We start from the raw sequence: 139,942 nt of genomic DNA, 5'->3' as shown, positions 1-139,942 counted from the left end.
TCACCAGGTTCTACTTCTACTTCCTCTCAGGCCCCTGCTCCCCAACCCTTTTCCCCTTGCAGCTCTTCTCTAAGAGCCAGCAGACTGCTTTCTTCTCTAGCCCGTCTTCGCTGGTAGCTGCCCTTCCAGCCCGGAAGAGTGACTGTACATGTCAGGAGGCGCCTCTGTTCCCCATGGCTTGGGAAAATACCCTACAGCTGACCCTGACCCTCGGGTGAAGAGGAATGTTGAGGCCGGAGCTTGAGCAGGCTCTGCCATCCTGGCCAGCAGCCTTCCCCTGACTGGGGATGAGTGATGGGGAAGGGTCTGGGAGGGGAGGGTCAGGGACTCTGGCAGCAAGCACAGGGGGAATCTTCTGAGAGCCCCAGGGGCAGGCAAGGGACAAGATCCCATTCTTGGAACCCATTCCTCATGCCAGATGCTGGACTGGCTCCTGAGGCTCCTTCTTGAAGCATTGAGACGTGCAGTGTTCTGGGAGCCTGTCCCTAGATCACACCCGGCCAGCCTTCTCTCCAGGGAGGCTGGGATAGGTGCCCAGAATTAAGAGAGAGGATACTGGGGGAGTGGATGACTGTCAAGACTCAACTCTTCTCATCTGAAAATGCCAAGTAGAGCTGGATTAGGGGTTTCCAAGCTGTTTCTGATAAGCTGCATGCTTCCTCTGAGATGCCTTGGAGGCTACAGGGCAAGGGGATGAGTGTGTGTTGGGGGGTAGAGAATTGGGGGAGGGCGCTTTTCAGCTGGAGTGGCTCCCCAGTTTCAATGTCATCACTGAGTTGGCCCATGAGGCCCTGGTGGTCTGGTGCCTACATCCCTTCATCTTCGTCTGAGCTACCCTGCTTACCTGGCTCCCCAAAAATGATCTACAACTTCCTCCAACACAAGTGTTTTCTTGCCTCTGGGATTTTTCTTGTAATGTGTCTTGTCTGGACCATCTTCCCTCTAGCTCTTTGCTTATGTCCTACTTCTTTGGGGATGCCTCCCCCAATATCTCTCAACTTGGTGATAGGCCACCTAGCTGCATACAACTTTTTCATAGCTCTACTTCAGTTGTAACTCATTATTGATCTACTTACCCAATTATTTGCTCAATGTCTGCCTCCCCCACTAGACTGTAAACTCACAAGATTTGTGAGGCTTGGGTCTGTGTTGCTCCTGCTGTGTCCCCGAGCACAGCGCCTAGCACACAGTAGCCACTCAGTAAGTATTTGCTGAATGCTGAAATACTGCACAAAGGTTCTTGCTACTTTTTGAAAAAGTTCGAGAAGCACGGACCTACAGTCTCTAGGCCCTGTCCAGTTTTGATTTACATATTTAAAACTTAGGTGCTGTTACTTTCACCACCAAAACACAATATTTAATGGGCTCTTCCCATTAGAACCTTACCTAGCTTTTTCTGAACTTCCAGGGTACTCAGAAGGGAATGATGCGGACAGTAATGGGAAGGAAAACAAAAGAATCCCAAGAAAGGCAAGGTAAGAGCCACCCCCTCCCCTAAAATCAACACTGGTGAAGCAGGTGGGGGTGGGGAGGGCTGCCAGGTACAGGACCCAGTATTGAGTCCCAGGGCACACCTGTCCTATGTTCATCAAGCTGCCTGGTGGGGTAAGGATGGGTCACCACTTAAGCCATAATGACCACAGCTCTCAGGCCAGCTGTTTGCTTGCCTTTGAATTGGTGTCTGACCCTATGCTGTCCCCAGCCTGTTCCAAGCAGTTGGGGAGACTTCCAAGCATGTCTTTTGCAGGCCAGATGTGTGTCCACTGGCTGTGAATTCCTGCATGGAGAACAGGTGGGTGGTAATGATTCTAGCAGGAGAGCAGAGCGTGACTGGAAGCTAAGGAGACAATTCTATCAGGCTGTCAAGAACAGAAAAATAGTGTTCTTTCCCTGAGCTTGCTTTTACAGGGGAGAGAAAGAGATGGAATCCAGGGCTGGAGAAAGAGCCTTGGCCCCCATGGCAGATTCTGGAATCTCCTGCAATTTCCCATACCCCACCCCACTCATCTCCCTCCTCTGTAAATCGACATGCCATGTGTAGTGAACATCTGTTGTATGAATATGCCCAGCACTCCTCCTTCCTTGGATAACGGAAACTCAATTTTCCTTTAGGGAACTCTGCCTTGCCAATTCCAGGCATTCCTGGTGAGGCTGTCAGCCATGGGGATGCTCCCCACCATCCACCTCAAAGGGTGGGCACAGGATCCCAGACACATCCAACAAACTCTCTCCTAGGGAATTTGAATCTGGGATGGAGTCACTACTGACCACAGAAGGCAACTGGCTTAGAGCCACCCTGGCTTCTATAGCTGCCCTGGTCCTGGCTTCCCAGGCCTGGTTGTTGAACACCTCCTTCAGAACCCTGTCTCTTTTGAATAAACTCTACCCCTCCTCCAAAGTTTACTGGAGTTGGCCCCTAGAACTTACAGTCAAAGCTGATGTGTAGCCCATATGCTTGTATCCCCTGTTTTCTAGCCTTTCCCCTTCCTCTTGACCCACTGGCAGACCCATTTTCACTTTCCACATCCTGAAAACATTAGTATTTCCAAACAATTTCTCCTATCCAGGTCTGCTCTCAGGAAAGAGTCTACACCCATCATTACACTTCAGAGTGAATGAAAACATTGTCTTGTTCTTCTAGGGGAAGATGGATTTCCAGCTCTGTGTCTAAATATTCACTGAGTGCCTTTGTCTCTTGTTTCAGGAGTGAGAGGTACTCACGAAGAGGTGGGAGAGACACTTTGGGGACAGAGTGGGCCTTCCCCCAACACCCTGAAATGGGTCCTGACCACTCCCCACCCCACACTCATCACTTGCATGCAGTGGGAATGACTTTCTCCTGCAGTTGCTTACATCTTGATAATTGTGAAGCTGCTCTGATACGTGTTAAATTTCTTTCCCACTGCAGTTGCCTGCTTCAAGCTGTAAGATCTTAATTCAGTGCAGCTGAGCATTTATAGTGTGCAAGACCCTCAACCATTCATATCCAGGATACAAAGGTGCTTAGTTGATGTTCGAGGTCTTGTTGAGCAGACTCTACCCCACCATGTCTCCTACATGAGCTGAGTGCTGCTGAAGAGCTGAGTCAATTGCCCTGGGACCACAAAGAGAGAAGGCAGCAGGGAGGAGAGGCCCATCATCTAATCCACCCAGTTTTTCTTTCTTGGTTTGTGCATAAATAGGGATTCCTTGGTGGCAAGCAACAACAAGGACTCTGACTAATTTATACATTAAAAAAAAAAAGAATAGACTTACCGGAAAGATTTTAGGAGTAAACAGAGTAGAAGAACTGAACAGGTAAGTATCGGAAAGGTCAGGAATTCAGGCAGCAACATGGTTCTCAGGCCCAGAAACTCCTTTGGCGTATGTCTGTTTGGGGAGCTGAGATTGAGTGTTCCAGTTATAAAGTGTTGGTCTCTGGGTCAAATCATGGGAGAGAATCTGATTGGCCAGTTTGGGTCATGTGCCACATGGCCGGTATTGTGATTGGCTGCCCCATCAGAATGGTCTATAGAAGGTGGAAGGACAGTTACCTAAAGGAAAATGGATGCTGATACCAGAATAAGAGAGAAGGGGTGCTGGGTAGACGAAACTATGAAGCTCTCCTTAGTCACAAACTAGAAGCTGATTGATACCTTCTCTGCTGGATCCACCTTTTGACTTGGATTGTTCCCATGGCAACAACAAGCTGAGCAAAAGGCTATATAACCAATGAAAATCACTTTGCACAGAGCAGATGCAGTCTCTTCATGTTGCAGGTGGATAAACTGAGGTCCAGAGACAGGAGACGCTTTGATTGTAATCTGCAGCCAGTGCTGAACGAGGAGCACACAGAAAGTCAGACTGGACCCCTAGGCTTCTGCCTCTGGTAGAAGTTTTCCACGCCAGCAAAGGAGTAGGGGTGAAGGTCCCTGTGGATGCCACTGGGAAGGGTCCTAGGGTCCTGTATGGGAAAGACTAAGGTGGATGCTCCATGAGTATTTGTCCAACTGCCCTGGCCCCACCCTGGTGTTAGGAGGCAAAGTGGGCTCCCCTACTTCAAAATTGCATGCATACTTAGTCGTTCAGTCACATCTGACTCTTTGCGACCCCATGGACTGTAGCCCACCAGGCTCCTCTATCCATGGGATTTTCCAGGCAAGAATACTGAAGTGGGTTGTCATTTCCTCCTCCAGGGGATCTTCCTGACCTAGGGATTGAACCCGCGTCTCTTGCATTCCCTGCATTGGCAGGAGGATCCTTTACCACTGAGCCACCTGGAAAGCCCGTGTCCAGGGTTCAAACAAACATACCAGCATCGAGTCCCCATATCCTGGATCCCTGCAGGCGGGACCTGTCTGGGGCTATGTCCAGCTTCTGGCTTTGGTGGGGCTTTCTGAGCTGGCTTTGGGGTTCCCAAAGTGACCCTTCATCCAGGGCCTCTAGACAGTCCACTGCAGAGAATGCCAGGCTCAGGCCTCTGTCCTGGCCTTGCCCCTCTCTGCTCGGCCTTGCCAGGTCCCTGCAGACCCAGACAAGGCCCGTCCCCCTTGATGTTTACAGTCTGTGAATACTTGTGGCCATTTCTGCTGCCCCGGCAGGACTGGGAGGACTCATCCATCCTGCCTGCCCTTATTAAGTCAGTCGACCGTCAGATTTGCCTGCGTTCAGCTACAGCTGACGACCGCCCTGGGGCCTCTTCCCTCCCCAGGGTTGGCAGGGTGCCTGTGCAGCCCCTTGGCTCTCTCTCCCCTCATGCCACCGCAGCTCGGCATCTTTCTAATCCCCTTTCCCCCAGGAGGTCTCATTTCAGCCTCCCTGATCTGCCTGCACCTCCCAAGTCCCTTCTTCTGGAATTTCCAGATTCCAGTTTGAGAATTCAGGGTGTGGAGAGGGGCTGGGCCCTGTGCCCACCCCGCTCGGCCCTCTCCCGTCCAGCTGGCATGGGGAGGCCCTTCCCTTTGCTGGCCTTCACATGCTGGGCCATTTCCTCCTGCTTCCAGCTCATTAGCGCAGGTACGCCAGGAGCCAGACCTGTCTCCTGCCCAACCCTCAGCTCAGGAGTCTGCTCCTGCCTGGGCGGCTCCTTCCTGCTCCCCTGCCCCTGCCCCTGGGTTTCCCACCCAGTCTGCAGCACTTGGCACTCGCTGTCCACCCCTCTCCCCTCCCCCACCCCGCAGTTTCCCTCTCTGGTTTTGCCTGGCCTGGCTCTTTCTCCAGGGTCTGGAAATGGGGAAGCCTTTCTGCTTGGGGATCCAATGGATCCAGCCCAGTCTTCCTCAGTCAACATGGAAACAACGTGAAAGTCCGGGGGCAGGTTTTGTTGGGGTGAATATAAGAGGTCATGACTGCCAGGGCTGGATGGGACTGCCGCAAGCCATCTAGCCCTTACATTGTCTTCTGGAAAAAACATTAAAACCATCCCCATCCCTTGGCACTTTGGGGCAGTTCTTCTTGTATGTCAGAATGAATAGACTGCGGGCTCTGGGAGGCAGTGTGGCATGTAGAAGGTGCCCCACAAATATTTTCTGGGCAAATAAATCACCTTTTGAGTGTCTGTTTTGGTGAGAAGGCAGTAACATAGCTTGTCATCTGCTCCAGGGTCTGCTAAGAAGGACTCCTTCCCCTTTGCAATGGAATAGAGTTCACGCTGGAGCAATGCCAGCAGCTACGGTCATGGTCATTGGCAACTGGGGCCATGCAGAAACTCCACACAGCTTTCCAAGTCCTTTGAAAAAAAGGCTCTTCCAACTTCTGGGTGCTGGTTTTTTATATCTACATCATGGTGGCCATTCCTGGTGGGTGACTAAGGGTATCAAACAAAACTCTGATTAAGAAAGCTTCATTCATTTCTTCTTGAACCCACTCATATTATGGGCTTACCTTCTCCTTCCTGTATTTTACCTCTGGGGGGTGTTGGATGAGAGCGAGGCAGAGACACAAAGGCAACTGTGGCATTGGTCTTTTGGCACGTTTTAAAATGAGCACTGGTCCTTTCTGGCAGTTCAGCTTATCTCCCCTGGTGTCCCAGGATTACTCAGTTCTCTGCACTAACTTTGGTGAAACCTGCTGTTGTATGCGGAGAAGGAGATGGCACCCCACTCCAGTACTCTTGCCTGGAAAATCCCATGGACGGAGGAGCCTGGTAGGCTGCCGTCCATGGGGTCGCTAAGAGTCGGACACGACTGAAGCGACTTAGCAGCATCAGCAGCAGCAGCTGTTGTATGACCACTGACCTCTGAGCTCAAGGGAATTCTCAGTGGCTGAAGAACTCCTGGATGACGGCAGTTGGGTGCCTGGGGTTTCAAGAGTCAGAGCCACTATGGAAAGGGGCTCTTCCCAAAGGTCAGTTCTCAGTGTCTGAGATGAGGAGCCCAAGGCCAAGAGTGGAGAGGAGGCCTTGGGCAAAGAGAGGTAATGAAGTCTTCGCAATACCCTGGGTCTTTCAAAGACTGAAATTTCCTTAGAAGTCTTCCTCTCGCGTAGAAATCCTTCCTAAATGCCCGTCCAGCCTCTCTCTGAATATTTCCACTGTCAGAGAGCAATGGGATCACTCAGCAATGGGATATGTCCTGTTGTTAAACATTTCTAAAGGTTGCATTTACTGTTAAGTGGAAATCTGTTTCCCATGTTTCCCATGTTCCTGTCTCTGGATCTGGAACCATACTGTGAACCTTACTATGACAGACAAGAGTATCAACCTTCCATTTTATGTGACTTCTCAGTAGTTTTGACTAGAGTTGAACTGACCATGCTTTCCTTCTTTGAATCTTCTCTTCCCTTGGATTCTGTATCACTTCCTCCTTCCACTTTGAATAATCCTTTATTATTTCCCTTGTAGGATTATTCTCTTTCCCCCAACCTAAAAAATACTAAATTTTTAACTAAAAAAATAACATTATTGAGGCATATTTTGTCATCATGTAATTAACCATGTTTAAGTTTACAATTCAATTGATTTTTGGTAAATTTACCAAGTTGTACAACCATTACCATTAATCAAGTTTAGAACATTTTTATCTCCCCAATGAAACCTCTTGTGCTCATTTACTGTTAATATCCTTTCACCTACTCCTACCCCGTCCCTTGAATCTACTGTCTCTATAGCCTTGCCCTTTTTGGATATTTCATATAAATGCAACCATAAAATATATGGCGTTGTGACTGGCCTCTTTCACTGAGCATAATGTGCTTGAAGTTCATCAATGCAGTAGTCAAAGTTCATCCATATATTGGTAATTCGCTTCTGTTTATAGTGTTTCTTTGTATGGATATACCAAATTTTATCTGTACATTCACCAGTCTGTGGGCATTTAGACGATAGGTAACCTTTGGTTTTTATGAATAATGCTGTCACGTCTGTTTTATTCATGTGGATGAGGTAGGGAATGGCAACCCACTCCAGTATTCTTGCCTGGAAAATTCCATGGACAGAGGAGTCTGGCGGGCTATAGTTCATGGGGTCACAAAGAGTCGGACACGACTGAGCAACTGAACCCATTCATGTGTAAGTCTTTGTGTAAATATGTTACAATCCTTAACTCTTCTCACTCCTAAGGTTGTCTCTTCCAAATCTACAATTCTAAAGCCCGCACCCACAGCCTTTTTCTCCTGGGCACGCAGTTAGAATACATTTTCCAGCCTTCCTTGTTGTGGTAAGGTACCACCTTGTGATTGAGTTCTAGTCATCGAAATGTGAGCAGAATGGTGTTTACTTCTTCGAGACACTACCCTTAGAAAACCTATGCTATCCTCTGTACCTTTCTCTCCTTTCATTTATTGGCTGAATGACAAGGAGGAAGAATCTCCATATTAGTGCTCCATGATGGAAAGATAGCTCTACATGACCATGTGGATCAGAGCCCCACTTCACATGAATAAAAATAAGCTTACTCTTCTGGGATTGTTTGTTATTACAGTTAACCCGTTATGACTAATGCAAACCTAGAACAACTGAATCCCTCTCTTGCCTGACAATCCTGCAACAGTTGAAGGTTGTCAGACTCTTCAACAAGATTTCTCTTCTCCAGTATCTCAACTTTTCCTTCTAGGTTATTTTTATCTTCATTCAGGTCATCTTCTCCTAGATACATTTCGGGGCTGTAATAAGCCATTTAAGACATGGCAGAAGAATTAAGCACAAAATTGCCATTGTTTTATAATAGTTTGGAGTATACTGATACCCTCCCTGTACTGAACCCTGGATTCTACCCAAGAATCTACTAAAGGTCTGCTAGACCTTTTAGAAGTTTACATTGTTGGTTTATTTCAAACCAGCGGTAAACTAGGATCTTCCTTTTCAACGGTCCCTGTCCACCCCCACCCCTACCCCACCCCCGCAAATAAAGTCATTTCACATGAACTGCTACTAAAACATTCTCTCTCGTTTTCTAATTACTGCTTTTTTTGGACTAAGATGCAAGACTTTTACACTTATCTCTATTAAATCTCAACTTATCTGGATCAGTATAAATCTTGCTTCTATCCTCCAATTTTATTGTTTATTCCTCCAGTTCTATGTCATGTGATAATTTGATAAAAATGCTTTTTCTGACTTCATCCAAATTGTGAGAGGTCTTGTACAGGTCCCAGGCATGTCTCATGTGCTACTGTAGAGCTCAAGGAGCTCCCATCCATTCTTCAATGTGGGGAATCATCGTTTCCCACATAACTGCCTTACTGGAGGCTCCATATTTTCCCCAACCTATCCACATTGAATAGCTCTTGAATTTTGTTTGACTATCATTCAGAAATCTGGAAAAATTTCTCTGATCAGGAACCTCATTGAAAAAAGGAAATGGATTAGACCCTGATGTGGTTTAATTTTTGCAAACTTGACTCTGGTAACCATCACTGCACTTCGTTCTCACTATCCTTTCCACCTGAGACTTGTCCTGTCTTACAGACCCTGCTCAGATAGAATCCTCTCTGGGAACTTCCCTGACTAATTGTCCCATAGTTCCAGCCTGGGGGGCTTTGTCCTGTGTTCAATTGCTCTCTGAGATGATCTCAATCACAGCACTTACCACGATGGGTGTTTCTGCCTTTCCTACTACACAGGAAGCTCCTTGAAGATGGGGACTAAGCTTTATTCTTCTTGGCGATGCTGATGCCTGACAAACGGGTGCTCAATGAAGGATGGCTGAAATGCACAAGGCACTCCCCAGCTATCTGCTTGATATCAAACACATGTGGCTTATCTCACTTTGGGGCAAAGCTATGAGAGAGGCTGCAGGGTGGATGGGCTTGGATATATAGATTATGACACAGGCGTGATACAAGTTCAGCAACATGAGCTTGTGGGATTATAGGAGGGACCTGAGGCCAAAGAAGAGCAAGATTGAGGGACAGAAGTCTAACTGGGGGGCTGGGTCTGCAGGGGCCCAGAGAAAGTGGGGAATCAGACAGTAGAGGAACCTGGTGAAAGTGTTGGCAAAAAGGGACCCAGTCGGGTTGGTGCGTCATGGCATCAGAAGTCTGGGGACCAGGGTCCACCAGTTTTATAAGGGAGGAGCCATGTGGAGGGACAGGCTAGTTGGAAGCAGGGTTGGGGACTGATTTTAAGCACGGCAAATTCACTGGCTTCATATTGACTGGTGATCATTTGGGATGACTTTGAATAGGTTGAAGGAGATTAAGAGCATGCCACTTCCTCCCCACACAAATGACTCCTTGCAATTGACCAGAAGGCATCTGTTCAGAATTCCAGATAAACATTCTGTCCCCTTTAGGGCCACATGGTGGTTTAGATGTGGGGAACAGGTCTATCTGTCTGAGAAAAGGGGCTGACTAGAGCTAAGCATGCCATTCATCGACCCCAGCCTACCGCTCCAGCCTCATCTCCTACCTTTACTCCATTCCTATCCAAACTCCAGCCAGCTGAGTTTCTTGTAACTCCCTTCTATAGCTCAGGTTTTGTCTTCTATCCATGACTTTCCCTCTGAAGTGCTTCTTTGGGGCATGTTCCCCACTCCTACATGGTGAACTCATTCTTAGCCTTCAAGATTCAGGTCATGGCATGGGAGGTGGGAGAAAGGTTTAGGAGGGAGGGGACAGATGTATACCTACAGCTGATTCATGTTGATGTATGGCAGACACCAACAGTATTGTAAAGCAATTATCCTTCAATTAAAAATAAATAAATTTTAAAAAATATATTCAAGTCAAAGTCAGGGCTCTGAAAAATACTCCTGAGCCAACCCCAACTTCTCGGTCAGTGGTTTTTCTTCAGTGTGCTCACCAGACTGGTAATTCCCATCTCACAGGCAATGAGGATGCCTACCTACCTCCGGTGCCTAACACAGTGCCTGGCATATACTAGGTGCTCAAAAAATCTCTGTGGAATGGGGGCGGGGTGCGGCGCTCATGATGCCAGCCAAATAAGCTAAGCATTAGAAAGTAGGCAGGAGCTCAGAGGTAGCTCGGGCAGCAAAAAGAATTCCAGGTCCCGCCAAATAGTACACCTGAGAATGTCAGTACACATCGTTTTTTGAAGTATTTATTTGTCTTCACCAGATTTTAGTTACAGTACACAGGATCTTTTAGTTGCAGCATACAAACTCTTAGCTGTGGCATGTGGGCTCTAGTTCCCTGATCAGGGATCGAACCCGGGCCCGCTGCATTGAGAGTGCAGAGTCAGCCACTGGACCACTGGAGAAGTCCCCTCAGTACACATCCTGAGACTGAAGTTGTAGGTGGCAGAATGCAGCAGCTAAATAGGGGTGTGTGCGTGTGTGTGTGTGTGTGTGTGTGTGTGTGTGTGTGTGTGAGCGAGCAAGGAGGGGGCAGAGAGGAAGGCCAGTCCCCTGTGGAGCAATGGCTCAATCAGAAGAGGGGACTGTTTCCCCTCACTCATCACAGACGTGTCAATGTTTCTTCCTGCCATCTGGAAGAAGGGAGATGCTGACAGATTATCTCCCTTACGCCTTTCTGGCCCCCAGTCCCATCCCTCCCCACCAGCGGCTTTGGCACGTGCACCTACCCTGTCAGAGATGTTCCCAGGCCCCGAGGCCCCACTGCTGACATGTACAGCCATTCTTGGCTTCCCTGGCCCAGACGGCCAAAAGGCTCCCAGCTTCTTGGGGGCGTTGAAAGAGAAAGGGTTGAGAGGCCTGGGAGTCAGGAGACCCTGGTTCAAGTGCTGGCGCTGCCAGTAGCCAGTCATGTGACCTTGGACAAACATCTCTCCTGCTTTGGGTCTCAGTTTCCTCAACCATAATTGAAGGAATTGGCTGGCTGATTTCTCGGGGAGGCCCCCTCCAGGGTTCACATTCTGTGGATCCTACTGCCCTTGGATCCACGCCCATCGCTTGTCTGTCTGCTCCTCAAATCAAACTCTTAGCGTTGACAGGGAATTTGAGTTCATCCAATAAAACCCTGTCTATCGTACATGAGGAAACTGAATCTGGGAAGGGCCAAGGGCACGACAGGGAGACACTGGGGCACAGGCGGGAGGAGAATCAGGCTCTGTGCTCCCTGCTGTGACCTGACTTTGTCCTTTCAGGACTGCCTTGTTCCCAGGCTGCCCAGAACAGGTGGATGCCGGGCACGGTGGAGCCTTGATCTTTTTCAGGCAGTCAGCTCAGGGCCACTGCTTTCTGAGCCTGTCCCAGAGGCCCACCACCCTGAACCAAAGCCAAGTCTAGAGACCTGAACATCAGCCCTCTCTGTGTTACTGACCCCAGGCAAGTCACTACACCTCTTTGGCTTTATTTTTCCATGGTTATATGGACCCCTTTGGACTGTGAGCTCTCAGGAATGATGACTTATCTGCTGTTTTAAGCCCAGGGCTTAGTTTTCAAAGTCAAGTTGCTTAGTTCAGATTTTCAAGACAGAATTTTGTATGTCCAGTAACACGCAGTGTATGCATTCAAATCAGACTACAAAACTTTTAGGTCACTGCTCAGCCAATGAAAAGTCTGCCCCTGGGTGGCGTGTTCATCCGTGATCCAATCAGCTGTGCCCTGGAGGGCTGTGTTGGTGAATACAGTTGCTCTAACTAGAAGTGAAGCTGCTCAGTCATGTGCGACCCTTTGCGATTCCATGGACTATAGCTTACCAGGCTCCTCTGTCATCCATGGAATTTTACAAGCAAGAGTACTGCAGTGGGTTGCCATTTCCTTCTCCAGGGGATCTTCCTGACCCGGGGATCGAACCCAGCTCTCCCACATTACAGGCAGACGCTTTACCCTCTGAGCCACCAGGGAAACACAATGCTCAGTCTAGGGGTGGTGCTTTGAAGGACTTCTACTCCGATCTCCTGGTGGTGAGGAAACTGGCTCAGAGACACTACCACTTTAGGCAAGGACACCCAGCTGGTGAACGATGGTGCTGCGGAGTGGTGCTCCGAAGCCCCATGTGTTTCCCACTGCTCTGGACAGAGGACAAAGAGGGCAGACTGAGGTCCAGGGGTTCAGCGGAGGGGGTGAGCTTTTTCTGGACTTGGCAATGGTGTTCTGGGAAGGCTTCTTGAAAGAAGTGGGAGTTTTGAGATGGGTGTTAAAGGACAGGCAGGCAAGGGGTGGGAAGAACATTCCAGGTAAAGAAAGTGGCCTGAGCTGAGGAATTGGGGTAAGGGGACGTGGGTGGGGAAGTGAAGGAGTTCTGAGTGAGACTGTGTTGAGTACTGGCAGGCAAGAGGAGAAGGGGTATGAAACCCACTTGTGTGGGGCGACAGGTAAAAAGTTTGAGCTGGATTTATGAGGTACTGGGGAGCCACTGAAGATTGTTGAGCAGGTTTTTGGCCTCATCAGACCTGTGCAGCCAGAAAAAAAATAAGAGGGATTAGTTGTTTACACGTCTGCTTCTCCCTCACTGCTTGTTTTGGACAGAGATGGGGAGGAGTGCAGTGGAGCCCAGGAGGGGCTGGTGGCACCCGCTATCTTCAGGCCAGGACCTGAGGAGGAGTGAGAAGACAGTGGGTGGTGGCCGGGGCTTCCCGACTGGAGGTGGAGGGTGAGGGGGAGAGGGAGGAGCCGGAGACGCCTCTCCTTCCTCCCTTGGCCATCAGCCTCCTCCGGCCTGAGGTCTGGTCTGGTGAGGCAGAGCACAGAGCATGCCTCTGCTGTCTGTGTGAGTTCCTGAGGAGTGAGATCTTTAATTTTTGTCTGCTGAGTCCCAGTGGGCGAGGGGCCAGCCTGTTACAACCTCCCAGAGGCCTCTGGGCCAAGGCACTCAGACCAGAGTGGACGGAAACAAGGAATGAGTCATGCAGACCGGCTGGGGCCCACTGGGATCTGGCTGCCCCTCCTCCGACCCCCCAGCCTGGTGTCTGTACCCTGTCCTGGGGAGTTTAGGAGTCCGGGCCTGTCCCTAAGGGCTTGAGGTCCTAGAGAGAGTGTGGGGGGCACCAGGGAAAACCTCATTGAGTATCTCCATCCTCAACATATAATCCAGAGGCAAATGGGCACCTGAAGATGGTGGCAGAAGCTGTCATCCTTCTTTCTTTGTCTTGATGATGAACAAGTGAGCTGTTATGGACTTATTCTGGGAAAGACCCCACAGCAGCCCCTGTCCTCTGTCCCCCCAAGCTCCTATCTCTTGGGGTGTGACAGATGTCACTGTGTCCCATCAGGAAACCAAGGTGGGGACAGGCTGGGAGATGCCAACAACCGCTAAGGGCAATTGCTTCTTGTTCAGCTTGCCCTCAAATTCCTGCCCACCAGTCCAGAATCCAGGGCAGGGCTGCATTGTCCTTCAGCCCACAAGGATTTCTCCCTGGGGATTTGGAGAAGATAATACAGTGTGTGATCTATTCCCACTCGAACAGCCCCCTGGTCCCCAGGAGAGTACTGAGGCCCCTGAGGTCTTACTGTTGTTCAGTCACTAAGTGGTGTCTGACTGTTTTCATCCTCATGGACTGCAGCACACCAGGCTTCCCTGTCCCTCACTGTCTCTCAGAGTTTGCTCAAATTCATGTCCATAATTCAGTGATACCATCCAACTGTCTCATCCTCTGTTATCCCCTTTTCCTCCTGCCCTCAATCTTTCCCAGCATCAGGGTCTTTTCCAATGAGTTGGCTCATCCCACCAGGTGGCCAAAGTATTGGAGCTTTAGTTTCAGCATCAGTTCTTCCAGTGAATATTCAGAGTTGATTTCCTTTGGGATTGACTGGTGGTCTTACGGGGGGAATTAAAAGAAGGAGGACTTCCAGGCTGCTCATATCATTTCTTGCTCAGGTCTTCAGACACTCTGCTTGGAGAGAAGTTATGCTTCAGCCTTCCAGGAGTTCTAGAGCAGGGGTCCCCAACCCCTGGACCTGAGACCGGTACAGTCCACGGCCTGTTAGGAACTGGGCCACACAGCAGGAGGTGAACAATAGATGAGTGAGCGAAGCTTCATCTGCTGCTCCCCATAGCTCCCCACTGGTCACATTGCTGCCTGAACCACCCTATTCCAGCCCCTAGTCCATAGGTTGGGGACCACTGTTCTAGAAGATTCCACTCCAGTCAGGGCTGAAGGGATTTATCCAGATAAATAGGAAATGTGGTCTGAACTTCAGCTAAAGGCACAAAGCTTTCAGTTCAGCCCACCCTTGTATCAGGGATTGGAAATGAAGGGAAACGGAGTGAACTCTGTTATTTTGAAGAGCTGCCCATTTCACATCATCGCAGGACATCCTGGAGAGAGTGCAGTGTGCTGTAGTGGAAACAGCACGGACTTTGGAGCCGGTCAGACTTTTTAGTTAAATTCTGGCTCTACTCCTGACGGTATGACCTTGAGCGAGAGACTTCATCCCTCTGGGCTTGTGAAATGGGAATTGCAATGCCTACCTCACAGGGCCACATTGAGGCTCTGTGTCACTTCTCTTTTCCAGAGAGAAAAGCTGAGATGAGCTTTACTTGGCAATGGAAAATGACTTGATGTAGGGTAAGCTTATTTCCTTTCTTCTCCTTGGTGAGCAGAAATTGGATGTACTGAACCTCGCCACGGTGACTTTTGCGTGCCCTTGACCTAAAATAGACCCCTAGTTCTAAACAGGCCTGAGAAGGATGGGATGGGCTTGACGGGGACCAGCTCGTGACAGCAACTTCATGTGACTGTCAGCCCACACCCCCGCCCCCCACCACACCACAAACAGCTGTGAATGCTTCCGGTTCCCAGAGAACTGCAGCCGGAGATGCGATTCCAGAGAACTGCTCCTCTGGAAGCTGGCATCTGTATAATATTCACTAGGAAAACCAGGAGGGACTCCTCGTGTAGCCACGTACTAGCTTTGTGATTCATTTAACCTCTGTGAGCCTGCATTTCCTCGTCTGTTACATGAGGAAGTAACAGTACTTATTACCAGGATTAAGGAGACTGGAAAACACTTAGCACAGTGCCTGGTACTTTTTAAGCGCTCCAGAAATATCAACTGGCAAAGGAAGGAGCAGTAATTGACTGCCTCCCACCCCAGGGTAGATAGGGCTGGTTATCTACTTTACCCTGAAGGTGGGGATGGCAAGAAATGCAGCATTATCTCTATTTTCAGATGGGAAAATAGAAGCCAAGCATAGCTGAGCCCTGAGCTCACCAAAGGCAGAAACGCGCACGTGAGCCCAGAGCAGGGACAGCCCTGGCAGACCACAGCTGGGTGGCTATGAGCACTGGGGGGCCAGGTCATGGTGTCTGAAGTGGCGGGGTCTTGGCAGCCCCTACGGGCCTTGGAGGCCTCGCGCAGGAGAGAGCTGGCGCCTGTGCATGCAGCCTCCACCTTCCAGACTGGAGGCCGAGGCTGCACGGTGCTGGGTTCCAGCTGCCCAGTCTCTGGACAAAGGCATCTGAGCCCGTGAGCTGCTCCCATCTGGAAGGCCGGGGGCCCAGTCAACCTTCCTTCAGCTGTTCCGCCCACTGATTAACCAGGAAATGTGTTATTTGTTCTGAGCAGGGGAACAAGCTCTCCTAAAGAGAGGGATTCAGGACTGGAGGTCCAGTCACTTCCAAGGAAGAAAAATCCCTGGATTTCTGTTGGGAGTCTGGGTCTCAGCCAAGGGAATAGAAATTTGGTCCTCGTTTTTGGTCTTTATTTACCGAATTAGTCCAGGTTCTGGTAGCTCTCTGGCTGCCAGCATTATTCCAACATGAAGACATGGGGAAGCAATTCAGTTGCCCCAGTGACTAGCAGACTGCCATCTCCCTTTGTGGCGCACGTGTCCCAGCAAAACTCTCCCCACTGGAATCTTTGTATCAATCCCTTGGGACTCTCTCTGCAGGGCTTTCCAGAGATGATTCCTCTCCCCAGACCCAAGAGATGGGTTAGTAGGCTTGGCATCATTTTTGTGCCTCTTTAGGGAGGAAGTGGGAATCAGGGATAAGGAAGCAACACCCAGTGAGTCAGAGAGCTTGCCGGAAACAGCTCCCCTTCTTTCACTGAACAGGGACGGTAGAGGAAGACAGAAAATTCTGCTCCCTCCACATCCCCTGGGAACGGAGTGGTAGGCTAGCCAGCAGGGAAGAGGCTGGGGGTGTGCAGTGGAGGGTCTTAGGTGGGGACTGCTGCAGAAATGACTGGGAAAAGTATCAGCCATTTCAGTAGTCGGGAGGACTCCTGAGGCTCAAACCCAGGGAGAAGGCAAGACAGTGCTGTCTTAAAAGCTTGGACTCGGGTGGGTGATAACCAAGGCTGGAGCCCTTCCTCTGCTACTCAGCTCTGTGACTGTGGGCAAGTCAGTACCTATTCCCAGCCTCAGTTTACTCCTTTGTGTACCTGGAAATGACAATACCTCCTTTCTTTTGTCCAATGAGTCAATTTATGTGCATGCTTAGCACATAAATTTTGGCAGCTTCAAAAAGGAAGAACAAAGACAAAACTCAACCATTTATGGGACTGGAGATTCTGAAGAGCTGTATCCACAGATTCCAGCAGTTACAGGGAAAGGGAGTGATGGGCAGTCAGTGGGAGGCAGGACAGGAGGATGGCACTGGGATGGGAGAGTAGGAGATGCCAGTCTTTACAGCAGACTAGCCTGGCTGTGGGCCCCCAGGAGAACAGGGTGGGAATTTCCAAGGACCACTTGTCCTCACCAAGGGGTGGGAGGGGCGCCTAGTGGTGAGCAAAGTGTCTGCGCGAGGGTTTTGGCTGAGGCGGAGCAGCAAGAGGCTGAATGGGCGGCAGACTTCCAGAAGTGCAGACAGAGGAGACGGAGCAGTAATAATGACTTGGACACATGGGAGGAAAAAATAGCTCAGGGACGAAGTGGGATGCCAAGGTTTCTGGCCTTGGGAGGCTCACGGGGACTTGAGGTGAGCGGTGAGGGATGAAGAGGAGAGATCCTAAAGGAACTGGGCAGGTAGTTAGGTGAGGAAAGGAAGCCAGAACTGAAGAACTGGGTGGATGATGGGGCAAGGAGTGGGAAGTGTGGAGCTGAGGCTTTCCCATAGCCGCAAAGGAGCAGAGTCTCAGGGAGAGCGCGGTGCTTTCTGGGAAGTGAGATGGCATTCATCCCAACACGCAAGTGTGGAATTCAAGGAGCTCCTGACAGCCAACCCTGCAGGCGGCAAACACATGGACTTGGACCAGGAACCATCACCAGGAACTCAGTTATTCTCTCTGAAAATGGGTCTAATGACACCAGCCTGCCCTTCTTGATGGGATTCTTCTGTGGTTCATTCAGTTAGCCATCCACTGAACACGTATTTCCTGGCTGTCTATGAGAGGCAAGCACTGTTCTAGGTTCCGAGGAAACAGTGGTGAGCCAGGCAGGCAAGATATCTATTCCTTTAGAGCTATCACTGTGGCTTGGGAAGTCAGACAATACTTTCATAGGTCATTGAACAGGATTTTTTTCTGTGGTCTTCAAACTTCTGCTGAAGCTGCAGAGGCTGGAACAATAAGACTGAATATTCTCACATGCCAAAGAGAAGTACTAGGCATCTTAGTAAAGGCAGAACCAGTTCAATAACTATCAGGACATGTCCCTGGATCCCAGCCTGTAAATAAAAAGGGACTGAAGAAAGTCACTGAGTCAGAGAACAGTTGCATTGGTAAGCAGGGCTGAGATTTCCCCTGAGGGTACTGCCCAAGCTAACCAAGTGAGGAAAACCAGTCTTAAAGAGTGGGGGCCTCCAAAGAAGAATAAACTAGCTTGACTCCCCATAACTCTGCCTCCACTGATGCTAGCTGAGGTGCTAGAAGTTGCAAGCACCCCAAAGCACCGAGGCACAGCAAGAAAGTTCTTGGGAGAACCCAACCTATGTCTTTAGGAATTGGGGATGCACATAAAGGAAGCAAATTGCACGCAGCCCTTATCTGGAGAATTCTGCCTGTGGAGCCTGGCTGGAGCGGCTCTTGTAGCAGGATGAGATGCAGCCAACTCAGCACTGGTTTGTTGGCAGGGACAGGAAAGTCCCGTGGCAGATAGGGGACACAGGGAAGTTGTCCAGAGAGTGCTTTTTCTATGGTAGTGCAGGGCGGAGATCCTGCAGAGAGCTTCCCAAGAACCCACAAACGTGCCCATGAAGAAGCCAGAGAGCTGGGCACTTGCTGGCTAAGGGCACCTGTTATGTAGAACTTAACCACTTTCCCTCTAACACCTCTCCCCCAACCCTGACACTTGGAGGAGCCACTGCAGAAAAGGAAGGTCGGAAAATCAGGCCACACCCCACACTCCCCAGTACAGAGTCTTGAGCCAGGGGACAGGCCCGTGGCAGGAGAGGAGGGGTATTAAATTGGATACAAGATTGATTAAATTGGATGAGGTTTTGATTTGGACAGGACCAGACATTTTAGTGCCTGAAAAATTGGTCTTAATTATAGAAATGAAACTGTTTTTGTGACTGGTGGGGATGGGCAGCCAAGGACTCTGCTTGAGATGTCATTAGGAGTGGAGAAGAGAAATTCACCACAGTATGAACTGTGGCAGCAAGGGAAGAAAAGCAGGACTGCTTCCTGCTTGTCCCTCTTCAAGTTCAGCCCATTCAATAGATCAATTATCCAGGCAAACAAATAAATAATTTCAACTAGCCTAGGGCAATGAAGGTGAAACAGGGTGATGTATGAGAAAGCAACGACTTGGGGGGTGGTCAGAAAGATACCCTGGAGAAGGAAATGGCTACCCACTCCCGTATTCTTGTCTGGAGAATTCCGTGGACAGAAAAGCCTGGTGGGCTACAGTCCATGTGGCTGCAAAGAGTTGGACAGGACTGAGTGTCTAACACTTCCACTTTTCACTTCACTGGGAGTAGGAAGGCTGTTGCTCTTAGGTTACAGGGTCAGGGATGGCTGCTCCAGGAGGTGATGTTTGAGCTGAGAGGTGAAATGGTGAGGAGCTGGTCCTGTAAAACATCTTGGAGATGAGTGTTTCGGGGAGAGGGAAGTGGGCATTAGCCTGTTCAAGAAGCAGAGAGGAGAACAACATAGCGGCAATGTGGTGAGCTCTCCAGGCCAAGGTGAGCTATGTCAGGGAGGGGGCCAGTCCTGCAGGGCTTTGGAGGCCAGGGTCAAGAGTTGAGGCTTATTTTCAATATTAGATATTTACTGGGTCTGTCCTTTGTGTGGTGTGGGATGTTATAAACCGGTGTCTTCCAACCGGTGTTGGGTCTCTCTGCCTCTCAAGAAGCAGTGTGCTGTGTGTGTGTTTAATTCCTCAGTTGTGTCTGACTCTCTGCGATCCCATGGACTGTAGCCGGCCAGGTTCTTCTATCCATGGGGATTCTCCAGGCAAGAATACTGGAGTGGGTTGCCATGCCTGCCTCCAGGGGATCTTGCCAACCCAGGGATCGAACCCAGGTTTCCCGCACTGCGGGCAGATTCTTAACCATCTGAGCCACCAGGGGAAGCCCCAAGAAGCAGTAGGCTGCAGAAATGCAGGACTTGGGGGCAGGGATGGTTGCCAGGCCTTTAGAATTTAGGGTCGGGGACCACGGGGGTGAGTGAGGAGCTGATGGTCGGGGGGGTAGTACTAAGATGGGTGGCCATTGGCATTCTAGCACCCCTGCCCTCTCGCTGCCGACACAGAAGATGTGCGCGCGCACACACTCCTGAGGGAGGGAAGGGTGGGGCGGGAGGCTAAGAAAGGGGATCTGAGCTCCAGGCTGCAGGACTGGATTTCATTCACCTCTTGCTCACACGCTGTCTCCTTAAGTGACCTTGTTCCAGATCCTCCATGTTTATTCCTCGGTGAAAAAAAAAAGGACACCTCTTGCGGGATCCGCCGCCATCACCGCCTCGGGCTTTTAGGCTCGACCCTGACGCAACAGGAAGCGGATTAAGATCAAGGAGTGAGGGCGGCCGGCGGCGGCAGGTCTGGACAAGCCGCGGGACGGCCAAGGACGCGGCCAGGTCCACCAGAGGGCGCCCGCCTCCAGACGACCCTCCCGCGCGCGCTCCCCGCGTCCCGCCGCGGCGGAGACAGGCGAGCTGCCCCGCGCTGCCTCGGCTGCAGCCGCAGCCCCGGGCCGAAGCCCCCAGTGGCTCGGGCGGGAAGCGAAGGGTCCTGGGCCCGTCCTTCGGGTCCAATCTCTGGCATGCGGTTCTTGGTACCTCTCCCGACCTTCTTCAGACCTTCGAGGCTGCAGCCTTAGTCTTCCAACCATGCAGTTTGTCCTTGAGGTCAGGGGCGGGAGATCAATTCTGGACAGGTCTGCAGTTCAGCTTGCCCAGAACAGTAGAAAGGTGGCTCGGGTGCCCCTGTCCAGACAGTTGTCATCTCGCCTGCCAGCCTTTGCTCGGGTCGGCCCTGCGCCGCCCCCAGCTCCTCACGGGTTAACCCCCCTCGCCGCCCGCTCGCTTCCCGGTGCCAAAGTGGGTGTTGCTGGAATTCCTCTCTCTCCCTCTCCCGTAATAAGGGGGCTGAACTGTCCCTCCGAGGAGGGGGCATGGTGTGGATAAAAGAGACGAAAAATCAGGGGGAGGTTTCCAAAAATAAAACCCTCCAGTTCTTCCGAAGGCTACAACGACCCGGAGAACGCGCGAAGGTGCAACAGCGGTGCGCGCCCAGCTGGAGACGCAGCGCGGCCTCTGGGCTCGGTGCGCGCAGCCCCCGGCCTCTCCTGCCGCCTGGCTCTGGCTCCAAGGAGAGCCTGGCTCGCAGTCTGACTCGGGGCCCCCTAGACGGGGAGAGGCGGGCCACCGGCAGGGGACCGGAGCGCAACCAGCGGGCGACAAGCGCACCGACTGTGAGCCCCGGGGGCCGTTCCCCGAGCGCGCGCAGCTCTCTAGGCGCCCCGGCGCCATGAGGCCCCCAACCACCGCCCGCTGCCCCGGGCGCGCCCTGCGGAACCCCTGGAGGAGCCTCTGGCCGCTCACCCTGGCTCTCTTCGTGGGCATGGGTCAGGCTCAGAGGGACCCAGTGGGAAGATACGAGCCGGCTGGAAGAGACGCGAGTCGGCTGCGGCGCCCAGGGGGCAGCCCCGTAGCGGCTACAGCCAAGGTGTACAGTCTGTTCCGGGAGCAAGACGCGCCCGTCCGGGGTTCGCCGCCCGCGGAGCTGGTCCAGCCTAGCTGGGGGAGCCCCAGGAGGTCCACTGAGGCGGAGGCCAGGAGGCCGCCCCGCGCGCAGCAGCCGCGGCGAGTCCAGCCACCTGCGCAGACCTGGAGAAGCCGACCCTCAGGCCAGCAGCAGTCCGCACCCCGGGCCAGGGCCGCGCCGGCTCTCCCGCGTCTCGGGACGGTGCAGCGGCCGCGGGCTGCGCGAGGGCGCCTTACGGGGTGAGCGCTGGAGAGGGAAGGGTGGGGGCTTGAGGGAGCGAGGGTCGGTCTCCCGAACACTCGTTCGTGGAGGGATGTGTAGACGAGAGGACAGTGCGGGGGCTCTGCCTGTCTCCCCTCTGTCCTTAATCCTGCGGGAAACAGACCGAGGTCCCGAAGCTGGGGCTCTATCTGACCCGGTTTCAAAGAGTAGAGAGGAGAGGAACACCGTCTACACCCTTTCGTACCAGCTCTCGCCCAGATCCGACGTTAAATCCTTTCCCAAGGCGGCAGAGCGTTCCGCCCGCGCTCCTCCCGTCCGCCTTAACCCGTGTCTGCTGACGCCTGCTGCCCACAGCGGTGCGGGGATCAGAAGGGGATCGCGGAGAGGGCATCGGAGTGGGTGTTCCAGGCGCTTGAGAACCGGGAGAAGCTGAGCGGCCTTAGTGCGCGGTGGGCGGACGATGTCGCGGGGGGCGGTGGCGAGGGTGGGGGGGCGCTCCAGAGCACGAGAGCTGATGAATCTCCCCGAACGAGGCTTCGACGCCTGCTTGTGGGGACAAAGCTGTGCGTTGGGGCACAGGCCGGCCTGGGTCCACGGATGGCTGGACGAGGAAGTGGGCGGGGACTCGGAGGCACTTTGGGCAGGAAACCTGTCGCGGGTGTGGCTGTGACACTGTGGGTCCATGGCGGAGTGGGTCTGTGTGCGCGCCTGTGCAGCTAGGTGTCAGCTCGATTTTGCAGGACTACGTGTCCCCTCAATCCTGCCATTTAGTCCCTCCGGCCCGCCCCGGATGCAACACCCGCTGCCTGCCGAGGGCGCTCTAGCGGCGTGGGGGACGCTTCCCACCATCCCCACCCCCAGATGAGGATTCTCACGGCTGCGAGGTGCTGGGCCGGCAGGATTGGGACAGGTGTCTGCAGAATGGAGGGCGGGCGAGCCGGGGCAGTACGGGTGCCCAGTATGGGGCACCATCGGGGAGGCTGGGAAGAAAGCTGGCGGCCCTTCTGGGCCTGGGCCCGATTTGCCAGTTGGGTTCAGTCCCCCGGGGCATAGCATGAAGGAGGCTGCACCCCCAGGGCTACTCCTGAGGCTGTTCTTACTGCCTCTCCACTCCCTGTTTTCTTTGGCTGCAGCACTGTTCTCCTATATTTCATCAGGATTCTCTCCCTTCATTCAAATCTCTGTTTAGAGAGGCCCCACCCTCTCTCTCTTCACCCTGCTTTGTGTTTCTTCATAGCACTAATTCCCATCTGACATATTGTGTTTCTGCTTTTATGGTCTGGTCTCCCAGGGCACACTAATGTCAGCCCTAGAAAAAGAGAGGCTTTGTATTCTGCATTGCTGGGTCACCAGTGCCTAGAACAGTGCTTGGGTTTAGTTGAAGCTTGCTAAGTAACTGTTGAATGAGTGAAGGAATGTCTCACTGTCCGTGCAAGGCCCGGCTTAAGGCAGACGGAGAGGAGACCTGGGCACTGCCAAGTAGTTGACACAGAGGATCAGTCACTGAGCTTTAACGGCTGTGCAACTGAATATATGCTTCCCAAGAGCAAGTGTGCTGAGCTAGGGACAGGGGCTGGGGCCCGAGACAGACCTTGTTCCTGCCGGGAGAACTGCTCAATTACTTCAAGTCACATTGGAGAAATGAATACATATGCACTGGCCAACATGCTTTCTAGTACCAGAAGCTTCCTGTTAAAGCATAAAGGAAAGGATGATTGGGGCTGAGGCGCTCGGAGGAAAAAGGAGCCCTGTGAGCTCCAGCCCCTGGGGTTCAGGTGGGGAAGAAAGTGGGGGTAGCAGGGGTAGCACCCCGAGATGTCGCACTGCCAGAGGACAGGGGCAGTTTTTTGTTTTTAATTGTGGGCGGTGGCCTAGGGGCAGGTCTGCACCTTGGTGTCAGGCAGCCACAGGGCTGAGGCTGGAGGCGTAGATTTGGAGAGAGCTTACCCTGTCAGCGTTCTGGTGGGAGTTGGGAGGAGGAGGAATAGTGGAGTGGAGGTGGGAGGGTGCACTATTAGCAGCTGTGAAAGGAGGTGGCGATGAGCAAAGCAGACTGTTACCAGGGTAAGGCTGGTAGGTGTGCACAGGTGTGTAAGTACCTGGGCTGGATGCCACCCACAAACACCTGCCAAACAGTGCACACATCATAGCACATGCTGGGCTGGACTCCTTCCCCAGGTTCTTTTCTGCAGCTTTGATTAAAGGTGGGTTCCTCAGGCACTCCAGCTAGCCACTCCAAGGCAACCGGGGAGGGGCTGAGTGGCAATCTTCCATCGACTTCTTCTCCCTAAGTCCACTCTGACTAATGGCTTATGGCCAGGCTGACCTCTCTGGCAATTGCCTTGAGAATTGCTCAGGGCCAACCAGGTGGTGCTAGTGTTAAAGAACCCGCCTGCCAATGCAGGAGGCACCAGAGACGTGGTTTTGATCCTTTGGTCAGGAAGATCCCCTGGAGCAGCGCATCTTGGAGAATCCCAGTACTCTTGCCTGGAGAATCCCATGGACACAGGAGCCTGGCGGGCTACAGTCCATGGGGTAGAATTGACTGCAGGGACTAAGCTTGCGTGCATGCAAGGACTAAGTGCCACCTGCTGGTAAATCTTGGAATTGCATCACTACTACTGGGGATTCTTCATTCATTCAACAAATATTTGGAAGGTCTCCTGTATGCCAGGCACTCTGCTGGACCATGGGGATACCGTAGTGGCCAAGACAGCCTCTGTCTTCGTGGAACTTGCCATGTAGTGGGAATTTATTGCACACAATGAAGATTTTAAGTGTGTGCCAGGCACAGCCCTAGGTGTCTGGGACACAGAGTAACCAGAGCAGAAACAATTCCTGCATTATTGAAATTTACAGTCCACAGGGGAGTTTTTAAAGCCATTGTTTCCCAGTATTCTGTGTTTATTAAGCTTAGCCTCACAGCATACCACTTTCATAATATTTTCCTCTTTTTTTCCTTGTTCTGTTATTTTCTTTTTTCTTTTTTTTTTTGTTATTTTCTTTAAATTTATAAACTGTTAAAAATAACAGGATTTTGTGTTTTATTTATTTTCAAGTGTTTTATATTATGGAGTTTTATACAAGCCTATAAACCTACAAAAGGTATTGGAAATAATACAACTAACAATCCAATTTTTTCAAACTTTAATATTTTGGCATAGTTTGCTTCTGATTTTTTTTAGTTGAAATATCTTCTACAAGTTTGTCTCTTCTCTCCCCAGATATTAACCACTACCTTGAATTTACTAATGATGCCAACCTATGTTTTTATACCATTGCTACAGATGCGTGCATCCATAACATACATAACATTGTTTTGCATATTTTAGAAAAGTGATACCATGCTGCATTATTCTTCTACAATTTGCTTTCTACTCATTAGATTTTTAAGATTTAACTAAGTTACTATAATCAGCCTAAGTTTATTCATTTTAATTGTTGGATATTATACCATTGTCTGAATATACCACAGTTTATTTATCCATCCTTCTGTTTTTGGACAGTTAGATGAGTTACATATTTTGGTATTACAAACAGTGCATGACTCATTTTTCTAAATAAATAAATCCATTTGCAAGGACACTTTGTATCACTATCCTAAGTTGAAGATAGTACCACTTGTCATAAAGAGAAGGTAACTATAGGAAAATTGAAATGAAAACAAAATGTTCTCCAAGTTTAGTCAGATACCATTATCGTAGGAAGTTCAGCCCTGTGGTGTGTTCTCCCTATTGGAAAGGGAGATTAGGGGGAGAGGATTTGTCACGAAGACCCAACCTTGGACAGAGATTTTTCCTCACTGATCTAATCAGAATAGAAACATCGCTAAAAAGGGAACCACTTTCTCCCTGTGTGATTCAGCATTGCTGCAAGTTCTGAGTATGGAAACCTCAAATCCCCTTTTCTGCCCTCAGTGTTGTCCATTCCCTTTTTGGGGAAACACTGGATTCAGTGAAACGAAGAGGTATTAAAGGTGCACCACATGTCAGGCCCTGTGTTAGACCTTAGGGGCACAAAGAGGAAGAAGACCCCTTAAGGGACTCAACACGTACGCCAGCAGCCTGAGACGATCAGGACCACATGGTGTGGAGGCTGGAGAACGGAAGGCTGGGTAGATGTCAGGGGAGGGTTTACCCGAAGGAGGTGACGTTTGATCTGGAGCATGCCAAGGATTTCAGCCGGCAAAGAAGAGAGGGAAGGCCATCTAGGCAGAGAGAGCAGCTTAAGCAAAGGCATCAAACGGTGCCCAAGTGTCGTATGGCAGCCGGGGGTTGGAGGGGGAGGAGGCGGACCGCAGATTGTATCATTGCTTTGGTTGTGGGTGGCTGTGGAGATAAGGGAGGGGTGGTGGGGGCGGTTAGACTACAGGCAGGTGGGGTCGGGTTGGCTTTGTGGAGACGAGTGGAGAGCCTGGCGGTGGCTGTAACAAAGGACCAGTATGACCAGATTTGTTCCAGGTGGAACAGCAGCTGTCCTAGTCTGTTAGCCAGATGTGTTCCCAGAGGTTGGGCAGTGATGCTGGATATCGGGCTAGTGTTTGTGGAGCGGTGCCACGTCGAAGGTTGGGCTTATAAAATTCTGAGTGGTATCTTCCAGAAAGCCAGGACCCCTGAGTCACTTGCCCCAGCTGGTCAGTCTCATCAGCTCTCTCCAGCTAACTGGAGCTCACTGAACAGTTATCTCCCATCAGGCACCTCCCGGAGCTTGCACCCAAGGCTCTGGCTGGTCTCCTGGATCTCTCTGGAAGGCCCTGTTAGCTGAGTGTGGCTCCCTTGCTTGGCAGCTTTGATCCTGACCAGTTCTCCTGGGGGCCCTGGCGGCCTTGAAGGCTCTACCCTGGGCAGGCAGGCCAGGCCGAGCCGCTGCCCTCCTGCAGTCAGCTCTGTGGCCATCCCGAGGGCATCTAGGGCGACAGCAGGCTCAGGGGGCCTCCTGGAGCCGGGCTCCACGCCACGACCTCTCGGCCGGGCAGACTCCTCCATCTGTGCTCTCTGGGCTCCCCCGGATGCTAGGCTTTAGAAAACTCCCAGGGCTTGCTGCCTGTTTTTCTTCTCAAAGACCTCCCAGGCCTCTCAGAGGCCATGTCACCACCACCAGGGGTAATGACTTACAAATGGGTGGGTTGTTCCCCCTCCCACCAGGGCACACAACTCAGAAGCTGGGGGTAGGAGGACCAGCCCTTTCTGCAGAACCCAGTGACTGACTGGGGCCCTGGTGGGGAGGAGGCCTTCAGGGAACCAGTAAACTGCTGAGGGAAGCCGTCCAGAGAGGCTTCGAGGTGGCTGAGATGGCACAGCCCTCGGCTGAGAGGACATTCTGCGAGCTCCCTGGGAGGCAGCTCCCCACAGCTTTGGGCCGAAGGGCCAGAAATGGGCCTCAGCATTTTCAAACGGCAGGAATTTATTTTGAATGTTTAGTAAGGTTTCAAAAACCACACCAGCTTTGGGGTCGACACAAACGTCAACCAAACTTAAGTGGGACCAGATGCCCCCACACTGGCCACGGAGGTCACGGGAATGGCCTCCCGGTCAGCCCTTCACCCCAACTCTCGGACTCCACACCTCTGCCGCCCTGCTTACCCTGTGTTTCAGTGAGTGCTTGGTAGACAATTTCTGATGGAAACCGTGGGATATGCGAGGCCAGAGCCAAGCCCAGTCTGAGCTGGGGAGGCAAGACCCCAGAGGTCTTCTCCAAGAAGAGCCCTCTGGGGAAGTCACCTGGGTCTGAGCATGTGGGTCTTTAGATTGACAGGCAGGGTGGGTGAAAGCTACTGGTGCTGAAGGGCCCCACTGGAAAGCAGAGGGCAGAGTTTGGGTGGACTGGGAGAATGGCCCTGGTGCTGGGGGAAGGACTATCTCCACTTCAAGTAAGTTCCATCAGCCTACCCAAATAAAAAGTGTACTCGCCACGCAGAGCAGCTTATCCCGAGTCCCCGGCCCCATTGTCCCACCAGCCTGCCACCTCCTCAGCCCCTCTTAAAGGACACTCTGGAGCCTGGCTCTTTCCATCACCCTCCCAGTTGCTCGGTCTCACCCTGTACCAGCCTGCCCGAGGGCTAAGGCTCCTCCCAGTGTGCATTTGTTGGCAAGGGATACAGATGTAGGTCCTTAAGGCTATTGTGTGTGTCTGTGTGTCTTCCAGTTTCCCTTGGATTATCAGCATTTGTTGGCAAGGGCCATGGTGATTATTTTTTGGTGAGAGGCCACGTGGAGTTGGAGCATGACTTTGAGTTGGGTCAACCTAGGTTTGAGTCTGGCTCTGACACTTCTTGTTTAGCCTTGGCAAGGGACTGAGCCACTCTGAACTTGCTTTTTGGTCATCTTTGTGATCACCGTGGCAGTGGAGTGTCTTCTCATGTCAGGGGCTCTATATCTTGTTGTATATCCTATCTTGTTGAATCCTCCCAACAACCCCATGAGGCAGGTATTATTATCTGCCTTGTACAGATGACGACAGTGATGCTTCCCAAGGTCGTGCCGCCAGTGGCAGAATCAGGATTCCATCTTAGTGCCCGCCCCTGGGCCACGCGGCCTCCCTCGAGAAGGGGGACAGTGCCCAGCCTGAGTTCCCCCAGGCCCTGCCTGTAGAAGGCAGGACCATCAGACATTAAGCTCTGTGAATAATCCTGCTCTGAGCATACCACGCTGACCCGGTCTTGGTGGCTCCACAGGAGGAATGTCTGCGGGGGACAGTGCTGCCCGGGATGGACAACGGCAAACAGCACCAACCACTGTATCAAACGTGAGTGCCTCCGCCCCATCCACCCTCTCTCCCTCTCTCTCTCTCTCCGTTTGAGCTGGGTTGGGTGTGGCATCTCTGGAACCTGGAGCTCGTGTTTTCCCCAACTCACCTCCAGAGCAGGCAGCCCCTCTCTAGCGGGAAGCAGTGGAAGGGAGGAGGCAAAAAGTGCCTCCAGGGAATTCCTCGGTAGGACTCTGCTTTCACTGCTGAAGGCCCGGGTTCAATCCTTGGTCGGGGAACTAAGCTCCTGCAAGCTGCATGGCAAAAAAAAAAAAAAAAAAAAAAAAGCCTCCTGATGACTGAACTGAAAATGACTTCTCAGATAAATCCCTGCTTGTGTTTATAAAGCTTCCTGTATGCCTCTTCTGATGTCCCCCTGTGTTGGGGCTCACCCCTAACCTGCCCTGGGGTCTGCAGAACACACCTGGCCCCAGAGCCTCTGCATCCTACATTCTGTGGGAAGAGGGTACTCACAATGCATGCTGTGGGGATCCACCTCTGCTCTGGCCCCTGGCCTCTGGTGGGCATTCTACCAGCACGGTCAGATGAGTCTCTGGTTCTGTGTCTGGGGCGGTCTTCCTTTGGACCTCCTCGAAGCCTGGCAGGCTGGCCCAGATTAGGAAATATAGCACCCACCTGACTGCTCCCTCTATTACCACCAGCACCATTAGCCTCTCCTACCATCGTTACTACTACAGCTGCTGCTGCTATCACTGTACTACCAACACCACCAGCACTGACACCGCAACAGTGACGAGGACTGTTACTACTACTAGCTAACAGCTGGGGACTTACTATATGCCCGACGCCGTGCTAAGCTCTTCACATGCATCATCTTACTTGAGTCTCTCAATCCTGTAACGTGAGAGTTTACTGTTCATCCCGCTTACAGCCTAGGACACTGAGACTCAGGTTGGTTAAGAAACGCGTCCGAGGAGACAGCACTCCGAGTCTGGCTCAGGAGGCAGACTCTAGGCAGCCTGACCCGGAACCGCGTACTCTTACCTGTGGGGCTTTGCTTTCTCCCGATACTGAGTTTAGGGCCTTCTGGACTCTGGGAGCCCCACAGGTGATGACTGGGTGGTTTTAGAGAGCTTGGATCTTCCTCCCGCACACCCCGGGGCCCCTCTCGAGCCTTCATCAGCACCACACCCCCCGCTCCGGTGTTTGTGGCAGTACCAGGAGCTCTGCCCAGCTGTTCCTCCTGGATCGGATTCTACCCTCTGCCTTAAGCCTGTCTACAAAGCCCTAGTCTCACCAGCACCCCTTCCCACCCAAGGACAAGCCCTAGGCCCTTTCCGTGTGAGTTTCACAGCTAGTGGTCCAGCAGGGTGATGAAACCTATGGTGTTCCTGTCCCTGACGGATGGCCTCATTTCTGGTCTCCTGATGCCTTCTGAGACGGGGATAGACAGGGATGCAATGGGGTTGCTTCCATTCCTACGGGGTCGGCTCACTAAGCTTTCAGTTCTGCCTCTGACCTCGTGGCCTTGACCCTCTCCCAGTCTGATGATGAAGCCTGGGCAGAATCTTGGGTCTCTCTGAGGATCTCCAGATAAAGAAGGCAAAACTCCAAATTCAGAAACAAACAGCAAAGCAGACTTCTACCTGAAAATTCTTTCCTTTTTGGGGAACCTGGATTAGTGGGGCTTGCAGAGGCTAGGTACTCGGTGAGTAGGGGCACAGTTGGGGGAGGGACTGCTCTTCATAACTTGAACGATAAGGACCGTGTGCCTCAGATGACTTGCTCAAGGTCACATAGCTCCTTAGTAGAGGATCTGGGACCTGAAATCGGTGACTCCCCTGGGCAGAGAAGCCAAGGATGTGGGTAGCTCAGTAAGTTTACAGCCAGGAGAAGCTCTGGGGCTGGGGGCTGGACACTGGTATGTTATTAAAGTTCCGTAGGTGATTCTAGCCAGGGCTGAAGGCTGCTAAGCAGAGTTTGGGGTCAGTCATGGAAAGATCTGCCTTGGGGAGCCCTACTCAAATTTGAATGTTCCCATGAATCCTCTGTTATTCTTGTTGTTCAGTTGCTCACTTGTGTCTGACTCTTTGTGACCCCATGGACTGCAGCACAGCAGGCTTCCCTGTCCTTCACCATCTCCTGGAGCTTGCTCAAATTCATGTCCACTGAGTCACTGATACCATCCAACCATCTCATCCCCTGTTGCCCCCTTCTTCTCCTGCCCTCAATCTTTCCCAGCATTAGGGTCTTTTCCAGTGACTTGGCTCTTTGCACCAGATAGCCAAAGTATTGGAGCTTCAGCTTCAGCATCAGTCCTTCCAATGAATATTCAGTGTTGATTTCCTTTAGGATTGATTGGTTTGATCTCCTTGCAGTCCAAGGGACTCTCAGCAGTCTTCTCCAGCACCACAATTCAAAAGCATCAGTTCTTTGGTATTCAGCCTTCTTTATGGTCCAACTCTCACATCCATACATGACTACTGGAAAAAACATGGCTTTGACTGTATGGACCTTTATCAACAAAGTGATGTCTCTGCTTTTTAATATGCTGTCTAGGTTTGTCATAGCTTTCCTTCCAAGGAGCAAACATTGCTTAATTTAATGGCTACAGTCACCATCCACAGCAATTTTGGAGCCCAAGAAAATAAATTTGTCACTTCTACTTTTTCCCCTTCTATTTTGCCATTAAGTGATAGGGCTGGATACCATGATCTTAGTTTTTTTGAACGTTGAGTTTTGAGCCAGCTTTTTCACTCTCCTTTGGGATCTTATTAAAGTGTAGACTGTGACTCAGCAGGTCTGGGGTGAGGCTGGAGTGTCTGTTTCTAACAAGCTCCTAGAGGATGCTGATGCTGCTGGTCCTCGGACCACACTTTGAGTAGCAAGCCGTGGGGGGCTGTCTGGAGGCCTGGGGAGGGATTTGGGGCTAGAGATGAGGAGGAGGGCTCGTAAGTTCTAGGGAGCTCAGGAGAGTGTTGCTGAGGTTTGAAAAGTTGGGGAGGCTGGCTTCAGAGTGGGTGGCCTTCTCCCTAGCTGCCCGAGGGTCTGGGCATGAGCCTTGCTCGGGCCTGAAGGCTCTCGATTTCCTGACTTGCTCATGACTTTCCAGCATCATTCTCTGCCAATCTGGAGTTTCAGCATTGGAAACTCGAGGTTGGGTGAGTCTGCTGATTGTCAGAACTGACGTGTGTGTGCACCCTTGCGCCCTGAGCAGGGGGCAGCTGCTCCAGTGTGCCGTCAGTACCCACTCCACCCTGGGGGTCCTCAGCCCTGTTATTTCTCTCCCTGGTCTTCTGCTGCCCCTCCAGGTGTCTCTGGGACTCTGGCATGCAGGCTGGCAGTGCTCCGGGAGGACATTGCCAGTGGGTGTTAGCCTCTCCCACTGGAAGTCAACTTGCCCACTGAAGGTCTGTGTACTAATTAGCTGAGCCCAGTGCTGTTTGCTTGTTGCTATTTGCTGCTAATGAGCCTAATGAGAACCACGTGGATGGTGGGGTGTTGGCCTGGATGGCTGGGTCCGAAGCTCTGTCAAGTATGGGCTCTTGCTTCCACGCCCTGTCAGCTGGCAGTCCTGCTTCCTCTGTGTGGTTTGCGTCTCCCTATCCCCTCCCCACGCTATACTCCCCTGGCTGGAGCCAATGCTGCCAGTCCTGGGGAGTGCTCATGACTCTGGTCTAGTGGTTTCAAAGATGTGGGGTGCCTCTCCCGGTCTGGCAAGGTTGGGGTGACAGGGAGGGGTGTGTGACATTCCCCAACTGCCAAGTCTAGTCTCAGAAGGGTGCAGGGAGTCGGTCCACACCCTGGTCTCTCCCAGATACCTGTGGGTCCAGCCCACTGCCCTTGGGCAGGGAGTGATGGCCTTTGTGTCCTGGGTCTCCCCCGACCCCCTGCTTGCCTCCTCTCACGGGGTCCTAGGTTGCCGTAACATACCGGCCATCTCCCCGGCAGCCTCTCTCTTTATTTCTGTCTGGTCCCTGGGCCTCGGCGTCTGCAGGTGTCCATTGCTGGAAGCCCAGCTGCTCTCCGCAGCCTGGCGGGGTCTGGAGCTGGGCCCTTGCCTCCTCCTCTGGTCTTGGTCTCCTCCTCTCCTTCTGTGGCTTTGCCAGCCCTGCCACACAATTTATGTGTTTATGTATTTGTGCAGGCAGCTCGCTGGGGCCTGCTGGCTGGCTCGGCTGAGGCGAAGGGCTGCAGGGTGTGGGGAGGCTGGATCCTGTTTAGAGTTAGGGCTTTTGGAAGACTGTCCAGTCTTCCCAGACTGACTCACCCCAATACACACACAGCCTTTGCAGGGGCTTCTAAAGTCTCATCCTGGGGAAGAAGATTTGAAGAATTCTCTGGCTTCTCCTTTTATCTCAGCCTAGAGGCACAGGGGCCGGGGCTGTTCTGGGGAAGGCAGAAGGCTCTTGGGGAAGGGGCTAGGAGGGTTACCACCCCCACGCCCCCACCAGGAGTAAGGCACAGTGAGAACATATACTTTAGATTCCGGTGCCAGATTCAAGGAGTCATGGCTTTGAATTCCAGCTCTGTGTCCTCAAGCAAGTGCCTGGCCCTCTCCCAGCCCCAGAGCCTCACCCAGTAAGTGAGTATAACACCTCACCCAATAAGTGGGTATAACACCTCACCCAATAAGTGGGTATAACAATCTCTATAGAGCTGCTTCTAATAATAGTAGCACACTCAAGCTCTTAACGAGGGTCAGAACTTAATTTTTAATTTTTAACCCTGACAACAACCCTCCTGTAAACCAGATTTGATCTTTATCCCCATTTACAGATGAGGTTAACTCTTTGTCCAAGTCATGCAGCTGGGACTCGGCAGAGCCTGGGTGTGAATTTAGGTAGCCTAGTCCAGAGGACAGGGGTTGACACCACGCTCCTGGGAAACGAGTGAGTGTGTGTAGAGAGCCTGGCACGGGGTAACTTTGGCTGTGATCTTAATCTCAATTCAGGAGGCTATGCTGCCTGCCTGGGTTTAAATGCCAGCTCCATAGCTTAGCTTCAAGACCTTGGGCAAGATGTTTAATCTCTCTGTGCCTCAATTTCTTTTTCCATAAAATATGACTAATACTCGTCCCTGCCTCACAGAATTCTAAGGAACAAAGAGATAGCTTAGGGCAAATGTTTAGTTCAAAGCCTGGCATGTTCTGGATGTTCCATACATGTCTGGCCTTGATGGTGAGAGCAGGGACTGTATCTCGTGACCCCTGGGTCTGCAGTGCAGTGCAAGCGTTCATTGGATACAAGGTGAAGGCTCACCAACAATGTGCTGAGCAACACAGGGCCTTTCCCAGGCCTGTGCAGAGAGGTCTCCTGCTGCTGTGGGCTCATCAACCTTTTCAGAAAACTCCCCATGGTGCTCAGGAGACCCTGGAATGGCCTGGGCACTTGTTCTTGTGTTTTGGCCCCAAGCCTCTCTACTTGCTACGTGTGTGTTAATGGACTGAGTGGGTGAATGATTACTCGGGTGACCTGATAGTTTCCTTCTGCCATCCCCAGCTGCCTCTTCTCATTTCAGCTTCACCTTTCCTACTCAACATCTTAATGTTGGGCTACCTTTAACTTTCTCCAGATCTTCCAAATCCTCCTCCCAGAGAGGGGGGACCATGTGAAGCAAATCCAGCATTAATTGCCCCCCCCCCATTATTGAGTGCCAGTAGGCACTGTGCCAGAGAGTTAAAACACAACAATAATAAGAGTGGCAGTACTCGCTCTGTGCCAGGGACCACGCTAAACCCTTCAGCACCCCCTGCCCTGTGAACGGCCACCACGTTGATCTCTGTGCTGGCTCCTCCCATGTCCCTTGGCTGCTGCTTCTCCTCTGCCCAGCAACTAAACATTGGACTGAGTTCTGGGCCCTCTTCTTTTCTTTCTCACTGCACTGTCCTGGAGTGATCTAATGCATTCCCATGGATGTGAGCATCGTCTCTGGGCTGATGACACCCAGATTTATGTGCATCTTCAGCCAGACCTCTCCTCCGACCTCCAGACTCCTTTTATTCTGCTGCCTCCTTGGCATCTTGATGCTCTTGATGCCTCCAGACACCCCCACCCCGACCCCAGCTTTACCGAAGCGAGCTCATGGTTTCCCTCCCTCTGAGCCAATGTCCCTGACCAGGCCTTACTCACCCTGTTAAAAGGCAACCCGTCAATCTGAATGCTCGAGCTGCACTCTTGGGGACCATTTAGCACACTTTCCTCTTGCTTAGCTTTTTGTCCAATCTATCACTGAGCCCTGTGTGCATCACTTCCTAAATCTCTTGGGAGTCTCTCTGCTTCTCACTCCCCCACTTCCCCCCTGCCCCCGCACTCCATGCTTCTCCAGTCTCTGGTCCCGAGCAATAGCACATCCTCCAGGTAACCACTGCAGCTGGCTGATTGCTCCCACTGCCCCCCTTACCCTCTGGTTCCATCTCATAAATTTGATAATCACACGTGCGTGCATGTTAAGTCGCTTCAGTCTTGTCTGACTCTTCGTGACCCTATGGACACTAGTCCGCCAGGCTCCTGTGTCCATGGGATTCTCCAGGCAAGACTACTGGGGTGGGTTGCCATTTCCTTCTCCAGGGGATCTTCCCGACCCAGGGACGGAACCCACATCTCTTACATCTCCCGCTTCGGCAGGAGTGTTCTTTACCACTAGTGCCACCTGGGAAGTCCAGATATTCACACATCCCAGCCAAACCTTCCTGCAGCAGTGTGTTCAGCCCCTCGCTCACCGAATCCATGCTGAGTTCCTGGGATGTGCCGCCTCCAGGCTGTTCCACGAGATTTCTCTCGTCTCCGTAGGTGGCTGCCTCCTCATCCTCCTTCCAGTCTGTTTCCAGCTCCCCTTACCAGTTTGTGGAGAGTTGCCCCCAGCAGCCTTGTTTTTCTGGATCTCAGCCCGTCGACTGTTTCCTCCATCCTTCATACCCCAACTTCTCTTCCTCTGCTTGTTTGTTTACTTGTTTTATGAGTCTTGCTGAGCTGGAGGCTCTGTGAAAAAAAGGACAGTGTCTGTCTTGTTTACCGTCCTAGGCAAAGAGTAAACGTTGGATGCACGACTATTTTCTAGAGAAAATGAGACTGGCAGAGGTGATGAAATCTGCCTGAGGTCACCAGGTCTCTTTGACTGTAAGGCTGCTCTCTCCTCCACACGTCTGCCCTGGCCTTGGCTGAGTTATAAGTGGGAATGGTGTACTCCTTCCCTCTTGACCTTTGTGGGTCCTGGGCATGGAGCTGGTGTGTCTGCAGAACGGCTTGGATGGCTCCATATCAGTCACAGACCTGTCCTCTGTGTCCTGGAGCAGCTCCCCTGGAAAAGACAGGGTCCCCGGGCATATCCCCGAGGAGGGCAGCTTCAGGATTCCATTCCAGCTCAAAGGGCCCTCTTTAAATCCCTGCCTCCTCTCGACAGAGCCCTCGGGGCTGTGAAGGGGGCGGACAGGTGAGCTTCTGCTTTAGGGCAGGAGCTTGCGGCAAACCCGGGCCTCAGCCCTGGGCCCCCGAGTCCTACCCAGTGGCCCCTTCCTCATGCCTGCTGGAGATGATGGGAATTGAGGCTGCTCTCTGCCCCAGCCCCTGGCCCCCCAACTGGCCCAGCATCTCGGCGTTTGTTAATGCAATTAGCAGGGCGGTCCATGCCGAGGGGCTGGGGGCCAAGGTCTGACTCACACCTCCCCTTCCTCCCCTCCGGCCGCCAAACGGTAGAGGCCCCCTCGGCCTGCCAGACGACGACGTCTGCAGAGCGCGCGCGAGGGGCCAAGAACGGCATCTTTCTCTCATTAGAGGCTTTTATGTGAACACAACTGCTATTTTGGAGCAGGGCGCTTGGCTGGCCCCTGAGCCCCAGGGCTGCTTCCAGCCCTCCTGAGCTGCCGCCCCAGCCCAGCTGTGGTGGGAACGGCCGGGTCCTTGAGGACCTGACTTCTCCCACAGCCTGGCGGTTCGGGGCCGAGTCGGGGTCTAGGGTGGACACAGCCCTGGGCAGCGTTTGGGTGTAAAGAGGACGAGTCCCTCGTGGATCCTGAGAGTGTGTGAAGGCCAGTGAGAGATTTCCTGGCCCCAGGGCAGGGGCAAGCTCTGACATCAGGGTCCCCTTTCTTTGGGAACCAGAGGTCAAGGCTGTGGAGAAACCGCTCGGGGCCATAGTTACACCCCTCCTCCCTGACCCAGTGAAGTGAATTCCGAAGGCAAACTGAGGCTCCAGGTAAGGGTCTAAGGTGGGGTGCGAGGGAAGGACAGTACTGAGCGTGGTGGGAGACTGTCCTGCCTGCAAAGGCCTCTAGGTATGGAAGAGACAGGGCCCTGTCCCGAGGGAGGGGTCGGTACTCAGTGGGAGGGGGTCCTAGTGCCCCACTGAGGCAGAGTTAGGAAAGATGGCGGTTTAATCTGCGAGGCCACTGAGGAACCTCGGGTGTGAGGGTCCTGGGCCCAGCGTCTAATCTGGAAGCTGGGGTTATCTCCCAGACAAGTCAGCACGCGGGGGCCTGGAGGCCTCAGAGGAGGGTGCGGGCTGAAGCCGCCCACCCTGAAGTCAGCGCCTCGCCTGATGGATGACTGATGGAGGGAGAAGGCACCTCTGAGTCCCAGGAGAGAGAGCGGATGACAAGAGGCCTGCGTGGTGAGGGTGGGAGGTGGAGAGGAGACCGGCTGTGTTCAACGCCTGAGAAGCAGCCCTCCCCTGCACCACAGCGCGTTACATCTCTGTAACCAGGGCCCACGTTGTCATTGCCTTTTCCTGGGAAAAACGTCATGGCAGAGAAGTCCAGAAGCCCTCTTGCTTCCATCCCTGGGGGTGTGGGTTTTTTAAGCTTTCTTTCTTTTTTTAAAAGCTTTGCAAAATGCTATCCAATACAACTTCCTGTGGAAACTTTCTGTGGAAATGCTCTGTATCCTGCCATCTAAGGTGGTAGTCCTGAGCCTCCTTTAGCCGTTGAGCCCTTGACATGTGTCTAGTGCAACTGAATTTTAAATTTTATTTAATCAGTTTCACTGGCAATAGCCCTGTATTGCTCATGGCTACAGGCTTCCCTGGTGGCTCAGAAGGTAAAGAACCTGTCTGCAATGCAGGAGACCCGGGTCCCATCCCTGGGTTGGGAAGATCCCCTGGAGCAGGGCATGGCAAGCCACTCCAGTATTCCTGCCTGGAGAATCCCCAGGGGGAGAGATGCCTGGCGGGCTACAGTCTATGGGGTCGCAAGCGTCGGATACGACTAAGCTCACGGCTGCAGCACCAGACAGCGCTGGACAGCACAGCCTCAGAGACTGCAGAGCATGTCCACGTCCCTGATTTCTGCTGAGGCTCACACAACTCTTTGAGGCAGCAACTGTCAGACCCATTTGATGGATGAGACACCTGAGGCACAGGTTGAGGCATCTCAGTGAGACGAGAGGTGCCCAAGGTCACACAGGTGGGGTGTGGCTGAGCGAGGGGTCGAACCAAATCTTCCTGACTCAACCCAAGGTCCTTTTGCTACCAAGTCACTGTTCACAGAGGCTCTGAGCGGATGGTAGAAGCAGCTTGCCTGCTGGGAGCTCTTTCCAGACTCTCCCCTCCCCAGGCCTGCCCATTCTGAATTTGGTTTCCTCCCAAACGGAGGGGTTTTGTGTGGAAAATCTGAGCAAACCTCTTCTCGACTGTACTGGATCTGAGTGAAGGTAGAAGGGGGCACAGCCAGGAGTCGGGGGTTGGGGCGCGGTGGAGAGAACGATACTTTCTATTTCTTACTTTCAAAGCAGTTTCGGGAGTTTTCTTTTTATTCCCTCTCTTTTGGCATCCTGCTAACTTCACAGAGCTGAACTCCCAAAGCTGAAACTTTCCACATGTCCAATCCTCAGTGAGAAAGAGAGTGCCAGGAATGTGGACAAGCCAGGGTTCAGGAGCCCAAATTATGAATGGCTAATGGCTGGCATTGGTGAGCAGGCATGGGAATCTGGGAGCAGCATCACTTCCAGGTTCTGAGGATGCTGGTCCCTGACAGGGAGGGGATGGATATGTCTTTGATGGCTAGACATGGGCATCGTGGTATCATGCTTGATAACCCGTCACCAATAATCAACAAAGACTCGTTAAAGCCATATACCCTCTCTGGGTTGACTTCTCAAGTATAAGGCATGACCTCTGCTCTTGTGGGAAAGTGGGAGGAATGAGGATCCAGGCATGAAACATGAAGACGGCCTAGCCTGCCACGCTGGGAATTTTATCTCTTAAACTTTCCACAATGCCGCATGAAACTGCCTCTCTGGGGGTGCCTCGGCATTTCCTTCTCTGCCTTATGCAATCGCCCCTGCCATGGGCGATTCTGCAATGACTGAGCCCTAGATACTTCAGTTTTGAAATCTGTGCTTGTTTGACTTAGGAATGCTTTTCACAGTCTCCTTTAAACAAAAGGCACTTGACCACTATGGCCCCCTCCTTCCCCAAGGGTTCCAAACTTTTGCATTTCACCAGTAAATATCCAAAAACATCTTATGTACCAGAGTACAGTAGCCAGCTTTTCATTTTGCCAAGTGAGAATATTAGAAACATCATTTGCCATCACCTTTAAACACTTCAAAGAACATTTTAACACCAGAAAAGGAGGCACGATATAATCTTAAAATAAAAGACACTTAAAATTTTTTTTTGTATTGGAGTATAGCCTCTTGAGAAACCTGTATGCAGGTCAGGAAGCAACAGTTAGAACTGGACATGGAACAACAGACTGGTTCCAAATAGGAAAAGGAGTACGTCAAGGCTGTATATTGTCACCCTGCTTATTTAACTTATATGCAGAGTACATCATGAGAAACGCTGGGCTGAAAGAAGTACAAACTGGAATCAAGATTGCCGGGAGAAATATCAATAACCTCAGATATGCTGATGACACCACCCTTATGGCAGAAAGTGAAGAGGAACTAAAAAGCCTCTTGATGAAAGTGAAAGAGGAGAGTGAAAAAGTTGGCTCAAAGCTCAACATTCAGAAAACTAAGATCATGGCATCTGGTCTCATCACTTCATGGGAAATAGACAGGGAGACAGTGGACACAGTGGCTGACTTTATTTTTTTGGACTCCAAAATCACTGCAGATGGTGACTGCAGCCATGAAATGAAGAGATGCTTACTTCTTGGAAGGAAAGTTATGACCAACCTAGATAGCATATTAAAAAGCAGAGACATTACTTTGCCAACAAAGGTCCATCTAGTCAAGGCTATGGTTTTTCCAGTGGTCGTGTATGGATGTGAGAGTTGGACTATGAAGAAAGCTGAGCGCTGAAAAATTGATGCTTTTGAACTGTGGTGTTGGAGAAGACTCTTGAGAGTCCCTTGGACTGCAAGGAGATCCAACCTGTCCATCCTAAAGAGATCAGTCCTGGGTGTCCATTGGAAGGACTGATGCTGAAGCTGAAACTCCAGTACTTTGGCCACCTCATGCAAAGAGTTGACTCATTGGAAAAGACTCTGATGCTGGGAGGGATTGGGAGCAGGAGGAAAAGGGGATGACAGAGGATGAGATGGCTGGATGGCATCACTGACTTGATGGACACGAGTTTGAGCTGCGATTCATGGGGTCGCAAAGAGTCGGACGCGACTGAGCAACTGAACTGGACTGGACTGAACTGAACTGAACTGAACTGATAGCTACTTTACAGTGTTGTGTTAGCTTCTGCCGTACAGCCAAGTGAATCAGCTATCCATACACATCTCTCCCCTCTTTTTTGTATTTCTTACCTTTTAGGTCACCACAGAGCACTGTGCTGTATTGCAGATTCTCACTAGTTATTTTATACATAGTATCAGTAGTGTATATACGTCAACTTCAATCTCCCGGTTCATCCCACCGCCCACTTTCCCTCTTGGTATCCATATGTTTGTCCTCTGCATCTGAAAGAAACTTTTTCAATGGGGAAGAAACCCAAAAAATGGTTTTGTTTTTCTTGATTTATGGTAGGCCGGTAAAAACTGACCTAAGATTGTCCCCCTTCATGGGCAGACACTTGGAGCCACTATTTGGGGCCAGTTGGGGGTGGTTTTGGGGGGAGTGGAGAGGGAGGAGAGGAGGTTATGCTCCAGTCCCATAGTGCAGATGCTCAGCTCAGAAGAAAACACTGTAGTGAGGGAATCACTACCTGCTGAGACTTGTGAAGACAACGCAGAGGAGGATGCAAATGAAGTCGGTGAGAGCTGGTTCACAGCCTCTGAAAACCCAGCACTTGTTTCAGGAGGACCTTTCTTAGCCGACCTGGCCTCTGTGCTGTTTCAGAAGTGACTGGTCCGTAAAGGTTATCTTTCCAAACGGGTTTTTTCTCCTGACACGTCTGGCTGGTTTGGAAGCCTTTTAGAACTTTTATCGACCACAATATTACATGCATGCATATATGCCAGTTTTATAGTTTCCCCCAGCCACCCACTTACCGTGAGCTGTTTGTTCATCACACCAACCAAAGTTTGCCAAGCCTGGTCCTCATTGAAGACTTAACTGCCTGGTGGAAAGGGACCTCCGTGGTTGTGAGAACCCACCACGGGGCCGAGCTTCCTCCACGCAGGGAGCAGTCTTGTTGTCTTTGTATCCCTGGCACCCGGTCTGACCCAGAGAGGGTGCTCACTAAATGTCTGCGGATGTATTGGTAAATGAGGCAGAACCAGGGCAGGCAAGTCACAGGGAAGCACAGGCTCATACTGCAGGATGTGGGCTGCTGGAGTTTTAGAGAGTGAAAGATCTTATTATTAAAGTCAAGGACTGGGCCATCCTTGCAGCCCAGGAGGGGAAGGACAGAAGTTAGACTGGTTTTGTAAGGCTCTCTTAAGGGCAAAGACCAGCCATGCGGAGGTGGAATGGAAACGGAGACTGGGGGGTCTGTGTGACCTTTCCCTCCCCCATGCCAGGCTTGGCCAGCAGAGACGTGTGGGTGGATCTGAGGGCTAGGAGTGATGTAGCAACTGTGGTCCACATGGGAAACCACTCAGGCCCTCCCTTTCTACTCCATCCCCAAGATAAACCCGGGCTGATACCTGTCCTGCGCAATCCTGCTTCTGCAATGTTCGCTGGTCCTGGTTTGGCCCCAAGCAGCCCGTGTCTCTGGTGGTGGTGGTGACAAGGGCTTGGCAAATGGTCGGATGAGGGCTCGCTCCACTTGGGCAGGGGGATTGGCAGCCAGGTGATAGGCCAAAATCCTGCTGAGGTGGCAGTTTGTGTTTGGGGAAGTGCTCAGGGTTATAATTCTCTCGTACAGACTGCTTACCTGGAGGTCTGGGGCCTACCAAGAATGGATTGAGGAAAATGCTCTTGCCTTTGGATCTAGCTCATGGTTGGGGTCCTACAGTGAGACCTATTTTTTTCCTTACTTGCCCCAGAGTAGGTAGGCTGCCTTTGGTTTACACTATGCCCAATCTATTCACCCATTCTGTCTCTGGTTAGCATCGTCACCTCCAAGAAGTCTTTCCTGACTTTCGCTTCTTGCCTCAGACTCGGTTAGAGGCTCTGGTCAACACTTATCACATGCCCTATGTCCTGGCTTCCTGGTGAGACAGGACACTCCCTGCGAGTGGGAGGCTCTTTACCACTGGCCTCATACCTAGTGAGTGTTCACTGAATGAATGCATGAGCTGGTATACATCCTCCCTCTATCTCAGATTGACTGTGTGGGCTTTGGAGAGGGATGGGTCTGAAGGTCTGAGGTCTCCACCACCAGAGCTGACCTGGGATGCACAGCATCCCGGGGCAGGGCTCCCAAGGTTGCAATCAGTGGCTGACTTAAAGCCAACAGATCCCTTTTGTTGTTTCATCATCAGCTCTGGGCCAAGGTTCAGAGGGTGGGTCAGCCCTGCTGGGAGACAGTGGGGGTGGATGGAGCCTGGGCTTTTTAGTCAAATGCACCTGGATTGGATCCTCCATCCACCATGGACTGGCTGGGTGACCTCTGCATGTCTTTTAATCTCTCTGAGCATCAGAAGCATTATTTGTGAAATGAAAGTCACAATCCCACTTGCTGTATAGGATTGTTTTAGGCTTAAATGAGACAGTGTATGTGAAGTACACTGCCTGGCATATTGTAAGCGTTGAATAGATTGATAGTAGCTGCCATAATTAAAGAGCTTCCCGGGTGGATCAGAGGGTAAAGAATCTGCCTGCAATGCAGGAGATGCAGGAATTACGGGTTTAATCCCTGGCCTGGGGAGATCCCCCGGAGGAGGGCATGGCAACCCACTCTTGCCTGGAGAATCCCATGGACAGAAGAGCGTGGTGGACTACAGTCCATGGGGTCACAGAGTCAGACATGACTGAAGCGACTGAGCATGCACACATGCTGTAATAAAAATAATATCACTTGTGTTGTTATGAAGCATATGCTAGGAGTTAAGGAGGCAAAGAGGTGTAAGGGAGAGTCACTGCACCTGGGGGTGCTGACTGTATTAGTTAGAGAGTTGAGACACATACATAAAAAATCTATCACACTGATGGTGGATGGGGCTTCCCTGATGGTTCAGTGGGTAAAGAATTCGCCTGCAATGCAGGAGACACAGGAGATGAGGGCTTGATCCCTGGGTTGGGAAGATTCCCTGGAGGAGTAAATGACAACCCTGACAGGCTACTACCCAGAGGGTCGCAAAGAGCTGGACACAGCTGAGCACCAGCCCAGATGGACAGAGTGGCGGCAGCCCATCGGGCATGAGTGCTGCGACCGTGGTTCAGAGGAGGGAGCAGAACCTGGAGGCAGGTCATCTGGGCTGGGGGGCAGGGGGGCCTTGAGGGAACAGCAGGACCTAGTGGAGAGGAACGGGAGAGAGCCCCACGGGGGGGGGGACACAGCACACACAGAAGCTGAGAGAAGAGGAGGAAACCATGCCCGCAGGCCAGTCCCCAGCTGGACAGACCACGCACAGGGAGCGCTAAGTGGGTGTAGAACACAGTGTCGGGGGTGCGGCCTGTCACGCAGTCTTTGAGGGGTGGTCCAGACATGCCCAGGCGGCCCTCAACCTCTCCCTGTCTCCGCAGCCGTGTGCCAGCCGCCCTGCCAGAACCGGGGCTCCTGCAGCCGGCCCCAGCTCTGCGTGTGCCGCTCAGGCTTCCGCGGAGCCCGCTGCGAAGAGGTCATTCCCGAGGAGGAATTCGACCCCCAGAACTCCAGGCCAGCACCCCGACGCTCGGCCGAGGGACCCCCCAACCTGCGCAGGAGCAGTGTGGCCAGAGAAAGCACCACGGCCAGAGCCCGGCCCCCAGCACCACAGCCGCAGCGGGCCAGGTAAGTCCCCTTCCTCAGTGGGCCCTCTCTTCCTGGGGGGGTTGCGCAGCCTCTCTGGGGCGGGTTCTGCCTTCGGCCTGTTTGGTGAAGACCTTGGTGGAGGAGGCTGGAGAGTCCCTCTGGCCCGCCCCGTCCTCTCCTCCCCTTCCCCAGCCCCGCCAGAGGGGTGGTGAGCAGGGCAGCAGGTTTCGGGGTTGGCACAGGCTCTAGCAGACTGGACTGCACGGTGGAGGTGGGAGGTGAGCGCCTACCCTCCAGGTCCTGGGAGAAAGATAAGGAGGGCATGTACCTGGACTCAGGCTGTGTGCTTTCAAATCCTGGTTGCCACTTCCTAGGTGGGTGACCTTGGGCAAGTTACTTACCTCTCTGATTCCTCATCAGTAAGGTGGGGACAGCGATGATGATGATAACCATGGAATTGTAAGGATTATGTTCGTTAATAAGAAGAAAGTGTTTAGAAGGGTGCCTGGCACAGAGTAAACTCTATAAATGTTTCTCCTCCACTTCCTTCTTTTCTACCTGTGGTCTGGGGCATGTGAGAAGGACTCCTCTGCCAGAAAAAAAAAAAAAAAACCTTCCAGGACTTCCCTGGTGGTCCAGTGGTTAAGACTCTGCTTGACGGCAAGGGGCCACGAGTTCCATCCCTGGTCGGGAAACTAAGATGCCATATGCTGTGCCGCCAAAAAAATAATAAAAAAGAAAAAGTTTTAAAAAAGCCACTTCAGCTCTCAGTGCTAGCAGCCTCTCTCCTTGGAGCAGCCTGCAGGAACATGTAGGGGAAGGCAGAAGGCTAAGAAGTGGGAAGGGGGTTTTTCTCGGGCAGAAGTCCCTGGCCTACTTGCCAGCCAACCTGGCCAGACGTTTCCTAGCTGAGGACAGGAAGTCTGAACTTTGGTAAACTGGTCCATTTCTGGGGGCTGTGTTTTCTTTTTGGTTTTTCAGGTTAGTTTTTCCATTTGCTTCTTACTTAAGAAGTTCTTTCTGAAATGTTTGAACCTTGTCTTGCTGAATTCAGGGGAAAAAAGAATTTGCCCTCCCGGAGGAGGCTGGCAGAACCAGCGGGAGGAGGCTGACCTCGAGGCCAGGCCCCCAGTGGGAAAGCTCAGGAGAGAAAGGAAAGGAGCTTGAAATTGTCCAGCCACTCTGAAGAGGGGGAGCAGGGGCAGACCAGGGTCTTAGTAAGGGTGTTTTGCCACCCAAGCCAGCAGGTGGTTTTCGAGGGCAGCCAGGCGCAGAAAAAAGCAGAAGGGTGAACTTGGGTCAAGGCCTAGGGAGCACCAAAGTCAAAACCAGAAGAGCCAAACTCTTTGGCCAAGGCCTTGGGATGCCAGGGCAGAGAGAGAGGCAGAGCTAAGAGCCAGGTGGACAAGGCAGCAGGCACGGCGAATTGCCTGGGATTGGCTGTGACCAGCGGGGCAGGGCCTGAGCCTTGTTCTAATGGGCCCCAGCTCTGGGTCCAAGGTGGGAGGGCCTGGTGCAAAGGCACTTGGAGGAGCCCCAGGGGTGGCAGTTCCAGGGCCGGTCCTGGAAGCAGGGTGGAAGCAGGATCCTTCTAGCTGGGCTTCCCCCTGCTCCTCTCCCCGAAGCTTTTTTTGGCTTGTGGGATTTGTTCATTTTATAGTGCGTTTTATCCTCTTGTGTTGGTGCTTGCTTGGCAGGTCATTCTGTCCCCTTGGACCCTTGAGTCGGAATTGTTTGACATCCCCTGCCCCGTCTTCCCAGCCTCTCCAGCTCCTCTTTTTCAGAGCCCAGTCCCGCTTCCTCCAGAAAGCACCCCCTCTGTCGTGTCCGCCCAGCTCTGACCTCCTGCAGCACGTGCTTGGCCCACGTCCCTGGAGCCTGTGCCCTGTGTCTGCGATCAGCCTGTGCGGCCTGCATCCTGGAAGTCAGCGCCTGTCTCAGGCCGGAGGTCCCCAGAACGCCGCCTTGCAGAAATCACTCCATCTGCTTTCTGTCACTTGGTCCCAACTTAAGAGTGACCTCGCAAAGGGCCCACTTGGCCCTGAGCCCTCACCTTGCCCGGGAACCAAGGGCATCCCTGCCCCTGCTGCCGTGAGGAGGGGGCCATGCCTCTGGGTGCCTCACTTCTTACTTGGCCCCGGGATGGTCTGTTCATTTGCTCCCTGGACCAGGAGCTCCCTGCAGGCAGGGACCACTGTGTCCTCCTCTTTCCTGGACATGTCTGTGGTGCCTCACATCGCCCCCGGCGCTCTGTAGTCAGCACAAGCTGAATGAGAACATGGATGAGGCGCGATGCTGGGGCGAGGAGGAGGCCGGGAGGGGAGGAGGACAAACTCTGTGAGGCTTTGGTCCCCGGCGAGGGTCCCCCATGAGCGGGAGGCAGTGGAGGCCGAAGGCCTGGGGTGAGGTCTCCGGCCCCACAGCAGGGCTGTCCTTTCTGAGCTTCACAGGCTCCCTGGCCAGGGGCTACCGTGATGTTTTTAATGAGCTACAGCCTCCAGGCCAGCACGGTCTCTCTCTCTCCCTCTCTCTCTCTCTCTGCCCTGGCGCCTCAATGCCATGAAATCTGGGAAAGTCCGAGCGGCCCGCTGTCGGCCCAGCTGTGTTTTGCTTTGGGAGGCCAAGTCCCGCTTGCCTGGTGGTGTCAGACATTTCCTGTGAGGCTGGCCAGCTTTCCCAAGCAGCCTCTGGCCTCTCTCCTGATGGCAAATTGGACAGGCCCTTGGTGTCCAGATAAAGGGAGGGACATAAATGCGGTGGGCACTGTAGGAGGGAGGGGTGCAAAATGAGCAGGGAGAGGAGACACTGCAGGGGCTGGTGACGGCCAGAGGCCACCTTCAGGAGGGCACTAGACAGAGGCCAAGAGGCTTGTGTCTCAGAAGGAAGATGCGAGGGGGACGGTGGTGAGGGGGGACACAGGAGAGCCTCGGGCAGCAGGCAGCATGCCCTGCAAGAGCCAGACGCGGGCTGATGTTGTCCAGCTGCGGCCCGGGCTGGCTACAGAGGCCCGGAGACTCGCTCCAAGATCCAGGTTCAGACTTCTTCCCCATGCTGGGCAGAGAGCCTGCCCCACCTGGGGAGCAGGAGCCAGGCAGCTGGGAAGGAGCCTCAGGAGACTGGGGGGAGGAGGTGGTTATGACAACCTAGGACAAGCAGGCCTGGAAAACAGTGCTTCACACCCGTGCTTCTCAGCCTGCAGTGGGCACGTGACTCATGTTAACTTGTTAACAGGGGAACGTGTTAACATGCAGCCTCTGACTTGGCAGGTCTGGGGTCAGCCTCTCTATTATGATCTCAGGTGATGCTGATGCTGCTGGTCCATGGACCCCCTCCCGCCTTGATGCGTGAGGGTCTAAGACTGTGCTTTGGATTCAGAGACTCCTGGAGTCCAATTCTGGATTTACCAGCTAGCTGTGTGACATCTGCTGCGCTCAGTCGCTCCATCGTGTCCAACTCTTTGCGACCTATGGGCTGTAGCCCGCCAGGCTCCTCTGTCCATGGCATTCTCCAGGCAAGAATACTGGAGTGAGTTGCCGTGCCCTTCTCCAGGGGATCTTTCCGACCCAGGAATCGAACCTATATCTCCGGCATCTCCCGCACTGCAAGCAGGATTTTTACCCATGAGCCACCTGGGAAGCCCTGGTAGCTCAGACGGTAAAGCATCTGCCTGCAGTGCAGGAGACCCGGGTTTGATCCCTGGCTTGGGGAAGATCCCCTAGAGAAGGGCACGGCAACTCACTCCAGCATTCTTGCCTGGAGAATCCCCATGGACAGCCCACAAGGTCACAAGGAGTCGGACACGACTGAGTGACTAACACTTTGTATGACATCAGACAAATATCCTAACCTCTCTGAGTCAATATCTCCGCCTAATAGGATTGCAGAGGGGAGGAAATGAGACCATGTGAGTAGAGCATTTAGTACAGTGCCTAATATGAGCACTAATAAGATATGGCTTAGTGTTCAATATATGCTAACCATCAGTGGACAAGTCCTCTTTGCTATGGAGACTTGGGTGGCAAAAAGCAGGCCAACAACTGGGATGCTGTGTGTGTGTGCATGTGCAGACCTGCTCTGGGGAGAAACCAGAGCCCAGCCCCAGCCTCAGGGGTGGTGTGATCCAGCCGTGGCATCAGTAGTGGTTTCTGGCTGGCTTGGCTTCTCCAGCAGGACCGTTCTCACCAGCCCTAAGGGGGAAGGGGGAGGGGAGGTGTCACAACATTTCTCAGAATGGGAGGGACCTCCATGGGGGTTGCTTCTTAGTCTGGCCTAAGGACCTACAGGCAGGGCCCTGGGGACATCCTCGGCGGGCTTGGTCAGCACTGGAGCAACAAGGGGCCTGGAGACAGTTTTGAGGAGGACAGGCAGGACAGAGGAGAAATGTCTGGGAAGCTCTGAGCCCCATGCTGATGGCTCTCAGTAGACTGTTCCTTGGGAAGGCAGGCTTCTTTCCACTGTTCCCGTCCATCTCTCCCTCTCCTCCTCTGTCTCCTCCTCTTTGCACACTCCACAAAAATAGATGTTTAAAACAATGCTGCATGTATGATCCTTCAGTTCTATAGGTTAGCCATGTGGCACGGGGCTCACCAGACTAACAGCAAGGGGTCGGCAGGGCTGAGCTCCCGGAGGCCCCGTGGCGGGGGGGGCGGGGTGTGGGGGGAATCTGTTTTCTTGCTCATTCAGGTTGTTTGTTGGCACAATTCACTTCCTTGCAGTTGTAGGACTAAGGTCCTCACTTCCTCGCTGGTTGTCACTTGAGGGCCATCACATCTAGAAGCCGCCCACGTTCCTTGGCTTGTTGCCACCTTCCTATCTTCAAAGCCAGCAACAGCGGGTGAACGCTTCATGTTTTAACTCTTCCCCTCTGCCTCCCTCTCCAGCTGAATCTCTCACTGACTCCTCTGCCTCCTTCTTCCACTTTTAAGGGCATACATGATTACATGGGCTCTCTTGGATAAGCCAGGACACCCCCCTATTTTAAGGTCAGCTAATTAGCAACTGTAATTCCACCTGCAAACTTGATTTCCTTTTGCCATTTCATGTAACGTATTCAAAGGCATAACATGAGGGAACAGAGACCATGAGGGCAGGCCACACCCACACTCTGCAGCCCATTCCATCTGGGACCCTCCACCTGCAGTGTCACAGCTCTTCTTATCAAGGGCTTGCCCCAAGGGTGGCCCTACATGAGTGATCTGGCCTCCAAACATCTCCAACATCAGCTCTTAGCAGTCCCTTACTCTTTTTCTGCCACACGGGCCAACGGGTTTCCCCTGCAATATATCAGAGATGCTCCCACCTCAGGGCCTTTGCACTTGCTGTCCCCCCTCCCTGGAACACCGTGTTCCTTTCCTAGGGCTGCCATAAGGACCACAGACAGAACGGCTTAAAACAGCAGAAATGTATTCTCTCACAGTTCAGGTGGGAAGAGCCCAAAATTAAAGTGTTGGTAGGGTTGTTCCTTCTAGAAACTCTGAGGGCAATCTGTCCCATGCTTTCCCCCAGCTTCTGATGGCTCCCCACAATCCTACAAGTCCCTTGACTTATAGTTGCATCAGCCTAGTCTCTGCCTCTCAAAATACAAGCTTTTTTTGGTATGTGTGTGTTGGGGGGGTATTCTTATAAGGATACCTAATATTCTTATTAGGATAGACCCTAAATCCAGTAGAATCTCATCTAACCCTAACTAATGACATCTGGAACCACTCCCTCCTCCATAGCCAAATAAAGTTATATTCACAGGTTGGCAGTTAGGACCTCAACATACCTTTTGTGGGGGCAGAGGATTCAACCTACATCAAACCCTCTTCCCAGTCACATATGCACAGGGCTCACTTCCTTCCCACTCCAAGTCTTTCCTTCTCAGTGAGACTCTTGGCCATGTTCACCTGATTTGATTTTATTTAAAAGTTTTTTATTGGAGTGCTGTTGCTTTACAATGTTCTGTTGGTGTCTACTGCACCTCAGAATGAATCAGCTATTGTCGTTCAGTCACCAAGTCATGTCTGACTCTTTGTGACCCCATGGACTGCAACACTCCAGGCCTCCCTGTCCCTCATCATCTCCCGGAGTTTGCCCAAGTTCATGTCCATTGAATCGATGATGCCATCCAACCACCGCATCCTCTGTCGAAAGTTTTTAGGGGTCAGAATCAGCTATATGTATACATATATCCCCTCTTTTTTGGATTTCCTTCCCATTTAGGTCACCACAGAGAACTGAGTAGAATTCCCTGAGCTATACAGGGAATTAGTTATGGATTTTATACATAGTAGTATATATATGGGGCCTCCCTGGGGGCTCAGCGGTAAAGAATTTGCCTGCGATGCAGGAGACCCGGTTCAATCCCTGAATCAGAAAGATCCCCTGGAGGAGGGCATGGCAAACCACTCTAGTACCCTTGCCTAGAGAATCCCATGGACAGAGGAGCCTGGCAGGCTGCAGTCCATGGGGTCACACAGAGTCGGACACAACTGAGCGACTAAGCCGCAGAAGCAGCAGTGTATATGTGGGCTTCTCTGGTGGCTCGGTGGTAAAGAATCTGCCTGCTGATGCAGGAGACGTGGGTCTGATCCCCGGGTCAGGAAGATCCCCTGGAGAAGGGACTGGCAACCCACTCCAGTATTTGTGCCTGGGAAAGCTGGTCGATAGAGGAGCCTGTTAGGCTCCAGTCCGTGGGAGCACAGAAGAGCCGGACACGACTTAGTGATTAAACAACAACAGTGTATACGTGTCGGTCCCAATCTCCCAGTTCCTCCCATTCCCCCTTCCCCTCTCGGTGTCCAATCGTCTGTTCTCTTTGTCTGTGTCTCTGTTTCTCCTCTGATTTGAAACTGCACAGACCCAAACACTCCCTACCCCCTACCCAACTATTCTTTTTCTTACCTCCGTAAAATGTCAGGCCCAGGAGGACGGGGGTTTTGTCTCTTTTCTCTGCGATGTGTCTCCAGCACCTTGAACACGACTGGCTCAGAGCAGAGTGGAGCCAAGAGAGCTGAGGGCAGCTCGACTCTCTCCCCGTTGTTTTCACTTCTCACAAACCCTGTGGTGGGTTCCCAAAGTCCCCATGCTGCTAACAAGGCTCGGGGGTGCGGGTGCCGGGCCTCTCGGGGCTCTTGTCTGTGGGGAGAGGGAGGAAGGGCAGGGGCACTGGGGCAGCTCCTGACTCGGGCCTGGCTGTGCCCCTGGGCACGTGTGGCTGTGTGTGCCTGCAGGGTGGGCAGGTGTAGCACTCGCCTCCTCGGGAGGACCCCTGGCATCCTTCAGCCCCATGTCTCCCCTCTGGCCCCCCGGGGACTCCCTGATGTGTGACCTGTAAGCTGCTTTGGCTGAGAGCGAGCTAGCAGGCTTCCTGCAGGAGGTGCTGCCTCCCCTCGCCCCCAGGCCTCCTGCCAGGGGCTGCAGGGCCTCTGCCTCAAGGGGTGGTCCCTGCCAGTCTGCACCGTGAGCCACCGCAGCGGGGACCCAGGCATCCTTCCTAACAGAATGACAAGGCATTTTCCCAGGAGATCAATGACCTGGAATCAAACCAGGTCCCTGGGGACAGGGTAGCAGGTGCAAGGAGGCAACCCCGCTGTGTATGTGCTGGGAAAGCGCTGGGCTTTGGGGTCGGGCAGCATTTAAACCCTCATGTCGCTTCACCTCACTGCAACTCAAGTTCTTTGAAGTGGGAACAGTGATGCCCATCTCCTGGGGTGGCTGTGAGAATTCCTTGGAATAATGCACAGAGAGTGATTAGTGGGGCGTCCAGAAAAATCTTTTATGGTACTTGCCTGCTTCCCATGTTTATGACAAATCAGTGAGATACCCCATTTGCCAGCAGGAGTTTTATCTCCAACCCACAGTCTGAGCTTACAGAAGAGGAAACTGAGGTGGCACAAAGATTGGCAGCTAGGTAGTGCGCCTGTCCTGGGGACCCAGGAGATCCTGCCTCTGGGCCAGGCAGAAGGCTTGCTGCGGTCCTCCGAGCTGTAGGCACCTCCCTCCTACTGCCTTCCCCAACTCTGGGCTCCAGCATCCTGCCACGTACTTCTACTCGCTCCTGTGGGCAACACGATCCCCTGTTGGTCCTCTCTCCTCTTCATTCCAGTCCCTTAGACCCAAGATTAGCCTCCGATACACCCAGGACCTGATGAGAGATGAACTCATGCTAGGAAAACTTGGGAAAGCCCTTCATCCTCCCCAAGCCTCAGTTTCCATATTTGTAAACGAGAAGCAACAAGTGGATTTTCTCTGAGGTCAAGAGCTAGTGGTGTCAGACTCTGGCCAACAGCTTGGCCATTTTCTATCCCTGATAGTGAAATGTGCTTATTCCCCCTTTACCCACTTTCATGGTGGTGATAAGGATATGTGATGCTTTTCATCTGCTGAGGGCAGATCTTAGCTCTTCCCTGACAGGAAGCCTCCAGTCCTCCTTGGCAAGGCTGCAGTGGATTTAATCAGCCTGCATCTTTCATCCTGCATCACCTGCTCCCTCGGGGCCATCAAGTGGTGCCTCTCTGCTCTGTTGACTCAGCCCTGCAATCCTGAGTGAGTCAAGTTTTCAGGACCTCCGGGGGTTGAACTCCTTCCTTCCTTTTCTTTTCTTTCTTTTTTTAGTGGTTTTTTTTTTTTTTTTTTCTGATTTGTTTTTATAACTCTGAGCCCCAAGCTTGCCCCCTAGGGGTTTTCTGGAATTCCCCAACCCTTAGGATCTTGACCATACTATTTTGAAAAGATTTAGAAGCAGAGTATGCAATTTGACTTCCAAGCTAAGCCTCTAACTAGCGTCAGACCTTGGGCAATCCACTTAACTTCACTGAGCCTCAGTGTCTCTATTGGTAAAGTGGGAGGGATCTTTCTTTCCTTCCGGGAGGTTGTGAAGATTAACTAAAATAATGTGGGTGAAAGATGGATTTGTGAATTGTAATGTGCCTTGCAAATGCTGATTACTGCTGTTATTTAGCAGTCCTGGCGGTGGGCTTCGTTATTTACTTACGCTTCCTATACATCCCTGAGTCGCATTCAGAAGCAGGCCTCCCTGACTACCTTTGTAAAGTTTTAACCTTTTAAAATTAGCCTAAGCCACTGGACACAACACTTGGGGATATGCTTCACATTATGGTCTCTGTGCCAGCTACCCCACAGTTGTGCAGTACCCAACCTGTGCCACTGTGTATGGTGACCCTGAACCTGGCTCTTTCCCAGGAGGGAGGTATCTCCTATTTTCTTACTATTTAATATTGTAAACCCCCAACTTGAGGGTCCCCTCATCTGGTTTACTTTTTAATTTCCACAGTACTTTCCATTTTCCACTTTCTAACAGAACATATCATTTACTTGTTATGTTTATTGTATATTGCCTGTTTTCCTCAAGTATAGTGTGAGTTGTTTTGTTCAGTGGCATATCCCCAGCTCCTGGAACAGTACCTGGCATACAGTAAGCACTCAATAAATATATAAATATCTACAGAATGAACATCTCCATCACCATGTATCTTCTGCTGCTGCTTGGAGCCAGGAAAGGTGGTCTCAGGTCCCTTCCCTTCTGAGCTGACCCTCAGCCCATCCCCTGGCACGTTGTTGATCAGAAAGCGGCTCTCCCAGTCCTCCCAGTAAGTGGGAACCTGCTCACCCTGTGCCCCTTGGCCTCGGAGGTCTGGAGCCAGGCAGGCGGACAACAATGCTTCTCTCCTAAGGGTGGCTGGAGCGCAGAGAGAGCAGGGCTTAGCAGACTCTTAGGAGTGCCAGGAGTCTGGTGGGCACTGCAGCAGCTCTAAACGGGTCTCCTCCCAGTTTCTTCTGTCTCTTAGGCCTTAGAAGAGTCCCGTGAATGCTCTTCCCTGGGGCTGCAGGTTTGGAAGAGGCAGGGCTCAGAGGGGAGTCTGAGGGAGACGCTCACTTGTGGGCCTCCAGCCAGAACAAATGGAAAGGGTTTTATTTTCCCAAGTCTGAAGTCACAGAAGCCCTGCTGCTGCTTTTTGAAGAGAGTAGAAGAGGCCTGTGTCTCAGCTGAAAGCTACCTTCACCTCCCTGTCCCCCCCTCCCTGCTGTTTGCAGAGGGTTCTGGAAACATGGGCCACATTACGGTTTCTGCACGGTCCCTTGGCACTCAACCCCTGCCAGCCCCACCTATCCCTGCCAGGCAGAAACTGCTTGGAGTAACAGGGTAGGTCTGAAGCGCTCTGTGTCCACTGCAGAGAGGAGGGGGCCAGGCTGTGTGTGCTGGATCTTCCAGCCCTTACTCACATTCCAGGAGATGTCTGTCACATCATAGTCTCTACCACAGGTACTGCAAGAATTGTACAGTGCACAGCCTGTGCAACTGTATGTGGTGACCCAGGACCTGGCGTCTTCCCAGGAGGAAAGTGACTCCCATTTCCCCCACAAAGAGTGTTGCTTCAAGGCAGTCCTCTCCAGCTGGGTTTGGCTGCCAAGGCCCCTTCTATATCTCTCCGAATGGGAGGTGGACCTTTAGACATTGTGGGGTCCAGACATGCACCTCCTCAACCCACACAAATACCCAAGGGCCACACAGTTCAGGGCCATGGCTGGCCTTAGGGTACCAATGCGTGAAAACAAAAGGACACAGGCTCCAGGTTGACACAGTCTTGCAAGGTTTTCGCTCTAGGCCAAGGGGGTCCGACAGAGGTCGTGAGGAGGGCGGTGCGCCTTCTCTCCAAGCAGCAGAGCCTGCATGCCTGTTCCTTCCACCACGCTGGGCCCAGGGCAGACACTTCTGGGTTGATGAAGATGCCAGGCTCCAGCCTCTGAGTGCTAAAGGAAGGAGGGGGCCCAGGGCCTCCTAATACCTCTTCATTCCCATCCAGAGCAAGTGGGCAGATTCAAGGAAAATGGTTTCTGCTTCCTGCACACATCTCTTCCTCCCTCTCATACTGAAGCTCGAAGGTGGACATCTGACCTAAGGGGGCCCTGAAATCTCTGATGAAGGCTGCCTGACCCCCTTTTTTAGGATTATCCCCAAGTCGAGGATTATCAGGACCTTCCCGAGGTCGGGTTCCAGAAAGGGTCTCCCTCCTGGCCCAGCCCTGGCCCCAGCCCTCTGCCGACCTCTGAGATAGGGGCTCTTTACCTCCTATTTGCCTCAGAGCCTGCAGCCAAGTGATGGAGAAAGCATCTTCCTCCTCTCATTCTCCTTTTCCTCATCACCACCATCAGGATTTACTGGCCCCTGCTCTGTTCAGGCATTGTGTAGGTGAGCTACCTGCCTCTCCTGGTTCTCACCACACCAAAGTCACCAGCTCAGTGACATGTGGAAAGTGGATGCCACACAAATGTCTTTGTTGAGCCCAGCGAGGGGAGTACAAACGGATGGGCTGTGAGGTGTTCCCCTCTCAGGGAGGGGACAAGCTCCCAGGCACAGAGGGGCAGGGAGACTCCCCAGTGCTCCCCACAGCCTTCATCCTAACCTTACCCTGAGCGGGTGTCTAGCTTTGTGGGTACAGTGAGGAATGTTTGGGTTCCGATTGAGTGGAGTGGAGAATGGTCCCCAGGCGCAAGATCTCCAGCACCTTAACCAATCCTCACAATGACCCGCTGAGGAGGATACGCCCCAAGGAGGAAATTGACAGGAAGGTTGTGGTCGAGGTGATGTTCTAGCTCACAATGGGGTGGTGGTTAGGTTGGATCAGAGTACGACTTTCGTGTGGTGTTAGAATGCGGTTTCGACCTTCGTTCTGTGGTTAGGTTTGGGCTAGTGTTATGCTGGAGTAGAATTTAGGACTGTGGGTTTTCTGAGCATGGCATGGTTGCTATTTTAACCTACCATTGACGGAGCCTTGTTGAGTCAGCCAGCCCTACCGTGCAAGGCACTCTACAGGCACCACTTCAATTAATACCCATATGGCACAGAGGTTAAGAGCACGGGTCATGAGTCAGACCTCATGTCATCTGATTCTGTTGCTCACCAGCCGTTTGATGTTGTGCGAATCTCTTCGCCTCCATGAGTCGAAGCGGGTAAAAGTGCTGAATCACATAACTAAGTGCTGGGACTCTTGTCTGTAACAGTCAGGGTTCCAGCAGGAAACAGATGGCACACTCAGAGGGGACAGTTTGATAAAGGGTCTGTTTGCAAAGGCAGGAACAGGTCAGAGGAAACAACAAGGGAAGCAGAGTATAGAGAAGCTCTGAGTCCTGCAGGTCCGAGGGGCAAGGGCTCAGCAGTTACTGGAACCCAGAGTAGCCGCAGGCGACGACCACAACAGGCCTCTGGCAGAGGAATAGAGCCCCCCGCCCCCGCAGCCCCCGCCCACAGTGGTCCATCAGGAGGGAACTAGAGGGTCAGTACCTCCATTCCCTCTGCCCTCTTGCTGGGGTCCCGTGTGGGCTGAGCAGGACTGGAAGACAGGGGGCAAAGGAGCTTCCTACAGCCCAGAGTGGGGTGGAGACAAGTCCGCAGGGGCAAGTGGGAGATTCCCAGCCCCTTAGCCAGTGCTCACAACGATCCTATAAGAAGGATACTCCACAAAGAAGAAACTGACAGGAAGGGGCATTCCAGCCCAACTCTGATCAAGACTGGAACTCGTGCTCATGGCCATTTTGCTAAATAACTCAAGGGCAGGTGAACTCAGGCAAGCACAGAGCAGCCAGCTTGGTGTGGGAGCTGCTGAGGACTGGGCTTGGCAAGGCATTTTGTGTTTTTTCAGAAAACTCCAGAAAGCTGGCGAGAGAGCCTGGAGAAGATCGTTGGGGCCATTAAAACGTTTTAATATATGCAGTTTCCAACATCTGACTTAAAAAAGTAGTAACAACAAACATTTCAAGCTTGTGGCTGTACTCATAGCGTTTAACTAACCAAAGTCCTCTAGGATTTTTGTTTGAAAGGAAAGGTTAGGGAGGGATGAAGCCAGAAGGGAACTGAAAGACAGTCAGTGCTGTTTTTCACATGCCCCAGGGGAATGTCCTTCCCATCCGGTTGCTTTGTACGGAACTGTGGCTGCTTAGGGAATGTTGCCCTCTGATGTGGGGTGTGTGTGTGTGTGTGTGTATGTTTGTGAGAGAAAGGGAGAGACAGGGAGTGGGTGGAGAGCTGTACAGAGAGAACATGCCTCAAAAATAATAATGGAGATTTTTCAGGCCCTGTGAATTCTCCTTTTGAGCTCAAGGTTTTCAAATATATATCAGGTTTCACCTCTTGTCCGGGACGCAGAGGAAGTTTCTGATTTATGGGTCCAGTAGTTTTTCCAGTTATGCAATCTGTAAATCTGCCATCAGTTAATTAATTTGCCACTGTCAGAAAAGGCACTGTAAGCTTCCCAGGTGAAAATCACTTTACCAAAGTACAGCGCTATTATGATAACAGCAATAAAAAAGGGACTCTGAAAATGTATACTTGTTTCCACTTGTGGAATTAACTGAATCGGTGTCTTGGCCTTCCTCCTCCAATCACTGGCATGCACACATGTGCATGCATGCACGCATGTGCACGCACACACACACACACACACATACACACCACATTCCACCTCTGGAGAGCAGCAAAGGAGGAAGATTTAAGCCTTGCAGAGTAATTTCCCAGAAAAGGATTAGAAAGGGAAAATGGGTGAAATGCAAAGTCATCCGATGATGACCGTGGTTGTAAGACCGGCGACTTAGGACCCAGAGGGGTGTGTCTGTGCGTCTGCCTGTCTGTCTGCAGATGACATAGTGAAGATTGCTAAATGACTTCCAATAATGAGATGTGAAAACACATAGTTTCTTTGTTAGCCACATAGCTGTGGTTTTGTGTCCGTGATTCATTGTGGAAGTGAGTAGCTGTGACAGGCATTTTGTGGGGTTTTTTTTTTTTCTTCTTTTTTGTCCTAAAAAAATATTTGTGAAAGGTCTAAAATTCAAGAAGTCCAGTGCTTTTTGGAAAAAAAAATCCCCATTCCTTGCAAAATGAAAATTGCAAATCAAAACCTCTGGAGCTACCACATTTCTGCTTCCAGTCGGTCGTCCTCACTGCAGTTTCCTCCTGGAGCCTCAACTCTTCACTGCTACCTGACATGTTCACCCAAGGGTGCACCCAGCCAGCAATGGGTGGGGGTTGCTTCAGAGGCCTCTGGAGGGTATCTGGTCCTCTGAGGGGTGGGGGCATCCTCTTGAGACCCCAGCCAAGCCATACCATTGGGCAACAAGCTGATTCCACATTGCTTTCTTTTTCTGAGGTCCTTGGGTCAAGGTCAGAGCCCATATAGCAGGCAATAATAGTGTGTGAGGGAGCAATTGTGACATAATTTATGTCTCATAACTGGATAAGTCTGGGTTAGACTCTCAGCTCTGCCACTTAACAGTTACGCTGTCCAGAACAAGTGATTTGACCTCACAAGCCTCAGTTTTCTCATCTGTAAGATGGGGATGCCTACCTCTAATAGAAATGTCGGTAGGACTTACTAATATGTGTAAATGAATCCGGCACCTTTTAGGTGTGCTATGAATGGCACTCATCTTATCTGTCCCCAAACTTTGGGGTTACTGAGACTTTTGTTTATAGCAACAGGAGTAACTGGAAACTCTTGAGAATTTGCCCAGACTACTTGAAGTTGTTTCTGGTCCCGGTGAGGTTTTCCGTCATAGTCAAGGGTGAGCAGCAGGTTGGGGAATGCCATCCACCAAAGGTCCAGAGCTCAGGCTTTGAGACCGCACCCCAGCACCTCCCTGCTGTTGGTGACAGTGGGCAAATAAACAGCTTCTCTCTCTGTGCTTCAGTTTTCTCTTCTGTAAAACGGAAAGTGATAGTTTTTATAATTTAGGATTGCACTAATTAAATAGCTCTCAAGCATAAACAGCCTAGTAAAATTTTTAAAATGAAGTGCCTCAAGCAGATGTCTCGCACATAATCACTTGGTAGGTTTGGGATGAGCGAAGTCTTCTTCCCGGGTCTTTTAGAAATCTGGTCCCAGGATAGAGTTCCAGACCCTGGTAGGGCAGGCTGGCTACAGGCTGCCAAGACTTTGACCAGCCCCTGAGAAGTAGATCCTTGACCCAGGCACCAGCTGCCTCTGTCTACAACAAACCTGTTCGGGCAGGTCCAGAAGTGGGTAAACTCGTCTGAGGTTGCAGGCCTGTGTTTGCTGTCCAATTAGGCAGGCCAGCTAAGCTGTCTGTGAGTGTGTTGGTGTGTGTGTGCATGTTGAGGGTGGGTATACACGGAAGGGAGATGGGTCCCAGAGACCACAGGCTGGGAGCTCCAGATTCAGGAGGCGGGTGTCTCATGGCCAATTTGGTGGTGGTGAGAGGTCCGTATACCAAGCTCCTCAAGGCTTTGGGAAGAGGTCCAAGCTCAACCTCCCCGGCCTAAAGGCCTCTCCTCCTCCTCCGATCTGTGCCCAAAGGCCCTGACTCATGTTTTCTTTCCCTTCACCTCTTTACCTCCCCAGCCTCTTCCTTTTTTCTTGCGCTTCTTTGGAATTCATACAACGCCAGCTTGTGGCGAGGGTGGAGGTGCATTGGAGGGAGGAGCGTGATGAGCTTTGGAGTCCAGTAGGCCTGGTTTGGATCCTGGGTTTTGCCACCCATGAGACCCATGAGCTGGGGGCCAGTGACTTACGGTCTCCACAGCGCATGTGCCCCACAGGTGCTGGGGAGTGAGCCCCGCCTCCCAGGGCGCTGGAGACCTTTCTCAGGTGATGTTTGTTACTTGCCTGTAAGGACACAGTAAGCACAGCAGTTACTTGACCCAGGTGGGTGTGTGTGGAGTCCTGTGGCTCCAAGACTTCACCAGCTCACCCCCGCCACCCTCCGGGGGAACTGCAAATGCCCTGGGAGGTGGGGGCGGGGGAGGAGAGCACTCTTGGCCAGGCAGGGTGGGCGCCAGGGAGGAGTCGTGCAAGATTGCTTTCCTAAGAGACCATTTTTAATCTTATTCCTCCCTGATAAAAACACCTGCCTTCCAGGCTTCCCTTTTGTACATGAGATTCAAAACGTAAGTCCTGGACTCTAGGCTCTAAAGCTCAGTCCCAAAGCATAGCTCTCAAGCCATGATGTAGTGTAGAGGTTTAGTGTACAGGCTCCCGGATCAGATGCAGAGGCAGGTCATCTGTGTCCGATGCCTAGCTCTATCAGTTATGGGCTGTGTGACCTTAGGCAAGATACCTAGCAACTCTGCCTCACCTGTAAAATGGGCATAATAATAATACCCACTTCCTCATATAATGACGATTAAATTCATTTATAAAGTGCTTACAAAAGTGCCTGGCAAATACAAGCGCTGTGTAGCTACTTGCTATTATGTATTGTCATCCTTGGGTCTTCCCTGGCGGCTCAGTGGTAAAGAATCTGCTTGCAATGCAGGAGACACAGGAGATGTTGGTTCAGTCCCTGGGTTGGGAAGATTCCCTGCAGGAGGGCATGGCAACCTACTGCAGTATTCTTGCCTGGAGAACCCCATGGACAGAGGAGCCTGGTGGGCTACAGTCTACAGGGTCGCAGAGAGTCAGACACGACTGAGCAACTTAGCACACAAGCGCAGTTGTGGGCCCAGCGTTGTGGGACTCCGTGAAGGACATAAAGAGGGTACGATCCAGGCCCGTCCTCTCCCCTCTGGGGGTCTGTGTCCCTGGCCACACCACAGCCCTTTTGGATGGTCCTGCTGGACCAGAAGGAGGGGAGAGGGTGATTGCCAGGAAGGTCCACACTTGGGCAAAATGACACTTGTGTAGAAATTGAGGAGCATGTCCTGGGGCCCTGGGCTGCCCCTCAGGGCACCTTCTCCTCCCCGCTTTTCCCCTATGAAGTGCCTGAGGTGTGATCTCAGGACCTGGGCAGCCCTCTCTGGCTTCCTGCTCAGCTGCCTGGCCCCTCCAGGAGAGGAAAAGGGTGATGCAGTCTCAAGAAGCGTGGGCTGGGCAGCCGATGAAGCCAACTGCCTGCGCAGTGGTAAAACGTCCACAGTTGACTGAGGTACGAGGGGTCCATGGAGTGGAATGCAGTGAGGCTCAGAGAAGTTTCTGGACCCTTGGGAGACTGAGGCAGCACCCACATAAGGGAGCCAGGCCTCAGTCTCCGGGTGTGCAGAGCTCCCCCAGCAATCTGCCTCTTGTCTGCCCACAAGGAAGCAGGGAACTGTGTCCTCTCTCGAGCTGCAGGGAGCAGAGCGGGGTGCGGTTCTGGGCAGGGAGGCTCCCCAAGTTCTGCCCTCTCCCCATCTGTCAGCCTGGCAGGGGCATCCCCTGGGTGTGTGTGCACGAGCTCCAGACCTCTCGGACCTGGGTGTGGCCACAGAGAAAGCTCCAGGCGCAGACCTCAGAGCAGGGGGAGGTGACTCACAGGCAGCCACCTGGGTGGGGCTGGGTGGGGACCTCAGGCTGACCAGCGGGCCCAGAGGGGTCAAGTGAGTGGGCACAGCAGGACCAGCAGCAGGGGAGGTCTGCAGACATGTGGGGGGATCTTTTGGGAGGGCAGAAAGGCGTGGGGGCGCCAGTGTTGGCGAGGCAGCATCCTAGGGCCAGACAGCAGGGGCGGGGTGGCCTGGGTCCCCTGGGACTGGCCCATTGACCATGTCACCTCCCTTGTCTCTCAAATGTCACGGGCCTGGAGCACCATCCCGGGCAGGAATGCCTGCTGTTTCCTTTCTGGTATGGGAGGAGGGAGCTATTTGAATCCTGGCACAAGATGATCCTGTCTCTCCAGGGACCACCATGTCACTGGGACAACCGTGACTTTTTAGACATCCTTCCTCAAGCCATGTTGAAACCTGCTCCATGTGACATGATCCTGGGACCATGTCTTCTGGAAATCCTGTCTCTTTCCTGCCACATCCTCCTGCCATCTGATGACGGATAATATAGTATGGAGGCAGGACAGTAAGGTTTAGGAGGGTGCTGATTCCCCCAGGCCAGGCCTGCCAGGAAACCCAAGGGCTTGGGGACAAAGAATGCAGTGAGAGTAGTCAGGGGAAACTTCTAACCACATAACTCCTGGCCAGAGTAGACTTTTGGGGTTCATCTCCCAACTCCTCCACTTTCTACACTGTGCTGTCCAATGCAGTAGCCATCAGCCATGAAGAGACTATTTAAATTTGTGCGTGTATGCTAAGTAACCAGTCGTATCCAACTCTGTGTGACCCTACTGACTGTAGTTCACCAGGCTCCTCTCTCCATGGGATTCTCCAGACAAGAATACTGGAGTGGGTTGCCTTTCCCTTCTCCAGGAGATCTTCCCAACCCAGGGATTGAATCCGGGTCTTTTAGATCTCCTGCAATGGCAGGCGGGTTCTTTACCACTAGAGCCTCCTGGGAAACCCTCTATAAATTTAACATCAAACTCAGTTCCTCAGTCACACTAATCGCATTTCCAAGTGCTTCAAAGCCTCAAGAGGCTAGTAGTTAGCATTTTGGATGGCACAGACTATAGAGATTTCCACCATCATAAGAAGTTCTATTGGACAGTGTGATTCTAGTTGAATGATCCTGGACAAGTCCTTAAGCTCTCTGTGCCTCAGTTTCATTTTCTTAAAAATGGGTTAATAACAGTAGCTAGCCCCTAAGGTGGTTGTGAAGAACAGATGACATAGTGCAAATATAACAAGTAGTACACAGCACAGAGTTAGTGCTCAACCAATGTTCATTACTATTGTCTAGGACAAGTAAAACAGAGTTCAAGTTCTCCCCTCCTTACTGTGACTCCTGGGAACCCACCAACTTCTGGCAACTCTGATACCCAGAGGCTGGGGAGTGGCTGCTGTCTCAGCCAAGCCTGGGCCTCACCTGCTTGGCCCCCCAGACAAAACATCGCCGTGAATCAGCAGGCTCCTGGCTCTGTGACAAGGCCAGAGTGTCCCCTCTTCTTCACCCCTCACAGCTGGGTGTCCCCTTGTTCCTTGTGGAGGCAGGGAAGATTTGCAGCAGGGGGCTGGAGTGTGATGTCCGGAAACAGTCCCTTGGGTCTCTGAGGATTTGGCACAAGGGTCATCTGATCGTGGCCTGGGTGTGAGACCTGCTTGGCCAGCGAGGAGAGAGGGAGCAAAGTATTATGAGGGCTTCCCCGCTGCCTCCTCAGGACCCAGATTCTCAGGGGAGACGGAGCCCCTTGGGAGCTGCCAAGGCGTGTTCACCCGTACGAGCCGGGCTTGCAGTCATGGGAAGGCCAGAAGCATGCCTCCAAGCAGAAGGCCATGAAGTTGGAGCAACGCCCCCCTGTTCTGGTGTGCTCTCCTCTCCCCTTCTTCCTCTCCAGTGCCAGCGTTGTTGATTCCCAGGCCCCTTCTCTGCCCCCCTTTATTTTCTTTTACTCCCGTGTCTCTCGAAGGGTTTCCGTGACAAAGGACCTGGCAGTCATAAGCAATACCATGGACGATCAATGCAATCAATTCCATGATTAGAGCTGGGGACAGTTTTATTAGCAGAAACTATGACGGTCGTCTGTGTGCGCTAAATAAAAAACTGGCTCTAGGCTCACGCACGGAGCCCTGAAAAGAGCAAGCCGTCGAGTGAAGTACAATGGGCTGGTGCCACATTTTCCCGTCAATATTCCTTCACTGCTTGTTCATTGGCTTTATCGTGTGCTAACAGACAAGCGGTAGCAGATGCCAAAGTTTGGAGACAAATTTATGGAAGCAAAACCCAACACTGAGACTCGTCTGTTCATTAACATATTTCCCTCTTTGAAACTGAGACGTGGAAGCAGACGCAATGCCTCAGTCCAGCAACGAACTCTGGACTGGTTTGTTATGTGCACTCTCTTGGAATGATATCATCCCTGAACCCCCAGCTCTCTGCCGGGACACCCTTGACTGTGCCTGCAGCCCCAGCCCCTCTCCTGAGGGCTGCAGCCCAGGTGTTTCCATCGGCACATCCATCCTGAGACACCAGCACTCGTCAGGTCCCACCTCTTGGCTCTCTCCTTGAGATCTTGGCTCTTGGATCGCCCTCCACCCATTCGCCTGAGCCACAGCTGGGAACTCTTTATGTATTAAATATCCTTTGAATCCATGCCCTCTTCTTGGTCCCGTCCTTGGTCCCTACTAGCCTAGACCACAGCCAAAGCCTTCCAGCTGGCCTCCAGCCCTCCCCTCTCTGGTCTATCCACCAGCAGGCCATCTTTCATCAGAATAATAAACCTTCGAAAAGCCCATCCCATCACGTCCCAGCCCTGCTCGAAGACCACCAGCATCTCAAGGCTGGTATATGACTCTCCCCGAACCTCACACCTTTGCTGGAGTGCTGATTCCCTTGCTCAGTCTCCACTGGGGCAGAGGGTGAGACAGTCTTTGCCATCCTTGGACCTGGATGCCTGGCATGTGGCAGGCATTTCAGTAAGTGCTTCTTGAATGAGCGAAAGAGGGTGGGCTGCTCCAGAATCTCTAGGGACTCCCCCAGACCCATGCAATACAGCCCAGACATCTCCCTGATATTTCAAGCCCTCGACCACATGAAACCAAACCTATGCTCACAGCCTCAGTGAGATGTCAATGGAGCAATGGCAAGTGGTAGGGCAGCTTGAGGATAAACTTACCTGGTGTGTTAACCGGGCTTCTGTACTCAAGAGTTCTGTGATCTTCAGAACTTCCCTGCCCTCTGTTTTCTTGACTGTAAAATGGGGATAATGAGTAGCTCTTAGGGTTATGGAGAGGCTTTCGTGAGACAGTGCATGTGACGTGCACTGTTGGCATACAGCCTGGCACAGAGCAAACATTCATTAAATTGTAGCACTCATTTATTCCCTTACCACCCACTTCTTACTCCCCCCACAACAACACACACACACACACATAGGAAATCACTTATTAATTCCCAGGGTATCCTTCCAAGGTTGCTTTAGGAATATGCAAATAAATTCAACATGTATTCTTATTTTTTCTATTTTTACACAAAAGTTTACATGCCCCACAGCAGGAGTCAGCAAACTTCTTCCATAAAAAGCCAGATAGTAAATATTTTAGGCTTTGTGCAACATATGGTGTCTGCAACTACTCAGCCCTGCTATTGTAGAGCAAAAGCAGTTGTAGACAATGAATGTGGCTGTGTTCCAATTAAAATGTATTTATGGAAACTTAAATTTGAATTTCGTATCTCTTTCTCATGTCATGAAATATTATTCTTCTTTTGATTTTTTCCAACCATTAGAAATATAAAATACGATTGTTAAGTCACAGTCTGTACAAAAACAGTCAGTGGGCCAGATTCAGGCTTCTTTTCCCCCACTTTTCTATATATCTTGGAGAGCTTTTCTTATGGATGCAGAAGAGCTGTGTCTTTCTGTCTTGAGGGCGTAGGACTCCATCCCATGGATGTCTATTAGTTTGTTTAACCAGCCTCCTACTAAGGGAAACTTAAATTGTTTCTATTCTTTACAAAATATTTTGCTCATACAGGAAACTCGGCTACAATGAATGATCCTGTCATCCATCACTGTGGACATTTAAAAGTGTCTTAGGGCAGATTCCCCTAGAGGTGGAGCTGGAACATGAATTGGGGTGTGTGTGATTTTGCGGGGAGAGGGAAACAAAATGGAAAGGTGGACAGAGCCAAGCAAGGACTGGTTCTGGGAGAATCAAGCCGAGGAAGAACTGAAGGTGAAGCTTGGAGAGTTCTCCCGCCTTGAGGCGGGGGGGTGGGGCTTTTAAACTTCCGGTTCCGGCAGTCGTTAGTTTTGTGGTCACGGTGGTGGAAGGAGCCTGTGAGGTGGTGGCCTTCCGTCCAGGAGAAGTCAGTGTGGGGTGCACCGGCCACGGAGTGGAAGGGACAGGGCGGCCGCAGGCGGACCTGCAGGGGCAAAACATCGATGCATTAGGGTGTGGATCAGTTCAGTTCTGTTCAGTCGCTCTGTCGTGTCTGACTCTTTGCGACCCATGGACTGCAGCACGCCAGGTCTCCCTGTCCATCACCAACTCCCGGAGTTTACCCGAACTCATGTCCACTGAGTTGGTGATGCCATCCAACCATCTCATCTTCTGTCATCCCCTTCTCCTCCTGCCTTCAATCTTTTCCAGTATCAGGGTCTTTTCATATGAGTCACTTCTTCACATCAGGTGGCCATCAGGTGGGGTGTGGATGGGCGTGGCCAAATTGCTCTCTATATAGGCTGTATGGATGAACATTCCTACCAGTAGCATCTGAGAGTACCTGTTTCTACAGGATCTCACCAAATTAATCTGTTACTAAACTGGATTTTTTGCTCATCTGATGGATTGAAAAAGGCTACCTGAGTTGTTTCAGTTTGCACATCTCAGAATGAGAAAAGTTGAGCATATTTTCACATATTGAAGAAATACATGATCCCCCCGCCTTTCTCCTGCCATGAACTGTTCATATTCCTTTGCTGATTTTCCTTCTAGGGCTATTGGTCTGTCTTTTCTGTTTCTAGGAGCTCTTTAAATCTTATGAAGATTGGTTCTTTGTCTGTGATATAAATTGCACATGTTTTTCCCATTTTGTCATTTGTCTTTTTACTTTGTTTAAAGCGGTTTTGGCCAAGCAGAGATTTTTTGATCATAGGGTTGTCTGGACAAGTAAATTATATGTTACATAAAACAGCTAGAATGATGTCTGCTACCTGGTAGGCATTGAAAGGATGTTTTTTCCTTCCCTCCCCTCCATTCTGTGCTTTATCCAACTGTGCTCATTATCCTTCCTTAAATATGACCCGTGCTTCCTGCCTTCATTTATTTTCTTATGTGGAATGTCTTCCTCTTCATTTTGGTCTGTGAAAATCCTACTCATCTCTTAAGCCCTCGCTCAAATGTCATGGTCTTTCTTACATCTGAACTCCCGTACATCTGTTAGTCGTCAGAGTTCATCTTGGGTCCTAGTAATAGGCACACATACATCATGCTTTTCCTGGGCCTCAATTTCCTTTTCTATAAATTGGAGTTGCTGGGGAAAAGACTGATTTGTTTTTATTACAAAACAATACATGTTTACTGTAAAATTGTAAAGGCAATTTTTTACTGCAAGACAGCTAAAAATATGGAAACATAAAGTTTACACATATACAGGCACTGTCATCCCCAAGAGGCAGCCACTGTTTACAGATCTTTTCAGACCTTTCCTATCCCCTTATAAATATCTGTAGGGGAGAAATAATTTTTTTTTTCAAACAAAAACCTGGAAGTATACTGTTCATATTATTCTGCAACTTACTTTCTTCATTCAATAAAATAACATAAGGTGATGTATTTTAAGCACATGGCTCAGTGCTGTATCCATGGGAGCTATAATTATTCAGTGCACCTTGTAGTGATGTTTTTAAATTTTCTTTTGGCAGCAGAACACTTAGTAAACAAAATAGTATATGTGTGTTAGTCCCTCAGTCATGTCCAACTCTTTGTGATGACCCCATGCACTGTAGCTCACAGGCTCTTCTGTCCATGGGATTTCCCAGGCAAGATAATGGAGTGAGTAGCCATTCCATTCTCCAGGGGAGCTTCCTGACCCAGGGTTTGAACCCAGGTCTCCTGCGTTGCAGACAGATTCTTTACTGTCTGAGCTACCAGGGTAGAAGCCCCTTTGTAGAGTGGAGCCACCAGGCTCAGGTGAAAGTGGGTCAAGTGGAGGGCGCAGAGTCCCTCACCCACCCGTCTCCCCATCACTGTTAGGAAACCTTAGTGTGTTGGGTAGGATGTGAGTGCATCATGTTTACTGGTGGCATTATTTTGGGTGTACACTGTCCAGGGAGTTTTCACTCAGCTTGGAAGATCCCAGCCAGCTGGGATTGGAAGGTTTTCTTCCCAAATAGGTTGAAAGAGCTCGAGCATTCTCAGGCTGGAGCAAATCTTGGTGACTCATGTAGCCCAGTGGTTCCTGCTTGGTTCCATGCTGGTCTATGATGGAGACCAGTCTGTGACGGAGAAATGAAAAAAAGTCAATGAGGTGAGATGTCCATGGAGTTAAGCTTATTCCCTGGGGAAGGGAAAGGCTACCCACTCCAGTATTCTGGCCTGGAGAATTCCATGGCCTGTATAGTCCATGGCATCGAAAGAGTCAGACACAACCGAGTGACTTTCACTTTCAAGCTTATTCAAACATTTTTTATTGCCACTGAAATATATTTTCTTTCATAAACTTATGGTGGTAATAATTAGTAGTTGTGTGTGTGTTTTAATGTCTTACCTAAATAAAAATTTGGCCACTTTATGTTGGTCCCCTAAATTTGTTTCAAAATTTTACTGATCCATGGAATTCTGAAGTCTAGAGAGAGCTGTTTCAGTCCATTGTGGTAACTTTGCCAGGACCTCGCTAGAACAATCCCAGACAGACAGTCTTGTGCCAGGGAAGTCTGAGAACCACTATCCTATAATGAAATTGCAACAGCTCTTCCAGGGCTGAGAGTGCACAGAACCACACCCTGCACAGCTGAGAGTGCCCAGTCCCCCCCACCCTGGGGACTGTAGCCCAAGGAAGTCCCTTGCTCAGTAACATTCTCACTTGCCTCATTGCCACCACTCTCTGGGAGCCAGAGCTGAACTGAGAACTCAAATTTGTTGCTGTTTTTCAGTTGCTGAGTCGTGTGCAACTCTTTGTGACCCCCACGGACTGCAGCACGCCAGGCTTCTCTGTCCTCCACTGTCTCCTGGAATTTGCTCAAATTCGTGTCTATTGAGTCAGTGATGATATCTAACCATCTCATCTTCTGCTGCTTCCTTCTCCTTTTGCCTTCAGTCTTTCCCAGCACCAGGATTTCTTTTTCCAATGAGTCAGTTCTTTGCATCGGGTGGCCAAAGTTGGAGCTTCAGCTTCAGCATCAGTCCTTCCAATGAATATTCAGGGTTGATTTCCTTTAGGATTGGCAGGTTTGATCTCCTTGGAGTTCAAGGGACTCTCAAGAGCCTTCTCCAGCACGATGGTTCGAAGGAATCAATTCTTTGGTGCTCAGCCCCCTATGGTCCAATTCTCACATCCATACGTGACTACTGGAAAAACCATAGCTTTGACTAGATGGACCTTTGTTGGCAAAGTGGTTTTTCTGCTTTTTAATATGCTGTCAAGGTTTGTCATAGTTTTGCTTCCAAAGAACAGGTGCCTCTGAATTTCAAGGCTGCGGTCACCATGCACAATGATTTTCGAGCCCAAGGAAAGAAAACCTGTCACTGTTTCCACTTTTTCTCTAGTTGCCATGAAGTGATGAGACTGGATGCCATGATCTTAGTTTTTTGAATGTTGAATTTCAAGCCAGCTTTTTCATTCTCCTTTTTCACCCTCATGAAGAGGCTCTTTAGTTCGTCTTCACTTTCTGCCATTAGAGAGGTATCATCTGCATATCTGAGGTTGTTATTTCTCCCAGGTCGCCTCCCTCCCTGCCCACCTCCACAGACTGGGCTGGGGCTTATAAAGGGAGATCATGGTCTCCTTCTAGGGGTGCTTTCAGCATAAGACATAGAACCAAGGCTTCCTCCTTGACTGTGAGCCTCTCAGAAGTTAAGACTTTGATTTCTGTCATTTAACTCAAAGTCCCCATCACAGCAATAGATGACAATAGATTGGGCTCAGAAGGCTGTGGTTGTTAAAAATGTGTTGCCACCAGATTAGTCACTTGGCCCTTCGTATGTAAGAATGCTTGGACAGTGTAACAAGATATCTGGGGGTGTCTTTTATTCCCCTTAGATGGAGAAGAATTTTTGGTGGTTTGGGAAGAGATATTTTGTCTAAACTGTAGCTAGCACTTTTTTTTTTCTTTGTTCATGTGAGAATTCTGACATAGTTTTCAACTTGTGACCACTTACTTATATTTGCAAAATAATCTCATGGTCTCAGTCTTTCTCTTGGTCCTCACCACAGCCCAGTGAGGTGGGTGTCACCCTTCTTGTTTTACTGATTGCACCTGAGTTTCAGGGGAACTCAGTGACCGCTCACATGGGAGGCAGAACTGACATCTGCCTAGCCCAAATCCTATCCTCTATCCTCTGTATAGACAGGCCCTTTCTACAATTAGGGAATTTTTTTTTTTCCATTTTCTGCAAAGTTGAACCATTGGCCCTTAAGGGATTTGAACTCAGCATTCGTGGGGTCATTAGCATTGAGTTCCAATCAGAGAAACAAGTGATGGCCACAATAACAACAGTGACCGCAAACCTCCAAGAGAGGACCCTTTGAGTTTTCCACCTCAACCAGATTGGAGAGCTCTTTGTCAGCACGTCAAGTTCAGAAATGTCCCAGGTGGTCTGGGCAGAACCTGAACTACTGCATCCGCTTCCCTGGGTGCTCTGTAACGCTGACACCATGCTGAGCCAAGGCACCAGCCTAGTGCCACAAGGAGGGGACTCCCGCTGACCCACCAGCCCACTTATCTCTCACTCTTTGGTGAACTCTTATAAGCCATTGGAAGGCTTGTGTTTTCTGCTGCAGTTAATTGTGCCGACTTTCTCCTGGGAATGAAGAGCAGTTGCCTGAGCGTTGGGCTCTCAGTTCTGGTCCATGACAGCTTCCAGAGTTTCCGGGGTGGCGAACGGGCCCTCTCTCCCATTCCAGCTTTCAAACCTGGGGAGCAGGCTGAGGCCTGGTCAGGGCTATCAGCGTGAGGATGGTGGTTGGTCGCCCTGAAGAAGAGCAGCACTGAAGCTCACGGGAGCCAAGTCCTAGACCAACAGGGCAGGGGAAGGGCTGGAAGGTGTCAGACTCTGAGCCCTGTCCTGGTAGGACTTCAGCCAGGAAAGGAGGACAGGGGGACTGCTCATGGCCTGGACCCCTGGGGCCAACACAGCTGGAGTTGGGACGGTGGAGGGAGAGGGTCCTAGGACTTTATGCTGCTTGGGCAAGGAATCCAATGGAGAGGGTCGGGGTGGGGCCTGCTGGAGGAAAGAGCACCACTCGAGGACAGTGCAGAAGCTTCTTGGCTGAGCTTCTCTTGTGGTCTGGGCTGTCTTATTGGGTGGCACAGGGGTCTCTCTGCCCTGGGTTGGAATCCTGGGGTCTGATTTACTGTTGTATAATCTTGAGCTAATAATTACTCTCTCGGCTTCAGTGTCTACAAGGCGCTCATACCTACCACAGTCCAGACAGTGTCCTGTATACAGTGGTTCGTATACATTGTAACAGTGACAGAGTAGTTACAACGGAGGCTGCCTTGTAGAATGGCCTGCCTAATAACAGATCTGTAAAGAACACGTTCAGAGTTATGAGACCAACAGCTCAAAAGCTCAGATACCAAAGACATGAGCAGAAAATTTTCACAAGTGTTAAATAGATGTGTCAAAAAATTCAACCTCAGAAATAACAAAAAGGGAGCTAAGGTAACACTGAAGTACCATTTATGATGATTGTTACTGACTTGTGAAAAATTAATAATATGTTATGCTGGTGAGGCTGCAGTCCAAATGGTACATGTATACATTTTGATGCAGCTTTTTGGGAGCACTGTCTCCAGTGTATACCTAGAGCCATAAATGTTTGTAATCTTTGGAATTAATTGCATTCTAGTCCATGGAATTAAGCCTAAAATAATAATCATTTTCAAAATACTTCTTACAAGAAATTTTCAAACATACAGAATAAAAATTAGTTTAATGAACCCCCACACTAAAAGAATATTTTTAGTATTTATTTATTTGGCTGTGCCAAGCCTTAGTTTTAGCACATGAGATCTTCATTGCCACATGTGGAATCTTCATTGCTGCATGCAGTTTCTAATTCCCTGACCAAGGATTGAACCCAGGCCCCCCTGGATTGGGAGCATGGAGTCTTAACCACTGGACCACCAGGAAGTCCCCTAAAAGAATATTTTAACTGAAGGAAAAAAAGCCATATGAGTCAGGACAGGTGCTGGACTCAAGTTTAGGGTGGGGCTAGCCCATAAGAGTCTCCAACTCTACAAATGTCAGAGCTACATGAGACCAGTCTAACACCTTCATTTTGCAGTCGAGAGCCTTGAGGCCCAGGGAGGCTAAGTGACTTGCCCAGAATACCTAGCCAAAGCCTGGCAGTCCCACACAAAGGTGGGCACTCCCACCAAACCAGCCAGCTGACCTGGACCCTTTCTCCCTGTCTCGGGGCACCTCCATTTTCCTGGAGTTGGGAAGAAGGCAGCCAAGTAGAGAACACTCCCCCAGTGCAGAGGCAGGGGCTGGATGTCCTGAACTGGAAGGGCACAGGGACACTGCTCCCGGGAATGCCAACCTCATGCCTCGCTTGTCTCCCCAGGACCCTGAGTGGGCTCAGCCAGACCCACTCCTCCCAGCAGCATGCGGGGCTGTCCCAGACTGCCCGACTTTATCCAGCCCCTGCGGCCAGCGGCCAGCTGACCTCCAATGCCCTGCCCATGGGGCCAGGTCCTGAGCGGAGGGATGGTGCCTCACAGGCAGCATATCTGGACCACCCGTCATCCTCCTGGGGTAAGGATGCCCTGTCTCTGGGTCCTCATAGAGCCTCTTTCTCCCCACCATGGCTTCCCCGCTTCACTCTCTCAGAAAGGCTGAGTTGTCACCCTGTCCCTCATCCTTTCAGCCAATGGACAGTTGTCAAGCACCTGCTTTGTACCAGGCTCCAGGGGTCCCAAGCCAGCTGTTACAGACTGTGCCCCCTTGAGACACTTAGACCTTGACTTGTCCTTTTCCGCCCCATCTATCACCCGTCCTGCCTTTGCGTCCTTCGTATCCAGCTGTGAACCTCACCTCCCCAGCCCCAGCGCCAGTCCTTCCCCTTCATCCTTTCTGCAAAGCCCAAGCCTCCTGGACCAACCTGACCAGTCGCTTCTTTAGCCCCTACAGCCCGACCTCTGCTTCTCAGAGGAGAGAACGGAGCACCCCTGAGGATTCCACCTTTGCACATTCTTGATCGTTGCTTGGCAATCCTTCCTGGGGTGCCTGGACGCTTTGTCTCTCTCATTCCTCAGAGCAGCCTCTCCAAGCGGCCCCCACCTTCCCCAGCTCCATCCTATGGCCATGCTTCTCACTCCCCAGAGTCCTCACCTTCCTGCCCCCATATGCACCCCACCTCCATGCCATGCACGTCATTCCCTTGCCTAAACCCATGCCTGAGCTGACTGCCTTTTTTTGTTTCCCATTTTTAAAGTTGAGGTGAAATTCACATAATGTAAAATTAACCATTTTAAAGGGTACATCTCCATGGTTTTCAGGATATCCACAATTTTATGCAGCCACCACCACCACTGTCTAATTACAGAACATTGCCATAACCCCAAAAAGAAGCCCCATGCCCGTTAAGTAGTCCCTCTCTTCCCCCCTACCCCCACCCCCTTGCTGTCCTTAAAGATTTGCCAATCATGGGCATTTTGTGTAAACGGGATCTTACCATGTGTGGCCTTTTGTGTCTGGCTCCATCACTTGGTATAGCGTTCTCACAGTGGATCCGTGTTGCGGACAACATGCATGAGTGATCTTTCTTGCCGTCTTGAAAAGGAAGCGCCCCTCCTCTTGTCTAAGGCACGTGCCACTGTTTCTTGACTTCTCTGGACCCCTAGGTTGTCACTTGGCCTCCCCCACCCTGGTTCTCCTCCTCTCTTTGGACTATCCTGCCCTCAGCCCTTCCCCTACAGCATATACAGTTGCTTATAAATCTCCCATTCTCTCTGTCTCTCATAAACACACACACACACACACACAAGGTTATTTTCCTCTGCCTTCCTGTCTGTCTCTGCTTGCTTCACAGTCAAGTCTATACAGACCTTTTATAGTTCCCTTCTCAGCCCCTCTGCCTCCTGGCTTCACTCCCTGGCCCCCAGGATGGAATGAATACCCCTCCTTTGTACATCTGCTGTCACCACTCATGTTGAATGATGCACCCTCCTCTTACTCTGCCATAGTGACCTCCCAACCGCTCATCCTGCCTCCCCAATCACCTGCGCACCCCAGCTTGGAGGACACGACACCTCCACTTCCCTTTGACCTCTCCCTGAAAATTGTCAATGATTTCCCACCACCAGCTGAAAAAAGCGCCCTATCCTTGTTCTGGCCCTTGGGCTTCCAAAACCTGACTCTCATCCTTCTTTCAGGCATTCTCTTGGAAAACTGTCTACGCTGGCAAGTCTGAGCTACATTCTGTTCTCTGCGCTGGGGTTCAGAGCCCAGCTGCCTCCCTTGCCAGCTGTGTGACATGGGATACAATCCATCCCTCACTGAGCCTCAGTTTCCTTACCTGTCAGATGGGAATGCTAACTAGGATCTAGGAACATGGCCAATATTCAACCACTTTAACCTACAAAGATGGCAATTTCTAATGGTTCTACCTAAAATAAGACTCTAGAGGGTTGAGAGCGGTTGTGCATGAAGCCCGAACTCAGTTGCTGGCCCGTCAGCATCCCTCAGGAGATGTTGGACCGTGAGCTGTTACCCTGCCCCCACTATGGGACTTTGCATCCAGGAGGGACTTAGCAAATGCCCTTGGGATGAATTCAAGCCAGTCCCGTGTGGGTCTTTCTAGCCAACCTCTGGAGGTCACAGCTGTGCCTCTCAGCCCTGCCCCCTGGACCCAAGCCCTCTCTCTGCAGGGCTGAATCTCACGGAGAAAATCAAGAAGATCAAGATCGTCTTCACTCCCACCATCTGCAAGCAGACCTGTGCCCGCGGGCGCTGTGCCAACAGCTGTGAGCGTGGGGACACCACCACCCTGTACAGTCAGAGCGGCCACGGGCACGACCCCAAGTCTGGATTCCGCATCTGTGAGTCCATCCCCAGCTCAGAAGGTTTCTGACTGGCCCTGGGGGCGGGGTGGGGGTGGGAGTTTGGGGGGGGGGGGGCAGCTGGTCAGAGGGACTGGCCTGCCTTGGCCCGGAGCCCAGATCTTCTGTAGGAAGTAAGCCCAGAGCTCTCCTACTGTGGCTGCCGTGAGCTGTCTCGGGTCACACAACGCTGGGTCCTCACGCAGCTCTGTCACGTGTGACTCGGCAGGTCACACAACCTCTCTGAGTCCCAGTTTCCTCATAGAGAGGTGAAGGAGTAAATAGGGCCACTCCCCTCACCATCCTCCAGGTCACCATGGGGCTGCAGAAAGGCAAGGCCTAGTTATTATCCATCCTCCTTCACTCCCAGGCCTCCTGGAAAGTCCCTGCATTTCCGAGGGGACCGGGTTCCGGAAGCCATCAGACTTGGGGGCCTGGTCCCCCTCCCCCCACCCCGCCGGCCCACACAGTAGGTGCTGCTGTTCACTTCCGCCACCAGTCACCCTGAGGTCGGTGTTGTAGATTTTTGCCAGATCCCCTGCCTGAACGGGGGCCGCTGCATCGGCAGGGACGAGTGCTGGTGCCCCGCCAACTCCACTGGGAAGTTCTGCCACCTGCCTGCCCCCAGGCTGGACCAGGAACCTCCAGAGAGGGGCCCCCGCCACAGGGCCCCGCTGGAGGGCCCCTTGAAGCAGTCCACCTTCACGCTGCCTCTCTCCAACCAGCTGGGTGAGTGTGGGGCTGGGGAACCGCGTGGGGTGGGTGCTGGCACCCTGATAGAGGAGATGGGAAACGGAGTCTCCAGCACCTCCTTCTCCTCCATCCTCAGGGCTCAGTTTCGTTCCCTAAATTTTTCTCTGCCTTTCCTTCTGAGTTCATCAATTTATTTATTTATGTATTTTTTGGCCCTTACCCTCTCCTGGGTGCTGTGAGTAAGACAAAAGAGTCTAAGGGTAGGGTCCTGACTTGAAGGAACCCATAGGTCCTGGACAGTAGAGGGAAGATGCCTCTATTATTAGGTGCCAAATAAAGGGTACAAAAAAAGTACAGACTTTTGTAGGAGATCAGGAGAGAGACCCGACCTCGAGGTGTTCTCGGAAGGCTGCCTGGAGGAGGTGGACTTCAGTCAGGCCTTAAACAATGGGTTGGCTTTGGTTAAGCAGAGGGGAGTGGGAGGGCTTCTGGGGCAGAGGGACCGGTCTGAACAAAGGCATGGGGTGGGGACCATGCAGAGTTAGTTGGGCTGGAGCCCAAGGGCTGTGCAGGATCCTGGGAGGAGGTGGAATCAGGAAGGTACTTTGGAAGTTGGTAAGGAAGGTTCTTCATAGGAAGGTGTGGAATGAAGGAGTCTGCTTTGCCCTGTCCTCCCTGAGAAATTCTTCTGGGGTTTGGGTAGAGAGTGAAGAAATGGAGGAGAAATGTGGGGAGACACACAGCGGCCCACCTGGCCCAGGGCTGATGGCGTTCCTCAGGGGGTGGGGCCCTGTGTCCCCACCTCTGACCCCAGCCCCTGTGCCCAGCCTCGGTGAACCCCTCCTTGGTGAAGGTGCACATCCGCCACCCACCCGAGGCCTCGGTGCAGATCCACCAGGTGGCTCGGGTGCGGGGCGAAGCCGAGGAGGCCCCAGAGGAGAACAGTGTGGAGACCAGGCCCTCGCCCCGGCTCCCTGCCGGCCCCGGCCACAGCCACTGGGACAGCAACCGCATCCCCGCCCGGTCCGGAGAAACTCCCCGGCTACCTCCCGCCGTGGTGCCCAGGACTCCGGCCCTGCTGGGCCGATGCTACCTGAGCACTTTAAACGGACAGGTGAGACCGCGGCTCCAGCCCTGGCCCCGCACTGCTCCCCGCAGTGCCCCTCCTCCTTCTCTCTCCTCCTCCTTCTTAGAGAATATGGGCGTCTGCAGGGTCTCCCATTTCCCAGATGGGAAAACTCAGAGCATAAAATTGCCATGCGTGTCGAGAGGTTGGGCAAGCCAACCCAGGCTCCACTGGTACCTGTCAGTGCCAGGCACATAGAAGAGGACCCAAGAGAGGCCCCCTCTGCAGGGGAATTGGCGTCCTCGGGTCCTAGCAAATCCTGAGCTCTACTGGAGCTGAGTATAGGACCCCCAGGGCGTGGGTAGAGGGGCTGTTAGATCTGGCAAGGAGTTTGGAGAGTTGAGTCACAGAGATGTAAAATCAGCAAATGCAGGTTAAACTCCAAAGCCTTGGGCATGCGAAGATACAAGATGATCCATTCCCTCTTTTGCTGACAGGGCCCACAGTCAGTGATGGGAAATCAAGTGAGCTTTTCTGAGTCCAGGCACCTAAAGATAGGGGCTAAGCCAGACCCAGGATGGTTTTCCCTAGGGTTGCAGTTTGGCATTTTTGGAAACCCCTCCCGAGGTTAGGGAGCTGGAGCAGGTGGGGAATAGCTCAAGGATAGGGTCCTGGGTCCCTGGATCCTCTCAGCTGCAGTGTTGCTGAGCATGAACCCTCCTCGCAGGAGGTGGTCCTGGCATTCTCTGGAGTTTGATGGAGGAAAATCCATCCTTTGGGACCCCTGTGCCTTTGGGCTGGGGGCATGGATGGGGGGCGGTTTGCAGACCCCTCAGAGAAGATCTTGTCTGGGCGTGTTAATGCCACCCTGCCCCCTAAGTTTAGTGTCTGGCAGGGTGGACTTCGGGTTTCTCTACTTCCGTCTGGGACAACGCCTCCCCTCCCCTCCCTTGGGTGGGGGCATTCTCTGGCAGTATGTAAGGGGTGAACTCATGACTCAGGCTCTCCTGGGACATCTCTGTGCCGGAGAGGGAAGCAGGTGACGAGTGCCCATGGTCCTTTTTTTTCCCCAGTGTGCCAACCCCCTGCCGGAGCTGACAGCCCAAGAGGACTGCTGTGGCAGCGTGGGAGCCTTCTGGGGGGTGACCTCCTGTGCCCCGTGTCCACCCAGACCAGGTGAGTGCTGGGTGCCAGGCTCCAGGGTTGTGAGCAAAGCTCTCCCGAGGCCTGACCTCTGCAGCAGACACCCCCTACCACCCACATCTCCCACCAGGGTCTCAGAGGCCAGGCAGGTGGAAGAGGCTGGTAAACTGGGCAGGCTCTCCAGGTCTGCTTCTGACTGGTGGCAGAGACTCCTGACAGCTCAGACCCACAGCCGGCTGCAGCATGGCCTGCCTGCTGCATCTGATGGCCTGAAAGAGGTTACTGCCTTTCGCCAGTTGTTCTCCCTCAGATTTTAAGAATCCCATCCCAGGCTGGGCACCCTGGGATACCCCTCAACCCCTTCCACATACCCCCTGCCCAGGTCCCAGGGGCCCCGAGGTTTTTGATTTAGTGGCTCAATGTTTCCTTCATTCTCTCCTCCTCACCTCTGGCTTCCTGCCTTCCAGTCTTTGAATCTGGGTTGGGCACCTGCCCCAGAATGTCCTGGGCCTTGGGGTATGCGAAACTCTGCTTCCGGCCCTCTTTCCAATAATGGGAAATCCTAACTTATTCATTCATTCATTCAGTCAGTCAGCAAATACTCACCAGGTGCCTCGTGTACTCTGAGCCCTGAGAATTCAGGAGTACTGAGAATTCAGGAATGCTGCTCTCAGAGGCATTGATCTTAAAGTTGGGAGGCGGGTGACAAGGTTCCTGTGCCTGAGTATGGCTCCTGCCCAGTCAGCCTGTCTTCCCCTCCCCGTCCCATGCAGGTCTCCCTCCTAGGTCTGGGCCCAGGCCTGGCAGGTACTTCTTTTGCTTGTCAGCAGTCGACTCAGTGAGTCAGCTTTGTGGGGGGCCTGGCCCAGAGCCCGAAGGTGGGAGCGGCAGGACTGTTCCTTACTACAGACTCGCCTGTGGAGCAGTGATCATATTTTCCAGACTAAAAAGAAATGGGGACAGTTTCACAGCGTGAAGCTTTGGTGAAGCAGCACAGGGTAGTATTTAGCTTCCAGGCCTGAGCGTCCAACACATGATGGGTACCAGTCCCAGCTCTTACCTGCTAAGCTCTCTCTGCCTCGTCTCTGATCTGTGGAGTGGAGACAGGAACAGTGCCAGCCTCGTGGGGCCGCTGTCAAGAATCAGTGAGATGGTGCCTGTACCTACCAGTAGGGCATTTCATGGTAGCTGTTATAGTTACTGTTAGAAAGTATCCCATTGCCTGGTGGGGAAGTGTATGGAACTGCTCAGCATCTCCCCCTGCAGGCCAGAGATGTTTTCACTTTTCTTCCTCCTGGTCAGACCCACTCTTGAGACTTCCTTATACCACACTCCATTCAGCCAACACTGATTAAGTACCCATAGTGTGCAGCCCTGACCAAACAGTGAAGAACAGGTAGAAACAGTGATGCCCCTCTCAAGCGTACAGTCTGGTGGTGGAGGGGGGATGCAGACAGCAGAACTGGGGCCACGGAGAGCTCCTGTAGCACCTTTGTGCAAATGAGTGAAAGGTGCCCCTTCCACGTGTTCAAAATAGTTTTTATAATTAGACAAATGCAGGATGCCAGTGATTCTGTCAGATGTCATCCTTTTGTGCAGTGTGCAACCTGCACATCCGTACACTATGGGCTAGGAGATCTTTCCTCAAACTGGTGGATCAGGGAAGGCTTTTATAGGAGGTGACATCCAGGATGAGATCTGAAGAATTATTAGAGTAAGCCAAAGAGGTGGGGAAGTGCCTAATAACCCAAGAAAATTGCATAGGCTGGTGAGATCGAGCGCATGAGAACATTTCCTGGAGCAGAACATGCCTAAGGCTGGGGCCTCACCCGCTCCCTGTACCAGGCAGCGCCTCTGAACACCACCTCCCTCACTGTGTTCAGAACATCTCAGCAAGCTGGGCACCAGGGTGCAGACCCTGGAATATTAAGCATTCCCCATACTGAGCAAGAAATCACAAAGACAGGGCAATGTCAGTATTTAAAATGTGATCAAGTGCAGTTGGGCATTGTGGAGAGAAGGGGCAGGACGCTGAGGAACCTTGTTTGTATTGACAGGGTGCCAGACAGCTACACGCCCGAGTCTGGGGAGCTGGGGTGAGGAGTGTTTCTTTAAGTAGGCAAGACAGGCAAACTACTGTGCAAGACTCAGGAAAAAGAAGGCGAGCGGCTGGGGTGGGTTTGGGAATGTTTGGCAAGACAGGCATGACTCCTGTGTTCTAGAACGTTCTCAGCCCTGGTGGCCTTACCCCTCTGAACCTCTACGTCTCGTCTGATAAAAACACTGCTGCACCCCTTAGGGAAGGGCTTTGCTGCTCCCAACAAGGCAGTCTAATAGAATCAAGGAGTGAGGACAGTAATAAAGCCAGAAGCTGTGGGGGTGGGGGGGTAGGGGAGGAGTCACGTGTGACTTCATAGCTTTCCCTAAATCACCTTTGACTCCTGAGGCTGTATAGGACGGTTGAAGAAGGTCCCTGCAGAATGCTGCTATTTGTGACGTGGAAAAGCACTGCCTTGACGTCTCAGTTACATGGCTCAGACAAATCTCTTTTCTTCCAGGAAAAAAAAAAAATTTCTCGGTGCCTTCTTTCTCAAGAAGACAGCTCAGGGAGTCAATCGAGGCCAGCCTCTGGTTCCCCCAACCCTTTCTCCCTTCACTCTGAGTGGCAGATGCAGCTGACCTGCCAGGACCTGGCCTGAGCCACATCTTCCTGACCGTGGGCAGTTATCAAAGGTCCCAGCTCAAGAGCTGCGGCTGCCCCCCCACCAGTGTCTGGAGAGCACACAGCCCTCAAAAGCCACTTTGATTGAGGCCACATTTTTGAGTTTTCACCCGAGAAAGACAGACATCTGGGTTGACTGGAAAGTTGGCCGCTGCCCCATCTGGCTTGGCACTGGCCGTGTCAACCCCGAGGCCCCTTTGCTGGGGCAGGCGGGGCTGGCACAGGGCATGCGGCCCGCAGTGGTGGGCCCCAGCTGTTTGCCATGAGACCATCTCTCCATCTGCCTGGCATGGGATGAGTTCACCTCGGAACCCAGGCCCCTCCCTGTATCTCCAGGGAGAGCGGATTCTCTTGCTCTGCCCCTTCAAGGAATTCCACGACTTTCCCTCTGAAACAACAATTATAGCTGCCAGTTACTGAATTTTTACACTATGCTGTGCTTTCATGTGCATTATCTCACTTCACTGTCATGACCACCTGCAAGCTAAGGATCTTTATCCCCATTTGTTGGGGGAGAAAAATGTAGTTCAGAGAGGGCTAAAGAGCTTGTCCAGGGTCACACAGCTAAGACCAAGGAGCGATATTTCAGATCACACTGTGTCTAATGCTTAACGCGTCAGGATCTCCGTAATCGGTGACAGGGGTGGGGGGGTTAGCGAAATCTGCTCAGTCGTGTCTGACTCTTTGCAACCCCACGGACCATACAGTCCATGAAATTCTCCAGGCCAGAATACTGGACTGGGTAGCCTTTCTCTTCTCCAGGGGATCTTCCTAACCCAGGGATTGAACCCAGGTCTCCCTCATTGCAGGCGGATTCTTTACCAGCCAAGCCACCAGGGAAGCCCAAGAATACTGGAGTGGGTAGCCTATCCCTTCTCCAGGGGACCTTCCTGACCCAGGAATAGAACCGGGGTCTCCTGCATTGCAGGTGGATTCTTTACCAACTGAGCTACCAGGGAAGCCCTGGGACTGCCTGATCCGTAATCAGCGAGGGGTGGGGTGGGGGTGTTGGGACTGCCTAAAGACAACACAAGTCAGGATGCTAGACCAGGATTTCAGTCAAGAGGGTGCATCCCAGGACCGTATTCCAGGTATACATGAAAGCCAGCATCCGGCCAGAAGACTGGATTGAACAGACAGGCAAGGCACCAGCCTGCAGCCCTGGTCTGAGTTAAGGGAGATGTGTTGAAAGAAACAGGGGGTGGGGGAGGAGCAGGTAGGCTTGTTCTGTGTGGTTTGGTGAGGGGGAAAAAGACAGATGTATGGAAGTTTCTAGTAGGCAGAGCTCAACTGGAAGCTGAACAGTAGGGACAACTTATTAAAAACTGCAGCTGTCTAGCTCTATAGTGGGATGTTTCCAGAAGTCCTCAGCCCCTCACCACGAAAAGTGTGCCTACCAAGAACTAGTGAGTGGAAGGAGTGGGAGAAGGAAATTGATTTTCAAGGGAATGGAGGTTTATGTAGATGTCTGGAAATTGATTTGAAACTCTCAATAGAAGGAAAGCCTTGGTTTGGCTTGGTTTTGCCGTGGTCCTTGCCCACAAGGGGTGTTCCAGCTATCAGTCTGTGACGTCAGCCCCTGGGGAGAATGAGCATGTGAAGGTGATGTCTGAGGGGGCTGGGGCAGAGAATCCTAGTGTGAGTCACGGCGGCATCACCCCATCATGTCCTCCTTGTGTGTGTGTGTGTGTGTGTGTGTGTGTGTGCGTGTTTTGGTCGCCTAGTCATGTCCGACTCTTTGTCCCACCAGGCTCCTCTGTCTGTAGAATTCTCTGGGCAAGAATACTGAAGTGGATAGCCATTCCCTTCCCCAGGGGATCTTCCCAACCTAGGGATCGAACCCGGGTCTCCTGCATTGCAGGCAGATTCTTTACCATCTGTGCTCCAGGGAAGCCCCACATCCTCCTTAGCTGCTCTTTATTCAGAAGATGTGATATGAGTTGGGCACCATGATGAGTTCTTTCTCATTTCATTGCATGCTAACAATGCCTCTAGGTGGTGTTACTGTCTTCATTTTATAGATGAAACTGGCCCTGAAGCTCCAGGTCTATGTGACCCTAGCCCCCTAGTTCTAATTGCTCTGTAATCTGCTTCCCCTGCCTCTTGGCTTGGGCATTCGCTGAACTAGAGGACCTGGGCGGGGGGAACAGCTGTGCCAGGGTGGGGCTCCTGTTCCCTGTGACTCTGGGTCGGACGCCCAGTCTCCTGCCCTAAAGAAATGAGATTTTCTGAATTGCAGTTTGTTGGGCTGAAAACAGTCATGACTCTTTGGCTCGGGGTTGTTCTGAGAGCTTCCAAGGGACTCAGAGCCTCCTGGGAAATGTGCCTCAGCTCACGTTCACACCCTTCCTACCCCTGCAGGGGTGTCAGTGACACGTGGCATCTCTGGCCTGGAGAGCCCCGGGGAGCGGTGGGGTCGGGGTGGCTGATGTGGTACCCATTTGAGCCGGGTGTCTGACCGGACCCCTCCCTACCTCATGGTTCACAGTGACACCCATTTTGGCTTCAGTTCCATCCACCCTAGAGAAGCAGTCAGAGCCCGACTTTGGGTGGGATTTCTGCATCACTGGTAGCAGGCAGGAGATCCATTAGGACCTCACCAGCGGAATAATGGACATTATGATAATAATCAATATGTGACAAGCCTCACGCTCAGACTTTTCCTTGCTTGTTTAGTGTTCGCAATAATGCCGAGAAAAGAATGGTCATCTCCATTTTACTGATAAAACCAAGGCTCAGAGAGTTACTTGCCCAAGTCTCTCCAGCCAGTAAGGAGCAGCCGGCCAGCTTGTTGTCCTTAAAACTGTGTTGCTGGAAGAAAGGGAGGGAGGGAGGGAGGGAAAGGAGGGAGGAAGTCTAGGGGAGCATCTCTAGGGACTGTGCCAGGCCCTGAGCTAGCTTTAGTCTGATGTTGATTGTTTCAGTAAAGTTAATCCTCGCAACAACCCACAGACTGAGTTTCTATCCCCACTTCTACATAGGAAAAAAATTAAGGCCTTGAGGGAGGTAAGACGTGTGCCCCAAATCACAGAGCTAGTCAGAGTGGAGCCAGGAATTAGATGTGAGCCTGCCTGCCCCAGCACCCACACCCTTTCCACTGCCCCCAGGGGAGTCGAAGTTTTCTTTCCAGCTTACCCACCAGGGTTTGCCAATCAGGACTTAAGCTCCAGCCTGTACATGTGCACATGTGTATCGAGCTTAGCCTCATCCAGTGTGTGTGTGTGTATGTGTTCTCTGGACCCTCCGCATCTCCCTGTTACAACCATCTGTCATCACAGACTGAGATCAGCGTGGCTTGTAAACAGCCCTGTAGCCAGACATATGTCTCCCCCATCTCCTCGCTGAGCTCCGTCAACAGAGTCAGGGCCAAAACTGTCTCCAGCAATTAGTTTGCCTGTGTTGAGGCCTCCTTGGGGATTCCAGCAGCTGAGGGTAAGAATCAGCAGGGCAGGGGCAGGCTGCAGCCAGTGGCCCTTCTCCTTCCTTCTGTGAGCAATGGAAGGGTAGCAGAGAGTGGACAGGGCCTGAGGCCAGGGCCAGAAGACCTGAGTTCCAGGCCCACGTGGCCCAGGTTTTCTGAACACAAACACACATCTGCCCAACCTGCTTCCCAGGCATCTGGGGACGTTCAGACTCCTTGGAGTTCAGGTTGAGTCCAGTTGACCCCTCAGCAGCTGCTTTGGCTTCTCAGGTCAAGGTCCTGGCTGCAAGGCCACTCCTTAAGTGCCTCTTTGAAACACCCATGGGAAACCCAGCTCAGCACGCTGTCTTTCCAGATCCACAAGTCCTCTGCTCTCTGACCCTGGTTTTATCTTGATCTGGCTGAGGGGCCACGGGAGGAGTAGAGGGTCTTCACTGTTTCTTTTATCAATTCTACAAGACTCTTCCGTTGTAGACATTGTGGAGCATTTGCCAAGGATCTGATTAATTCCCCCAGCATCTGATGAATTCCTCTGACCTCCTTCAGGATGACTCCGCCTTTTTTTCTCATTCACTCTCCTGATCCCTTGTTCTTAAAGAGGAGGAGATCCCAGGAAGAGTGACACGTTTCCTTCTGGGCAGGTATCACCATATGGCCTCTGGACCCTAGGATTCTTGTCCTAGACAACTCCTAAGGCTTGTCATGAATTCATTCATTCATTTGTAGTTAGTAGAGGGATGGTTCAGAATTTGTCTTCTGGAGGCAGATTCATAATCCCAGTTCCATCCACCAGCTGGGTGACCTTGGGCATGTGTCTTAACCTCTCTATGCCTCAGTTTACTCATCTGGGAATTTCGGATAAGATTAGTAAGTATCTCCAAGGGCTGTTAGGAGGATTAAATAAGTTATTACCTGTAAAACCTTTATAAAAGGCCCTAGCCCATAGTATAAGGTATTTTGCTGTGCTGTGCTTAGTCGCTCAGTCATGTCTGACTATTTGCAACCCCATGGACTGTAGTCCACCAGGCTCCTCTGTCCATGGGGATTCTCCAGGCAAGAATACTGGAGTAGGTTGCCATGCCCTTCTCCAGGGGATCGTCCCAACCCAGGGGTCAAACCCAGGTCTTCCGCATTGCAGGAGGATTCTTTACCAACTGAGCCACGAGGGAAGCCCAAGAATATTGGAGTGGGTGGCCTATCCCTTCTGCAGGGGATCTTCCCGACCCAGGAATCGAACCGGGGTCTCCTGCATTGCAGACAGATTCTTTACCAGCTGAGCTACCAGGGAAGCCCACAAGCCATTTTAATGCTTGCTATTATATTATTCATTCCATTTTGATTGAGTGCCTGTACTGTTCCATATGCTGGGCATGTTTCCAGAGACATAGCAATGACAGAGAAGGCAAGGTCCCTGTCCTCAGAGAGCTTACACTTTATCAGGGGAGCTTGATAAAGAGCTTACACTTTATCAGGGGAGATGGACAAGCAAACAGGCAGCCACAGGGAGCACTTGAGAGATGTGCCTGGTGATACCCGCCCTACCCCATCAATGCCGAAGTATCCAGAGCTGTGGATGGGTGCTGAGTTCTCTTCTCAAGCCAGGGTCTCTCCCTTCCACATGATCATCTGAACTTTGGTTTTCTTTCCCTCAAAGAGATATAAGTAGATTTTTCTGGATCGGATGCTGCACTTGTCCTTACGGAAGATAGGAAGCAGCCCCTTATAGATGACATGGCCTCTGTGAGGTGTGAGGAGAGGCGCTGAGGGTCCTGGCAAAAGTGGGCGTCTCACCAGGAACCCTGACTTCGGCATTTCTCTCCAGAAGCCTGCCCTCCCCAGGGTTGTCCAGTCAACGGTTTCTCTTGAGGCCAGTGAGAGGGCAGAGTCCTCTGGGGAGGAAAGTGCTTTACCGGAAAAGCATGTGTTTCCAGACTAAGAAAAGAGCTCAGCTGCTCTCAGTTCACACATTCCCTGGGTTCACAGGGTTTCCCGAAGGTGCCACGGCTGGGTCCACCCTTCCTGAGTCCAGCTCTCCGCCACTCCTCCTGTTTGTTAAAGAAGCAAAAAAAAAAAAGTTTGTGGCAAATATGTATACGTGTGTGTGTGTGTGTGTATACATATATCAACTTCAATTTACAATCCTTTGTTAAAGTTCTGCCTAACTTCTCCCTCCGGGCACCAACTTACTGCCCTGGCCTCCGGGCTCCCGGCTTCCTCCTCTCCGGGTGGGGGAAGCGCCCTTCACAGCCAGCCGGAAGCTCGGTTGCAATCCTGACCCAGCCCCCTCTGAGCTTCACCGTCCTTCCTAACCTGTTAACTGGGGATAATGACCCCTGCCTCGCGGGGTTATTGTGAGAGGCGGTACCATATGCCCCGAAGGCCTCCCGCCGCCGAAGCGCCGTCCAGATGTTCCCGGCCCCCTGGCATCCGCCTCGCGCCATTCCTTCCCACCTTCTGCTCCTCATAAATCAGCTAGCTTTTTGAGTTTCCCCAAACAGCTTCCCCTCGTGCTTTGCCTCCTCCCTGTCTTCAGTTCTTGCCACCAGGCGCCAGGCCAGACACATTTCCCAGCCTCACTCCCATCCATCTTCTCAATGTCGGCGGCGTTTCCAGATCCCTTGCTTATCTCTGCACTGCGGCCTTTTAGGCTGTTTTCCCCCATGTGGATGACGACTTGCAAACCCTGGGGAAGACCGTTTGTGGCAAATGTGTATACATATTGTGTGTATAACAACTTCAACTTACAATCCTTTAACCTTAAAAAAAATGAAGTTTTACTAATTTATGACTTGACTTGGTCTCTATGTCAGGCAGTCCCAAGCATCCTCAAGCAAGAGTGGGCCTTCCAGGGAAACACAGCGCCTCCTCATGTTTGTCTTTGGTATCACAACACGGACTGCACGACAGTGTTCGGCTTGTGGGTTTTTTCAGTTAGGTGGTCTGGTGTTAACTAAAGCAACCCTCACCAAATGGAGAAGTGACTCTAAAACATTCTTGCAAAGAAACAGGATTTAAAATAATACGAATAAGTGCAATCACTTAGAAATGCAAGGCTGTGAGACGGGTGCTCAGGGCTGGTGCACTGGGAAGACCCAGAGGGATGGGATGGAGAGGGAGGCGGAAGGGCGGATCAGGTTGGGGAACACATATATAATAAATCCATGGCTGATTCATGTCAATGTATGGCAGAAACCACTACAATATTGTAAAGTAATTAACCTCCAACGAATAAAAATAAATGGAAAAAAATAAAAAGATTAAAAATTTTAAAAATATATATTAAAAAATTAAAAAATAAAACAAAAATGCAAGGCTGACGATTCTCCTCTGACAGGTCATCAGCCATATTCCAAGGTAAAAGTAATGAGGGCCTCTCACATGGGACCCAAAATGGACCCCAGGAGTCAGATGATCAAGAAGGCTATACAAAAATACAGCTTATAACTAGCATCATTAATACCAAACCCCACCTTCAGTGTATGATGTGCCCAGAGATAACAGCTAATAATGGACTAAAACCTATCTTGATTAGAAAAACATTTTAAAACACTGGGGGACTTCTCTGGTAGTCCAGTGGTTGCGACTTTGAGCTCCCAGTGCAGGGGCATGGGTTTGATCCCTGGTCAGGAAACTAAGATCCCGCATGCCAAAAACAAATACAGAAAGAATACCGAGTGAGTGCACGCTTTGCTGTACAATTGGATGAAGCTGCAGGTATTCCTAACGCCTCTCTTGGTACTTGCAAGAATCTATTTCAGCAATAAATATCTGAAGAACTATCTATTGTGTAAGCTACTAAAGGCTGAATCTATATGGAAGATAGAAGACCTATATTCTCAACAATATATGACTTCTTGAATAAAGATAAGATTTACCCAATAACTCTATACGCTCAGTGGTTGATACTAGGACCAGCAGGTAATGGAGCTGAAGAAGGCTGTAATGTCCCCTCACCACGGCCTTCATAGGCAAGCTATTGCCACAAGGGGGTCAGAGCTAGGAGAAGATAAGTTGCCACAGAAAGTCATCACACTGTTAACTTTATAAAACAAGGCATCAAAAATAAGGTGATATCTTTACAGAACTTCGTGCTGCAATAGTATCTGTAGAATCCCTGTACCCTTCAGAATTACTGGCTAAAACTTGACAAGGAAATTATCAAACTGAAACACGAGTTCTTCTTTTTTTTTTTTTTTTAAACAAAAAGACAGATGTTCCACATTTGTTGCCTTTACCTTTGATGACAGGTAGCTGTCAGCAGTATACCATCTGCTAGTGCTTTTGAAGAAAAAAATATTTAAATAAAAACATATTCAAAGCACTTCTTTGGAGGTTGACATATAAATCTGTCCCTCCAAGGTAATGGAGATGTTTTCTCTGTTTTTATTAGATGTCAATTGTGTGTGTGTGTGTGTGTGTGTGTGTTTAATGCACACTTCTTTTCTCTCTCTCTTTAAAGTAAAGGGGAATGTTGTGAAATCGAGATAGGAGTTATCAGCACCAAAGTACTGAGAGTTATTGCCTGGTTGGTCCATCTGGACTCAGACTGCTGCCCAGTTTTGTTCACTATAATCTTCAAGCAGGGATGCTTTCCAAGCAAGTCGTGATGGGAGAGAGCCTTTTGAAAAATGGATGTTGGAAACAATCCCATCATCGTGTGATTTGTTGCCGTAAATCAGCTCATTTGCACACCTGAAAAACTTGAAAACGAGTTTCCTAACTTTTTTGAATTTGTCAGCGTAACTTACTGACCTTAGGGAACATGAAACTCTATTAAGCAAATGTCAACATGGTTGAAATTGCATCACAGGGTTGGTGAGTGTGAATGAATGAGTATCATGGTTTTATAAGCGCAACCAACGGTGAGCGTCTTCCATCTCTATCTGAGATTCTTTGTCAGCAATGGCAGCATTAAAATTAAACATCAGAAGAAACCAAACTTAGAACCCAACTGTGAATTGTCATTCCAGATGTTTAAACACTAACAAAATAACTATAGTTGTGTAAGATGCAGCCATTAGGAGAAAGTGGGTGATGGATGCACAGGACCTCTGTACTATTTTTTGCAACTTCCTGCAACTCTGTAGTTATTTCACAAACAGAAAGTAAAAATTAAATAAAACTTGTTTAATCACAAGTTATATTATGTATTATGTTATATATTATAACATATATAATTACATTATGTTATATAATATTGATATCACATAATATAAACTGTATCTAATATTATAACTATATACAAGATATATAGTCACTTAGTATCATTTTTAGTCATAGCAAGGTGCGCTAAGAGTTGCCTGGTGAGAGCCAGGGAAGGGATTTTGGCCAAGAAGGCACAGCTGCCCAGGACGATGTCTTGGGGAGGGCTGGGGCCTCATAGCTGCAGAGTGGGCTGGACATCCAGACTGCACCCCACTTCCCAGCATGGGTGACAGAGGAGCCCAAGGGCCCTCCACTGAGACCTGTCTGTATCTTCACTCCTTAGCCTCCCCGGTGATTGAAAATGGCCAGTTGGAGTGTCCCCAGGGGTACAAGAGACTGAACCTCACTCACTGCGAAGGTAAGGATGACCAGGCCCAGGGCTGGGCTTGGGACCCGAGATGACAGAGGTATGATAATGCAGAGAGACGCTCCCCCCGTGATAGACGTGGCGGCTGCCACAGTCTGAGTGCTCTTTGCTAGGCCACCAAGCCCCAGCTTGGGGCGGGGGGTGGGGGGCGGCTGCCAGCTCCAGGGCCTCGGAGGTCAGAGGGCAGTGATGGTGCAGGCTGAGCCAGCGCCTGGGAGCCAAACTGTCCCCTCCGCCCCTTCTCCCCCGACCCCTGCCCAGATCTAGGGCTGTATGGTGTGGCAACTCAGGGGGCTATCCCTGCACACCCACTCCCTTCTGGGCTGCCCTCCCTGGAACAGGAGGACTTAGGGCTCCAGGGTGGGAGATCAAGTCAGCCTGCAAAGATGGGACCTCTGTGGGCTTTTCCCAGCAAAGCCCCTCAGCTGCTCAGGCCTCCTTCCTGGAGTGGGGCGGGCACAGGCAGAGGTGGGGGCCGGGGGAAAGAGACCCTGAAGCACCATCTCCGGGCCTTGCTGACCTGGCTGCAGGCTCTCTGAAGCCAACTGAGGCCCGGGTGCTCTGCGTTAGAGACTCCCCAGAGGGACAAGGTTCAGGGGCACCTCAGAACATAAGAATGGGAAGGGGGGCACTCAGCCATGGCTCTGAGCAGGGAGCCCTTGTTGGCTGTGGAGCTGGCAAGAGGTGTGATGTGAACTGGGTCTGCCAGCCCCTGGGAGGCTCCTGGGGTTGAGACAGATTCCCTTTGGGGAACTGGACAAATTGCTGTCTGTATGGTTTGCTTTGGGTGAAGCCAGGTTAGAGGCAGGGGATTGACTCAGATGGCTTCCTAGGTCCCCCCTGCCCCCCAGAGGCTTCTTTAGGAGAGAGGAGTCTGGGCTATCTCTGCCTGTGGGGATTTCTGGCCCACGAATAAGAACCGGTGCCTGGACCAGGCAAGGGAGAGGCCTCTGATCCAGCCCAGCCCGGGGGATCTGTCTCCCTCAAGGGCAATGAAGCAAGGACCTCGTGGCCAGTGGGTGTGCAGAGAAGTTAGTATTTTTGCCCTTAGAGAGTGCAGTGGGGCTGCTCATATCTAAACCGTCCCCAGTGGCCTCTTTGCCAGGCAGGTCTCCCAGTCTGCAGGGTTAAAGTGATTCCCAGGGTCTCAGACGGGCTCTCCACCTTCCCTCCTCCGAGCTCCTGAGGGGCCCTCCCCAGGAGACCCTGCCCCTGAAACCTCCCCCCACCCATGTCTGTGGCTGTGATCTCCCTGTTTGGGATGGGACCCCTCGTCTCTGTACCTGTAGGTACCGTCCCTATTATCTCCATCCTTGTCTCCTACTTCCACAGGCTAATCTGGGGGTATTGCTATGAGCTGCATACATTGCACTAGGTGTTAGTTCATAGTGATGGACAAGACACAGCCACTGTCCCAGGTGAAAACAGATGCCTTAACAACTTCACACAATGAGAGCAGTGCTCTCGAGAGGAGGAAGCACTGGGGGCTATGGCATCCTTTCCAGACTTGAAGATCAGGGAAGGCTCCAGGTGATACCGGGCTTCCCTGATAGCTCAGTGGATAAAGAATCTGCCTGCAATGCAGGAGACACCGGTTTGATTCCTAGGTCGGGAAGATCCACTGGAGAAGGGATAGGCCACCCACTCCAGTATTCTTGGGCTTCCCTCGTGGCTCAGCTGGTAAAGAAACTGCCTGCAATGCAGTGATATCTGACCTAGACTTTAAAAATGAGTGTGCTGTGCTATATGCTAAGTCACTTCAGTCATGTCCAACTCTTTGCAACCCCGTGGACTGTAGCTCTCCAGGTATCTCTGTCCATGGGATTCTCCAGGCAAGAATACTGGAGTAGGTTGCCATTTCCTCCTTCAGTGGATCTTCCCGACCCAGGGATCAAACCTGCATCTCTTGGGTCTGCTGCATTGGCAGGCAGATTCTTTACTACTAGCGCCACCTGGGAAGTGGAGTAGGGTTGGCCATCTAAAAAGGGACATGGGGATTCCAGGCCAAGGAACCAGCATGAGCCAAGGAGCAGTTTGGGCTGGCTGGAGTACCGCCAGTGTATCCACAGGAGATAACACAGGCTTCCCAGGGTCTCACCAGAGCCACCGGTTCAGCCACAGGCTTTTGGAAAATGATGGAGAGCCTTGGGTACCAGGTGAGGGTTTAGAGGCTCCCTCTAGGAGGTGATGGGGAGCCCAGAAGCTTCTCAAGCAGATGGGAGGCAGCTCAGATTTTTGTTTAGATGTCACTCAGTCCGCAGTCTGGAGGCAAATGGATCAGTTCCCCTTCTCAGCTCCCCCTCCCCAAATAGAACATCCAGCAAGGAGTAGCTCCCCTTGGTGCCCAAGCTGGGTCGTCTTTCATCATCTTTATTCCTGTGCCCAGTGCCTACTCCTCCCAAAGGCTTCAGGCAAGCAGATGGCTCTGGGCTGCCGAGTATGACCTGCGGGCCCTGGAGCTGGGTGCCCATCACAGATCTTCCATGTTCACCATCGTCAACAAAGGTGCCATCAGCAGGAGAGCTTCTGACGTCTTGGAGTGTGAGGGCTGGGATTTCCCCTGCCCTCCTCCCAGTACCTGCCTCCAGCCTCTCACCTCCTCTTTCTTTCTGAGGAGAAGTTCTCAGCAACTGCAGCTTGGAAGTTGCCATCCTGCAGCTTCTCACTATGGACATGACCCTTGGATCTTGGGTCCAGCAGAGATGCTTCGGGGTCTCTCAAGGAAGACTGAATAGGAGGCACTGGGCACCATTCTCCACCTCCCAAGCCAGTTCAGTTCAGTTCAGTCGCTCAGTCGTGTCCAACTCTTTGCGACCCCATGGACTGCAGCGCACCAGGCCTCCCTGTCCATCACCAACTCCCAGAGTTTACTCAAACTCATGTTCATTGAGTCGTGATGCCATCCAACCATCTCATCCTCTGTCGTCACCTTCTCCTCTCACCTTCAATCTTTCCCAGCATCAGGGTCTTTTCAAATGAGTCAGCTCTTCGCATCAGGTGGCCAAAGTATTGGAGTTTCAGCTTCAACATCAGTCCTTCCAATGAACATTCAGACTGATTTCCTTTAGGATGGACTGGTTGAATCTCCTTGCAGTCCAAGGGACTCTCAAGAGTCTTCTCCAACACCACAGTTCAAAAGCATCAATTCTTCTGCTTTCAGCTTTCTTTATAGTCCAACTCTCACATCCATACATGACTACTGGAAAAACCACAGCCTTGACTAGACAGACCTCCTCGTTACTTCCCAGGATGCCACTTACTAGCTGAGCAACTTTGGGCAAGTCACTCCTGGAGCCTCAGTTTCCTCACTTGTAAAATGAGGCCACATGGACCTACTTGATAAGATTCTGAGAAGTAAATAAGATATGTGCAAGGGCTTCCCAAGTGACACAGTAGTGAAGAATCTGCCTGCCAGTGCAGGAGATGCAGGTTCGATCCTTGGGTCAGCAAGATCCCCTGGAGTAGGAAATGGCAACCCACTTGCCTGGAGAATCCCAGGGACAGAGGAACCTGGTGGGCTCCAATCCATGGGGTCACAAAGAGCCAAACACAACTGATTGACTGAGCACACGCGCACGCGCGCACACACTCACACACACACACACACATATCATATACAAACCATCTGGTGTGGTCCCTGGCATGCTAGGCACTCAATGAACACTAGCTCTTAACATTATGACCATAATCACCAGTTCCTGGACCCAGTGATTTGCAATGTTTATCTAATTTTATCCCCCTAATGGGACTACATGGTGGTTACTATTATTATCCCCACTTTACAAATGAGAAATTGAGGCCCAGCGAGAGGGATCACACTGAGTAAACAGCTCTCTTATTGTTGCTCTTCTACTTGGAGAATCATAGCAGAGCTTTGCCTGGGTTCCTCCCCTCCATCAGGAGTGAGTGGGGTGGAGTGGGCACCTGGTCATGTCCCTGCTCCCCGCAGATGTCAACGAGTGCCTGACGCTGGGCCTATGTGAGGACTCGGAGTGCGTGAACACGAGGGGCAGCTACCTCTGTACCTGCAGACCCGGCCTCCTGCTGGACCCGTCCAGGAGCCGCTGTGTGTGTGAGTGCAGGGAGGGGCCGGGTAGGGGTGCTGGGGGGCAAGGTGGGACCCTCGGGGTCCACAGGCCAGGCTGAGAGCAGAAACGCCCCCAGACCCCAGGCTGCCACTCCACCTAGGACTGGGCGCCAACAAACACCCTGTGCTTCGTCCTACTGGGATGGAGACAGTCACCACTTCTCTTTTGGCTTCAGGCGTTTCTTTGAAGGCTTTGCAGTTTGGGATTTTCTACTCCTCTGTTTCTCTCTAATCACTGCTGTCCCATCTGTTGCCTCATCTGCTTTGGGGGTGTGTGCGTTGCTGTGATGTCTCACTGAGCAGCGGCTGCCTCTCCCAGCGCCTGAGCCTAACTGCCTGGGCCCTTCGCTGCAGACCTTTCTTAAAGAGCCTGCCCATCGTAGGAAGAGCCTGCCAGCCCCAGGGCCTTTCCGTGAATCCCGCGGTCCCCATGTCTGGACGTGCTCTGCATCTGTGAGCACGGATGTGCCACTAGTCATATCAGCATTGTCTGTGTGCATGCCTGTATGTACACTCAGGCAGCTGTTTCCAGGGACCTCTGTGGTTTCCAGCTGGGAGAGGCCCAGGCTAGCAGTCGCCTGCCCATGACTCCCCTACCCCTCTCCCCCGTTTGCCACTCCCCATGGCAGAACTGACACCACAGCCCAGACCAGGGAGGCCTGACCAGTACTGAATAAAACCAGTCTCGACTGGACTCTGCAAAGGAGCAACCCAGCTCAGGTTGGCCACCCAAGGCTCAACAAAGCTCCTTGTGGCCTGCCAAGCTCTTAGTCTATGAACTGCCAAGTTCACTGGGTCTGGGAGACCGCAAGACAGACAAACTCGAGCACCACCCTCACAAGAGGGAGGGGAGCACCCTTGCAAGGGAGAGATTGGACCCAGCGTCCTCAGGGCAAGGAGATAATAAGAGGAGACAGCAAAGGATGAGGGGATACAGAATGGGGAGAACATGTCAGAAAGAGTTGATGGTCACTTATTTATTAATGCTGGAAAGAGACCCTCCAGGCAGGGAGGCAGAGATGGCCCTGGCTGTTGTTCTCTAAGCCCAGTGTGGCTCACATTCACTGAAGTCCAGAGGATTTGATTCATGGATCTAGCCCTCCGTCCGTCCATCAGCGAGCATTGACTGAGCACCCACTTGCACCAGACACTACCTAGGTTGCCTGGGCTGCGAAGATGACCGAGGCAGGGCCCCTGTCCTCAAAGCTCCTCAAAGATCTCACGTCGACTCACCTACCCAGGGAGACCCTGTGGCCCTCAGGGCACACCGCTCCCCACGTGTGCGCCCCAGGATGGCTTTTGTCAACCCCGTAGACTGAGAATCTGAGACAAGCAGGCACATCCCCTTCCCTGCTCTCAGCTTTCCCACGTGAGGGTGGGCGTCCAGGCCCCTCAAACAGATAACCTGAGGAGGGGCTGAAGCATTCCTGCAGCCACTCTCCCTCATGTTCTGTGAGCACTTTCAGGGCCCCAACTTCTACACCGAGACACAGGCCTGGCCAATCTGAGCCCCGTGGCCAGCCACTCCACCATCCTCTGCCTTTCCCCTCCTGCTGGCTACCTGTCTGCCCCCCAACCTGTCCACTCCCACCTGCCGCCAAACCCAGTGACCCACCGCCCTCCTGCCCACCCCCTACTGCCCACCCTCACCTGCCCACCCTCACCTGCCCCTGTGCCCACTGCAGCGGACAAGGCCGTCTCCATGCAGCAGGGGCTGTGCTACCGGCTGCTGGGGCCCGGCACCTGCGCCCTGCCTTTGGCCCAGCGGATCACCAAGCAGATATGCTGCTGCAGCCGAGTGGGCAAAGCATGGGGCAGCCTGTGTGAAAAATGCCCCTTGCCCGGCACAGGTAACCCTTTGTCCCCTTCTCGGCCCCGGCCACCGAGCTGCTTCCTCCATGCCAGTGGCCACTGTCTGCTCCTGCCCCCCATCCCCACCCTGGGCCTAACCTAAGGCCAGAGACCCTGAGTCCTCCTCCCTGACCCACTCCTTAACCCAACCTGGGGCCCCTCCCTCCTCGCTGCCACATTGCCCTGTCCCCCAGGAGGGAGGGAAAGGAGGACCCTGGCTTCCTGTGGGAACAGCAGCCCTCAGCTGGTCCTCTGACCCTTGAACTCGCAGAGGCCTTCAGGGAGATCTGCCCTGCGGGCCACGGCTACACCTACTCGAGCTCGGACATCCGCCTGTCCATGAGGAAAGCTGAGGAGGAGGAACTGGCCCGGCCCTCGAGGGAGCGCAGCCCGAAGCGCAACGGGACCCTGTCCAGGCCAGCAGAGAGGCAGCCACTGCGGGCGGCCACCAGCACCTGGGTGGAGGCAGAGACCATCCCCGACAAGGGTATCTGGTTTGGGGAGGAGGTCAGAGGGCTTCCCCGCCCCCTCAGGTTACAGCCCCTCAAGGAGCCGTGGGGTGTTTACCCTGGGCCCATGGCGTCCCACCTTGGGGGTGTTAGGAAAGGGAGCTGGAAACGTAGCACAGCCTTGGGAACCTGGCCACACAGCCTGATGGAAAGACCACACCTCCTCCTTTGGGGTTAAGAGGTGCTTGTGTCCCAGAGAGCTGCTGGTGGGGGGTCCATAGCACCATCTGCCCCCTTACCGCCGCTGACCCTGCCTTGCCATCCCCTGCCCCTGCCACACTGTTTCTGGGGCTGGCGCTGGCTCCTGGAGGAGCTATCAGGTGCATTCTAGGGAATCTGGGGGCTTCGGATCCCCTCCCATGGCCTTAGAGTCAGAGCACTGGCTCCAGCTTAGCTGCCTTGGGCCCAGGAGACGTGGGGCTGGAAAGATATGGGGCTTGAGGCACCCCTGGAAGGTGCCCTGGCAAACCATGCAGAAGGCACCCCTGGGTTACTGGTAGCATGGAGTACAAGGGCGTATTAGGACATGGAGAACTATGTGATGAACAAAGTGCTCCTCGAATCAGGGACAGACCGACAGGGCAGTCAGGCAGAGCCCCAGTCACCATGGTAACTGGGCGCTGGCCAAGAGCAATACCCCACTTCCTAGAACTGTTGCCTTGCCCTGTAGCCTGGGCCCAGGGCACAGCAACCCTGTGTGGCCGGGAGGCTTGGGAGGGTGGAGGCGGCAGCTCAAGGAGGGTTGCAGTGAGAAAGGGCGGACTGCCCCAGAGCGGGTGGGACTCCTGTCGCCAGTGGCACTCAAGGAAAGCCAGAGGTTTCCTCTCGCCAGCTGACCACCTTGTAGGCCCCCCAGACAAGGGATCCTGGGATCTGGGCTGGCCAGTCCTGGAAGGGTGGCAGGGGCAGGTAAGATGAGTCAGAGCTCTCTCTGCCACCGGGCCTGCTGTGGACCAAGTAGGGAGGTCACAGAGTGAACCAGCCCTGGCCGTGGGGCAGGAGCAGGCAGCCATACGTGTCCTCGCTGAGCTCACGCTCTCACCTTTCCTCCCTAGGTGACTCTCAGGCCGGCCAGGTGAGTGAGTCATCCCACCAAGGAGCTGGGCAAAGGTGGCAGAGACTGGGACCTGGTATAGTGCTGAGGCTGCAGGGCAAAGTCACATGATGGGGGGAAGGGAGAACGATCCAGTGTACATAGGATTTTTACTTACAGAGAAGCAAAAGTGGGAGAGTTGATCCCAAGACCCAATTGTACCCTAAAAGAAGTAATAATCGCAGCTCTGGTTTTTCTGGCAGCTACAGTGCAAGTTCTGTCATTCGAGAAGGTCGGGGGTGGGAGGAGCCCTTCAGAAAGTGAGCAGGAATGTGTCCCGTTAGCCCTGGCTGTGGCTCAGACTTGCATCACAGCCTATGAGGTCTAGAACTCTGTGCTAAGTCATTTCAGTCATGAGACCCCATGGACTGTAGCTCACCAGGCTCCTCCATCCATGGGATTCTCCAGGCAGTGAGAGATCTTCTCCCGTTTCTTTGCAGGTGACAACCAGTGTTACCCAGCTATCCACCTGGGTCCCAGGTGAGTGCCTCCTCCTAGTAGCGCCCAGGAAACAAAGGGAGGGAAGGAAAGACTTTAACTAGGAGTAGCAATAGTACACGTGAGCTGATGCCAGAGGCTCGGATCAGGTGAGGTTGCGGGTGATGTGAGAGGTGAACGCTTTTCTTGGGAGCTCTGTACACCTAAGGTGTTAGAAGGTCAGTGAAAGACACCTCCATGCCTTGCGAATCCCTCCCCAGCTGCAGCACTCGCTCTGCCCTTCATGGTACTGAGACCGAAAGGAACCAAAGAGGAATAAAAGAGACCAAAGAGGAAAAGCTGGCTGAAGTGGGGGCAGGTCAAGTTCAGAGGGCCCTGCTCCCAGGCCTGCCTTCCTTCAGGAGATGGTTAGAGCTTTGCAGAGCCCATCAGGAGATGGTTAGAGCTCCAAAGAGCCCAGCTGGCTGGCTGGGGACAGGATACTGTTCAGAAGTCAGCTTTAGCTTCCTCTGCTGTGAGGTGTACACGAATGCCTGCCCCACTGCCTCTTAAGGCAGGTGAGATGTTGGTGTTGGAGGCAGAGCTCTGTAACTCTAAAATGTTTAGCAAGCAGCAGGAGAAAGCTGAAGTAGGCCCCGTCTTCGGCTTGTCTCCAACAAGCTAGCGGCCGTGGATGAGTGGCTGCTCCCGCAAGCCTCTGCCTCTTCCCCTGAGAAGCGGGGGGTGAGACTAGGTGCGCTCTTAGAGTCTCTGACTGTTTGGAGCCAAGTGGAGTTTCAGGAGACTAGGAGGCAGAGGGGATGACCCGCCCAGGCTCCAGCCTTTGTTCTCGGAGCCTGATGGCAGGGAGGAGGGAAGGGCACTGCCTGGCAGCTCTGGAGGGAATGCTGTCTCGGAGAAAGGAAAGTGGGCAGTCCAGGGGCCAAGGCCCACCTGCACCCCCACCGCCTTCCCACCACAGGAGCTGCCCTGGAAAAACCAACACCGTCAATGCCTGAACAGGGGATTCCAGAGGCCACGGAAGAAGCACAAGTGACTGCCCCCACCGATGCACTGGTGACCCCGGCGCCCTCAGGTATGTGCAGCAGCCCCTCGAGGTGCTCCCGGCTGTCCCCCCAGATGCACAGTACTCAGTGGACTCCTGCTGGGGTCAGCACCCCCAGCTGCATCCCACAGAGGGCACAGGGCGCCCCTAGTGACCAGAGGAGTCCTGTCTGGAGCACCAGGCAGGCCAGGCAGGAGAAAGGGAAGGGAGAGTTCGCCTTCCAGGAGAACCCAGGGGACCCTCTCCAGGAAGGGGTGCCCATGGGGCCTCCAGGATCCTGCCTCTTCCAGGCTGTTGACCCCGAGTTGGCTGAGTGCCCTGGTGGCGGGCAGCCTCCTGCCCATGGGGAGGGCCGACTTTCAGGAGGGAAAGTGATTCTATGTCTAAGGTTGTTTGGCTGCCTGGGAGCCTGCGTCCCCGGCTCTGGCCACTGCTGCTGTGAGGGGGTGTGGTGCGGGGGAGAGCCCTGGCATATCCACCTTGCTCTGGAATGCGCCCTCCTCAAAGCCTCCTTGTTTGGGGACTTGGTTCCAGAGAAGCAGGGCCAGTGCTGGCACAGCTGCTCCCTGCTCACGTGTGTGCTCACATGTGTGTGCTTGTGTGTGCATATGTGCTCACGTGTGTGCTTGTCTGTGTGCTCACGTGTGTGCTCATCTGTGTGCTCGTGTGTCTGTGTGTGTTCATGTGTGTGTGCTTGTGTGCATGCAATCACATGTGTGTATGTGCTCATGTGCAGCCATGTGTGCATTCACATGTGCACGCTCATTTATGTGCACTCACATGTGTGCTCGTGTGCGCTCATGTGTGTGCTCATGTATGTGCTCATGTGTCTGCTCGCGTGTGTGCTCACATGTGTGTGCTCACGTGTGTGTGTGTCCACCTGTGTGCTCATGTGTGTACCCCCATGAGTGCCCTCGTCAGGGCCTTGCTGCTTCTAACCTCATAGACTGAGGTCACCTCGGCGTGAGGGATATTTCCTTCAGCAAAGGGAGAGACCCTGCAGGTTGAGGAAACAGTCCAGAGAGTGAACTGGGCTGGGAGTTTGGCCTTCCAAGGCCTGAACCAGGGCGTCTCCGCTGCCCTCCCCAGGACCCCTCTTCTCTAGGCTCAGTGCACTGCTCCAGGGAGTGTCCTAGGCCCCCCTCCACCCAGCAGGCAAGACAAGCTGGGTTCAGGGGCGGAGCTGGGGCATCAGCTATGTGGGGACGAAACCACCACCCCCCGCCCTGCACACAGCCCAGAACCTTTCTCCTGGTCCCTTTCCCCCCTTGCCATCCCCAGCCTTACCTCTTGGGGAGGACACGTAGCTCCTGGTTAGAGGTCCTCCTGAGCCCCCAGGCTGACACAAACTCGGAGCCAGGCCAGGGGCAGGGTAGCCTCATATACCGGCCAGTGTGGGCATTCAGTTCAGTTCAATCTAGCAAACACTGTGAAGCCCCGTTATGCACCAACACAGGCACGTCCCGGCCCATTCCCTGGGGTCTCCGAGGGTTTCCTCAGTGCTGTGGGGCAGGGCGGGGAGCCTGGGTGTGTAGGCTTCGGGCTAAGACTTCCAGTGAAAGCCTCTCTTATTCATTCAGTCATCTGTTCATTCAGTGTGTTTTAAGTGCCAGGTACTTTTCTAGTGTTAAGGACACAAGTTCAAAAGAGCTATAATCTCTGCCCTCAATGCAGCCTCAGCCCTGAGTTCTGGTGAGTCGCCAAACTGTTTCTGAATTCAGTATCCATCTCCTGCTTTCTACCCCATTACCACCACCCAGGGAAGTCCGTGTTTAATTCATTTCGGTGGGTTTCTAGGGGCCCCTGTGCCTCCCCTCCCACCCTAGTCCAACTGCCACCTTCCTGCTTTTCTAATCAAGGTGGTATGTGAGAGGCGTGGTCTTCCTGAGATGGCTCTGATCATACCCCGACTCCCATGACCCCCTTTCTTACCAGCTTGTCTCAGTGTGGCATTCAAGGCCCTGCTTAGCTGGACCCCAACCCACATCTACCCTCATCGCCTGGCAGTTTTCCCAAGACCCTGCTCACCAAATCTGTCTGCCTGTCTGGGAGAAACTGGGCAAGGTGTTCCAGGGGAGGGAAGCCCTCACTCTGGGGTGAGAACTGACCCTGTATTCAGGATGAGGTCAGCCTGGGGGCCTCAGGGGCGGAGGCCCTTTGCTGGGACGTAGGACACAGGTTACTGGAACTCCTGGGTCTCGGTCAGAAGGATGTGCTACTGCATGCTCCATCCTGGTAGGGCTCGGGTCCCTGGAAGAGGGGCCGTGCGTGGAGTCTTATATAAGGCCTTGCTATACATGGATGTGGGAGGGCCCAGCCAAGGCTGGGGTGAGGCTTCTGTGCTCACGTGCCCTGCCCCCACCCTCCCCCCATCCCAGCCCACTGCCCTCACCCGTCCCACCCCGCCACAGCCTCAGCTGTGCTATCTCCCACAGGCATTGACAGATGTGCTGCTGGGGCCACCAACATCTGTGGCCCAGGCACCTGCGTGAACCTCCCAGATGGATACAGATGCATCTGCAGCCCCGGCTACCGGCTACACCCTAGCCAGGCCTACTGCACAGGTGTCCACGCGGGCAGCCAGGGCTCATTCGGTGGCTAGGGTGGGTGGGGGCAAGGCTGGGGGCCAGTCCAGAGGCCAAGGCAACCGAAAGTCCAAGCAGTGCTGTGTGGTTGATGGGCAGATCGAAGCTTGACCTGCTGGCCATACCCGGGGGAGAGGTTTGGAGGCACAACACGTAAATCATCCACTGTGGGCCTGATTCACTCCCCCAGGATTTTATACAAGGGAGACACATCCGCTGTGCCTTGAAGGAGAAAGGAAATGATCACGGGGCCCTGGGGAACAGGGACATGGGGCAGAGAAGGGGGTGTGGGGCCACTGCCCCAGGCCCTTGGTTCCTGAATGAGCCCAATGGACAGACTTCAAGGTCCCCAGGCTCAGAGATTTTTCATCTCTCCAGCCTCCTCTGCTCCCTCAGCCCCTCCTTGCCCTGCAGCACCATCCCCTATCCAGCCCTTAGCATGGCAAGTGGCTCACAGGTACCCAAAGGAAGGCCTCCCTGACTGCCCTCCCCATCTCCCTCTGCTCAGATGACAATGAGTGTCTGAGGGACCCCTGCAAGGGAAGGGGACGCTGTGTCAACCGCGTGGGCTCCTACTCCTGCTTCTGCTACCCTGGCTACAAGCTGGCCGCCTCGGGGGCCACGCAGGAATGCCAAGGTAAGCTGAGCCGCCCTTGTTCCTGGAAGGGGTACAGGACCCCACAGGCAGTGTTTGGGTGGAGGAGGATCCAGGCGTTTGCAGCACCTAGTCACAGTGCTGCAGTGTGCGGAATGCGGGGACCGAGACCAGGGCTCAGACCTGGACCTGGGAGGAAGCAGAACCTACACTGAGGCTGAGGTCGCTGAGACCAGATGGAGGGGTACGAATCTGAAAGGCAGTAAAATATTCACCAGCACTCCAAGAAACTGTGATGGGAGCCAAGAGTGTGAGGGGAAACCCCGGGACACGGCTGGAGATGAAGACAAGCAGCCAGGTCCCCAAATTCTGAGTGACAAGGAGCTTCTTTCCTGTTGGGTACAGAGGGTGACCTGTGAGGACACCAGCTGGGACTCCAGGCAGCCTGGGGATCAGGGGCGCCTTTGCTGGGAGATGCCTGCAAGCTTTAAGCTTCCCTGGGAAGCTCTGCATGGGGCCTTTACAACAAAGGCCCTTTAATATGCAGCATTTGTGCCGCATGTGAAACTTTCCGCTTACATTTTTACTAATGAGTTTACAGAGAGTGGGATGCAGTGGTTTCCAAGCAGTGCAAGACTCATAACCCAGTCGGAATCCTTCACCTGGAGAATGGCCCTGCTGTTCTCAGGACTCGCGTTTCTGGTTCTGGCGGGGAGCCGTGTGAGCTCTAGGGGAACTGCACTGAGTAAGGCGTGGACTCTGGCACTGTGGGATGAGGACACATTGGTTCCGTATGGAAGAAAGTCTGAAGGTTTCCCACAGGGATGTTCGAATGGGGCCAGAATAATAACAGCTACCATTTAACGAGCTGTTCTCATGTGCCAGCACCATCGTGAGCCCTTTATTTTGTGACGCTCATCATCCCACCCAACCCCGTGCAGTAGAAACCCTTATCCCCATTTCACAGTTTAACAAACTGAGGCTCAGAGAGGTGAATTGAAACACCCAGGGACCTCACACCTAGAGCCGTGGCTGAGCTGGAAGCAGAATCAAAATCGTCCTGGCCCCAAAGCATGGTTTGCTTCCAACACCCTCCCACACACACACACACACACACACACACACACACACACACACGGTGAAGGAGAAGAGGAAGCGGAGGGTATTTCAGGGGAAGGGAAGCACTTCTGCAGAGGGCAGAGCCATGAACAAGCCTGGCGCACTCTGGGAATAACGATAAATCTAGAGTGACGGGAGCGCCCGGTATGTGGAGGAAGTGGCGGGAACCAACGCCAGTTTGCTAAGTGTCTCGAGCGCCAGACTGACGTGCTTGGTCGCCGGCCCACAGACAGTGGCCGCCAACAGAGGTCTGCAAGCCGAGGGCGGCGGTGCGGTCAGCCGGCTCCCAGGGAGGTGACTCAGGCGGCAGTGCTGTTATCAAGGGCAGAGGCCTGGGGGCTAAGGGCCTTCTCTGGTGGGCTTTGCAGCCTTGGCAAGTGCTGTGGGCCGGAGGCACTGCTCCCTGCAGGCCCAGCCCAAGGTGCTGGCCCGGGATAGGCAGTGGCTGCTACAGGGAAGGGTGTGACCAGGTCTGACCCAGACAAGCGGTCCTGCCGCGTGCCAGCCTGGGTGTCTGGAGGTTTCTGCCAGCCTGACAGCTGCGGGAGGAGGCTGGAGGCTCAAGGTCAGCTCTCAGAGCTTCTCCAACAGGGCTTGGCTGCCACCTGATGAGGACTTATCTGAAAACATCCACTTTCTAAATGTTGCTGCTCTCGTAAAAGAGTATCTCCTTATTTTAAATATTTTTATTTATAAATTATTTCATTAATTTATATAATTAATAGAAACCATTACAATTTCTAGAACAAATTATTTGACTATTAAATATTTGAGCTTCCCCAAGCCTGCAATGCAGGATACCCAGATTCGATTCCTGGGACAGGAAGATCCCCTGGAGGAGGAAATGGCAACCCACTCCAGTATTCTTGCCTGGAGTATCCCATGAACAGAGGAGCCTGGTGGGCTACAGTCCATAGGGTAATAAAGAGTCAGACATGACTGAGCAATAATTATTATTAAATAGTAGTTTTAATTAAATATTTAAAATAACACTTGCTTTACTAGTAAATATGAGCATCTCTTTATATGTTAGCCATTGGGTTTCCTTACCTAGAAATTGCTTGTCCTCATCTTTTGCTCAGTTCAGTGGTCATTCCTGTTTTTCCTTGTGGCTGTTTAGGAGTTCCTTATATATTCCAGATACTTGCCTGGGTTTAGATATGATAATTTTTACGTCTTGTCCTCTGCCCATTGACCTTATCCATGAATCCTTCTTTGAACAGAAATTCATAGTTCTGGTGCATAGAAATTCACCTTTTTGCTTTATTTTTATGCTTTGAGGGATTTATGTAAAAATTCCTTCCCCACTGTAAGTCACAAATATAATCTACACCTTCCTTTATTACAGTTACAGTTTTGCCTTTCATGACATGTTTTTTTTATTTATTTACTTAATTTAGTTATATATTTTATTTATTTGGTTGTGCTGGGTCTTAGTTGTGGCGTGTGGGATCTAGTTCCCTGATCAGGGACCCAACCCCAGCCTCTCCAGTCTTAGCCACTGGATCACCAGGGAAGTCCCTCACAACATGCTTTAATCCATCTGGAGTCCATCCTTGTATGGGTGTTAAGACTGAGTCTTTTCCATTTCCATTTTTCTCCATAGAACAAGTCAGTTTTCCAAGCCTTATTCATCCAGCAGTCATCCTGGCCCCAGCAGTTCCTGAGTCCTTTAGCAAGTTTCCTTTCCTCTTCCACTGGGAATAGAGCTTCCCAAAGTGAGGACCGGTTATTTCAGAATTGCTTGGAGAGCTATTAAAATGCAGGTTCCTAGGCCCACCCCAGTACTACTGGGTCAGAATCTCTAGACGTGGGCCTCGGAGTGCACATTTTACCACTCTGCACTGAAGTATTATGAGGTATTGCTCAGATGAAAACACTGTCTGAAAACAAATGCTTATTATTCCACTCATGCAATAGGTACTTTGGGGGTTCTGGGCTAGGCACTAAGGGCCTGGGAATAATAAGGCACATTCTCAGAAGTCGTGGGGGTGGGGGGAAGCAGTTACTCACCCCTACGGATCCCTAAGGGAACCCTGGGAAGGGCCATGTGGGTTGGAGGGGTGCGGGCAGCCTCACTGAGAGATGGAAAGGAGACGGCCAAGCTGGTGGGTGTGAAGCCTCTCCAGGCAAGGAGGCAGGGCAGGCAGAAGCTCAGAAGCAGGTTCCATGTGGCTGCTGAGTCTGGGAGGTGTGTGGGAGGCAGGAACCATGGTGAGGGAATCAGGCAGGGGCCAGGTCATGAGAGATATCACATGCCGGGCAGAGGTGCTTGGGTTTTATGGAGCAGGTTTAGTGCTAGAATAATAATAATAATAGTATTTGGAGAAGGAAATGGCAACCCACTCCAGTATTTTTGCCTGGAGAATCCCATGAACAGAGGAGCCCATGGACGGGCTACAGTCCACAGGGTCACAGGGAGTTGGACATGACTTGGCAACTGAGCACAACAATAATAATTCAGTGCTTACCTCGTGCCAGGCAGGCACTGTGCTAAGCCCTTCACCTGGATGACCTCATCTCATCTGCACAGAGCTTCAGTGTTGAACTGTTGCTGGGAGTGGGGGGTGGGGGGAAAAGGCGAGTCCTCTGTTAATTTGACTGTGTTGGGCAGGGAATGGGGGGTGGCCAGAGCCGTCTAGAGTTGATAAATTGAACCCATCCTTGAAATGCGGGCAGGGCTCTGCTGGCCATCAAACCAAGCAGAGGCATTTGTGCGATTGAAGGCTTGGAGGCTAGACCAACGGGGATCAGCAAACACAGCAAGGCTGGGATGAGGCTGCAGCCTGAGCAGCAAGGAATCCTGGTAGGGCCTTAACAGAGAAGGCACGACCAGGCTTGGGCTTTCAAGCCATTATGGGGCCCCATTGTGCTTTGGGACAATAGAAGAAACCACGGGAACAGATCCACAGCTGCCTAAGATACTGTCTCGCACTGGCTGCTTAATTCCTAAACTTTTTTCTTTTGGCTGCTCCACACAGCTTGCAGGATCTTAGTTCTCCAACCAGGGATTGAACTTGGACCCCTGGCAGTGAAAGCACCAAGTCCTAACCACTGGACCACCAGGGAATCCCAATCCCTAACCTTTAATCCCTAGCCTTGGGCTTCCCTGGTGGCTTAGATGGCAAAGCGTCTGCCTGCAATGCGGGAGACCTGGGTTTAATCCCCGGGATAGGAAGATCCCCTGGAGAAGGATGTGGCAACCCACTCTAGTACTCTTGACTGAAAAATCCCATGGACAGAGGAATCTGGTAGGCTACAGTCCATGGGGTCGCAAAGAGTCAGACACGACTGGGCGACTTCACTAACCTTTACGTAGTCCCCTAAGAACTCTAGGAGCAGAGCTGTGGGGAAGGTATTGGGGTCAGCAGGGGGACTTTGGTGGTCTCCTCAGATAGTGCCATATGCACTGCCACCTGACCTCAAGACAAGCCCTTTCATTGGAGTGAGGAGACAGCTGTGAGGGTCTCCAAGGGCCACCAAAGTAGCCACCTTCCCTGGGGGAAGGGAACTCATGAGTTTGCAGAGGCCTGAGCTAGGTCAATCTGACTTGGCCTCAGAGCCCCTGCCGTTCATGGCTGTGGCAAGGATGTCTTCCCTGTCTGGGCCTCAGCATGGACATCCCTGATCTTGGTCTCTGAGGGGGTGCCCCAGGACCCCCTGCAGGGCTGGCCCCAACTCAGGACTCTTCTATGTGTTCACAGACATAGACGAGTGTGAGCAGCCAGGGGTGTGCAGCCGGGGTCGGTGCACCAACACGGAGGGTTCCTACCACTGTGAGTGTGACCAGGGCTACATCATGGTCAGGAAAGGACATTGCCAAGGTAAGGAATGGGTTGCCCTCCTCCATCTCCTGTCCCTCCCCACCATCTCCTGTCCCTCCCCACCATCTCTTGGTCCCTTTCCACCATCTCCTGGCCTCTCCCCATCATCTCCTGGTCCCTCCCCATCATCTCCTGGTCCTTCCCCACCATCTCCTGGTCCCTTTCCACAATCTCCTATCCCTCACCATCATCTCTTGGTCCCTTCCCATCATCTCCTGTCCCTCTCAACCATCTCCTGTCCCTCCCCATCATCTCCTGGTTCCTCCCCGTCATCTCCTCGTCCTTCCCCATGCACTGCCCACCACCAGCTCCCCTTCCAGCTTACCCCTGACTGTTCTCCTTGATGCTGAGCCCACTCCTGTGCACAGAGAGACCTGTCTAGGGATTCCAGGAGCCTCTTTGTTCCCTTAGTGGGATTTTGGCATCCTGTCTGCCCTGACAGCATGGGAACAGAGTAACTTTATGTAGATGAGATCCCAGGGGCTCCCCTCTGTGCACCTCTGCCCACCACTTGAGTTGCATGGTAGAGGGAAGGTTGACATCTGGGAGGGGCCTCAGGCATCAAGCTTGATCTACTGGCTAAAGCTTGTTAGGCTATAAGCTGGACCATATCCTTAGATGACCGTGTGTGGGCACCTGACAAATGTTCATGCATTGGACCAATACATACTAGTTGAAAAAAATAAATGAATAAGCCCTCATCCCAGCTCCCTTTCCCAGTGTCACAAGTTGGCTGTGACATTGCCCACTGATGTCCTCACAAACTGCCAATGCCACTACTACAGAAGCAGAGTCCAGAGTCCCGGCAGGTCTTGACAAAGGGGAGAAGTCGCTAGGGGGTGTAGGACAGACACATCCCTGTCTGAATCCCCAGCATCTCACCTTCCCCTCTCAATGCCTCCCCCTTTAAAGTCAGGCCCACTATGATCAAAGCCAGAACCCACCCCCTGTCCTCATGAGCTTGCTGAACCACAGAGTCTGGCATATTCCAGGAGAAGGGAGAGTGAAGGGAGTTGGCATTTGATGGGTGCCTGCTATATGTGCCAGGTGGTGGACTAGGGACTCAATAGATTGCCTCATTTAAGCATCCAGCATTATTCATTTGGCGTGAGACCTGATTAAAAAGTAAAACCAAAGGAAATGAACTAGGAAAATCCAAGGACATCTAAAATCTCAAATTTATACTAACCAGTCCACATTGAGGGCACAGGCTCTGGTGGAGACAGATCTGGGTTTGGCTTATTGTCTCAGTGTCTGAAGATGGAAACCATAATGCCCATCGCAGGGGCTCTGGTTAACCTGCCGAATAACCATGCAAAGTGCGCAGGCAGCCCTGCAGCAAGTAGGGGAGCCCGTTCTCTCTCATGTCTTGTCTCCCCCCAGTGTCTGAGCCTGTGCCTCTGGATCGCCCCCTTCCCTTCCGGAGGAAAGGTCCCAGAAACACACACCTTGGCTGGGAGGTCAGGCTGAGTTCCTGGCCCGGGGCAGACACTCTGAGTCTGTTGAAAGAAAGACTGATGTAGCCTTCACGCTCCTCCAGGTTTCCACCCGTAACCACAGCCCCGGCCCATCACCCTGGGAGCCCAGTCAATTTCCCCCTCCCTCTTTCTTCTTCCTCCAACTAAGAAACCACTCTCTCTCCACTTAAACTCACAGTCTCTGGTGAAGGGCCTGAGTGGTCTGGACAGCAGCCCATCCAAAGTCTCCATGGCATTTCCGTCGTCCCGGGATTCTGGGTTCCCACGGAGAGGGGCAAGTTCCCCTGCAGACTGCCAGGGCTCCGCTGTCCTCCACCTACCGCCAAGGTCGCCCTTGGGTCCAGCCCCTGCTGGAGCACCCTCCCCACCTTGGGCTCTCACAGTACCCTTCCATCTCCTCCAGCAGAGACTGCAGTGCTGCTTAGAGAAGCTCCACCATCTGCCCAGTGTACAGACAGCAGGCTGGCAAGCTGGTCCCTGGGGTGACTGTTTCCTGGGGTCTTCTGGGGTCTTTCCAGCAGCCTCATACCAAGAGGATGTGAAGATTTAGTGAATCACATGGTCTCATTCTTTGGTCAGCAAATTCTTCTTGAGCGCCAGCTGTGTCCCAGCCATGGGCCAAGAATACAGCCATAAAAAAGACAGACAGCGCCTGCCCCCCGACAACTAGGGTAAAACCTTTACCAAAACATATCATAATCTTAGGTTAAAATTTAAACCCTAGACTAGGCAAAAAACATCTGGCTCTCATCCAGGCACCGAAAAGTTGGTGGGACAGCCTCAGGATATCTGGTGACTTCAGAGCCTGTGCTTTTAACAGGGAGTCCATTTCATCCATGGCTTGGCTAGTGGCTCTGATATATCGGCCCCCATTTAGAAGAGGCCGGCCCTGGTTCAGGTAGAGACTGGGGGCTGCTTTGACCCTCTGTCCCCAACCCCCGCCCCCACCTCCCAGGCATGAACATCATGGGCTGGGGCTCTGGTCTGGGGAAGGAAGCCAGTGGTAGTGTGCCAGGATAGGCCGGGTTACGCTGCAGTAACAACCAGCCTCAATCTTAGCGTCATGTAGGACATAGCAGACTTGATATCTGACCAAAGCTGCATATCCATCATGGGTCTGCTGGGGGTCCTGCCCCATGTCTTCTCATCCTTGAACCAGGCTAAAGGAATAGCATCTTGAATGTGGCCATTGTCCGTGGAAGAACGCACTCTGCAAGGTTGCACACAAATAAGTGTTTGGGCCCATAGATTACACACATGATATCCACTCCAAGCTACTGGCCAGCAGTAGTCCTCCTGCCCCACAAGAACCGCAAGGGACCAGGAGGCATAAGCCCATCACGACCCAAAGAGTGAGAGCTGGAATTCTCAGGGAAGCAGAATTTGTCCCATAGGTCTCCTAACGCCCAACATGACGCACTTCCGGCACCACCTCTGCAGGTGTGCCCAGAACATTTGGGGCAGGGCAGAGCTCAGAGCCCTTTGCTCCCGCTAAGTCTAATCTCCTTCTGATGTTGCCTGACCCTGCAGGAGAGGTCCAAAGGCTCCGGTTTTCCTCGGTGTGGTCTTAGAGGAGCATCCTTGCCTCCTTCTGTTTCTCTTCGTCCCCGAGTCTCGCATCCCTGAAGCAGACTTGTGGCTCATTCCCAATGGCTTTGCCCATCTTGCTTCTGGTATCTTAGCCAGGACCGGCAGGCCAGGGTGCTGGCCAAAGGTGGTGGCCCTAGAACCTTCATTTCTTCCACTTCCGTCTTGTTCTCTCCAGTTCTGTTTTTACAGAAGCTTCTAGAAAATTTAGCCTGGTATCACCACAGCCCAACGAGGGATTCTTGGCTGCCCTCTTTCCTGAGATGAGCCTTATCTCAATGTCCCTGAGATTGCCCAGGAGTTCTAGGTATCTCCTAGTACACACATCCCTGAAACACCCTCTGCTGTGTGTATGTCTTCCTCATGTGGACCCGTAGGGTGAAGTTTTGGCCGTGAGAAGTGACCAGTTCCCTGGAACAGAGGGCTCTGATCTACCCAGTCTTCTGCAGACCAAACATCCTCAGAGGAGATTCATTTTCACCCTCCACTTCCAGGCCCATGTCCTGTTTTATCATGACAGCTGCTGCCTTGAGTCCTTTTGCAGGAAGCCTGTGTTCTGACCCTTGGCGCTGCCTCCTGCCTTTCTCTTCTCCCTGGGTGCTGAGCAGGTCTTCCTCCTGGTCAGTAGAGCCTCTGAATCTCCATGAGGAGGTGGACTTCCTGTGGGAAGGCGACAATTACCCACACAGGGAGGGTGAACCCTCCTGTTTCCTCCGGAGCTCAGTCAATCCGTCTGTAGTGAAGAGTGACTGGGAGCCTGCACACTGGGCCGGAAGAGCCAAACGTCTTCCTGCTGTCCTGACCCAGAGTTCAATCCCCAGGTTCCGACCTCCCCAACTCGGCCCAGGTCGCTGGGGTGCCTTGGAGGCTGGACTCCCCAGCATGCCAGCTTCGCGTTGGGCAGAGCCCTGTGTGCCATTCCTGGGAGCAAGCTCGCCCTCCACCCCCTTGTTCTCATCTCCCAGGACTGGCCCCTCCCCCTCCATGGCTCACCTGTCCCCCTCTTGTCTGATCGTCCCCCTCTTGTCTGATCGGTGCGCAGACTCATCCTTTCCGGCTGGCTTTCCTGAATCTCAGCAGAGTGGGCGTGGTTCTCAGCTGGAAGAAAATTCCCCTCTCCAACAGCCTTTCTAGCCTCTGCGTCAGCCTTGCTCTGCATCAGCCTCAGGGCTGGTCTTGGCCACATCAAAGACTGGGGGAGTCATCCTCAGTCCTCATTTCCGGGTGCCGGGAAGCCCGTTTTTGCCTTCATTGCCCAGCTAGGATCTATTCTGGGGTCTCTGGGGCTTCTGTGCCAAGCACGTCCAATCCCATCATCGTCACCCCTTGTTAACGAACAAGGGAGAGATGAAGGCCCTTCCCAAGAGTCCAGCTCATGATGTCAAGCCCTCTCACCCTCCCAAGCTAGCGAGAGCATGGCCTCCTGCAGCAGGGCTTCTCCCTTCCTCAAGGTCTTCCATCTCTCTTTTGTCCAGGACGGTGGGTGGGAGGTGGGGCTGGGAACACAGGGGAACACTCATATTTTCCTAGTTTCCATCTGTACAGAAACTGACATCCCTCCTTCTCCCTGACTGAGGGCAGAGTCAAGGATGTGCTCCTTCACAGCCCACCCGTGGGCTGTGGTTCCCAGCAATGACCAAGGCAGGGGCTGTTATTTTTTCAGATATCAACGAATGCCGTCACCCTGGCACCTGCCCTGATGGGAGATGCGTCAACTCCCCCGGCTCCTACACTTGCCTGCCCTGTGAGGAGGGCTACAGGGGCCAGGGCGGGAGCTGTGTAGGTGAGGGCTGCCTGCCAAGGCACAGAGGGGTCTGTTTGGCCTGGGACCCTGGGTTGAGCCCACACATGGTGGTGGGGGGTGGGGGGTGGGGCATGGGCAAAGGGAAATGGCTTAGAGGCTATTGTCCTTCGTGACCCAGCTGGGTTTCCAGATGGCGTTGGGGATGAGGTGGGTGTGCTTCAGTTACTGGTGCTCTGCCCTCTGAATCAGCCAGGGTCGGGGGGTGGGGGGAGGCCTTAGGCTCCTTGGCCATATCCATCCAGGAGCTACATACAGCTCAAGGTTCCAGAGACTTCTGTGGCTGGGTTCTGCTAGGTAGGCTGAAGGTGCCACGCGTCTTTTGGAAGAGGCTGATGCCAGTGATGTAGTTCTCTGGGAGGAGGGGTCTTCTGCCCTCCTGGACCTCAAGAGCAACCTCTAACAGCAATGCCTAAGAAAACGGCGGTGCTATTCTCCGGAGGTTGGAGGGTGGGGGTGCATGGCAGCCATAGGAGGAATGCGCTTTCCCTCAGCCCCCGCAGGAAGAAGGGCCCAGGGCTCAGGATGCCAGGGGGGACTGAGTCGTGAATAGAGGCTTTGAGGCTCTGGAGAGGGCAGGCGTTTCCCAGGCCCTTGAGACTGCCGCTCAACCGCCCAGGCAGAACTTGGCCTCTCTCTGTATTACCCACTCGCCCGCTGAAGCTGGTGGGTAGGCTGAGAATATGGGGCTTAAACATACCCGTTTGGTTGGCAGGGAGGAAACCAGAGAGGTTCAGACTCACTCTAAGGTGAGGCAGGAGTCTTTAGACACTTGCCTCCAAGTGTCCTCAGATGGGCCAAACCAGTCCCAGGACTAGGTGGGGACCTGGACCCCCTTTTGTAAGAACTTGCAGGGCGCCATGTGTCACTGGATGGAGCTGAAGTCAGCTCAGGGATGGGAGTTAGTTTGGTGGGGGAAGGGCACCCGGCCGAGGTAGATGGGTCCAGGGGCAGGAATGACCTCTGGTTCTTCCTAGGGCGCTAGGGCCCCTTGGAATGCTGGTTCCCCGGCCCCGTAACAGAGACGCTCTCGGCCTGATGCTGGAGGCTGCGTGGGGGACAGGAGGTCAACTTGGACTTCTCTCCCACAGATGTGAATGAGTGTCTGACCCCTGGGGTCTGCGCCCACGGAACGTGCATCAACCTGGAGGGCTCCTTTAGATGCTCCTGTGATCAGGGCTACGAAGTCACCCCAGATGAGAAGGGCTGCCAAGGTACAAGGATCCGAAGCCCCCTTTGTCCATCCACGGCACGTCCGCCTGCAGCTCCTTCCCTCTGGCCCACATCCCTGAGCTGACCCAACACAGCGCTGCTGCACACTGTCTTTCCCCAACACCCCCCAACCCCACCCCGCCCCGCCCTGCCAACCTCCGGCTAGCCTGGCATGTCTGTCCTGCAGAGAGCCCCACACAGAGCTCAATGGCCTGTTTCAGATGTCGACGAGTGTGCCATCCGGGCCTCGTGCCCCACGGGCCTCTGTCTCAACACGGAGGGCTCCTTTACCTGCTCGGCCTGCGAGAGTGGGTACTGGGTGAATGAGGATGGCACCGCCTGCGAAGGTAACCGTGGGGAGAGGCTTGGCCAACGGGGAGTGAGAGCACAGGCCCTTGGACCTCCCAAAGAACCCTCCGTTTGTCCCCTGGTTTGGGGTTGATGCTGGGGGTCTCCAGGCTAGGCGAGAGGACCCTGTGAATGGCCTTGAGCTTCTGTTTTCTCCATGAAGACAGAAGGAAAGGGAGTCACAGCAACAAAGGGGAAGGAAGCTGATGGCCGAGCCACCCCAGGAGCATCCCCGGGGAGAGGGTGCGGGGGTGCCCTGTAGGAGGCCCAGAGCCAGGGGCTCCCCTTCCTCGGGGGCCCACAGCGTCCAGCAAGCTCAGAGAGGGAGCCAGAGGCACAGGGTGGTTCTGGCCTGGCCAGGTGCAAGGAGGCATCCCCGGGCCCCCCGCGTGACCGACTGGCTGGCTATCTCCCCCAGACCTAGACGAGTGCGCCTTTCCGGGAGTCTGCCCGTCCGGAGTCTGCACCAACACTGCCGGCTCCTTCTCCTGCAGGGACTGCGAGGCGGGCTACCAGCCCAGCGCCCTGGGCCACAGCTGTGAAGGTGAGAGGTCCCCCACGGGGAGCAGGAGACTAACCCTTCACCCTCCGAGAAGCGAGCTCGCCTTGGAGGGTGGGCTGGCTGGGGTCGCATATTCTTGCCCTCTCTCCCTAAACAGGAGTCAGAAAGGCAACTGCAGATCTGGGTCCAGGGAGCCAGTGAGCCACTGTACCAAAGCTTCAGTGCTGTCACAATCATGGGGAGTTTGTCTGATAGACATGCGACTTCCAGGCCTTGTCAGACTGGCTAAATCTGTCTGCTGGGGAGGCCTTGGGATCTGTTATCTAACAAGCTCCTCAAGGGTTCCTTGTAAAGTTGGGTGCTGCGACATTATTTGAAAGACCCTGGCCAGTACCAGGCCATCTGTGAAAGAAAGTGAAAGTGTTAGTTGCTCAGTCGTGTCCGACTCTTTGTGACCCCATGGACTGTATGGACTGTAGCCCTCCAGGCTCCTGTGTCCATGGGGTTCTCCAGGCAAGAATACTGGAGTGGGTTGCCATTTCCTTCTCCAGAGGATCTTCCCTCCCAGGGATCAAACCCAGGTCTCCTGCATTGGCAAGCAGATTCTTTACCAGGGAAAAGAATCTGAGCCACCAGAGAAGTCCCAGGGCAATCTGTAGGCCAATTTGGATGATCCACTTTCTGTTACCTCCTCAGGTTCTCTGTATCCGCTTCCTTGGCTTATTTCTGTTGTTTTCCTGTTGTTTCTGTAAAATCTCAGCCATGATGAGGGTAGTAGGGTTTGGCCACCCTAGGCCAGGGATGCTGCTGGGAGAGACCAGGTGTCCCCCAGGCGGGCACAGTGTGGGCATCGGGAGGCCAGAGGAGCCTGCTGGACTGGGCTGGGGCAGGATGGAAGGAGCTGCAGCCATCCTGCTCCCCAAAGGCTCCCTGGCCAGCTTCTCCCAGCCCTGCCAGTTTACAAGAGGATGGTGCTCCTATGGGCCCCGTCTCCTGGGGCAGACCTCCAGGTCCTCTGGAGACCTCCCTGTTGATCCCTGCCCTTGGGAGATCTTCCCATCAGTTCCGCCTCCCCACCCCACCCCTCCGCACTACCATCTCCTGGTGTGGCCCTGCAGATGTGGACGAGTGTGAAGACCCCCAGAGCAGCTGCCTGGGAGGCGAGTGCAAGAACACGGCTGGCTCCTACCAGTGCCTCTGTCCTCCAGGCTTCCAGCTGGCCAACGGCACGGTGTGTGAGGGTGAGTGGCTCAGGTCTCCCCGGCCGGGGACGGGGTGGGGCGGAGGGTTTCCCTCCATCGCGCACGCCCTGGGAACATCCCCGCCCCGGGGGAGACACCGGGAGACACCACCTGCTCATCTGCCCGCAGATGTGGACGAGTGTGTGGGCGAGGAGTACTGCGCGCCGCGCGGCGAGTGCCTCAATAGCCACGGGTCCTTCTTCTGTCTCTGTGCGGACGGCTTCGTCCCCGCAGACGGGGGCACCAGCTGCCAAGGTGAGAAGCCGGCGGCAGGGGGCGTTAGAGGTCATCCCGCGTGCTGATGAAACGCTGGCTTCCACCTGGGATGGGAAGATGGGAGGCTGAGCGATGAGGTTGGGAGCCAGGCGTCAGGGAGGGTCTCGGAGCCCTCCTCCACGGCTTCTCCACGATGCCTACGGCACGTGCCTTCGCCCGCTGCCCTGCCCGGCTCCGGGGCTCCACGCCCACCCGCGCCTCTGGCTTCCAGCTCTGGACCCTGGCCCAGATCTTCCAGGCCTTTCCCACTTCGAGCCACTCCCTGGCCCTCCTCTGGGCGAAACCGCACAAGGCCCTGGGGCCCATGGCTGGCCCTGCTGACAAACGTCTCTGTTCTAGATGTGGACGAGTGTGCAGTCACGGACCGGTGTCTCGGGGGGCAGTGTGTTAACACCGACGGCTCCTTCAACTGTGTGTGTGAGACTGGCTTCCAGCCCTCCCCAGAGAGCGGGGAGTGTGTGGGTAAGGGCTCTGCCCCACGGCGACAGACAAACAGGCACCTCCACCCTGCCAGCTCCTCAGCTCCCTGGGGCCAGGAACCCCAGCTTCGAGTACCTTCCATAGATAAATCATCCAATGGATAATGTCTTTATTCAGCCTCTTCTGATTCAGGGATTGCCCCCAGGATGTCCTTGTGCTATAGCAGAGCACAGAATCTAGTTTTTTAAAAGCCAAATGGATGCAGTAGACATTTACACCACCTGGGTTCAATGTCTTTTGTTGGGACAAATAGACAGTTATGGATAATCTTGAAACTAACCAAGGGAGGCATATGAAGACAGCTCTCCATAATACACTTTGGGAAAGGTTTTATATAGCGAGAAGTAGACAGTACTCTGCTGTGGAGAGAAGGGTGTGGGGGAAAGGAGTGTCACAGAGGCCCAGAGCTCTCCTCCTGGACAGTCAGGCCTGCGGGTCAGGGGAAAGGGTCCTAAACTTGACGTTTTGGGGTTGAAATGAGCATAGTGGTTTGGAACCAATCAAGAACCTCAGAAGTTGAGGGGCACGACCTTGTAATGCCAGAGAGATGGGGTCGGGGTAGTGATCTGGTCACTTCTGTCCCCTCTCCTGGCCCTGGGGACAGACATTGACGAGTGTGAGGACCTCGGAGAACCGATGTGCGGGGCCTGGAGGTGTGAGAACAGCCCTGGCTCCTACCGCTGTGTCCTGGGCTGCCAGCCTGGCTTCCACATGGCCCCGACGGGAGACTGCATTGGTGAGTGGGGAGGGGGCGTGCGGGCTGGGAGGCCTAGGACCACATCTACTTTTCACATATCTGGCTAGAAACTATTTTTGCAGCTGTTTGTGTGTTTTCCATACAGCAGCGCTTACACAAAAATTGAAGAGAACTGTTTAGTTTTCTTACTCTGTGTTCAGAAGTTAGTTTTCAGAGATCTTGGTGTTAATAAGCCAGATAAATAAGTATTCCCAGCGAATAGAGAGCACGCCCTACACTGCAGCCCGCCCTGTCCTGCAGACATAGACGAGTGTGCCAACGATACCGTGTGTGGGAGCCACGGCTTCTGCGACAACACGGACGGCTCCTTCCGCTGCCTCTGTGACCAGGGCTTCGAGACCTCGCCCTCCGGCTGGGACTGCGTTGGTGAGAAGCCTGTGGGCTAGCCAGCTCTGAACCAGGGAAGGGAAGGCTCTTGGGCCCTTGACCCCATCTCCACAGATCTTGGCTGCCCTGCATAGAGGGGCCCTAGGGCCCTCCTCCTGAAGTGCTCAGGGTCACGTGGCTCCATACGGGGCCCCCAACATAGAGTGACAAGGAAGGGGGATTTCCACTCCTCCGACAGAGGATGAGATGGTTGGATGGCATCACCAACTCAATGGATATGAGTTTGAGTAAAACTCCAGGAGTTGGTGATGGACCGGGAGGCCTGGCGTGCTGCAGTCCTTGGGGTGGCAAAGAGTCGGACACGACTGAGTGACTGAACTGAACTACAGGGGCACCTTGGGCTTCCCAGGTGGCCCAGTGGTAAGGACACCACCTGCCAATGCAGTAGATGCAGGAGACGTGGGTCCCATCCCTGGGTTGGGAAGATCCCTTGGAGTAGGAAATGGCAACCCACTCCAGCATTCTTGCCTGGAGGATTCCCATGGATAGCGGAGCCTGGCGGGCTACAGTCCATGCATAGGGTCACAAAGAGGGGCAGCCGATTTGCGCAGTGGAGCACCCCCCCCCCCCACCCCCGCAAGGGGCACCGTGGCAAGGTCATCAGGGAAGCGAGGCCCCGTTTTACCAGCAGGGGGAGCAAGCTCACTAGTGAAGGCGCCACCCTTCCCCAGAGACTCAAGGGTTCAAGAGGCACGCTTGGGGAACGTGCAGAAGGAGGAACCTTTCCTCTTTGTCCATTTATGGGCCCTTTTCTGCCACCCTTCTCCCCCCTCCCCTCCCCATCCCTTCTGCTCACCTGGTCCTCCTTCCTGCGAAGTCATGCCCACTTCCCGCTCTTCCCCAGGCTGTTTCTGCGGGGGATGGGGGAGTGGGGGGATGTGACGGGGATGTGACGGGGATGTGCCCGCTTGGCTGGTGGCAGGGGCAGGGGCCCGGGCTGCCTCTCCCTCGCTCACGAGCCGGCCCTCCTGTCTGGCAGACGTGAACGAGTGTGAGCTCATGCTGGCGGTGTGCGGGGCGGCGCTCTGCGAGAACGTGGAAGGTTCCTTCCTGTGCCTCTGCGCCAGCGACCTGGAGGAGTACGACGCTCAGGAGGGGCGCTGCCGCCCGCGGGGGGCTGGAGGTGAGCCCCGCGCCCCACCGTCACGGGGCACCCCCCGCTGTCTGGCGTACACAGCGCTTCCGCTGCTCCAGCTCTTGATCCGCGGTGTGGGCAAGAGAGCATCTTGGGGCCGGAGTGCGGAGGGGTGAGGAGTCTGAGTGTGGAGCAAAGTCGGCTAAGCCCGGGAAGTTCCGAGAGGTTGCAGGGCTCCGACCACCCCACAGGAGGCTCGAGAAGCTCTAATGCCAGCTTGAGGGGGTTGGGCCCAGGGAGCTCAGATTGAGCCTTGGTTGTTATTGTTCCGTCGCCAAGTCGTGTCTGACTCTTCGTGACCCCATGGACTGCAGCACACCAGGCTTCCCTGTCCTTCACCATCTGAGCCTTGGAGGGACCCTGAGTCAAACCCCAGGAAGCTCTTGGGTGAGGGAGACCCTGAAACGGAGCTAAGCTCGACTCACTCCCGTCCCACTCCACTCCAGAACTGCAGGCTTCAGCCTCTCAGCCCAAGACTAGGACTCAGCTGGCCTCCTCTGACTTGGGGGAAAGCAAACAGGACCTGGAACGAGGACGGGTGGGAGGGGCATGGGTTCAGTGTGCCACAGAGGAGTGGAACGGTGTACCATACCACGCCCGTATGGTGCGGTGTGCCCGGGACTGGGGCCACCCCACTGCAGGCGAGGAAGGCAGGATGGTGTCTTGGGAAGCGCAGGGGTGTGGCACCAGAGGAACTGGGGTCACTTCCCTGATCTGCCGCTAGGTGGCTCCTGCAAGTCACCGAGCTTCTCTAAGCCTCAACTGCCTCTTCTATAAAAGAAAGCTGATGATAATAAGCTCTTCATAAGGCTTATCAAGTGAGATAATAAAAGGACACTGTAACGTGCCATATAAATGTTTAAAAGTTAAATAAATTCAAAGGCCAGGGTGCCCCAGGGGACCATGAGCAGACGTTAATAAGGGACGTCTGTCACACACAGGTCCAAGTGTCTCTGAGGCCCGGCCAGGGGCACACCCGCCAGGCCCCGTCCGCATGGAATGCTACTCTGGACAGAAGGACCAGACGCCCTGCTCCAGCCTTTTGGGCAGGAACACCACGCAGGCCGAGTGCTGCTGCACCCAGGGCACCGGCTGGGGGGATGCCTGTGACCTGTGCCCAGATGAGGACTCAGGTAAGGCCCCCAAGGGTCCCAGATCCTCTCAGGGTCGGCTCTGCAGGGTGACACAGAAAGAAGTGGGGGGCAGGGAGGGGGTGGTGGCAGAGTCTTTCTCTCTGAGCTTGGATGCCTCCCTGCACAGTTGAATTCAGCGAGATCTGCCCTAGTGGGAAAGGCTACATCCCTGTGGAAGGAGCCTGGATGTTTGGACAGACCACGTACACAGGTAATCTCCCCAAGACCCTCCTCCCCAAACACCACTCACCTCAGTGGGCCCGGCCTGGTTCCCCAGGAGGCCTCTGCGTGCAGGCCCCACCTCTCAGGTTGCTTCTAATCTTTCTGTCCCAAGGCTGCAGATCTTTAGCTGGAAGTTCTGACCTGAGCTCCTCCTGAATTGTCCGGGCAACCCCACTATGGTTTCTCTGCTCCCTGAGGCTGAGCCCTCCAGGAACAAGCTATGATGCCTTGACTAACCCAGTCCCAGGGCACAGCGACAGAGGCCAGAGGCAGCTGCTGATCTCCCTGGCCCCACTTACAGAGCCAGAAACTTTGGGGAACTCATCCTCAGGAAGGGTGGTTTGGGTGTGGACTCATACCTGAAACTGGAAAAGGAAATAGAAGAAACGGAAATGGTTCTCCTTGAGTGCTTGTTATGTACCAAGCACTATTTTAAGCACCTAACATGTATTAACATCTCAACCCCCATAACAACTATACAAGGTTAAGGAGTAGGAGCCACATTTTCTAGGTAGGGAACTGAAGCAAGGGACAACCTAAGCAATTGGCCCAATGTCACCCGCTCATCGAGTGGCAAGGCTGGGATTCGGCCCCAGTCAGTCTGGCTTTGGAGCCCCTAGATCTAAGGACTGCCTCATCCCGCATCTCGCCTTGCCCTCACTCAGCTCTGCTCTCCCACAGATGCTGACGAGTGTGTGATGTTTGGGCCCGGGCTCTGCCGGAACGGCCGGTGTCTCAACACAGTGCCCGGCTACATCTGCCTATGCAACCCTGGCTACCACTACAATGCCGCCCGCAGGAAGTGTGAGGGTGAGGACGCTCGCCACCCCTCCCCACCCCAGGGCCCACAGCTGAATGCTCCCCTACTCCCCTGCCAGGCAGCCCAGTTCTGGCTGGGAGTGTCCCCCTTCCCGGGGAGGATGCCCGCTGTAGCAGGCGGGTCTGAGGTTGGTGGGAGGGACCTACTGGCAAGCCATCCTTGGGCTGGGGCCTCCCAGACTAGGTGGGAGGTGGGGGGCATTATCAGTTACCAGAAACACCCCCTTCCCTGAAGGCGGCAGTGGGTGGGCACAGCGCATGGGCACTGCCCCCGATGTTCCTCCCCATCTCCCTGCCTCCCAGATCACGACGAGTGCCAGGACATGGCCTGTGAGAATGGCGAGTGTGTGAACACGGAAGGCTCCTTCCACTGCTTCTGCAGCCCACCCCTCACCCTGGACCTCAGTCAGCAGCGCTGCGTGAACAGCACCAGTGGTGTGGGTCAGTAGGGGTGGGGGCAAGGGGGCCGGGCATGGGGTGGGGGCAGAGGCAGCAGGGGGAGCAGACCAGGGCTGGGGAGGTTCATGTGTCCTGCGCCCCCAGAGGACCTGCCTGACCACGACATCCACATGGACATCTGCTGGAAGAGAGTCACCAATTACGTGTGCAGCCACCCCCTGCACGGCCGCCGCACCACCTACACGGAGTGCTGCTGCCAGGACGGCGAGGCCTGGAGCCAGCAGTGTGCCCTGTGCCCGCCCAGGAGCTCAGGTGAGAAGGCAAGAGGTGGGGACGGCGGCAGAGCTGGGCCCCCCGGGGTAGGGCGTGTCCTCACCTCGGAAAGGGTGGGGGTGACTCAGAAAGGAGGAGGGCAAGGCCTGGGCCTGTCTCCCCTCCCTGTTGTTTGGGGATGGATGCTGTGGGGCAGGGCGGGGTTGGGGGAGAGGAACACCGCCAGGAACTCGAGGTGGTGGTCCCAGCACCTCCCTCTCTCCTTGAGTCGGGAGACAGCACCCCGGGCCTCAGCTCTCAGGAGCCCAGGCCCAGCTTCCTCTCTCCCCACTGCTCCCGACAGAGGTCTACGCTCAGCTCTGCAACGTGGCCCGGATAGAAGCCGAGCGGGAGGCCGGGATCCACTTCCGTCCCGGCTATGAGTACGGCCCCGGGCCCGATGACCTGCACTACAGCCTCTACGGCCCAGACGGGGTCCCCTTCTACAACTACCTGGGCCCCGAGGATGCCATCCCCGAGCCACTCTTCCCCAGCACGGCCGGCCGCCCGGGGGACCACATACCACTCCCTGAACCTCCCCTGCAGCCCTCAGAACTCCAGCCCCACTACGTGGCCAGCCACCCAGGTCTGTGTTGCTGCAAAAACGGGGAAGAGGTGGGCTCTGAAGCTGTTTCACTTCCATCTTCTCCATCTGCTCATCACTGTCAGCAGGGTGAGGACAGGAAAGGGAAAAATCCACCCAGCCCTCTCACGGGTCACCCAAGGGACAGGCACTAACAACTCCCTCTGATGGACTAACTAACACAGGGGACACAAAAACGTACAGGTCGTCATCCCAACCTTAAAAGCTGCTTGTGGGAGCGAGGGAGCCAGCAGCAGAGCGAGGGAGCCAGCAGCACATTCCTCCCATGCCACTTATAGTCTGCAGAACACCCTGCTCTACAGGTTCAAACCTGTGACTCGAAGTGGGAATTGTTGTTGTTCAGTCGCTAAGTCATCTCTGACTCTTTGTCACCCCATGGACTGCACCACGTCAGGCTTCCCTGTCCTTCACTATCTCCCTGAGTTTGTTCAAACTCATGTCCATTGAGTTGGTGATGCCATCCAACCATCTCATCCTCTGTCGTCCCCTTCTCCTCCTGTCTTCAATCTTTTCCCAGCATCAGGGTCTTTTTCCAGTGAGTCAAGCTCTTCGTATCAGGTGGCCAAAGTATTGGAACTTGAGCTTCAGCATCAGTTCTTCCAATGAATATTCAGGATTGATTTCCTTTAGGATGGACTGGTTTGACCTCCTTGCAGTCCAAGGGACTCTCAAGAGTCTTCTCCAACACCACAGTTTGAAATGGAAATTAAGGATTTCTAACCCCTTTAAGGGGGAACTTCCCTGGTGGCTCAGACGGTAAAGCGTCTACCCGCAATGTGGGAGACCTGGGTTCAATCCCTGGGTCAGGAAGATCCCCTGGAGAAGGAAGTGGCAACCCCCTCCAGTACTCTTGCCTGGAAAATCCCATGAATGGAGGAGCCTGGTAGGCTACAGTCCGTGGGGTCGCAAAGAGTCGGACACGAGTGAACGACTTCACTTCACCCCTTTAAAGGCCCACTGTGGTGACTTGGTTCGTAAGTGGCAATGACCCCAGCTCTCAGGACTTGGATTCTAATAAGGAAGTCAGGCTTGCCATGGGCACAGCCAGTGTATCAGACTGATCAAAACTACACTGAGGTTAGGAGGAGGGTCTTTTCCAGGGGAGGGGAGTTAGAGAAAGAAGAGGGTTAGGCAGACCTGGGAGCAGCTTTGCTTTATGATGAGTGAGGGTTGTCCCTTTTGCTACCAATCCTGTCCACCCCCAAAAAGGTATGTGAAGATTTTAACATGCCACCAACCACAACAAAATCAAAACTGTACAGAGATACCAAAGTGCTCGGGAGCCCTGGTGTTGTGAAAGCAGTGAGTCCCCACCTCCCCAGAGCCTCATTTAAAGCAAGCACATTTCCCCATCTAAAAATGACACATACTTATTTTTTAGGGGTATTGCCTTTTGTTTCACCGTCTATCTGTGACAGTGTTATAACCCTCCCCACCCTGACCCCAGGAGTTCATTGGGCTCCTCTGAGCAGAGGGCAAGGGCCCCAGGGTGGGGTACGAGACCTCAGCCCCCCTGGCTGTCTGACTCCCTCCTCCCAGAGCACCAGGCCGGCTTCGAAGGGCTCCAGGCCGAGGAGTGTGGCATCCTGAACGGCTGTGAGAACGGCCGCTGCGTGCGCGTGCGCGAGGGCTACACCTGTGACTGCTTCGAGGGCTTCCAGCTGGACACGGCCCACATGGCCTGTGTGGGTAGGTCTGGAATCAAGAGTGCAGATGCCCGGGGGGCAGGATGGCCCTGCTGGCTCCATGTGGAATAGTTATACTGGCCCACTGCTCACTTAGGGACGCCTGACTTCGCCTAGGTGGCAGTCCCACTGCTGCCCGCTAGCGGGCCTGCCAGGCACCAGGCCAGGTGGTGAGAGCTCCGAAGGTCTATCACTGTGATTAGACAGCCCTTTCCATGGAGGTTCCTAGGCAGAAGAAAGGCAGGGGCAAGACAGCACGGTCACAGTGTGGGCTCAAGACGACTGGCTTTGTGTCCGCGAGTCGCTTCCTTCGGGGCATCCTTTGCTGCCCCACGGACGATTCCGCTGCAGGGCACGGACTCGGGGCTTGCTGACCGGAGGGGCACCGGGGCAGCAGGCCAGAGGCACGTGGGCTCCCTACAGCTCTCTCCTCCCTCTCCCCCTTAGATGTGAATGAGTGTGATGACCTGAACGGGCCTGCCGCGCTCTGTGTCCATGGGCACTGCGAGAACACGGAGGGCTCCTACCGCTGCCACTGCCTCCCGGGTTACGTGGCTGAGGCAGGTCCTCCACACTGCACTGCCAAGGAGTAGCAGAGCCGGGTCGAGTGTGGGCAGTTACCTGGAAATGGGCCCTGGCCACAGGCGGGGCCTTGAGGAAGTTTTCCTAGCTGGGGAGATGCCGTGAAGACACCGGCCAGAGGCCCTGCGGCCCAGCTCCCAGCCAGCCTCGCCTGCTTTTCATCTCCCCCAGCTTCGGCTCTTGCTGTCTGAGCTTCTGTCACGGCCTCCACCCGGCCATGCCCTTGCTTGGCTCAAACACCACCAAGTGCTTTAATGCTTCAACCACTGGCCACGAAGCCCAGCCTGCCATCTGTCCTGGCCTTGCCATGGGATGCTGATCAAAGGACGGCCCTCAACCCCAGCCCCTCAAGCTGTGCAAACGTGCAAGGTCCTTTGGCCTCACACTGCACATACCCTTTCTCCAGACACGATCCACGTATCATCCTGACGCTCCTACACCTGGATCGGAGGCCGCATCTGCCCTGTAATGGCCCTTCAGAACCTGTCCAGTGAAAAAGGATGGGGCGGGGCGCGGGGGAGGAGTTTGGGGAGTGATCGGCACCACTCAGCCTGTCTGGTATGGGCCAAATTTAGCCACGTCTCCACCCTGTTGCCAATTATGTGGCCCTGGAGGGGGGCAGAAGATGCCCTCATCTCAGAGAAGCAAGACTGATACTAGCTTGCTAGTAAGAGACGCACATGAAGGGGAGTAAGGAGCCTGAGAGAGCGGCAATAGGACAATATTAAAAAAAAAAAAAAATACGGGGAGTTGATGAGAAAGGGGGCACCATGCTTTACACAGATCTAAGGAAAATAATCAGTAGCTTCAGGTAATAACCATTCAGTCTACCCAGCGATAGCTCCTGTGCACCACAGCAAGGGCTGCCCCGAGACTGGGTGCCTCTCTCCGAGACCTCCATTAAATCCATACTGCTTCTTACAGGACACAAGTCTCTCCTGGGCTCTCCTTTTGTGGACACCAGTTGGATGTGCTAAAAATAAAGAAGTCTATTTTCTAGCTTCTGAAATACAGTGTAATCCTGTTAAGGAGAAGCCAGGTCCCTGTGTTGTTTCCTCTCTACTCAGAGGCGTCTGCCCTCTTTCCCCTTCCTACAATGGCTGGCTGGCATCCCACTGAGTTTACAAGTAGAGACTCACTCCAGCCTGGGCTAGCTGGGAGTTTAGAACCACGGTGGAATAAAGAAATGTACATTTCTGGGATATTCTGGTTTTGTTTTTATTTCATATTAAACCAAATTTCAAATTAAACCAAATTAAACGTTGACTGAGTCTGAACGTTAGAGATGAGACTGTGCTTACCCCCTCACCAGCTCTGCCAACATGACTGGGTTTCAACAGAAGTTTCTTTCCCCTTCTAAGTCAAGGCAAGATCTGACTTTGCATTTCTCTGTTGAATGGCAATGTAAATGAACAAGGCTCCGTGTGCCTGAAGATGTGGAGATGAATCCTCTTTTCTTAATTGAATCTGTCCTGTCCTATATGCTGCTCTGATTGTCAGCCATCACATGATAACTTATTGAATGCTTGCTATGTGCCAGGCCTGTGTTGAACGCTGTTCACAAATTTCATTTAATCATTCAACAATCCTACTTACTATTTTGATTCCCAATTTACAGATGGGGAACTTAGACTTACAAAGCTTAAATAATCTGCTCTAGGTCACTACACCAGTTGAGATGTTTTCAGCAGACAAAAATATATAGTTCTTAAACATATGAAAATATTCTGACCTTCATTCATAATAAAAATAAATGCAAGTGAAAACTATACGGAGACACTTTTTTAAACTATTAGATTGGTAAAAATTTAAACGTTTGTTAAAACTCTTAATTAGCAAGCATCTATGGGAAAGCAGTACACTCACACACATAGCTGACAGGAGTATATTCTGATACAACTTCTGAAGAGGATGGCAATGTCTTTCAAAATTATAAAAGCACTTACTCTTTAAATCAGTCATTCCACTTCTCGGAATTTAAATTTAACCTTCAGATATAGTCTCACCAAATGTAAAATGATGTATGTAAGGAGTTATTTATTTTAGCATTATTTGTAACAGCAAAAGGTTAGAAACAATGCATTGCCAAGGAGGCCCAAAAAGAAAAAAAATGGGGGGCGGGTGCTCTAGACGCCTGGATAAGATATCCAAAACAGATTAAGGGAAGAAAGAAGGTTGCACAGCAAAGTGAAACATATGCTGCTATTGCTATTTGTCTAAAGAGAGGAAGAAGAGAAGTGGGTATGAGCTAACCTCATCTCCGCCACTCCACCTCACACCTCACATTTCAGAGAACTCACCGTTCCTCAGTATACCCTTCGGGCACTGCATCTTCTTAACTGCTGCTCCACGGCCCTATCTCCCAAACCCCACCCTCCTGTCACCCTTCCAGGGATGTTTCAACGCTTGTACACACATTTCCTTGTGTTAGAAACACAAATATTAATAGCACACTATGCGTGCTGTTCTGCACTTTTCTGCTTTTTTCCACGCCATATGGACTTGCACATAAAGGACTGCCTCAGTCTATTTTATAACTGTATACTTCTCCATTGAATAGACAAATCATAATTTATTTAATCAGCCTATTAATGGGTGTTTCCATTCTTTCCTATCTTTTGCTATTATAAATAGTGCTACGATGAATATTCCTGTGCATATGTTATTTCACATTGTATCTATGGGGTTATATCTGTGGGGTAAATTCTTAGAAACAATGGTAGTTGATGGGAAGGGCAACAGGTGGATGCGCACAGGACTGGGAGACTCTTCACTGTATCCCCATTTGTGTCTTTTCAAATTTTGTACTGTGTCTTACCTATTCAAAAATAAAATATTTTTAAATACAGCTGCTGGACATAGACTGCTTAAATATTCCCTCTCTTTATATATTTATCTAACTATGTTTTACCATTAAAGCCAGATGATAACTTTCAACACTTCTTAAATCAAATTTCCTTTAAACATCCTGGTGGCATTTCTCTGGAGAAATGGCAAACAGGGATTTAAAAAGGCAATCATAAACATCAATGCTAGATACCTAAAAAAGTGGAGAAGTTTCCTGCTTTTGAGACACACATGCAAGGCCATGTCGCAAGGGACACTTAGACCCCACCCACCGCAGGGTGTCAGTTCAGGGCCCGAGTTCAGGGGAGGGTTACCCCCTCCCAGCACTGATGATCAGTACTGCCCACTTCTCTATATGGGATGTTCCAGCCAAATTCTGGCCCTCCTCTTGTGCTTTACAATGAAAGACCAAAAGAATGGGGCGCTATTCTCAGAAGAAAGAGAAAGAAGAGTACCTTCATGGATACCTACTTTAGTAGTCCTTCCTAATCTCTTATCCCTGAACCCCCTGCAACTGGTCAACATTCCCATACAAAGAGAATAAGGGCAGGTGGGACACCTATAGTTAACAGCCAACAACACAAAGACTCACAGCATAAAACAGAGGGAGGGTCCCGTGCCTTCAGTTCTTGCACAATTGTTTGGCTACAACGGTGGGGCACGCTACCCCAGGGATCACTAGCTTATGAAGGTAAATAAAACCAATTCTGCAATAAATGGGGTCTTGATAATCTCCCCTCAAAGTAATGGGGAGGCAAAAAATCTTCCAACTGATCCTCAAAAAGTATAACATTTACTTAAATGAACTGCACAGTGAACAAAACTTGTGAAAACGTCTGCAGGCTTTTACAGCCTGCCAGGAAGAGGTCACCTGGTCAGAAAGGCCTGCGGAAAATCCTAAACCTATTTTTACCATCACTTACAGTTTATTCCAAGCCAACTACCCACTGTCCCCTTGATGTCATCATCTCCTCATGCCCTGTGTTCTTAAAATTTCTACATCACCGTCCTCCAATGGAAACTTCTTGTCACCACCTCAGGCTCCCCTATGAAGCTTTCCCAGTATGATGAAGTAAGCTGATTTCTCCCAAACCCACTTTTGCTAAACACAAAATTCAATTCTTCCATTCATAGGAGGTATTTATACATAGTCTTTGGAAGAGATCCTCTTCTTGCCTAACTGATCACTGGAACTTAATGGTTTATTGAATAATGAAAGCTATTATGTTTGTGCTAAGCTCATCATATCAATAACCCACAAAAATATCAGAGAAGAGGTTTAACACTTAAAATGTAACAAAATCTCTTCTCAAGGAGGATGAAAGGACTTAGTCTTGTGCTGAAAACCTTATTAGGCCCAGGTATTGGCAGCCACTTTCAATGGCTTAGGAAAGTTCACACACAGATGCTTCCGCACACTGCTTTCTGACTTTTTCCATGGCAATTTGCTAAGGAAAAAACCTGCTCAGGTTTCTGAGTGACCTTTTATGTCTGTATACACTGCACACACACGACAGGTTTCTTCTAAGTCCTAGGTTTTCCCATATTGAAAACGTAAGTTTCTGTCTCAGATTCTGTGTTTCTATTTTTTTAAGGATAATTCTTTTATTGAATGACCTTAATTAAGTCCAGAAAAGTTTCAATCCATTCCAGAATGCAAAATTTGCTGATATAAACTTTCAGGGTCTCAAAGAAAAGATGAGTTTAACCAGTAATCCTTACAGAATCAACTTGGTTGTGGTTTCCCCAACATTAGCATTCATTAATCATTTGTCATTGTGGTGCTTTTTATCTTTCCCTTTAGTTGTCTGTTGCCATGCAGTTCTGGCTGCCCCAACACTGTCACATACATACTATGGTTGTTTCTAGCTCCTTAGCCTATTTAAGTACTATACCCAAACAAGTACTTTAAAATTCATTGGAATTTGTGGCTAAAAAGCTCTTCTTTCAGAGACTTTAAAGTAAGGTTACCAAATTTAACAAATAAAAATACAGGATACCCAATTAAATCTGAGTTTCAGATAAACAACAAATAATTTTTAGTATTCACAGAGACACACTTATATTAAAAATTATTTGCTGTTTGTCTAAAATTCAAATTTAAATGGGCACCCTGCATTTTATAGCTCAAACTGGAAAAAAAAAAAATAACCCCAAGTATTTATTATCTATATCAACAAAGGGACAACTTCCAGCTATGCAATGAGACCAGAAACATTTTACACCATAAGATAAATAAAGCAACGTATTCTAAAAAGATTCAGTCACTAAATTAGCAACGAATCTCAAAATGTGTGAATATGGAGTATGGAGCTTATTTTCAAACTTACGATTCAAGTATCAGTGAGGTTTAGGTCCAAGTTTTTCTGGGTGACGGGTTATCGGTTTTGTGAATCTAACACATTCCTAAGTATGAGAAGAAAATGTATCTGCTGTAACAAATGGGAAGTGAAGAACGGGCTGCATAGAAAATAATGGTAAGCAAACTAGCACATTAAGGAAGAGTGAGATGAAAAAGATAACATTTCAAACAAGAAGGCCCTACTGTATAGCACAGGGGAACTATATTCAATACCCTATGATAAACCATAATGGGAGAGAAAATAAAAAGGAAAGTATACATGTATATAACTCTGTCACTTCGTTGTACAGCAGAGATTGGCACAATACTGCAAATCAACTATACTTAATAAAAGTAAGTAAATAAATAAATAAATAGCAAAACAAAAAGATAACATTTCACTTGGCTGTCTCATCCTTTCTGGTCTAGTAACACAGTATTCAAGCTATGCAATCTGTGATTCTGATCCACAACACAAGTAAATAAGGACTTTCTTTAAAATGAATGTTTTACACATAGCTATACACACTTTTACAAGTAGCTCTGAAGGCCAGAGAAGTAACTCCTGGAACCTTGGAGGCTCTACAGATGATACTGGTTTCAACCAGTTACTAAATCTTAGGTAACAGCATCCACAGGCTTGGCCTTACAACTGTGTAGGAGAAATTAAATCAAGAGTAAAATTTTCACATTCTGAAAATAGTGGTGAAACAACATCCTGAATTAAGGGAAAATAAAATTGAGAGAGTGTCATGATGGGAAGAAAACTTCTAGAATTGTTCTAATCCCAGGTTCCTCAAATCAGTCAGATGATAGCAATCTCTGGGTCACTTGTCATCACATCAAAGTTTGACAGAGAAGGATGATCCACAGGAGCAACCTTGCTGCGCTTGAGGATTGTTCAACACTTGAAATGAGCTTCGGATCAGTTCTTGGCTGAAGTCCACATGGGCCCCTTTGACGAAGGCCAAGCTATCAGAGTCAACCACCACTCTTGCCCCACCCTTTTCAAACACCCTGAAAAGAGGGGAGGAAGGCATTAATGAACATCATAAACACCAGAAACATAACACCCTCTGAGCCCAGAGATGCCCATCCTGTTTTCTAAAATACACAGGAGGCTTCCCTTAGGACCTCTAACATGTGCTGATTTTCTTTGAGGCAAAAAGATTCAATGGAAAGAATACTGGGAAGTGTTTAGAAATTTAGGCCTGGAAACTTTCAACTCCAGCCTGACTACCAATGACCCTATGGACTCAGGCCAATTTTCCTCCTATGACTGAGTTATTTTGAATCAAGGCAACAAATCTTCATTGCATCCCCACTGTGTGAGAAGGGTGCTGTGATACTATCCTTAGCAAAAGTTTTAAATGTGGAATAAAAGTGCACCTTAAATTGGAGACACTTTTATCCCTCCTGCACATTCTCGGAGGACCCACCCCTTTCTCCTTGCCTGTCGTCGGGGTTGATAACTGTATCCAGTGAAAATTTGTACTGGAATCCGGAGCATCCACCTCCCTCCACCTCCAGCCTGAGGAATTCAGACCCTTCGGTGATTTCCAGAAGCCTCTGAAATGCAGGAAGGAGGGTCAAGAATGCCAGGCAAGGAGAGAAAGAAGGGTGGGCCAAAAGGGAAGTCCCCCCCAACCTCCCACTCCCGGTTCTCGCCCGCCACCCCTGCCCCGCGACCGGCCTCTCACCTGGACGCAGCTGTCGGTGAGATGGATCTGCCCTTCGCCAGCTTCTGGGCTAGAGGACGACACTTCCCGAAGCGCCCGGGGTCCGCGGGAGGCCGCGAGGAGCCTGCTGCGCAAAGGAGGAGGGTGAGCCTGGGAGCAGAACACCTAGAGCCCTCCACCTGGACAGCCCCACGCCAAACCTGAAGTCCCCCTGCCTGAGGAGCCCCACGCCAAACCTGAAGTTCCCCCCCCCCACCCCCCCGCCGCCTGGACAGCCCCACGCCAAACCTGTAGTCCTCCAGCCTGGACAGCCTCACCCCCAAACAAGAAGTCCCTCCACCTCTACAGCCTCAACCCCAAACCTGAAGTCCCTCTACCTGGACAGCCTCACACCAAACCTTCACCTCCCCCGCGAGCCTTAGTTCCGCTTGAGTCCTGGAGGCGCTAACCAGGTGCTTTTCTAGGCTTGGTTACCTGCTCCCATGCCAGGGAGTCACAACTCTCAGGGCCACAGCTGTTAGCCCTCGGACGGCCGCCATTTTCTTCCGAAAGCTCCGCCCCCTCACATTTCCCCAATCGCCTTCTGCGCCTGGGCTTCGGGAGGCGGGATCCACGGAAACCCCGCCCCTAAGCACATCTATTGGGAGATGAGGAAGGAGAAGGGATTTGATTGGCTAGAAATGCTCCCATTGCGGAAGCGGGGACGCACCCACAAAACCCAGGCGGAGCGTTGGCGAGAGGAGGCGCGCCGGATGAAGATGGATCCCGCTTGCTCCGCGGCGGAGCGGAGCGGATGGGCGGAGTTTGCAAGAGTCCCGGACCTCTTGTCTGGCTCCGAGGACCCGAGGGCGGGGCGCGGGCAGGCCTCGGCCCGGCCTCGGCCCCGCTGGCCAGTGACCGGTCGCCTGACTGGGCTCCTCCCCCGGCCCGGCCCATCCCTGAAGACTTTATCTTGTGACCGAGACAGCTGGTTCTCCCTTCCTTGAGCTTGGAGCCTTAGCAGTGATGCGTTTCTTGGCCCTCGCGTTCCTGTTCCTGGCACTCAGTGCCTCCGCCCTGGCCGAGCCGGTGAAATTCAAGGACTGCGGTGAGCCCCGGGGCCAGTCCGAAGTTCCCGCGCCCTCTGCGGGAGCCCCTGACAGAATGATGCTAAGAGTGCTGGGCTGGGTTTGGCGGGTCCTGCGAGCAGCCAGGCTCAGCCTCGGACCCTTCGTGGAATGGGCTGGAGTCGGTTGGGGTAGGGGACAAGGTGCTCGCCTGGATAAAACCCGACCTCTCACAACTTTATCTCATGAACCCATGTTTGGGTCCCAGCACATTTCTGGAGGTGGGCTTTTTGCTGAAGTTTCCTAAAGTTTGTAGGGCAAACAGCAGAAGGTTCACGTGCCGCTTGGGGCGTCAGGGGTGCGATGCAAAACTTCTCTTTATTTCTGCCTTGTGTCTTGGGTGCCCGCTCCCTCCCCCCACCTTTTGCTTTTCTTTTACATTTCCCTTTTGATGACGCGTCTGAAGTCAATTCTCCTTTCATGAGCTATTCCTTTAGGGCTTCCTTTGGGGCTATGGCACTTTTAATTCTTTCCAGTTTTCTCCTCCTATTTATAAAACTCTTGTTCTGGTCGCAGCTTGTGATGCATAACCCTCTCTTGCAGCTGTGGTTGGAATCTTTGATGAGAAATACAACGGGGTAGAAACTGTGAGTTCCTTCAGTCAAATCTATCCAAATTAAATGTTTGAGCAGAGCTTTTCTGAAGTGGAGAAGTGTAATGATAAGTGAAAGAGAAATGAAACTGACTTTATAAAATTTGTGAGCTGGAAGAAAACTTGGAGATCCTATAATCAATCATGGGCATTCCAAGTGGCAGTAGTGGTAAATAACTCACTTGCCAATGCAGGAGATGCAAGAGAGGAGGTTTGATCCCTGAGTCTGGAAGATCCCCTGGAGGAGGAAATGGCAACCACTTCCAATATTCTTGCATGGGAAATCCCATGGACAGAGAAGCCTCACGGGCTACAGTCCATGAGGCCGCAAAGAGTTAGACATGACTGAGCACACACACACTCATATAGACAGTCATTGAATTTCAGAGAGGTTAAGTAACTCACCCAATTACACGGCGTAATGACAACCAGAATAAATGTGCTTCTTTACATCCAGTGCCCAGATAATAGTAACTGCCCAATAAATATTTGTTGGAAAAGTAAATGAGGGAATAAATACTCTTTCCACTATATTTCCAAAATTCATGTTGAGGCAAGAGCAGAATTGGGGGCTAGGGCTAGGAATGATCAAGGAATAAAAATTGCTGGCCTATTAATGCTTAACAAATGCTGTTCCACTACGAGACTGGCATTTGAAAGATGTTATTATCACCTCATATTACTGCCTTTCCTTCCACTAAACTTAGTGGCCAACTTTGGATAAAGACACTATGTTAACTTAATCAACTCATTCAACTCTTGCAGTCTGAAACCAGCACATATAGAAACTTGCCCAAGTTCTTACAGCTAGTAAGCAGTAGGAAACTAGTGGGTGTTTGTGAGTCACTTTGGGTTTCAACAGTAGCATTAACATTAAAAAAAAGAAAAACCTAAGGAAACTGAATCCTGAGATTGGTCTGCTCCTGTGAAAAAACCAGGTGGACACCTATGGCAAGAACTTCTTAAAGAAAGGAGAGTTTCACTGACAGACTTTCGATTTACTTTTGAATTGGGAAATACAATGTAAAAACTTCAGTGCCCACATCAAAAGGTTTTTTGAGTCCCACTCTGCCTCCTTTCTCCTAAAGTGGTATTTCCTCTAGTCAGAGATGGGGCTGAGCAAACTAGTTTTGCAATTTTTGAGGGTTAGGCCTGAGAAATTTGCTCTGTTGACACTGGAAGTCCGAGAACCTCTTATCAACAAAAAGAGGGAAAAAAAAGCAAAACTGAATGAAGTAGCTAAGTACTACCCTCTAGATCAGTAGAGGGTACCGAGGATACTTAGTACCTCCTAGATCATGTGAGCCTGCCTTGATAGAAACTAGAAGTTGAAAGCTTCAGCATAAGCACTGGTTTTTTAATAAGTTGTTGATTAAGGTTCCTGATTTTTTTTTTTTTCTGGTCCTAAAAGATAGGACAGAGTGGAAGAGAGTCCTTAGAGAAAAGAATCTTGTATTTATGTTTTGAGGACTTTGCCAGGATGGAGAAGCAAGTTGGGATAGGGGACAGCAAAGTATACAGAACTAGCTGGAGCAGTGTTAGTCAAAACAAGGAAACTGTTTCACCCAAGATAATGTGCTCTCAACCTGCCATTTTCTTTGTCTTCATACACTGTACTTTTGAGACAGTCCGTTCTATTGTCTAGATCCAGGATTTCTACCCACAAAGTAAATTTGAGATGAGAGGCTCACCTTTTGTGTCAAAGGGGAACTTGCTAACCCACCCAGGAGCAGCTGCTCTAGATTAAATTCATGGACTAAATCCCAGTATGGTGGTGATGGGGTGTGTGTGTGTGTGTTCACTCTCAGTTGTGTCCAACTCTGTGACCCCATGAGCTGTAGCCCACCAGGCTCCTCTGTTCATTGGATTTTCCAGGCAAGAAGACTGGAGTAGGTTGCCATTTCCTCCTTCAGGCTATCTTCCTGACCCAGGGATGAAACGCATGTCTCTTGTGTCTCCTGCCTTGGCAGGTGGATTCTTTAGAACTCGAGCCACCTGGGAATTGCCCCAGTATAATGATAGTAATGGTGAATACCTGTATAGCAGTACTATGTTCTAAGCACTTATTAAGAGTTATAATGTATTAGCTCACCTACCCTCTGAGGTAGGTACTGTTTTTAGCCCCAGGGAGGCTAAGTATCTTGCCTTAAGTTTCCACAATACTTGATGGAGCGGGTGAGATTTCACAGCCAGGTGTCGGATCCTGGAGTCTAGCTCTCAGCAATGGTGTATGAGTGGTGGAGCTTAAACTTACCCAGATTTTACTTCTGTTCTCTCCCATTCAGCCGTCTGGTTTCAGGGGCCTGGATGAAGTAAGAAGCTTCTTAAAGATTTGTGCTTAACTTTTCTTGGTCAGAGTATTTTTGTCCTTATTTAGACTGGCGGGGGGAAAAAAGGCACACTCCCTGCCTCCAACCACTTATTTTGAAGAACATGGGTTCCAGAGTAGAGTGTACCTCTCTGCTCTGGGTATCTCAAATGTGTGCTTGAAACTGTTCTCATTGGTAGCAGTATTCAAAGCTCAGAGACCATGAGTTGGATAGCCACCAGGGCAGGATTGAAAGACCAGGGGTGGGTGGGGGTGGGAAGGACAGTTAAGAGAGTAGCCAGTCTCAAGATTACAACTGGAAACAGTAGCCTTAGGCCCCAAGTGGAAAGAGTAGCTATGTGACTTGAGTCATCACTTAAGCTGTGTGTGTCACTTTCAGATCCTGTGTCAGGATGGATGGAGGAGTGGGGATGGTTGTCCCTGGTGGAGCCCTCCCAGCCTGTAGAGTAGGGGAGCTGGCTGTGTATACGCGATCATTTCCTTAATTCCCCTCCACCTGTCAAATATGAGCAGTTTCTCACCACCCTGCTGGTCCCAGTGGTCTCATTGGGAAGACAGAGCACCGTCCCATGAGGTAGGAGACAGCCGAGGTGATTTCTTTTCCCTCCATCCAAACAAATTGTTCTTCTTTTGCAGGTTCTGGGGTCGGAGTTATAAAGGAAGTGAATGTAAGCCCATGTCCCACCCAGCCCTGCAAACTGCACAAAGGACAGTCTTACAGTGTCAATGTTACATTCACCAGTAGTAAGTAAAAGTGTTTTTTACCTTCAAATTCATCTTAAAATGTGACATCAATCTAAGAATTGGAGTGAGCATGGGAATGTGAGGAGGAGGGAATTGCAGTCAGGAATTCCGTGACCTCCCTCTCAGTGGACAAAGCTAGGATTCACCATGCTTTTACACATGCTTCTCATACTGGGTCCCCCATGCCTGTTTCTTGGAGTCCGTAGTTGCCAGACTCCCTTTAAGCAAAGGGGATTTCCATGTGTTCACAGGTCAGAGAAGACAGCTTGTCTTATTGTGGTCCATATTACACAGCAGATTTCATGGGGATGTCAACTCTTTAGCTACAGACTGCAGAGTGTTAGTGCCAACCTCAACTTTGTAGACCTTAGAACTCTTCCAAAATGTTACTTCAAGCAATATATCTTCCAATTATTAAGTCTTATTCTGCCTGAAAATATAGGAGCAATTAATATTTAGCCTCTATAAGGTTTGGGAACTTACTCTTGACCCAAGAAACAACCAAGAAGTCCAAGCTTTCTTCTTCAACTTGAAGAGATGTTACTGGAACTTGTTTATTTCGTATTTATTCATCTCCTTCAGTTTCCCAGGAATCTGAACAAATGTAAAATCTCTGCTTCTAAAAAGGGCAACTGCCCTGAATCTTCCCCTCATTTTCTATCCTATGGAACTAGACAGACTAATAAAAAAAAATCTCAGAGTTCCTATCATCTCTTGTTCATAAGCCCAAAGACAGCTCTAAGTCCTAGAGTTGTTATCTCTCTTGGGTAAATACCCCATCCCCTCTATTGTTCTAAACCAGAAATGTATCTTCTCAACAAAAGTAATTCCCAGCTGGGAGACAGAAACAGAGCCAATACTCTGGATCTCCAGAAGAATCTAATAGCTCATAACTCCAGTTGCTCTAATTTTATTATGTTTATTCCTCCTGCCTTTTGATTTGGAGGGTAAAGGTGAGCAAGAAATGTACCTTTCTCTTACCCAGTTTCTAAAGAGTTACTGCTTTCACTCCTGTTACAGGCCATGGCATTTCTGTGGAGACTTCTAGTCCCTCTTTCTGTATTGTCTCTCTACTTTATTCTTAATTTTTATTGGAATCCTTAGGACAGGGTATTTGAGAATTCAGAGACCACAGTCTTTAAGATGCACAATACACTTTGACAGAATCTGATGCAGATAGTAAACAGAAAGTTGACTGCCAAAAATCAGTTAGCTTGTTCCATAAGGTTATTTATCCAGGTAGCTCTGATTCTTCTAAGAAACTGAAAGGCAGTGAAAAGCAAGGTAGGGTTAAGAGCAAAGAAAACAGCCCCCACTGATTATTTTTATTTTTGTATAATTCAGGAATTTTTCAAGTTTCTGAGTGATTACTCTCTGCATAGCATTCACAGAAGTACTAAGTGTAACTGCAAAGAGAGTAGACCCTGGGAATTAAGAGGTACATACTTCGGTTTGCCATCACAGCAATGCCATTGCTTGAGACTATGTCTGAATTCTTTATTTTAAGTTTGGAAATAAGCTGTTTCCTTCACCATCTGATTCTCTTTTTTTTTTTTTCCCTCTTAGATACTCAGTCTCAAAGCAGCAAGGCTGTGGTACATGGCATTGTGATGGGCATCCCAGTTCCCTTTCCCATTCCTGAGTCTGATGGTTGTAAGTCTGGAATCACATGCCCCATCGAAAAAAATAAGACCTATAACTACGTGAACAAACTACCCGTGAAGAGTGAATACCCCTCTGTAAGTGACATTGTGGTTGAGAACACTGAGAGTCCTGTGACTAGTTTGGAAATTGGAGGAGAGGGAGCAGGAAGAAAAGACTAGAACAGGAATCCTTCATCTCTGTGAGGAAGAAGCGAATGCCTAAGGGCGAAAAGTATGGGAATCACGCGGTGCAGAGTTCTCACTGTCCCTTCGGTCTTTGTCTCTTGCCTAATGGTTGAAAAGTGAGAGTGTTAGTCGCTCAATCGTATCCAGCTCTTTCCGACCCCATGAACTGTAGCCTGCCAAACTCCTCTGTCCATGGAATTCTCCAGACAAGAGTAGTGGAGTGGGTTGCCAGTTCCTTCTCCAGGGGATCCTTCCCTCTCCAGGGCTTGAACCCATGCCTCCTGTATAGGCAGGCAGATTCTTTACCACTGAGCCAACCAGGGAAGCCCTACAAAATTTTAGCTAGGTATCAGATAGTTCAAGATTTCAAGTAGTCGTCACATTGTCACCAGAAAAGCCTGGTCTCTCCATTAATCTCTTAACAAGAGAGCAGTCATGTGTGAGGTCCATAGCAGAGTGGTGGCTTTTTCCTCTCTGCTTTCTCTCCTCCACCCACCCCCACCCTCACCTCTGACTCACACTGCTACACCTGCGTCTTCCTCTGCAGAGTATGTGAGATGGAGCCTGCTAGAATGGGCCTGTGCTAACGATTATGAATCTTGGTAAGAATGGAGGAAATAAAGGGACTACTCTTCAATGAAGAGAAAGAGCTGCATTTCTTGAAAGGAGATCGAGTCAAACCAGGAGCAATCTGGCCATTTTTTCCACAGAAACAGCCAGTAATTAAAGAACATTCTAAAAGACTCAAATTAGGGAGTCTGTGCTTACCATGCACGTGTGCTTAGTCACTAAGCTGCGTCCGACTCTTTGCGACCCCATGGACTGCAGCCCGCCAGGCTCCTCTGTCCATCAGATTCTCCAGGCAAGAGCACTGGGGTGGGCTGCCATGCCCTCCTCCAGGGGATCTTCCCAACCCAGGGATTGAACCCAGGTCTCCCGCACTGCAGGCGGACTCTTTACCATCCCAGCCACTAAGGAAGCCCCTAGGGAGTCTGTGTTTGAGAGATACCAGAGGTGCTAACGGCCAGAGACAGATTTGTAGGCTAATTTGCAGACTAGCCATGTAAACATGGGCATATTGGAGCCTCAGTAGCTTAAATCAAGTCTGGTTAGGACCCAATAGAGAGTAGGCACTTAATATATGGTAGTTATTGTTCAGTGGCGTGTCATTTGTTTTTTGTTTGTTTTTGTTCTGATGCTATGCAGGGCTTCAGTGACATTTCATTTGAAAACCAGCTCAAACTACGTTAATGTGTGCAGTAAGTGAAACAGTAGTTAATGTGTACTAGTCTTGAAAAACTTACCAAACAAGTTTCAAAGCTGGGTATCACTGTTATCCAAATGTTGCATTCTGAAGAAACATTTTGAGTACAAAAGAGAGGTTGTAACTAAAAGCAAGTAAGCTAAGGTCCACATAAGAAGGAACTGGCCGTGACTTGAGTGATATTATCGATGTTTTTGTAAATATTTACTGTTTTTCTATTTAGCTTAATTCCAACTATTTTGTACTTTAATAAAATGTTGTAAACATTGCAAAAAAAAAAAAAAAAAAAAAGAAGGAACTGGCCAAAGTGCCAGTGATCTATTAAGAATTAGAAGGATCGCTTCTCGGACTTTTGGCTAGGATCAAGTATAGTATCTGTTCTTATCAGTTTAATATCTGATACATTCTCTATCCTAGGACAATATATTAAATGAATTTTTGGAGCAGGAAGTTGGAATAGGAGCTTGCTCCATCCACTCCACGCATCGACCTGGTATTGCAGTACTTCCAGGAACAGTGCACCCCTCTCCCCCAGCCTTGGGGGAAATTTTTTTTAAAAAATGAATTAGGAGACAGCTCCTAGTGTAACCAGTCAAGGCAGAGATCTCTATGGGTATAATGTCAAAAAACGGCTTAAGGACATTAATCAAAGCTATATTGCCACAAAGGTCATTGTCCCTGAAAGTATTCATACAACCCTAAACTTCTTTGGACATCCTTTGTGCTTTGACATTTCTCTTTTCAGCTAATAAGTAAGTTTCCTGAGATCTAGGAATTGAACTATTTACTCTCTGCTCTTCATAGTTAAAGTTGGGAGAAGCTGGATCATGTTGTCAAAATGCATGTGAAATTGTTTAACTTTAAAATTCTTTGTCATGGGTGCCTTCATTTATGTATCATTGATCTAAGAGGGGAAAAAATGCTTTATAAATTGTATTTAAGAAGCTAACTAGACTAGGATGTGGTACTACTAACACTAAATCCAAGGTGTAACTTGGTTTACCCTTCTAAGCTTAAGGACACAGGCTGTGCCTGCATCCCACCCAAACAGCCTTCATGATGGCATGATTTAAGAAGAAAAGTGTGAGGAATAGCCAGTTTGTTATAATTTCTATGTAGGATTCATAGTTAAAATTCATAGTTTAACCCATTCTGGATTGAGGTGAGGTCCTAGTTTCATTTCATTCTTGATTTTTTTTTCTTTCTCCAGATAAAAGTGGTGGTACAGTGGGAACTTACAGATGACAAAGACCAACGTTTCTTCTGCTGGGAGATCCCAGTAGAGGTTGAAGCCTAGAGCTGTTCAGTGCCAATATGTCCATCTGGGGGTGAGAGAGCACGGGTGGAGGGAGGGGAGGAGAAATCAAATCTAAACTCAATCAGTGCCATAAGATGAAAGGAACTTCGAGACTACCGTTTTATGCCTCTCAACCTCCAAAAGCGTCTTAAGACCCTGTTCCTGAGAGCTTGGAACTGTCTCCCTTGAATTATCCTTTGTAAAAAGGTTGGATAAGTGAGACTTAACCAACTTTTCTTTCTGAGAGAAAGTGAGACTGCAGGGATTGATTCAGTTGTCTTCAGGTTTCAGAGGTTTTTTGTTGGTTTTGGCGGGTTTTGTTTTTGGTTTGGATTTTTTTGTCTTGTTTTGCTTTTGGAATAAGGAGGGTGTCACCAGACAGAACCTGAATGAAGCTGCTTAGGGGGCACTGGATAACTTGCCCTAGGGCTGCTGGCCCTTGCAGCAGAGGGTGGGTTCCAAACCGCATCCGTCTACTGGGATCACACCTGCAAGTTCCTTGTCTCCGTGTGCCTCGTTGAGCTCACGTGCATCCGGCCAGTGAGCCTCCTCACCACTAGCTCCAACTGTTTCTCCAGCCGTGACTTGCTGTGCGGCGGCGTCACAGAAATTTCTCTGCGGTTAGCTCATGTCTCCTTTTCTAACTTAGGTCGTTTTCATTAATTGCAGCATTTGATTAGCAGGTGTTTTGATTTTTTTTTTCTTGACAATACTAACTTGTGACCTCTTTATGCACGTCTCTTTGAATAAACAAACACTTGGCAATCTTCTTCTGCATTTGGGCTGTGGACAACTTCTTTTACCCAGTGTGTTACCCCAGATCCATGGGAGGTGAACATCCAGTCCCGTGGTCCCCGAGTACAGTAGAGACATGACTTTCAGAAACTGCTGTTTCTCCCTTTCACACAGGACTCACCTCTCTGTCTGACATAAAATGACCTTATTTGCTTCACTTTGCACAATCTTATACCACCAAGGGTGCTTGAAAGAAACAGTGAAGGCAAGCATCCCCTAGTGGAATAGCAGCATCTGCAAGGTCAAGGGAACTGAATTTGGGGTGGGAGCGGGAAGTAAGAAGTTATAAGTTGGCATAAGCATAGTAATCTTCAGGAACCTTCTGCCATGGAGAAAGTCTAGAAGCTTAAAGATGAAATGTGAAGTTGCAGCAAGTACTGGCTGAATTATTTAAATCTTGG

At 51.9% G+C, this 139,942-nt stretch overlaps 3 protein-coding genes, 3 long non-coding RNA genes and 1 other non-coding gene across 9 annotated transcripts in view; 3 read left to right on the top strand and 4 right to left on the bottom strand.

Annotated features, from left to right (window-relative positions):
- LOC110146171 (uncharacterized) overlaps positions 1–3,408 on the bottom strand; it is a 10,582-nt gene extending 7,174 nt beyond the window's left edge. The window contains exon 1 of the long non-coding RNA XR_002316429.2: positions 3,256–3,408. This is a non-coding gene — a long non-coding RNA (uncharacterized lncRNA). The remainder of the gene's footprint in view (positions 1–3,255) is intronic.
- Positions 3,409–20,741: 17,333 nt separating this feature from the next.
- LTBP2 (latent transforming growth factor beta binding protein 2) lies at positions 20,742–123,920 on the top strand. Its single transcript, XM_020906898.2, is given in 37 exon segments — positions 20,742–21,098; positions 21,101–21,608; positions 28,265–28,335; positions 43,260–43,506; positions 71,520–71,710; positions 73,825–73,995; positions 74,518–74,724; positions 75,516–75,802; positions 76,828–76,930; positions 88,529–88,603; positions 92,562–92,684; positions 94,385–94,549; positions 94,822–95,037; positions 96,115–96,134; positions 96,593–96,632; positions 97,552–97,665; positions 100,071–100,199; positions 100,729–100,857; positions 105,639–105,758; positions 110,487–110,606; positions 111,716–111,838; positions 112,058–112,183; positions 112,603–112,728; positions 113,805–113,927; positions 114,057–114,182; positions 114,543–114,665; positions 115,288–115,419; positions 115,681–115,806; positions 116,807–116,950; positions 117,904–118,095; positions 118,223–118,306; positions 118,999–119,127; positions 119,440–119,577; positions 119,680–119,847; positions 120,152–120,520; positions 121,991–122,140; positions 122,584–123,920. Coding segments are annotated over 37 exon segments (5,883 nt in total). The 5' UTR covers positions 20,742–20,776; the 3' UTR covers positions 122,730–123,920.
- Positions 106,919–110,491, bottom strand: LOC139035682 (uncharacterized). 2 transcript variants are annotated; one of them, XR_011488378.1, is made up of 3 exons: positions 109,817–110,491; positions 107,413–109,483; positions 106,919–107,257 (listed from the first exon to the last, which is right to left on the bottom strand). It is a non-coding gene; the product is annotated as an uncharacterized lncRNA (long non-coding RNA). The 2 variants fall into 2 exon arrangements; XR_011488377.1 differs by having other exon boundaries at positions 106,919–109,483.
- On the bottom strand, positions 114,161–118,686 carry LOC139035683 (uncharacterized). The gene is made up of 3 exons (XR_011488379.1): positions 118,346–118,686; positions 116,624–116,898; positions 114,161–114,247 (listed from the first exon to the last, which is right to left on the bottom strand). It is a non-coding gene; the product is annotated as an uncharacterized lncRNA (long non-coding RNA).
- An 815-nt stretch (positions 123,921–124,735) lies between the features above and the next one.
- ISCA2 (iron-sulfur cluster assembly 2) lies at positions 124,736–130,168 on the bottom strand. Of its 2 annotated transcripts, none has more exons than XM_020906899.2 (4): positions 130,060–130,168; positions 129,607–129,709; positions 129,360–129,475; positions 124,736–128,923 (listed from the first exon to the last, which is right to left on the bottom strand). In XM_020906899.2, exons 1-4 carry the CDS (start codon positions 130,122–130,124, stop codon positions 128,749–128,751), a joined length of 459 nt encoding a protein of 152 aa, XP_020762558.1. In that variant the 5' UTR covers positions 130,125–130,168; the 3' UTR covers positions 124,736–128,748. The 2 variants fall into 2 exon arrangements, with proteins under 2 accessions (XP_020762558.1, XP_070325730.1); XM_070469629.1 differs by having other exon boundaries at positions 129,607–129,712; positions 130,060–130,167.
- A 238-nt stretch (positions 130,169–130,406) lies between these two features.
- On the top strand, positions 130,407–139,523 carry NPC2 (NPC intracellular cholesterol transporter 2). Its single transcript, XM_020906901.2, has 4 exons — positions 130,407–130,672; positions 134,249–134,356; positions 135,923–136,095; positions 138,660–139,523. Exons 1-4 carry the CDS (start codon positions 130,591–130,593, stop codon positions 138,744–138,746), a joined length of 450 nt encoding a protein of 149 aa, XP_020762560.2. The 5' UTR covers positions 130,407–130,590; the 3' UTR covers positions 138,747–139,523.
- Positions 137,786–137,976, top strand: LOC139035809 (U2 spliceosomal RNA). The gene has a single exon (XR_011488518.1). It is a non-coding gene; the product is annotated as a U2 spliceosomal RNA (small nuclear RNA).
- Positions 139,524–139,942: the final 419 nt, after the last annotated feature.

Source organism: Odocoileus virginianus, chromosome 6 (genome assembly GCF_023699985.2).
Source record: "Odocoileus virginianus isolate 20LAN1187 ecotype Illinois chromosome 6, Ovbor_1.2, whole genome shotgun sequence".
NCBI classification, from domain to species: Eukaryota; Metazoa; Chordata; class Mammalia; order Artiodactyla; family Cervidae; genus Odocoileus; species Odocoileus virginianus.
The sequence above is the reverse complement of the archived record's forward strand: the minus strand, read 5'-3'. Positions and strand labels throughout refer to the sequence as shown.

Excerpts from the sequence above, each read along its gene's own strand:
- NPC2 (XM_020906901.2), top strand. The coding sequence starts at position 130,591 with ATGCGTTTCTTGGCCCTCGCGTTCCTGTTCCTGGCACTCAGTGCCTCC. Across the intron at positions 130,673-134,248 it reads GGTGAAATTCAAGGACTGCG|GTTCTGGGGTCGGAGTTATA; the intron begins GTGAGCCCCGGG and ends CTTCTTTTGCAG. Across the intron at positions 134,357-135,922 it reads CAATGTTACATTCACCAGTA|ATACTCAGTCTCAAAGCAGC; the intron begins GTAAGTAAAAGT and ends TTTCCCTCTTAG.
- ISCA2 (XM_070469629.1), bottom strand. The coding sequence starts at position 130,124 with ATGGCGGCCGTCCGAGGGCTAACAGCTGTGGCCCTGAGAGTTGTGACT. Across the intron at positions 129,713-130,059 it reads ACTCCCTGGCATGGGAGCAG|CAGGCTCCTCGCGGCCTCCC; the intron begins GTAACCAAGCCT and ends TCCTTTGCGCAG. Across the intron at positions 129,476-129,606 it reads TCACCGACAGCTGCGTCCAG|AGGCTTCTGGAAATCACCGA; the intron begins GTGAGAGGCCGG and ends CCTGCATTTCAG.